At 48.6% G+C, this 142,375-nt stretch overlaps 2 protein-coding genes, 1 long non-coding RNA gene and 1 pseudogene across 3 annotated transcripts; 1 reads left to right on the forward strand and 3 right to left on the reverse strand.

Moving 5' to 3' along the window:
* Positions 1-54,020: 54,020 nt before the first annotated feature.
* Positions 54,021-55,847, reverse strand: LOC104359079 (annotated as a pseudogene).
* A 5,859-nt stretch (positions 55,848-61,706) lies between these two features.
* SST (somatostatin) lies at positions 61,707-63,422 on the reverse strand. The gene is made up of 2 exons (XM_032986836.2): positions 63,204-63,422; positions 61,707-62,220 (listed from the first exon to the last, which is right to left on the reverse strand). Exons 1-2 carry the CDS (start codon positions 63,339-63,341, stop codon positions 62,008-62,010), a joined length of 351 nt encoding a protein of 116 aa, XP_032842727.2. The 5' UTR covers positions 63,342-63,422; the 3' UTR covers positions 61,707-62,007.
* Positions 63,423-72,066: 8,644 nt separating this feature from the next.
* On the reverse strand, positions 72,067-90,962 carry BCL6 (BCL6 transcription repressor). The gene is made up of 10 exons (XM_042795784.1): positions 90,862-90,962; positions 82,059-82,097; positions 80,839-81,006; positions 79,550-79,771; positions 78,445-79,428; positions 77,658-77,839; positions 76,395-76,562; positions 74,834-74,964; positions 74,305-74,442; positions 72,067-73,385 (listed from the first exon to the last, which is right to left on the reverse strand). Exons 3-10 carry the CDS (start codon positions 80,997-80,999, stop codon positions 73,242-73,244), a joined length of 2,130 nt encoding a protein of 709 aa, XP_042651718.1. The 5' UTR covers positions 81,000-81,006; positions 82,059-82,097; positions 90,862-90,962; the 3' UTR covers positions 72,067-73,241.
* A 910-nt stretch (positions 90,963-91,872) lies between these two features.
* Positions 91,873-95,592, forward strand: LOC116960143. The gene is made up of 2 exons (XR_004406229.2): positions 91,873-92,001; positions 92,412-95,592. It is a non-coding gene; the product is annotated as an uncharacterized LOC116960143 (long non-coding RNA).
* Positions 95,593-142,375: the final 46,783 nt, after the last annotated feature.

Genomic DNA, 142,375 nt, shown 5'->3' on the forward strand with positions numbered 1-142,375 from the left:
GTAGACAGGCAATGAGCACACGTGGGTTTTCCTCTACCTCTTCCGTTTTTTCTTTTACAAAATATTTTGTGGAAAGAACAAGAAAAGTCCATGGCAAGTGAAGCTGTGCTGGGGTTCTGTGGTCCTTCAGTGGGGTGACGCTTTCCCAGAGCTCCTCTGAGGTCCTGTCTCCTTGCCTGGCCGGGATGGCCAGCCTGCCTCAGAAGTGCTGGTTCCCTGTCCCTGCAGGGGAACCAGCCCAAAGTCCCCCAGGCACAAGGGATGTCCTCGGCCATCGCCTCCACCCTGTCCACATCCCAGTCCAAACCAGGTGGCCCCAGCTGACTGGTCTGAGGGCAGCGATGCCTTCCTTCCAAGTATCTGCTGCGGCCGTGTCCCTCGGGTGTAGACAAGCTGTCTTCCCCTCATGGGTCTGCCTAAGATTAGTCCTCTTTAATTTGAATAAGCAGTGGGTCCCACTGTGCCACCACACTGGAAGCAGCCCAGAGCAATGCTGGGTTATTCTGGCAGTCTGGCACTGCTCAGCCCTGCTCTCTGCTTATGAAAAGAAAGTTACATTAGAAAGGCCTTTTACCCAGATACTTAATTAAAATAATATTGAAACAAGCAAGACACACTGTGTGCTAAGCGCACGGTCACAGCTTCCCACAGCTCATTTGCAAGAGTGCTCAATAATGGCTGCGGGTAATTATTTTTTAATCAGCCAGTGTAAAGAACGATTGGCATATTAACAAATGGTACTTATTTTCTCTTGCTCCAATGGGGCAAGATCACAGGCGATGTGGTGCCAGCCAACGAGTATCTCCTGGCACAGCAAAATCCTCCAGCTTGCCGTGGCTGGATCTTGTGTTTGGAGATGCAAGGAAGCGGCTGGCATTAGGGATAGCGGGGGGCAGGCTGCAGGTGTAGGACAGCCCAAAAGCACTGAGGTGCTCAGGAACAAGGATGTTTGTGCACAGACAGATGGAGGAGAGCTAGACAGAGATGCCTTTGCAGCTATCAGACTCCTAACTTCCCTCCTATGTTAGCCAGGAGGTAATTCAGGACAGGTTTGGGATACTGGTTTCTGCCTGACCAGAACTTATACTTCAATCTGGGAGACCTGGGCTGGCTTTCTCATTAATTAGCTGAGATGTCACCAAAGCTCAGATGTGATTTCAAGGGCAAGAGCAGTATTGTCAGCCAGTGGCGAGCTCTACCCCTTGTGAATATTTAGCCCTTCCTAATTGCCTGCTGTCCCGCTCCCTGGAAGCCTGGAGTGTCTCAGAAGCAGGGCAGCCCCAAACTAGTGCCATTAGATATTTTTCTCCCTTTTTAAAAGCTAAATGTCTGTGTTATTTTCTTCCTTCCAAATAGCAGAGCCATCGAAGGGGCATGGGACCTTTTCTCCAAGGTTTCTGCTTGTCCTCCAAGGACAAGCCCGGCTGAGCCCTGAAGGATGCGCCCACTCAATTTTGCCTTTTTTTTCACCAATTTGTCAGCCCCCCTTTGACTCTCAGAGGGCCTTGTGTTCCCGTCAGTGCTCGGGTAACTTTGAACATTAATAATTCTGCTTGTTCTAAAACCACACTGTGGGTGCCATGAAAATTAATGAGGGAGACTCTGGAAATCAATTTCCTGCTGTAAAATCTCCTTTCTGGAGAGCTGGGTGCCGTGGGCCTTTGGGGATTATTTTAGGCAAGCAGCATTATGTATCCTTGGCCAAAGGATGTGCTGTCTTGGGCTTCTGCTGTTTACCTGCCATATGTTTTCTGCCTCCTTTACGTGACAAAGGAACAACACAGAGTTTGCCAAGCCTCGCTCCGACTCTTCTGTTCCAGGTTTACTTAGTCTTCTTGGACTTGGGTGAGTGCTGGCTGTCTCCTCATCTTTGCAGGGTTAAGCCATGCCATTTCTCCCAGCCATTCTGCATGGCTCTGACTCTTCCTGCTGTTGCTCTCTGCTCATCCTACAGATAGCAGCCTCCTAGGTTTTCAGGTTTTGCTCCCCTTAGGAGGCACAGCAGCATCCCAACAGGTCAGAAGGAGCAGGACTCCAAACAGTCCTCCAAGATCACTGCTGAGCTGAGCAAGAAGTTGCCTTTTTGTAGTTTAGTGGCCATACATTCCTGAAACCTCAGCCTCAGAGGCTGGAGAAAGTTCAGAGACACTTCCTCACTTGGGTAATCTGTTGTCATCACCCGAAGGATGGCTCCGAAGTCTTCCAGACAAGATCTCGGCTTCCCAGCAGCTGGTTTCATGTGGCCTTTGTGTTCCCACGAGACTGTGTGGGCTCATCTTCATCTCTTCTTTCCATCTGGTTGATTTATTTCATTAAGTTACAAAATTGCAACTGACACATTCCTCCCACAATTGAGTTGTTTTTCGGGGTACAAAAAAATTACTTGTCATACCACCCAAGTGTGGTAACTATAATTTTCCCATCTGTGCAGATGTGTTTGGCGTCTCTGGAATGTCAATATTCACATTGCAACAGGTAGTTTTACATTAGTCTCTGTCTCCAACATCTCCATTGCAGAGTGTTGTCCAGTGGGGAATGGAGATTTCCCATTCTTTTGGTGCATGTTTAATTTATTTTCTATGTTGTTGTTGCTAATTATTTTGCCTGGTTCTTCAGGTGCAGTGAGTTCTCATGTTTGTCCTTCCTTGCAGAGCCTCCCACACAAATAAACCCAGGCATGGAGCATGATCACAGCAGGGAGCTAGCTAAGGGGATGCTGGGGTCCCACTGGGGATGACTTATGGGTCCCATTTGAAGCCATCATGCCTTGAGGTTTGTTTGAATCCAACTCTACCGGCCAGCAGATGATCTGTCCTCTTGCCTCCTTTACTTTCCACCTCCAAAATGAGACTCAATCTGTTTCCACTTCCTTTTCTTTCCTCTGAGTCAGTATATTATACAGTTTGTGCCCTCATCTTTGAGGTGCCCAAGGGTCAGACTTCTCAGAGAGCTTTTCCCTTTCTGCTTTTTAAGAGCAATTTGATTAAAACAGGTCTCTAAACCGTGCCCCAGCCCAGGCCCAGGGGACCCAGCCAGAGCTCTTCTTGCAAATCGATTTTCCCTCTTGCTCAGTGCATTAAAATCCTTTCCCCTGCCGGAGCTGTTCTGGGTGAGAGCACCTCACTTTATTAACATGGGCATGTTTGTTTGGGAATTGGAAAAAGGGGATTTCTAAATGGATTTTATAATTTGAAACAATTCAGTGGTTCTGGCTGTATGGGGTTTATTTTCCCGGAGAGGAGATGAGATGACTTTGCTGGGGAGATGACCCATTAGGTGTCTTCTCAGCTGGCTGAGGGAAGATGCTCAGGGAAGTAGAATACCAGCAGTTGGTATTTAGATGCTGCTGTGTCTCTGGTCCCAGCCATACCCACTCCATCCAAACCACATGGAACGGTGTCCAGGCTGCCTTATTCCAGAAACAGGTTTGCTGAGGTGTCCTTTAGTACATCTATGTTGCAGGGAAAGGGTAAGCTGGGTCTTGAGCCATCCCAGACTGATCATGCAGACAGACATGCCGAGGGATGCTGTGTGCTCCCCTGGCTCACAGGGCGGTTGCTAAAGGGGGAGCTCCCCAGCAGCCCAGCAAAGGTCTTTCAGAGATAGCCACCAAATATGTGGGCCAAGCACAACGACACACACCTGGGCACACACAGGGATGTGTCTGTGCACATGGACACCCCCTGATCCTTGTTTTAAAGATCACACGGGCAGAGTCAGCCCCTGCTCCCCATCTGGCATTCAGGCTCTCTGCAACATCTAATCTCCTCCTGTTAGTGAGGATTGCCATAAATACCCACGACATGAATGTGACTTCAGCCAGGCAGTTAAATTCTGTTTGTTTTCCCATGATTTAAATCCCACCAACCTTGACTGTGTTAAAAAGTGTAATTGTTCTGCCTTTCCCCACAGTCCTCTCCTCTTCTCCGTAAGGAGATTATGAGCTGGGGGAAAGTAAATGCCTTATCAGAAGTAAAAAAAGGAAGATAATGTCGAAATAACTGCTGTCAGAGGAAGATACATTTTTCAAACACGTTCTCTCTGCTCAGCGTGAGGCAGTGGCTGCCTGTGTTTCAGAGCATTATGGTACATTAGCCTCCGTACACACTGTTGTTTGCTTTGTTTATTATTTTAATTTCCAAGTGTCTAGCAGGGGTAGATGATGCCAAGATGACAGCAAGGGAGGAATGAAAGCCTCTCCCTCACCGTGCCGCGGGGATGGGGACGGCAAAGGCATCGCTTCCCAGGTAGCTGGCTCAGTGGGGATGGCAGGGAGTAGGGCACTGCCACCCCAGCAATGAATGTGTCAATTCCTCCTTTTTTCCTGAAAAAGTGATATACTGGAGCCTCCAAACTTTGCTTGTACAGACACCCTGGAGTCCTAGAAATAAGGGTCTTTGATAGGACATTGTTCCAGCTGCTCTATCTTATCTACTTGAGGGGAAGAGCTCAGTCAGCCCCCATCTTCCGCTCGATCCTGTGCAGATGGGTTTATTTGTCTGTGTTTTGTTTTAGTGCCTCTAGAAAATTAGGGCAATTTTTGCAGAAAAAAAAAAATTACTTTGTAATAGGGAGAAAAAAAGAGAGAAGATGTTTTGATATTCTCTTTCAAAACACCCTCCTTTTGTCTGCACCAAGACTCCTTGTTGCATTTGACCTGAATTCTCAAACAGCTCCAGCCCTCCTGAAAGTCTATTTTTCAGCAAAAACACCCTTCTCAATACACCAAAAAAATGTTGCCCAGGTCCACTCAGGAGATCGGCCACAGGGTGCTCTCTGGGTGCTCTGGGATTCCAGGACCTCACAGGGTTGCTGACTTCCCCATCAGCTGGGTGAATTAAAGTGAATATTTGTGATTTTGCCTCTGTGCCCATCCCTGGGCAGTGCTAACAGCTGATGGCTGCATCTGTCCCCCTCCATCTCCTGGAGAACCCCAGAAGATGGGAAGTTTGGGAGATATCTGTCTCCTCTGAGAAGATATTTGCAAATATTAGCATAAAGCCTATTTGTATGCATTCAAGGCCAAGAATGGTTAGATTGAGTTCCTCTGATCTGATGCACGATTAAGAGCAACTCCCAAGCCCTGGTGAGCTCAGGGGGGAGCACACAGCATCAGATGGTGGGTGGATGGGGAAGGAATATTGAATTCATTAATGGCACTTTTCACTTTTTGCTTTGTTTGGTTCTGGTACCAGCACATATTTACAAGTGAGTGCAGTCAGTGGGTAGCAGAGATGCTTGGAAAATGATGTCTGTTTGCCTTTGCAAATACAGAAAGGAAGTATAAATCAAAGTAAACCAATCCTAACAGCTGTAGAAATGGACTTGACTTCTGATAACAAAATCAAACTGGAAGAAAAAATTCTCTTAAAAGCTGGATGATTCAACAGAAAAGGGCTGAGCAGCTCTAGCCTCCGGGTAAGCAGCTGCTGACATGTTGACCGCTGCCTTGCATCGATAGGGCTGATGGCCCTGGTGAGCTGCTTTGGCCACTCCTCGGGAGTGCCAGCTGCCCGGGGGCATGGCTGTGGTCACCCAGCCTGACCCCCGGTGTCACAGCCAGCAGCGCTGGCCAGTATTCAGCATGATTGTACTGGGCTGTGCCTCATCAAAACCCAGTGGATCCTGGTCAGGACCCAGCTCTCTTGTCTTCAGCCCCTGACAGTGAGGAGTTTGATCTGAGATGGCCCTGCAGATGTTGACAGGAGAAAGTGACCTCCTGGCTCGGTCATTGCCCCACTGCCTGACAACCCCTTCCTGGAGCGGAGCAGGGCATCCTCTGGAAATGCCAGCCTTCCTTCTGACTGCAGGGCGAAGGGGACAGCTCACAGAGGTGACACGCTCAATTCCAAGGCAGCCAAATTTCAGGGAGCGGGGTCTCTCCCTCTATTTCGTAGCCTTTGTGCACCCCAAGAGAATGGCTGGGAAAGGGATCCCAGTGTGAAGGGTGCAAGATCCATCCTGCAGTACAGGGCTGAGAGATGCCTGCATGCCGGTACTGCCGAATGCTGGTTCGTAGCAAGCACTGTAGGTGAAGAGATAAAGAAAAGGAGCAAGACGATTGTTGTGACTCGACAGCACATGGCAAAGCGCTTGCTAAAAAAGAGTGCTGTTGATCTAATTTACTGCCTGCTCGCATCAACTGGAAAGGGGAAAGTAGCTGCTCAATCCCACTTTGTAAGAAAAGCCTGCTCTGAATATTAGTTTCAGCTCAGCCCAAAGAACCTGACAGTAAGTATAAGTCAGTCAGAGGGGGATAAAACAACATGTGCATGTGTCCATACTGTGGTATTATATGGCCCAAAGCTGGGACTTCAGAGCCAAATGCTTCAAGTTCAGACACTGAACTTCTAGTCTAACCTTACCATATTGCTTCTGAATTGAGCCAGCATTTCAAACCCAAGAGGGATGACTCTGTCCAGTCTTTATTTTTGGTAGGACTGAAGTTTGGAAAGATGAAATTAAATCACATGGCCTTGCCAGACAGCTGACACTCAAAAATAAAATCTGTGTTTCCATGGGAAAAAGGGAGAATTTTTAGCAAATGTATTAAGGTTTGCAAATCTCAAGCCTCTGTTTCGCTTTCTTTACAAAGCCATGTAATTGCAGAGAGGTTCTGGAGGAGTTGCAGCCACTTTAAATGAATGACTTGTAAGTAGAAACTAGTTTGAATTTCACTTTTTGGAACTAATGGTGAAGGGGTAAGGTTTGCTGGTTTCTAATGCAGTGTTTTCCAGGTATGTTGTATAACTTTTTTTTTTTTTCCAAATCTCTTGAGTGGTCCATAATGAGCAATTATAAAAGGCTAATCTCATTAAAAGGAAAATCTCCTCATTCATTTAATTCTTAAATCTCTTTCTGTTGGGAGGGGAGTATTTAAATGAGCTTCCTCCCATTATAAAGTTACTTCATGGTCTGTTTTTCATCACAGTTAGATCAGAACAGGGGCATGAGGTGCTTTTACTTTAATCTGTTTTTAATCTGATTTTCCTTAAATGAAGTTGGATCATTTCTGGTGCAGAGTCCTAGAAACCAGGGAGACAATGACTAGCAAGAGGTCATTTACTCTGCTCCACGGTCCCAACAGGGATCCTAAAGTTTCGTTAATGATTATTTCAGTCATAAGGAAACCCATTCATTTTACCCATTGGCCAATAAATGCTTTATAGTATTTAATGGGACTCTTATTTTTTGAAAGATGAAAGGGACAAGAGCTCTTTGTAGAAGCAGGATCCCAGAGCTGGCATGGGGAGGGAGGAATGCTGTCTGTCCATCACGGAGGGGCCGGAGGGTGTGACCTGGATCTGGAGCCGCATTTGGCACCCCCCTGAAGCCATGGCTGGGAATGGGGATGCTGGGAAGCGATGGAGGGGACAGCAGCACCCTGACGCCGCGCGGGAGGTGGTCGCAAGCTGCGCACGCGCGCGGCACTTCGTTATCTGGGCTGTGCACTCCGAGGGCTGCCAGCCTGCATGGCCGGATAGCGCTTCATTGTCTGGGCCAGGTTTGTCATCGGGCCTTTCTTCTGCTCCCCTCCCCTCCCTTATCAGCTGGCCCCGCGCCTCCTTCCCTGTGGGTGATTTCGGGAGACAAGGCTGTGCCTTCAAGGCCACCCCCTGCCTCTCCCCGGGGCAGGACTTGGCCTCTCCAGACACTCAATGGGGGAAGGCAGAGCTCAACAGGACAAAAATCAATCCTAATAATCAAGCAACAAACCGCTCCAGGAGAAGGAGAGTACCTGGAATTACTTTTAATTCAGAAGTCAGTCTGAGATAAGGCACCAGCCCAAATGCCAATATGCTAATGCAGCTCCTTTAGCAATGTGTACCACCAGTATCTCTACTCTGCTTGTTCCACATCTGTGACAGCCTGTCTCTCCTCAGCACCGGAGATACATATTTTACTTAGAGATTAGGCCAAATCATGCCAGTGTTTGAATATGAATGATTAAAAAAGGCCAACCCCCTTTACAACATCCTCTTACGTGTCCTCCTTCTCTCTTCCCACCACCCCCCTTCCCACTGATCTTACCATCACATTGTCTTTGGAGGTGTCTCCACGTTTCTGGATTTGATCCCTGTCTTCCACCCTGTCCGCTTTCCAGCTTTCCAGAGGGAAATTTCCATAGTTTTACTTAGAGAGATGGAAAACATTTTTGCTAAGGAGAGGAAAAAAAAGGATGGAGAGTTTGTTTAAAAAGAGAAACTTCAACAGGATGAGGACATGGTTTAAAATGGTCCGCAGCAAAACCTGGGGTCAGGACATCATCAGAAAATGGCCACCATCAAAACTGGTAACTGGACCAAAGGGTCAGAAATGGTTTCTGTGGCAATGAGCTGGGCTTGGTTGGGAGCAGGGTGCTGGGTACAGCCATCCTTCCTTCGTGAAGGATCCAGGTGCCTGGTGATGGGCAGGTCTGTTCCCTCACAGCACACCAAGCTCTGGCCCCATCAATAACGTGGGTTTTATTCAAAGCTTAAGCCCTGGTTCTTTTCAAGAACAGGGTTTTAGCCTGACTGACTTTTCCTTTCTCTGTATTATTTCATGTCTTAGGCTACTCTTCCTTTCTGCACTAAGCAACAATCTGCAGATGCTCTGCCCTTGTCCCTGTAGGAAGAGAGAAGAGATGTGCCGAAGCCAGGTTCAATCGTTATCTTGTCTAAAAGCATTCGTAGATAGTCAATCTGGCCTCTCAATAAACGAAATACTTCCTCTCTAGTTTATCTCCCTGGACTCCAGCAGCCCAGATAGCTAATTGGCAGCAACCTCTTCCCTCAGCAGAATAATCCTTTCTCGTTCATAGATTGTTCTCCTTAAATTTGGTCATGACAGAAGTGGAAATCCATTTTTACACCTCTTGGTTTTTCTAGAAGAAAAACCTCTCCTGTTGTTGAATTGAGTCCTGTTTTTAAACCTGCAGACAGATCTCTTTCTCTCTTTGGGCTTGATTAATTTAAACTGAAAGTTCAGGTGAGTAGTCCTTGATTGCAGGACAAGGCTGGCTGTGGAGTTTTGTTTACTAGAAACCATAATACAGAGCATAACAAATAAGCACAAAATGAAATAAAACTGAGGAAATATTATGAAACAATGTATTCTTATTAGAAGATCATCCAGTGATATTTTCATTTTGGTATCAACAGGGAGCCATTATTTTTGAAACAGTAACCTTAACCCAAAAATGACTGTGGCAAAACAGACCTTGCCTTCCACAGAACAACTCCCTGTATATAACTTAGAGTCCGAAATGCCGACTTTACTTAGAGAAAAAAACCTTGGAAAATGGTTTTGTTTCTTTTCCTCTGAAAATACTGAATTTAATAAAACACTCTTCTCCCCCCTGCCTCCAAAGAAAGATTCCATTGAACAGTGCAGAAAACATTTTGATTGAAAATTACTCAATACTATAAAAGGTCTGATCAAACCTGTATATGTCACTTCCATTTTTGAATGGAAAGATGTGATTTGTTTGTGAGGGATATTGCAACTTTCTGAAAGAATCTACCAGTATTTAATCCAGCTGCCTGACTCCCAGCAAAGCATTCCTGCTAGGAAAATTCTGCCATGCTTGGAAAAGCCAAAGCCCTCCAGGCTTGTCCAGTCCAACTCCCACCAGCACAGACAGCAGTGAAAGGACCCTGGGCAAACCCTTCTCCAGTTCTCCAAATTAAGACCGGGGTATTGTGTAGTCTAACCTACTCCTAAAACCCTCAGGGATGGAAGGAGGGATGAGTGGATGGATGGATGGATGGATGGATGGATGGATGGATGGATGGATGGATGGATGCTCAGTCTCTGTTACCAGTAATTCTTTCCCTGCCTGACCGGTGATGTTCCAGCTGTATGTTGGCACAGCAGTTATGGGGCACCTCTTCATTTTCAGTCACCAGAAACACCCAGCAGCCAGAGAGAAAAACAAGTGTAGCCTTGCCCTGAAATCAGAGCCTGGGTTAAACACCAGCCCAAGCATCTCCAGCAGGGTAAGGGCTACATTTAAGGTGAAACCTTTGCTCCTCTCCCACTCAGGGCCCCAGGGACCAGAGGTAAGTGTAGGAGAATGTATGAGATGTTGGTGAGACAACATCAGAGCATCAGGACCAGGATGGCAGAGCTAATCCTGCCTGCCAGTTCTCCCTAATCCTGAGGCTGCAGGAACAGCTGGGGCTGCTGCTTACACTCCTTTCTTGTGAGAACAAGAGTGCTCACAAAGATGTGTATTTTTTCCAAGTGCACAGCATTCTAGCTGCTATTTTTGCTGTGCTGTCTGATCTGCTTCCATGGCATGATGATATTCCTGTTCTTTCCTTCACAGTTTCTTGCCTGACAGGGTGCACAGCACCTTGCAAACATCCATAGCTACGAGTTTGCCTTGTCCCTTTGGTAGAGTGGGAAACTGAGGCAGGGGGAAGAGCTGTCAGCCTTACTCAGGGGAAGTAGGAGGCCTCAGGACCTTAGCTCTGAGTTCAGTGCTTTAGCAGCAAGATTGTCCTTCCCCTCTGAACTGGGCCACTTTAAGTTGCCTCTGTGGTTTATTATGTACAGGATTTTCGTCAGACGTGCAAAGTAAATTAGCACCGTATTCACAGCCATAATCACCTACCAATGATCTCATACATGTGGCACAAAGGGAAAAGATCTGCATGGGATTCTGTTCTGCAAGTATAATCCGCCCATAGCCTCCTTGTTAATTAGCTCCTCTCAAGCATCCAATCTGTGGCAATTATAGCAATCAAAAATGCATTCAGCCCCCCCACCCCTCCTGCTCCCCATCAGCACCTGACAAGCCGGCAGGCACATTATCCCAAACCACGGCAAGCACACGCTGATAGGACACCAACCTCTCCGCCGCCTGACTCAGGATTCATCACCCACAGTATCAGCCCCGGCACAAGCCCTTGCATACCAGGAATTATTTAAAAAAAAAATAAAAGAAAGAAAAGGAGACAGAAAGAGACAGATTTCAATTTTCTTCCATAGTTTTGGGAACCCATAGAAAACCGAGTGAAAGACTATTTAGCCCCTTGGGCTCAATTGGCGTCTTCTTCCTTTTTTGCTGATGCCAATGGAAAAGTGAATCTCTCTTATTTTTAACGTTGCCTGATTGAAAGCGCTGCTCCCCACATCGCGCTGAGAGACCCAGGTGGGATGAATGCCCAGGGTGATTGATGCATTGTGCCATCCTCCTCGCTCTCAGAGGAGCAATTTGTGAGAGCAGCAGTGAGATTGCGCTGGGGGATTTGGGCAGCCCGGAGTGGAGCCTCGCTACAAAGACCTGCCAGTTAAGTGCAGCTCCTTCCTCCTCTGGCTGCTTCCCAGAGCTTCTTAATCCAAGACCTCTGTGGTATGTGTGCAAGAGCAGCTGCCAGTGGGGACCCCAGTTTGAAGATGGCTCTGTGGCACTGTACTTCTTGGGGAAAACCCTCTGATTTGCACTAGTACCTACTACCTCAGTAACCGGAGAGGTAAACTTGTTCCTTAGCTTCCTGAATGGATTTTTTCTTTGCTGTCCAAATGTGCTGATAAAATGTCATCCTAGGGCTGTGTAAAGGATGCTTTAGACTTAACATCCACCCTGTCTTCCTTGGGGCTTGGGCTGGACCTTTCTGGGAAAGCTGTGAAATCAGTGGCACAGTACTGTTCCACCTTGTCATGTATCTGGCTGCAAACCCACTCCAGGGGTACGTGGCATCTCCCGCCTGTTATTGTTGCCCCTGCATCATACTGGTACAGATGTTTAGGGGAATTTCCACTAAACCAGCCCCGGGAAATTATCTGGATCAAGCTAAAAGCCGTCTGAAAAAAGGGTACATTTTTAAACCCAGATTTTGTCACTGACCAGCACATAATCAGTTCCAGTAGCATGGATACACGTGCAGGCAGCAGTTCCCAGCCACTGCCCTGGGAGGATCGCAGGGCCCCTGGCGCTGTCCCGACCACGGTGGCACCAGTGGAGACTGGCTTGGACACAGCTGTTGTCTGGACTTGGACTCCAGCAGGATTTCCTTCTCCCTGTCATTGCCAAGCTATTTTTATCTCCCCCCAGCAACCTTCTACACCTTGCTGAGCATCCCTTCCTCTCGCCTCTTCACTTTCCAGTCCATTTCTCTCTAACCACTGGACTTGTCACAAAGCTATCCTCATTGCAGGTCCTGCTGGCCCCGAGCTGTGCGTGCCTTCCGGCACACAGGCCAGCGCCAGGCAGAGAATTAAGCCCTAGGTACCAGCTTTGGCCATCTGCCATAGGCAATGCTGTTGCCCTTTGGTTGCCCAATAAATAAAGATCCTGCACTACGTATATGTAGCTCCATCACTCGAGGGGACTTAATTTGCAGCTGAATGTCCTGGGGAGAGTTTCTCAGTCATGAAATGACTTCCCAGGACAGCTTGGTTGCCTTGAACCTCCTGCTTATCTCCATTGGTTTAGGGGTTTGTGGGGGGAGTTTCTTTCCTTTGAGCACAAAACCTCTTTACTCTTTCCCCTCCTCCCACACATTCATAATGGAGGAGAGAGCAGACTCTAGGGATGTGAATCCCTGAGAGCTGAGGGTTGGTGTGATGCAAACCCAGCTGCCTGCATCCTCCCTGAGAGGGATGCTGAGCTGGGGTCAGGGGGTGCTGCTTCTCAGAGGTGTAGGCAACTCTGCAGAGGATCCAAGACTATGCATCGGTATGGAAATGGCTGGAGAATGGGAACTAATTAGTATATATGGAAATAATGGGAATATTAGCTGAATTAGCTAAGCTGTTATTCAGCCTCCCTTTTTTCCTTCCTGCTTTCTTTCCTTCCCAAGCCAAAAAAGCTGGTTTACATTCTAATGGCTTTAATTACTTCACGAAAATGTGAGCGGATGGGGAAGCGCTGCCACCAGCAATGCTTTAATGGTTGACTGAATGCAATTTGAATTAATTTGGTTGAGATGGCTATTAGTGCTAATACTCCAGGGCCTGTCTCGCTGGTTTTGCTGTAACTTCCCGTGCCCCTGATGGGGCAGAGGCTTCCAGACGCTTGCTCCGTCGCCCACCCACTAAGGCACCTCAAGGAGAGTCAGGAATTGCCCCGTCTCCTTATCGTCTCCCTCAGTCCTGACTTTATTTCACTTGGTTATGTGTGTCCTTATTTTGGAAACAGAGCTGTCTTTGAGCCTATATCAAGCCACAGAACTGTCTTTCCTGTGCCTCTGTCTCTCACAACTGCACTCTCTGGCATCCAGAAAGGCGTGAAATCTGCCTAAAGTGTGTCCCAGCTTGGCTCTGTGTCTGTGTGCATGCATCTGTGTGTGTGTATTCTTTGTTGTCTACCAAAGGGTTGAGCTCCAGCTGCTGCACCTCTGTGGAGAAAATAACAGGGTCTCCCTCCTCTGTCTAATCATCCAGCTCACATCTGTGAGGACTTAATCTCTCTAGAGTCTCTGTCCCTCTGAAAAAAAAAAGCTCTGCAAATGGTCTGAAGGTTCAAAACTTCAGGGATGGGGGCTGGCAGCCCTTCAGACAGCACGGTGCTCCGACGGTCAGCAGGTCCATATGACCCTTGTCTCTTCAGGAGACCAAGGGAGAAGCAGCAGCTCCACACCTGAGGGCTGAACCTCGTTGCTCTTTGCCATACCACAAGATCCCCTTTTCTACAGCCCCAGGATGAGGCTTAGGCCATGAGTTCCTGCTGAGGATTAGGCCATGAGTGCCACCTTGCAGGTAAGCCTTGAAGACAAGCGGCCAACTGACTGGCACAGCTGCGTTGGCAGTAGGTGATGTACAGACCTAAGCAGGTGTGGATTGACCAGGATATTGCAACTTTTCTTATTAGCACCTCTCAGGGTTGTTTCTGCAGCAGGTCACCTGGATCAGTCACAAGAAGAAGGAGCTGTCACCAGTCCATTATTCCCTCCCCATCCCTGGCACATCCCCTCTAGCCCCCCTCTGCTCTCAGGGCTGCTGTGAGAGATGTGGGATGTGTAGATTCCTCAGTCTCTCTTGCCCCCAATTTGCACCCACCTGCCATCACATTTAGCCTGGCCTCTATCACTGCTGCAGCCGCCAGGGAGAGGGATCTGGCAGGGTGTTAATAAAGAGCCTGAAGGAGAAGGAAATTAAAATAATCTTCTGCTTTGTGTCCTTTCCTCTACTCCCGCTGTGCTCCCTCCTCCCTGTCTCACACACAGACTCTGCTTCTCGTTGCAAACGCTCTCTCCTGGGATGGATTTTCTTTGATTCATCTGCAACCAAATCCTCCCAAATGCCATCAGCTTCACTGACTTACAAATCTGTCATGCTGGAATGGGCTGAGAAACCTGCCACTGCTTGTCCCTTTCATGAACTCCAGGTGGAAAGAGACAGCACTGGGACCATCTGAGCCTTTGTTGCAGACTGGTGTTGCGTATCCTCACTTGTATTATCTGAAGTGGCTGTTGTCTGTTTTTCACTAGGCTGGAGGTGGGACCAGCATTGCTGAGGGAGCAGGTGCTGGTGAGACCTGCCCTGATGGGTGCCGAGGGGGGCTGGGGTTGCTCATTTGGGAGTTTCTGTTGAGTAGTTTTGAGGTTGGGGCATCGCCCTGGATGCTTGGTCATATTTATCTGCAGGCAATGCTCCCCCAGACTCTTTGGCCACCTGGCCCAGGCTGCCATCTCCATCTGGCTCCACTTTCTTCCCCTGCATCAGCAGTAGCCAGGCCATTATTAGTGAGTGACTCCAGCAGCTCCACAAGTACAGGCTTGTCTCACCCAGCAACTGCGAGCTGCTGTCCAACTCACCTTTTGCCCTGCTCATGAAAATTTAATCTCAGCCCAAGTGTTCAGCTGAGGCACCTTTCTGCCTCAACACTGCTGTGATGGGAGAGGGCAGCAGTAGTTCTCCTAACTAGCATGGTATCCCTTGCATGAAGAAGATCCCCAAACCTTCTGTTTGTCTCAGCTCTATCCCTCCATCAAGTTAAAGCTGCTTGTCCTGGAGCATCTGGGGAAGGACAGGTATCCTCAAAGGGGCTCACAGCCCTGTTAATCTCTAACATCCCTAGCCAGGGATAATCTTCCTGGGGCAAACTGAATTGATACAGGGTCTTTGCATCATCGTGGATCAGTGGATTAAAAATCCGATACACCCTAGTGCTGCGGAGGGCAGTAGGTCCATACTGAGATTTTTGGATTCCCCAATGCTCAATGTGAGGCACCTTCTTGGACTCCAGCCTAAACCTGAGGCCAGGCAGGTTGCAGGCTGCAGGGGAAGTCAGTCTGGTTCCAGCCCTGCAACTGGACGTGCCAGAATACAAAGAGAACAATAAAACATTAATATTCATCCTTGAGTGCTGGTGATGGACTGATTACAGTCTGCAAGGAAGATATCAGACTGCTCACGGCAGGGACAGCTTTCTGAGGTATAAAAGAGATTATTGTATATCTAAAATACAGACTTTGAGAAATGTTTTCTTGGCTCCAAGAATAAAAGCTTCTTTATTTGTGGAGTTAATTTGCATTTACTGTAGCTTGCATTAAAGTTACGCGTTTCCTTTCATTCAAGGGACTTCTCTTTTGTTCACATGAAAGCAGGCAGATTAACCATCTGCAATGCACGTGTTCCTCCTGCTAATTGCTTACGGGATGTTCCACTTTCCACTCCCCAGAACAACTTCCCAAAGACTAACTCAAAGTCACCACAACTTGCCAAGATTACCTAGGAGGGGATGTTCTGCCACCACAAAATGAAAATACAGAGTAATACAGGCATGGACAGGCACTGAGGGATGGATCTAGAGCCCAATTCTGCTAATATTCTCTACCTTACAATAGCAATCAAAGGCTGTGCCTGTCAGACATTGCTTCCCTGCTGGCCCTGTTAGCATCCTGCAAGGAGATCACAGGGGAACGTCAGGCAGCTTTGAAAGGAGCTCGTGACTTCTTGGGTGCATATGCAGCATGTCACCAAGTGTGGCAGTTCCTCCGGCATCCCTGCCTGGCTTGCTAATGAGAACTCCTTTGATTCAGCGTTCACCTTTGCCCTTGGTTGTATGTAACAGGGCTTTTAATAACATTATCGAGTGGGCTTTGTGGTGCTAGGTGCTGTACATAATGAAAGAGACTTCTTGCTCTAAAACATTTACAGTCTGAAAAGACTATACACAAGACAGAGGCTGGAACCCAGGGAAATGAAGACCCAACTTCAGAAAGGTATTTAAATACCTCAGGCACTCACCAATGCTAAAAAACTCCCCCAAGGCCACAGCAGACCTGGCAAAGCTCCCAGTTGGGTATCCCATCAACAAAAGGGGTATTTTTTCCTCTTCTGAGCAATGCTTGGGAAAAACTGAGCGAGGAAGTGACTCACCACAGTACCTGCTCTGCAGGAACAGGGCTTTGTGCCTTGCTTCCTGGGCCTGAGTGTTCATCTGGAGATGCCCTACTCCCCTAAACTGCACCTGCAATTGCTGGTAGTTGACATTTTCACACGTACAAATCCTTATCTATCTCTCCATCCAGAACAACCAGTCCCTGGTTCTTACAGGATTTGAGGATGTGTGAGGTATAGCTGCACATCATCGCTGTGCCTTGCTCCTTGGACAGAGAATGTGAGTGGAGCCAGGTATTTTCTAAAGTCCTTGGGAGGGAGGGATCTGCTGGACACCCCCATCTCACCGAGGGTAAAATTGTCTACCTGATGTCCCTGCTGCCTGTTTTCAGCAGGCCTGTGCATCTGTGCACCAGCTAGCAAATATCCTTTAAACCCCTCCTTCAGATGTTCATCTTAGGAGAGACCTGGACACGCTTTCCCCAGGGGCATTTAGCTTGCAGGGATTCAACACTAAGATTTATACGTGTTTTAGCTAACTGGTGCCAATTGCCAATCATGAAAGCAAGTTCAAATAAGAGCAAGTGATGCAGCTAAACAAAAGCTTTCAGAGGAGCCAAGGTTTGTAAGCGGTTAGAGGGAACCCTTTTCCTGTCCTCTATTTCAAGTGAAAGTTTGTGTATTTTTATGCTTCTAGAACCAAAAATGAGGATTTCTTCCTCCTTCTGCAGGGCTGATAAACCACAGCTTCATAGGCCCAAAGGAAGAAAAGCAGCAATCATGGGGACTAGAACATCACAGGTACCCCAAACCATCTGGTACCAGTTTTCAACATCTAATGTCATTAAATCCTTTGTGATTAAATCCATTTTCTCATCTGAGAAGCCCAGGATGAAGATTTCGTCTAAAGCACCACCTTGCCTTTGAACAAGGGGATTTGTAAAGAATAAAAACTTCAAATAGTCCTCCTCATCTTAATAAAAGGATAAATAAAACCAAGTTACAAGTAGTCTGGGGAAAATCTAGTTAGGCTTCAAATTTGGATAGGCAGCTTAAGCCAGGGAGATGAAACAGTTTGACAGATATAAGTATTTGTGCCTTCCTAAATTGTTTTGTGGACAGAGGACAGCAGTGTAGGTTCTTAGATGCTCCTGGCACTCTGCTGGGAAGAGCCATCCAAATTCCTTGATTTCCTTCCTATGAGCAAATACTGGTTCAGATCCTTGGCTGGCACAAACTGGTTTTTCCCCTCCAGTGGTGGAGGAACCCAGCCAATTCAAGCCTACCGAGAGCCTGGCTCGCTTTCTGAGCTCCAGTGTTGAGGATAAGTGTGCCGGGAGAGTCTTCAGTGAATGAGCCTTTGTGCTCAAGAGAGACCATCTGGTTTTACTGGAGCCACTGCAGATTAAAGGTCCCCTAATGGTATTTAATTTAGAATCCATGAGACCTCCAGTGGATAGCTAACAAAGGATCAAAAATGTATTTTTTAAAACATCTCCACTGAGAGGTATCAAAGCTGCTGAAGCTTAGTGGATGTAAGTGTGTAAACACTGCTCAGCAAGCTCCTAAGCACAGGCATGGTTCATGAATGCACAGCAAAAGCCAGCAAACAGCTCTTAAGCTTTTTGTATCATCTCAAGGCTTTCCAGAGGGTTATGATGATGAGGTGGGTGCTGGAGCCTTGTGCAAGGGCTAAAGGCTGCTGGCAGAGTTTGTCCTTTGCCTGGAGCACAGTCACAGTGTAGGCATATTCTTGACTTAATCTTGGTGAATTTAGACCAGACAGAAGAAATCTGAATGTGTTTCTAGGGAGGAAAATGGGTACCTCTTTGTGGGTGCTCAGACTCTTGCAGATCCAGCCTTAGACTGGTGATAAATGGGTTTGGGAGGCATCCCTTGGGATCATCTCTGCTTTTAGAGATTGTGTCTGTGGGTCTTTGATGCTGCTGTATCTCTTCATGAGAAGATTACAACTGCTTGTTTCATGCAGCATTTACCTGACTTCTGTCTTTCCGCATTAAGTCCTCACTTCTTCCTTTTGCTGCAATCAAGGAGACATTGCTGGGGTGCCACCAATGGTGCTGGTCCATCGGGGTGTGTAACTGGATTTCACCACAGTGAAACCTTCTGGCAGGATGCTGCCTGGCAGGACATACCAAGGTTTTGCTGCTGTTTCTTCATCGCCTGCCAGCAGTAAGGTTTCCTGCTGTAGCGGTGCAGTGCTGTACAACCTGTGCTGAGTCCTCTACTGCAACGGTACCATAAATCCTTATCTTGATGCTCCAATTATCCCTCTCAGTGCACGTCTGACTTTAGAATCCCATCAGACAACTACACTTAAATTCTACTAGCGACAGAGTCGTTAAGTGCAGTCTGGTCACCCTAATTCGCTTAATAATTTAACATGGGCGTTTTTTCACCTTTTTTATGCCCATACAGGGAGGTGATTATAATCAGGGAAGTGACTTGGTTCAAATGACATAATTGGTTTACATATTTATTTCCCCTCTCTGATCTCAGTTCAAATGTGCTCAGCTCACAAGTCAAAAAAATGATTTCTTCTAATTATAAGTTCTGCAGAGCTCATCTTGGGCTCTGCAAATCCAGCTGTATCCTTTGTGCCTCTATCATGCTGTCACCAATAATAAAGTGTTTGCAATCAGGACACAGTCAGTCATGTTTTGTTGCTAATGTGCAAGGCAGAACGGAAGCTCATTTGCCCCTTCGCCCTGCTACTGGCTCTGTTGAGTCAAGAGTAGAAAAACGCATGTTTCCAGATGGAGCATGACTGCAGGAGAGAAATGCAGGGGCTGTGTAGGGGGAACAACGCAAGAGGGATGTTCCAGGCTGCAGGAACAGCAGATGAGGCGATTGACAAAAGACATGGTGGATTAAATCATTCATGAGTCAGTCTCCCTGCACAAAGGGTGAGTGGAAGGGCCACGTTCCCTTGGTTGAAAGCACCCTCCTCCCTGGGCTGGAGGGTTTACAGCAGGCTCCTGCAACCTTTGCTGACTCTTCCTGCAGTCAGGAGTTTGGGTCACACGGTCATATTTATAGATCTGTGACACAGTCCCAGAGCTGAGGCCATACTTTAATCAGTCAACATTCAAGCAATCCCTCTCATTGATGCCATGGACCTTCATCACCAAAGCTGTGGTCTCTGCTAATTGAGTTCCTTCTGAACTTTCAGACCTTGCTTTTGTAGGTTAAGAACAAATCATGGCTCTTGATAAGAACCTGGAGTTGAGCTACTGGAGCTGGGAGTGGGAAAGGACACAGGAAGGAAAGAGCTAGGAGGGAGAGCCAGGAGACCATGGCTTTTTCTCCCTGCAGGTGCTGGGTGAAGCCACTTCTTCCCTATGGATGGAGCTACCACGGCCATACTCTGACCCACCTCCTGCGTCACGGTCAGTCTGACTCTGTGAAGTGTCGCCCTTGCCAAAAGAAGCAGTGGATCCACAGCTCTTATGCCATTCTCATCAGTGCATCGGCTTAGCAATGACTTAATTTGCTTGTGCAAAGAGCTGGCCCTGCTAATGGGTTTGATAGACAGCTCATCAAAATCCACAGCTCACATGGGCCTTTGCTCAAGACCTCTTTTTAGTGTGTCCATCTGTTGCTTGGATGACACAGATGGCAAAAGCCATATTTTGGCAAGACCTCTGCACATCTCACCACCTGACAGCCTGGGGGGGTGAGCCGATGGCAGGGCAAAGGGGAGAAGCACTAAGTGCTGGAAGGTTTTGTGGGCCGGTGGAGAAAAGTGACTGAGGATCAAGCAGCTGGGGGCTGAAGGCAGATCATTCGATGAGTCATACATTTTTAACAGAGTGGCTTCTACCTGTAACAGGCAGCCAAGGAGCATGGTGCCTTCTCCACCTCCCAGCGCTTTCTGACCCAGGCTGCAGGTCCTGCTACAGCACAAGCCCTGTCAAATGTAAGTGGGCTCAGCATGGAGCAGCCGAGAAAAATCTTACGGGATGTGATTGCCAGAGGTACAGAGCTCCAGCATCCCACCTCCTGATCCAGCCATCTCTGAATTTCCCCAAGCAAACCCACTGTGATTTCAGACACTCAGTGACGCATTTGCTGTCTTTTCTCCCCTCTCCCTGTGCCATCTGATAGTTGTGGTTTTGTTTTCTGATGCAACTCCAGCATCTCAGGGGATGTTGGGATGTCATATGTGTGGGGTGTGGATGAGATGCTCTGGGGACTCACATGGATGCCCTGGGGCTGTGATTGCTGGGGATGTGGCCTGAAGACCCTTTTCTTCCCTTCCAGTCTTGTGTGCCTAATTCCTCTGAAATAGTCCCAAAAGGGCAGTCAAACATTTCCATAATAAGGAGAATTTTGAATAAGCAGTTTCTGTCTCTCCCTCTTCTGTAGGCTTTTCTTAAAACAGCAAATGGTTACTTTTGAAAGTATGAACAAAAACCCAAAGAAACCAAACTGAATTTATTTCCTTTATACTATTGTAGAAAATTTTAATTATGAAGATGAGCTTGCCATGCTCTGTGTTTCATTCAGTGCTTCTACTTGGAGGGAATGAATAAATTCTACCTACACTTAAAGTATTGACAATTTTATACACTTATACATTTATATATATGTATACACATACATACAGATATATATATGCACATTTAAGCTTTCCTCATCTTGCCTACAACCCTTTTGGAGAAAGCTTGTCTTAGTCTTGCAGATGTGGAAGGGGATTACACCACTAATCTTGGTGCATGATGCAGTAGTTCTGCACCTGAAGTAAAGATAAGGGGAATAATTCTCCTAGATCTATTAATAATTTTCCCAGCAGGAAGAATAATATTCATCCTCCCCTCCAGATTGGTCACTTTCTGCAGTGTTATAAATATCAGTCACACATCGAAAGTCCAAATATCCGCCCAAAATGAAGGACTGCTTTTCTCCAAGTTGAAACAAAAAGATTAACACAGAATACAAATGCAAAGCTGATAGATAATGATATTTCTTTCTAAAGCTCCCATTACTTCCAGATTTCCAATCACCTGATGGACAAGTTCACCCCAAGTTAGAGGTGCAGGTGGTCCTGTTTGTTTACCCCTTTGGCATGATGGAGATTTGTAAAAGCTTCTCCCATTTCTCTGAGTTTGAGACCTACAAAGCAGTCACAGTGAGTTCAGAGCAGACATTACCAAGAGTTTTCAATTATCTTATTTCTGAGGATTTGGCTTATTTTGCTATTCAGTGAATCTATCTGTCCATGCATGCATCCATCTGCACTGAACCCTGCAGTTATCTATGCACTGATGTACAAACACTGTGTTTGCACAAAAACACCAACCCACCCACCCACACTTATATTTATCTCCACCCTTGTAGGGTTGCATTGAGTGGGTTTGGTGTACATAAGCACCAGCCCTCAGGCATGTCCACCTACAAAAAAACCACATCTGTGCCCCATCCTAGGCTTGGATCATCATCAGGTGCTGAATGAGTGACTGCTGTGCAGTGATTGGAGAGGGTCCTCTGTCCCAGGCAGTAGATTTTTGTGCTATCCACCTGAGCTGGTACACAGTTCAGACTGCAATGAAGCTCTCATTAAATGTATATTAATAAGAAGCCTTTTAAAGTCTACTTTCTCCCTAGTTTTTGTTATCACTTCCCCTCACAGTACTAGAGGCTCTGCAACTCAGGCTCAGTTGGTTGGCAAAGGGACCCAAGAAAATGTGTGTAGGGCTCAGTACTTCCACAGGGTCCTTTATAGGAGAACTTGGGCAGGAAGCTGGGCTTGTCCAACCCTGTGGTGACGTATGGACATGGCCCCTCTGGGGACTCTGCATCAAACCTGTGCCATCCTTGCAGGGAAACAAGACTTGCTCAGGTTTCAAAACCCATAGCGTAGGTGTGCTGGGACTGATAATGCAGGGGGAGCTCCCAGAGCGGGACCTTGTGGTGCCTGTTAAGAAAAAACATCTTTTCTTCAGCTAATTTTACACTGCTGCTCCCAAGGTTGCCTTTCTCATAAAGCAAACACAACAGGGTTACCTTGGATTATATCTAACAGCCTCTGACCAGGCTATCGTGTCCCAGCATGGCAGGAGTTATCACGCTGTGAATGAAAGCAGCACCCTGGGATTTTCACATTGAGGCATGTGGTTACGAGCCAGCTCCCAGCAGAGTGTTTAAGAGCACAGGGGCAGCAGGCAGGATGGGCACAGCAGAGCCAGGACTTGCTGTCATGCATTTATCCTCTACCCTTGCACATCTCACAGGTCCTGTTCCCACCTCATCTTGCCACTACTCTTGTCTCCCAGGCCAGCTTGGTAGGAAGCAGTACCTTGCTGGTCCCTTTCCTGGATGGGGAATTATGCTGTCCCCATCCCCACTGGCTCCTGTGTGGGAGGAAGAAGTATTCTGGGAGCCAGGGGATGTGGAAAGGGACAGCATGTGAGAGAGGAGAAAGATGCTGGGATAGCTGATTCATGGCTTGAATCCAAGGAGGAGGGATGGGAATCTACACCAGCTCAGCCCAGGAGGAAAGGTGATGAGTATGCATCCCTCCCCTGCAGAAAGAGCCAGGAGAGGCTTTTGCAGTTGTCCATGAGAGAGACCTCTCCCCTGTGTCACTACCATAGAATCACTTCTGCGAAGCCCCCCTTCTACTTGAGGGCTTAGAGATCTCCCAGGGAAGCCCCAACCTTGAATGATGGCTTGGCTCTATCATCTCTGTCTGGGCCCTGAGTCCTACCCCTGCCAATGTACAGCAGCACGCAGCTCTCACCAGCAACACAAGTAGGGAGGGCTCTGCAGGGTAAAACACAGGATTTTCCCTTCTACGAGTAGCAACATCTTAAGCTGCCTGGGCTCTCCTGGCAGCTTCTCTGGGAGCAAGCATGCTGAGAGGACCCTCTGAAGAGCAAACTTCAGTTTTCCATGGGTGCTTGGCTTTGGTGCTTTGGCACACAGGAGAATGGAGAGCTCTAGTCCTTAGGGCAATAGAGAGCCCAACTCACAACCAGGCTCATCTGAGAGTCTTGGCAGTGTGATGGGACATGCTGGCTACAAACTGCTCCATGTCTTTGTGGAGGTCACCCCATGTCCATCCCAGCCATGACAGCGGTCGATGTGCAAAGCCTCCTGCCTGTCCTCAGTACTGAGACAGGAGTGGGACCCCAGAGAGCCTCCACTGGCTGGTGTGCACCTCCGGTAGCCCTCAGCTTCCCAGGCCAATTAAAATCCTCTTCAAGTGATGTGTCTAATCTCCAGACCCCTCTGGGAAACTTGCACACCTCATTAGTGTAATTGGGAGATGTTTCCACTGTGGCAGAGCCCACCCAGCTACTGAACTACCACGACTGTTGTGGGAAACAGTCCCATAACTTGAGGCATGGCAGGGTGAAGGGGCCCATCAGCTCTGACATCTCACAGGGACCTTCCATAATCAGTCCTTGCAGCGTTCAGCAGACAGTACAACAGCACTTTTTAAATAACATCTGTTGTTTCTGTGATGCCTGTGTTGAAATACCTCTGCCCCTGGAGCTCCACTCACTTCATAAATGCTTGCCATAGTGTCTAGCTACGCACTGGTTGTCTACAGCTTTGAAAACCTCCCAATTTATCCTCAAGGACCAGCAGGTAATTATCCAACCCCTCATGTCACAGATGGGGAAACTGAGGCAGAGGGCTGTGAATTAGAGCATGAATAGTGTGGTCTCCCCTCTGCCCCTGGAGGGATATGGGGCTAGCAAAAGCAGATGTGAGGAGTTCTCCCTCAAAAAAAGTCCATCCAAAACTGTTTCCAGAGAGCCAGAGGCAGGGAGCAGTGGTTTCATGATCTGGATTTCCTAAGGTGCCCTTTCCTTCTGGGGCAGTCTGGATATGGCTCTGGCCACCTTCTACAGGACTCTCTGCACCATCAGCAATTGTGTGGGGCAAAGGTTTCTTGCTCACAGTGGGAGAAAAACTGGTTTAAATGAGGCTGGACTTGGAGGGAAGAGGCTGGGGAGACAGGGGGCAAGGTGGGAGGTTAGTGAAGCAGCCTGTGCTCTACCCTTCTCTCTTGTGGGCAGGGAATTAAACACAATACAGACTTTATCCTGAATGATGACTTGCATATGAGCCTGAAATAAATGAGGCAGCATCATGGAGGGGTGGGAGAGCAAGGCTGTGACATGGGGAGGGGGCAGGTGTGCCAGCTCCTGCCCTCTACCCTGACATGCAGCAGCGCTGCGGAAACCGAGCCCCGATTTCCAGAGGGATGCTGTGCTCCTGGGAACTGGTGTCCTGTAGGCTGCTTCACCAACACAGATGCAGGTAACACCATTTCCAGCCCCCTCTCAGCTGATTTCCAGTGAGCCAAATCAAACACCTTACTTGAGAAGCAGCAGCACTAAAAGGCCATGTGCTTGGCATGGCAGTAAGTCCTCCCTGGTTTCTATCTTGGTGGAGCAGCTGTAACCATATAGCATTACAGTTTTCCTGCATTGCATTTTTTTCTGCCTGAAAGGACAAGGACTGCAGCCCAATGGTATAGACACAGACTGGGACAAAGTAAATTCTTCGACAATGTAAGGGCCGAAGGTTTTGATAGAACCTGGCTCAATGAAAAACAAATTTGCATGGCATTTCAGAGGTCTTATGCCTCCTCTAAGTATTGGCTCCGAAGTGATATAGCGCAGGACTTGTATGACAGGATTCTCCTCTTCCTGTCTTAAAAGTATTATGAAAGATTAGTGCCTGCTGTCATCATGGTTTGCAGGCATGTTATTGTTATTAATTACGATTATTACTGTAGCGCAGATCTACGCGGCATCTGGCTGACAGGCTGCCTGCAGGACCAGGGCTGCCAGCCGCGGAGAGGCAGCTCCTGCTGTCTGGCCAGGTTGGTAGCCAAAAAACCGGCAGCTGCCTGAGCAGCACGAATTTACCTGTGCCGTGGCCAGCTGGCTCGGCACTGAGCAGCAGTGCCAGTGAGCCCGGCGGCAAGTAGTAGCTCAGCTGCCTGCAAACACTGCCAGCTGCCTGCCGGGAAAGGTGGGAGACTGGAGAGAGGAGGGAAAGGAGCAACCCATTTGGAGGAGAGCAGCCACGCTGGGGTGTCAGGCAAAGCTGGGCATAAAATGGGAAAGGGTTTTAATGAGTGTTTTCAAGCAATGGATTTAGCTCTGGAAATTTTGCAGAGACCTGCACTTTCATCAGCCTGGAATGTTTGGGAACACTGAAGGGCTTTTATGTGGCATTTTTGGAGGTGGGGGAGGACTTTGGTATTTTTAGAGGCTCTCCTTCATCTCTCCTCTGTTGTCTCTTCGCCTTCTCTGTTGGAAGGAAAGTGGAGAGAGGAAAGGAAAAAAGGAAACACTCCAAATAATTGAAACAGGAGAGCTTGAAGCATTGCTGGAAAGCAAAGGAGAAGAAACCTCCCCTGGTGGCCCTTCCCTGGGGGAAAAATGAAAGGAGATGTAGTGAAATCAAAGTATTTGTGGAAATGTAAATTCCTAGTAAATACCATGGGGGAAGGAGACCGTGAATATTTAAGTAATTCTACTTACTTGTATCAATGGCAGCTCAACCCTGACGGGGGGCCTGCCACCTCTCGGAGCCCTGTGACGTGGGACCCCCTTATGCCCCACAGCAAGCGATTCATCCCAGGGAACTAATCAGTGCTGCCATAGAGAGATGTTCCCTGCTCCATGGGAGTTTCTATTTTTTCCGTGACTTACAGTCATCACTGCTCTAATGGGAATGGCTGGGTGTTAATGAGCATCCCTGGATGGGGTGTCTTGGCAAGCTGTGCTTGACAGCAGTATGCACGAGCCCCAGCCAGCCTTGTCACCCCCAGAGGCGGCTGATGGGCCTGATCAGGACCTTGTGTGTGACTTGGACAGGAGAATTAACAAAGACGCTCACTTCATCCAGAAGGGGAAAAGACAATGTGCTGAGAAAACTGCTGCAATAGGAGCAAAGAACAGCCCACGATGCTACCTACCTTTTGTAGAAAGAGTCCGTGCAAATCCTTGCCTGAAAATCTGGGGTCGTGGAAGAGAGGACATAGTAGATACAATGCTTTTGTCAGCACGTATGTCTACCAGGCAATTGCTTGGTTAGTGGCTCCTTTGTATTATACAGCAGCTGGAAAAACTTACTTTCCGGGGGACCTTTTGGTAGTGAGCATCAGAGGTCCCCATGCCTGTGGAATTCCTGTCCCAGACACCCAGAGTGTGGGGTGGGACAGGGCCCTGAAGAACCTGCAGTGTGGTCAGGCTGTGCCCTGAGACTGATGCATCGGCAGCTGTGTGCTGGCATGGACACAGAACCTGCAAGCTCAAGGCTCACTCACGGTTGCCTCCCCAGGGTGATTCCCAGCCATTTCAGGGATATCTGTTGCTGCCTAAGCCCAGAGCAGGTGAAGCTCTCCATTTGGTATCACACGTCTGTGCCCAGAGATCCCCCTTCCATCAAGTCTTTGGTCACAAAGATGGGATAAGGCCAAGTCGTGGGATAAAAAGTCAGGACAGAGATTTTGAACCATTTACTTTAAGCATCTTGATTACTTTCTTGCCTAGATCTTACAATGACCGTGGGAGTTTGGAACATGGGCAGAGCTCTGGCCTGGCAGAAAAGAATGGTTGCAAAAACTGGGAAGCACTGGCCGGACCCAGGAGGTGCCAAAGGTGCCCAAGATGCTCCATGAGACTTCTCCTGGCAGCCAGTACATGAGCTCCTCGCTGGACTGGGAATGGTGGTCCCATGTCCCCTCTGAAGACAGGGATGAGGAATTGTGACCAGGGAGGAAAAAGTAATTTGGAGCTCCTCAAATCTGTCAAATTGGTGTGGACCTGGTAGATAGTGTAGGCAGGAGAGAGCAGACCGTGTTGCTGAGTCCTCAGCGTGGAAATGCGGCTGCAGTTCAAGAGTCTGTTAAAGAGCTGAGACATACACAGACTTTATTAGCCACATGTCAGAAAGCACTTTCTACAGTAAATCCTACTCAATAGCCATATGCTAGGAGAGAATTAAATGCTTTTTAGCTCTCAGACAGTTATGTAAACTCGAGAGAGGAGAAAAAAAAAGATAACAAATATCAGCAGAGGAGCCTTCAGTACATACCAGTTATTAATGTATTTATCTAGGCCATTTATTTACTGAAGATATAGTTTTTTTCCTGGGACAGGCCTATTAAGTCTGACAGCTTAATCAACACCCAAGGGGAAAAATGCCATTTTATAAAGTAGTTAAACTCCCATTGATTTTGATATAAGCTCCATTTTTTATTTTGTATTTTTTTTCCCAGCCATCATAGTCTGTTTGACAGACTCGTTAACAAGATATTAAACTGCCCCACTCTTTTTTTGAGGACAATAAATTACTATGGAGAAAGACGCTGTTGTCTTAACAGATGCCTTTCACAGTGTAAACATCCCTTGACTGATAAGCAGAGGGAAGCAGCGTGCAAACTAGCCTTTTCATGGTAAATAAATAACAGGACTGGAAAACTGGCACCGAAATCAATGCTGTTTTGCTCTGCAGAGAATGCTGTACCGGAGGACAGGATGGTTTAGGAGGTGGATAATGGGATACAGAGTTTTTTGCTTGGTTGTGGTTTGCCATGTTAATCCATCCTGGCTGTGGGAGAGAGAAGCTTTGTGGCTGCCTGGGAGACTCACGCAGGGACGTGGCTGATGAGGGCTGTGGTGTGGGGCTGGATGGCCCCATCTTGCTCCAGCATGGACGGTGGTCAGAGCGGGTTCTTCCCCCATCAGGTCCCTTCATCTGGGTGATGGGCACAGCATGGCTCGCAGCAGGAGCCCGCTGACCTGCAGCTCAGAGTGGCAAAGGGACACTAGTCTGAGGTGACACTGGGCTGGTGGTCCACGGGCCAAAGCAGGCCCATGATGCCACATCACTGCGAACAGGGGAACCCCTGCCAGCCACAGCACCATCCGGATATGGGCATTTGCAAGGGTGCACAGGGTTAGGTGGTGGTGGCACTCTGCTAGCAGGAGGATGAGAAACCCACCCCTCTGCATAGAGGAGGAGGATGGGGGCTGCAGAGTTCATTAGCAAGGGCTGGAGCCAGCACGTCAGCACTAGGCAGGACTTTCTGGACATCCTCTCCAGGAGGGATGGGCAGGACAGACCCACAGGTGTCTCTGCATGGGTACCAGCTGCACCTGGGCAGGGAGACTGTGGAGCAGCCAAGCGCGTGAGGCTGCAGGTGGTGGCTCAGCATCATCTGGCTCATTTCAAGTCCTCTCTGAGGTCTCTCCACGATAGGCACTTTATGCTGGGTTCCAGCTTTGACAGCAGCAGCTCCACCCAATGTGTTGTCATGAGACATCATTCCCCAGGATGGCAGCACCTTCTCTCCCAGGGAACAAGCCTGCAGTCAGTCACACCAGCATCAGTTATCTCCCAGGGGCTGGGGCTTGGCCAAGTCACCTGCAAGTCAATGTTCAAGGCTCTCGGTGCACCCTCATCTTTACACTGAGTGCTGCTGGGCTCTGTTGGTGACTTTTCCTTTGCAACCATAAATAAAGGGGCTGAGTTTTTGTTTTAAAGCTGAGATTCTGCCAGACAAGACAGCAGCTCTGGAGAGGCAGTTCTGGGTCTGGCTGCAGGGCACAGGCAGCTTAGGGCCTAAAAAGATAGTCCTGGCTGCTGTCACACCCACGGTGTTTGATGCTGGGGCAGCAGTGGAATGTCACAGTTCCTGCTGTGTCCCAGTGCCTACCATGCTCTCAGGGACAGATGCTGGCCACGCTCAGAGCCCTATCACACTGGGACAGCAAGGAGGAAATGACAGAGTTAAAATGTTGTGCACTTAACCTTAATGCTTATATTTGACCCTGCTCAGGGTCCTTTTCTTATAACCACCACATCCAGGTCTTTTTCTGTGGGTGCTTTCCCAACATCCCTACTAATTGTTGCATTAAGCCAAAAAGTTCCCGGCTTTCCTGGCATCCCCCTTCTCCCTCCCCCCCACACCAGCCCTCCCCATCCAATGCATTCCCAGCTCAGAGCACTGCATTAATGCTCCATTTTATTGCATGCTCTTAATGACGCATCTGCAGATACTTCCCCTCTCTAACTGAGCAAATTCTTGCTGGGATGGAAATTTTAAAATGAGATTCAGATTGTTTCCACATCACAGGGCACAGTCAGGCTTTAAATACAACAAAATTCCTGAAATCCGTTATCCTGTCACCTAAACATTTAAATAATTAACTACAGAAACATCCCACAGGCCTGGCTAGGAAGGCGAGAGTGTTTGCATTCTAATTGATCACTAAATGCAAAGCAAACAGCTCAAGGATCTGTCAATAATTACTTTAGAAGAGCCAGCCATGGTCACTAAAATGAACTTAATCTACTCAAAGACTCTGCAGCACTTACAGGTGTAAGCACCAGCTCTGGCTGTTCACTCTAATGACTTTATTATTCCTATGTCATTAGTCCTGTTCCTCTCTAAGTTTTGCTAATGGGCACACACATAACAAGCTTTTGATACTGAATCATTCTCCCACTCCTTTATTTATTCCTTTCCCTCTGTGGGGGCTGCAATTGCTTTCTATATCTATGCATATACACATATGGATCTTTCCTTTTTTTTTTTTTTGTTTTTTCTTTTTTTTCTTTTAATTAGAACTGAAATGAAAATTTTCTTGATGAAGATGGTAATCAGAGGGGAGCACGGTTCATTTCCGAGGGGCTCCCACCTCCAGATCCCCAGCACATGCTGTGCATCCCGGGCTCCCTTACATAAAGACACATCAGAGTGAGGAAATGAGCCTGGCTGCTGTTTAACTGTTAGGAAGCTATCTCAGCTCTCCTCTAGGAGTCTGGAATGCTGAAACAAAGCCCGGGCACCCTCTGTGTTGCTTCCTGAATTCATCATGCCCTGGTTCCTGGTCCCTCCTGGTGCCTCTCTCCAGGAGATTGGCTGAACCTGCCCCCAAGCACGCTTGCTCTCTCTGCCCAGCCTCTCTCCACTGTCCCCCTCCTTCCCTGCTGCCTCAAAACCCCTGCACTATCTTGGCTTCATAAAACCTGTATGAAAAACCTTGGGTTTTCTCGGGGGAGGCAGATGCCTCCGCTCAGCTCCCTGGGGCTCTTCCCCCCCCCCACCTCGCCCCAGCCCCCGGAGCCTGCCGTTGCATCAGGGGCTTGGTGGAGCCTCCATTAATGAGGACTGGTGCAGGGGACTCTGAAGTTCCCTTAGTAAAAATCTCCCTGGGACTGACCTATATCCATCTCAGAACTCCAGGGGTGGTTGTTTTTCAGGATTTTCCATGAAATGACATGTCAGCAGCTGCATTCCCACTGGTCCCAGGAGGAAGATGGCTGGGGGGGGCGGGCAGTGACTGCTGAGAGACAGATAATTTTGCGCTTTCTGGATGGCCTTTGAGTAAGAGGAGGGTGGACTTGAATAAAAGGTGTTGGAGGACAGGGAGATTTACAGACTGACTGAGCTTTGCTGGGCAACAGTAATGCCCCTCATTGTACGCCCTGCAGTCGCATTTGGGGCAGCACTGATATTTCACGGGCATTAAGAGTACAAAGACCAGCTCTTCCTCTCTTCAGAGACCAATTCTGTCCTTCCATTTCCTGTGGCAAGCCAGGCTGGTCTGCGATCGAAGGCTCCCCATTAGTTGACACAACAGCAGCCTGTCCCTGTCTGCAGTGGTGGCCCATAGGAAAGCTTTTGGAGAAGTTTGACTTGGGAAGCAGCAATCACTCCCCATCACAACGTGTATTTGCACTGGAAAGCTTCCTCAGCCCTGGCTTTCTGCAAATTGCCACTCTTCAGAAGGATAAGTGCAAATATATGCTGTTGCATGTCCCAAGCTGTGGGTTTCAAGAGGAGAAGCTCTGTCTCCTGTGCACAACACTTTGGAGGAGACACCAACCAAAGGTGCAGATGACAGCAGTGACAGCCTGGGACAGGGCAGAGCCATGGGATGTCACCGCACACCAGTTTGCACACCTGAGCTCTGGAGCATCAGGAGGCCCTGGCGATGCCCAGGGTTGGGCTTCGGTGCCCTTCTGTCTTGGGCTTTCTGTGGGGCCCGAGACAGGACACCATGGCTTGAGGAATGCTGAATTCCCAATGGATTTAGCTAGAAATTACATTAGAGGCTCTGGCACTTTGTCTGACTTAGTTTATTAGAAGGGTAGGGGGGACATCCTCTCTCTCCCTCTGGGTATATCCCAGAGTGAGGAGTACAGGGACCCCACTGCTGCTTCCAGCCCAGGTTTCTCTGCACCCCTTGTCCAGGTTGATATGTCCCCTTTCCTTCTTGTCTGCTGGGACAAGGGCTCTTTCAAACAGCCATCACTGCATTTATGCAGCACATTAGACTCTCTAGGCTGTTCAGGGCAGAGAGGGGAAGTCCACTGCATTATCCCTTTTAAAGCATTAGCATTTCTTCATTCAGCAATGGCCAAAACCGCCTGCTTTCAACTCAAACCCCTTGTTCAGTTCCAACTCTAGCAGGACAGAGGCCCGGACTCACTCTTTTCAAAACCAGTCAGCTAAAAGACGGGAGGAAGGTTTCCCTACAGGCATTCCAGCATTGCCTGGAGGTGGTAGTGATGTTTCTTTGAAGCCACCCAGCTCCAGGCGCAAGACGCACAGCAGTGAGCTCTGACTCTGCCATCCCCAGCCCTCCAGAGGATGAAGCACTGATGAGGACTGCTGCTTTTAACCCGGAGCACAGAGCTTCTTGCCAGGAGTGTGAAAAAGTGCCTCATAGGTAGATTATTTGCCTTGGCATTAAGCTTGAATAAACAGGCAGAGGACACTGGGTGAGGGATGGAGGGCACCGAGCACAGAAACATGCTAATGAATGTAGCATCCTTGAGTAAGTGAAGGAAGGGAAGGCAGACAGAGCTGTCTGTGTGGGAGGCCTCAGCACTGACAATACACTAATCAGTACAGCTTCTGCCTCAGCCCTGCTATTGCTCACGCATTAGTCGAGCTGTTATCATAAAACTTTCCCTTAGCCAACCCCTTAGGTGGTTCTGGCTCACAATGAAAAGCAACCTTTGGTTTTCTTTGGAGCATCCTACTTAAGAGATTGCCTGCGACCAGAGAGGGGCTGGGGAGCCCTGTACCACTCCCACATCCACCAGTTGCTTCCTACACCCCGCTCTCCAACTTGCAGCCTGACGGAGTCAGTCTCCTTTTTCCAAGTCGTGTGGTGCAAATATTTATTCAGCCACCCTGCTCAGGGCTTCTCCCTTTGTGAGAGACAGAAGTAATTTAGAAAATCAGAACTCCTTTCTTTATTTTGAGACGTGAAAGGATGATGCCAGAATGATGTTTGTGTCACTGTCAGAAGCTCCACCATCCTTCGTGGTCAGTAGTATCTCAGCCCCACTGTCCCTTGTGCCCACAAGGTCCCTTGTACTGTGTGCATGGGGTTGCAGCCTTCTTTTCCCCTTTGTTGCATTAATCAGTGAGGTAGGAACAAGCCTGGGCTATTCGGCTGTGTCTTTGCTGAAGTAACGCAGAATAAATAACTCCCTTGGGCAGTCTTTGGGAGAGCTCCCTGGAAAATGGAAAAGGCTGAAAACAGCTCTTTTAACAATCCCCGCCACAGCTCTGCCACCAGCCTCTTTGACTTCATGATTTATTTCTTTTCAGGAGTGAGCTAGACCGTGAAATCACTTTGAAGTTTTGCTCCTGAGACGAAACATCAGGAAAGTATTAATACAACCATTTTTTTTTCTTTTTTGTGATAGAGGAAAAAAAGAAAACCAAGGCAGAAATAAGAAGAGCTCCTGTGGAGTTGTTTACTCTAGATTAAACTGTCCCAGACTCTCCGGATCTTAACAGCTTTAGCTGAGGAACAGCCTGAAAGTGATTAATTTATAAGGTGACAAATATCACTTGCAGGCAAGAGGCAATTTGACTGTTTGGCTGAGAGTGAAGAGACTGTAAACAGGTTGTTTCACTATGTGAACAATATATTCGCTTTCAAGTTGGGAGTAAAATTCTGAGCTCCTGATACCTTGGGTTTCGGTATCAGACGCAGAGCCTTCTGGCTGTAGCTTCGCTCGTCTTGCTGATGGCCTTTTACCAGCTGATGGCCATTCACAGCTCTGTGTGGCCTGAAGGTCACACAACCCCCTGACACCTGCCGCAATGAGTGACTCAACAAAAGCTCTGCTGGGTTGTTCTGGTCAGGCAGGAGGGGATTTTCAGAGGGAAGGCACAGCCGTGATGCCCATCCCGGGGGGGACACAGCAGTGCCTGTGCAGCAACCTGCAAAAGCCAGTGGCAGTGAGGGGGCTGGAGCCGCTTCCTGGCTGCAGGCAGAGCTACCTGCCTTGGGAGTTATCCCCAGAAAGCTCGATCATCTCTCAGGACTAATGACATTAATTGTGCCTGGATGAAAGCAGACACACGCCGCCTAATTTATTCTTCCTGTATTGCGTTTGATTGCTTGTTGTTCTATTACCCCCCCACTGGATAGATCTTGTACTCAATTATTACACTGATGACCCGCCTTTGCTGCTAATGTGACACTCTTGTTTCCTCTTCACTACAACAACCCCTGAAATAACATAATGCATCAGTTCTGTGCAGCGGCACACGGGGCTGGGTGTTGGGCGGCTCTCGGATGCCGAGAGATTCTGGCAGCATGAGACATGATCCTTCTGTGATATCGGTTTAATGAAACATTTTTCAAGTTGGAGTTGTCTCTACTGCTGTCCCCAGGCCCTGTGTTTTGATCAGGCACCAGAGGCTTAAGAATTATTGATCTGCGTAAGTCAGGGAGTTGTGAACAAGGTTGTTCCCTCCAACAGAAGGAGTGATCTCGCAGGAGATATATGAAGGCATTGGCTCACTCCTTGCATCTACTGTAGCTTTCCCATGTCTTCATGGTAAAATATGCTCTGGCTCAACCAAGGTAATAATTTGAGGAAGGCTGAGGGCTGTAGGAAACACAAATTGTTGGCAACCCACAGCCAGGATGTGAGATGCCTTTGTAGCCTAGCAGATCAGATGGTGGAGTACAATACAGACAAAGACTTGAGCTGTCTTCTTCCAAATCATGTTGACTTGCAAAATCACTCCTGTCTCCCCGCAGTTGTGTCATGATACCTTTCGTGCAGCAAGATGGGAGTACCTGTCTATTAGCCAGAGCCCCAGTTTTGACTTTCTGTATGGTCTGGCCAAGCTCAGCAGGGAAGTGAGTCACAGCCACATAGACTGAATGAGACCCTGGAGGAGGCACATCTGCAGAGCGAAAGATGCTCATCATGCCACAGTGATTTGCTTTCAGAGGACACTTGTCTTGAGCTGTCCACTAACCATCTTGGGTCCAGGGTGGTTTCCTCCCTTCTTGTGCTCTCTGCAGAGGTTTGTCTCCAATGTCTGCAGTGTCTGGCAGCTCCCTTGCACCCTCTGTTTTTCTATGTCCATGCTGCAGGAGTAACATGCTGGAAATTGCTTGCTTCCCCCAAGACTGTGCCTGAGACTTTGGGACAGACAGGTGTGGAAGAGTGAGAGGCTGGTCCTCTGCAGAAGGATGCAGGGTCACTCTGACTGTGCTCCAAGCACTCCCACACTCCTTCTCCTCAGCCCGAGTGAAACCCTGTTGCTCCCTTATACAGTGCATGAAGTCCTGAGTGGTTTTCCCTTCCTCATTGCCTCCTTCAGCAGTGATGTATTTCAAAACAAGAGTATTCCCAGTTGATTTCTACCAGTTACAGAGAAAACCCCTTCCCCAAGGCAGTGATTCTCTGACTCAGTTGCTTTTCTTGTATCTCTGGATGCAAACAGGCTTTCTGAATCTGGGCTCCAAATTGTCTCCTTCTAATCATGTCTCAAAAAAGACTGGTTTGAAGGAGGTTCCTGAAGGATACTACACCTTCAGGTCTCAGCAATGTTCTTTTGCTCTCTGCTAAAGGCAGTGCTTGAGCTGGTTTTAGGGAGCTGTGACCACTGCAGGGCTGTTGGACAGACCCTGCGCAGGGATGGGGAATGTCTGCTTCCCTGCACTGGAAAACTTAAAAGCAGATTAGCCTCAAAACTCAGCCCCTGGATGTCAGTTAAAAGCTGGGCTGGGGAAGATCCTTCCAAATCATGGCCAAAACCCATTAAATGAGCCTCATTCTGCTGCTGGCAGTGTTTTATCTGCTCCGTGAATTCACGACCAAGGTCTCGATCTTGGTCTTCGGTGATGACTGTTTGTCTGGCTGCTCAGCCGCTGAGGGCATCCCTGCTGCTCTTCCAAACTTTCTCCCATGGACCAGCCAATAAAACATCCCTGGTGCTAACAACTGATCTCAGAGATGTTTTATTCCCCCTTCACATAATGTCCTAGTTTCTCATAAATGCAGGAAGATGCAGTCTCCAGTTCTGCGCGGTACAGAAGTGCCATTAGGGCAGTCGGCGTGAGCTCTGAGCAGCAGGCAATTTAGGATGATAGTGTGCTAAAACAGCTGAGCAACCCACTGTCAATTCAAAAGCTTTCTGCCAGCTCTCTCTTCATTTTGGAGATTTCTATCTTAACAGACCTATAAAGGAACAGATTAGTAGAGATAAATTGGATAGCAACTTGTCCTAATGTGTCAGCAAGGCTAGATTATGACTCTCTTATGCTATGTAACGTCTGGTAATGCTCTCAGAGGTTTCTTCCAGATCCTGAAAGAGGTTTCTGTGGGGGTCTGCCCAGAGCACGGGGGCCAGAGGAGAGCAGGCAGTGCCCTGTGCTGAGCTTTGTGGTGGTGGTTAGAGGCTTTTTTGCAGGCTCTTCCCTGCCCTTTGCCGGCTACACTGGCTGCCTGAACCCCAACCCTCTCCATGGGCACTGGAAAGAGAAAGGGGGGCCATCAGATCCCAAGGAGGGCTTCAGGCTTGGTGCCATCTCCAACTTGATCCCTGGAGTTGTTGGTTCCTCCTCTCTGGTTGCATGCAAAGCTGAGGGAGGACCCCCTGTGAATTTATCCTGTTTGAAGTCCTGAGAGGCAGCGAGCCCTCCAGTGTGGGCAAGCCCATCTTGGTGCTTCTATAATTCCCTGTGATCCTGACCCTCCTCTCTGATCTTGTCCAGATGCCACCACCACTTGTTAAATACAGCAGATTTTGCATCTTTTTATCCAGCTGCTTAGCATCATCCAGATTTGATATGAAGAGCCTCACAGTGGGGGATATACGTGAGCACATTCCTTTCTGCCCGTAAATGCAGATCTTTTCCCTTTTAAATCCTGGCTATATGAACTCCATTCTATTTACTCCATTACCCACAGGCAAATTGTAAAATTATAGCCCTGTACTTCAGTTGGGAGGCTGTGCTTTGAGCAGCCATTGCAGCTCAGAAACTCCTATTAACACTGTGCTATGAAGGGGAGGGTTGGGGACCAGGGAGCCTCTGATTACACAAGATAAAAATGATGGGAAATACTCCAAGAGGAATGCACTGAAAAGGCTCCCCAGTCTATTAACCACCGAGATTGGGGTGTGTACTGAAGCTACCCAGTTTAAACCTTATTTGCCACTCTAGAGGATTTTGCTCACTTTCCTCATTTAATCCACTTACTTTTATAGGCAGACAGACAGATGGACAGGGACTGATCCCTCCCTCACTCTTCCCTGTGATATCTACTGTCTTCCCTCTGCCTGGCACGATCATTTAGTGGCCTCTGCCTGCACTTCTTTAAGGTGTTCAAAGTTGTTCTTTGATAGATAAATCCTCCTGCAGTTTAAACTGCCAAATCTGAAATAGTCCTGGCTGGAGCAGGGATTAAGCAGCAAAACCTTATTTATTTTCTTCTTAGTACTCAAAACAGACTGTTCCTGCTGTTCCTAGGAGGCACTGCCTGTCCCGCCCCGGCAGGCTCATGCTCTGCAGAGGGGCAGTGCTGGCACTGACCTGCCCTGGGAATTGAGAGAGGATCCCTTGTCTGAGTGGGGGAAGGCCCTGGGGGATGGCTGGGGACCACAGGGGACAGGGGAAGCAAAATGGCCTCATGAAATGGTCCATTAAATTTCCCATCATTGTGCCTTTCGTCTATTTGCATTAAGAGCATTTGCGTATCTGGATGGAAACATCCTTGGGCATAGTTATTGAATTAATATGCTGTTTTTTAACAAAATACACTAAATCTGAACATTAAGTCGTGCTCACTGTACCTCTGGAGATATTTTGGAAATCAGCTAGCAGTAATCTGGCCTCTGACTGTACTCAAAATGGGAATCCCCAGAAAAAATCTATGAAAGATGGTATCTGGGGTCCAAACTGACAGGTAATGGAGTCTTCAGAGCTAATAACTTCATGCCCTTTTGTTGACTGGCAGCTTCAAAATTGAATGTCTCTGGTTGTTGCTCTTGGGAGCAGAGCTTCCTGTGGCTGTTCCTCAGCAAACAGTGATTAAACTGCAGCTTTATGCTGCCAGAAAAAAAAAAAAAAAAAAAAAAAAAAAAGGAGGAAAAAAAGTAGTTTTGTAAACAAGCTCTTAGGAGAAGCCCTCCAGCTTGCCCTGCTCACCTTGTGCTTTTGGAAAGCAAACACCAGCCTCCTTCTTCCAAATTCTGATTTCACTTAAAAATTGTGAGACTGAACTGGTTTATTTTATTTCAAACACAGCTGGGAAACCCATTTGCTGTTTTGATTTTGCCACTGTTCAGATTCTTATTTTTCCAGCTTGACTGTGAGCTGCACTTGCAGAGCAGAGCAGAGACAGTGTACCTGGAGCCCTGGCTGCAGGGGTCAAAGACATGGGGATCACTCATTATCCAGGCAAAGCTCTCTGCTGGCTTGTTCTTGCTCTCTTGGTTGCTCAGAGACTCTGCACCCCAAATAAGAGCTGCCTTGGCCAGACAGGTGCTGAGGCACAGCAGGGCCATGCGGTATCGTTCCTGACACACGGAGTTACTGCCTGAACACAGCCAGTGCTCTGTTCTCAGCATGTTGTTTCCCCAGATTTGCCTACAGGGCCACTCTTCTGCAAGACCATTTGGAAATGAGACACTTGTGCATGTCATAAATGGGCAATCACATTTTGCTGTCCTCTGACTTTTTTCTCCTCTTTCCTCCATTTCCACTTAGAGGTACTCAGGACCAGACATGACTGCAATGGACGTGACGCAGGAGCCACCTACAACTGCCCCATCCCTGCGCTGGGGCTCTGGAGCAGGCACTGGCTGCGAGGTCGAAGCAGATGCTGATAACAATAAACGCTGAGATTAAACCCAGAGGAATCAGTCGTTTTCCTTATGCCCTTCAAATAAAGCCCATTCCTGTTGAACAGGGGCTCGTTATTGCAGCATCATGAGAGGAGGGATGTTGCCATATAGCTAATGTGATGATTTCAGGTACAGTTGCTGATGCCTGATTAAACATCTCTGGCATCAGGCAGACTGCTTGGATTGAATGGGCCATTATTCTATCCTGCTAATAGCAGACTCACAGAAGCACATTATAATTAAAACCAGGATAAATGTCATCACTAAAGTTTGATGAGAAGAGCTTCTGGCTTTGTGCACACCCAGGCATGTCGGGTGAAATGCAGAGGACAGATTCTGCAGCACCCTGTGTTTCAGCACATGGGAGCACATTGTAATTGTGCTGCTTTGGGGCAACTGGGGCTATAAAATATAAGGTAATTCTAAAGACTTGAAGGAGTAGACTAGATCTATTGCTATTGCCTGAACTGATGATAACACCTGCCATGCCCTGGGTTCAAAGAAGCTGTCACGGGAGGTGTGTGATGGGATCCTGAGTCCCAAGCCATGCTGTGGGTTTGGGGATGCACTTGAGCACTGTTGGCAGCCCTGGTCTCTGCACTGATGAAGGATGAAGGGGGTTAGAGGGGCTACGGACAAGGCTGGAGTGATGCAGGGGATGAGACAACGGCCTTATGAGGAGACAGTAAAAAAGCTGGGACTCTTAGCAGGGAGAGGAGAAGGCTTGAGAGGGATGAAATAATGAAGGTTTTAGGTAAAGTGACTGCAGATTTGTTCACCACATCCCACAGCACACTCACTGAAACTAGCAGGATACCAATTTAAACCAGATACAAGGTGGCAGGTTTTTGCACAGAGGTAGCACATTTCTGAAGCACGCTGCCTGGAGACTGTGGCAGCTCACAGTGTCAGCAGGGTCTGTGCGGCTGCTCGTGCAAGGGCCGATGTTATTGTGGCTGTCCTTCAACCTATGGCACAGGGCAGAAACAGCATGGAGCACAGCACTACCCACTGCTCAGTGCTCGGCAAACTCTCCTTGTTTCTCAGCGTAAGCTTTTTAAGTAAAGGCTGTAAAATTCCTGGGGCTGCTTTGCAAGTGGGATATTTGTCATGATCAGCGTGGGGTGTCACTTAAAACCTGATTCATCTGGATCCCCCTGGAATGACATGTTTAATATGAATGATTCTTTATCCTCCAGCAATTTTCTGACTGCTCCTCTCTATAGATCTGCAAGATATAGAAAATGGCATTATATCTCCTTTCATGCAGTCAACGTGGAAATTAAACAACTTGCTTCTTCAAGGGACATATTTTCCCCCAAGCAGGAGCCCAGGTAGCAGAGCTGACAGGTTGCTTCATCGCTTGTGGTTGCAGAGACACAGCCCTGGTCAAAGGCCCTTGGGGACACATGCTGTTTGTGTCCAGCAGCCCGGGTAGCATCCCTCCTGTTAGGTGCAGCTGGCTTCCACCTCTCTTTTCCCTGAGATTAAGGCCAACTGGGGATGCTCCTGTGCAGTTCCTGCATCATGAGATCCCTGAACCTTTTTGTAAAGGTGAAGCCCCAAAAACTGTACAGATGAGGCATAAGAAAAGGGATTCATTTGCTCACCCTCTCCACACCTCCCTGCCCCAGTCAGCATGGAGTATTTCCCAGAGCTTTTCCTCTTGGAAATGTTTTCCATCGTTTCTCTGGGTTTTGTCCTCCAGCCCTTGCCCTGGATCAGTACCATCTTGGTGGTCCCACCGAAGTTTCCCTCTCTGAGCTGGAGAAACTGCCTCAACCCCTGAACAACAGGGTGGGGGCTGCTGTTCCCCAAAGTCCCAGCAGAGAAGGGGAGTCCCTGGCTTATTTGCAGACTGCAGTAGTCAAGCACAGGAAAATCCCTGAGCAGGGTCAGGGTTTACAGGCTGAGCAATGCATGGGTCTGTGTCTGGAGGAACGCCATCGCCTGCTCCGCAGGGCTCGGTGCACGCCAGACATGCGTGACAGCAGTATGTAATGAGTGTGTGTGAGTCTCTGCATGTGTCCACCCCATTTGCTTGCCTCTGTGAGTACATATGTTAGCAAGCACACATGTAAACCTGCGTGTCCAGACTCCTAACCCTATTTCTCTGTGAAGAAGCCACTCAAGAGCTCTTTCCAAGTAACATTTCCAATAAAGAAACCTGCGTAAATGGTGCGTAAAGCTTTTATGAATCAAGCCCTTAATCAGAACTTCAGGTTTCCGAGCACATCCTTCAGGCCTAACAGCCCTTTAATGCATTCATCACATTAAGAGTTAATTTACAACACGCGGTTTGAGATGAGCTCTCGGCCCTTTGGTAAGGATCTGCCTGAAGTGTGAGCCATGCATTAACAACCCAAATGTATTCCGCTCTCAGGAAAAAAAATTACCCCTGATATTTTCGCCCTTCAAGGGAGACTCTGGGTCATGGAACAACATAGCAGTGGTGTGACAGGCCCACTGCCGTGTTCATGAATTTTAGATGTCTGCGAGAAATTATCTATTTTGCTGGACTCTTGCTGGGCTCAATCAGTTCCTCCATGGTTGGTGACAATTAAGAGCCAGTATGATGCAAAGAGGATATTTTAGACACTGCTTGACACCAAGGCTCCCATCCCACTAGCTTTGGTCTTTTCTCTACCTCCCAGGACATGTCCCTTCTTTCTCCAAAAAGGATCAGCATGTTTGATGTGCTCCCAGTTTCCAGGAAATGGGCTTTCAAGTCCAAAGGTTGTGTGTTTCTATGCAGAAATGATAACTGTGTTGGAAGGAGAGGAATTCATTGCCTAACACCATCTGCCCACGCAGGATGTTGGGAAGTCGTGGGGCTGGACTGAGGAGCACTTTGGTCCATGCAGAGTATCAGAAAGGCAGATCTTCCCTCAGTTCTCACTTTTCTTCCTCTCTCTGTTTTTTAAGAAGATAACGATTTCCAGACCATTTTTCTCTTTGAGACAGTACTATTCTGGAGCCAAGACACAAATCTGCAAGTAAAATAAAAAGGCCATGCAAAGCACTTTGTTAAGCAGCATCTTTCCTGGGGAGATCTTGCAGAGCTTTGCAAATCTCTGCCAATTCAGAAGGTCAGAACAGTAACACTCAATGCATTGTTGTCCCCATGTCATCTTTTGTCTTCTTCATAGTAACAGGTCAAAAATGGAGACACAGGGGGCATGAAGGGAGATTACAAAGCCACATTTCCAGCACTACAACACTCTCCCCCCTCGACAACCCCACTGTCCCCCTTTGCTGCACCAGTATTGTTGTGTGGCACAGTTCCCTGTCTCAGCCTGTCACATCCCAGCTGCAGATGTGGGCTCCACTGTATTCAGGAAAGTCGTACCAGGAGAAGAGGGATCATAATCAGCTGTACATCTAATAGAGGTGACCAGAAAAGCTTTACAGTTTTAGATGAAAAAAGGTTATTTTCATTTAAACTAAAATATTTTTCAAATCATATCAGTTTCAGAACAATATTGTCTAGGAAAAAGAAGCTCAAATTATCCTGTATTCATATTCTGGCATTGGATGATTTCCATTTTTCATATGTTTGATTCAAAAACAAGCCCACAGTTTATAAGATCTATGTATGTCTCTCATATAGCTTTAAAGGTCAAAGCAAAATGAAGCTCGAATTCACTAAGACTAAACATTTCAATTAAAACAATTTTTACAAGTTAATGACATTGGAAGTTTAAAACTGTGTTTTTCTCCTTCAGAACTGGAAAAAAAAAGAGAAGGATTTGTGGAATTTTAATAAAAAAACCATGGGGTTCCCACCCTGCTCTTCTGCTGGTAGACTGGCATGGAGAACACAGGAAACCTGAGTTCAGATCCCTCACCTGCTTGATTTGGACTGGAGATTTGGATGTACATCTTCTACAAAAAAATGCCTTACTTATCTGTTTTGAGCTTCTCTCATTGCCCCCTGCTCAAATTGCTCCACTTTTCCACAAGGTAAATAGACTTGTTAGGCTTTGCCTGGACCCTGCTTAGAGCAGCATCCTTCCAGCAGTGTATTTCCCCCTGTCTTAGTCTGACTCATTTTAAACTGCCAACAATGAAGATGGAATTTCTCTTGCTAGGCAAAGTTTGATCAATCTTCCTCAAAAAAACATTCCTTGATACGTAGTTTTCTTCCCAGCCTCTGCTCATTCCTCCTCTTGTGTCTGCCTTGGTGCCCCTTGCTCAGTGGAAAGTCTCTGCCCATGAGCATCTTCCCGACATTGCAAAGCCTGACTCACAACTGGGGAGATCTGCTCTCTTCTCTTTTGTACAAGCAGCCTGGTTAACTTAATGACCACTGATGAGGTTTTCCTGTGTTTATAGAAGACTGTGAAAGCTGTATGATATTACTGAGAAAGCTTCAATTTCCCAGCCCAGGCAAATACTCCACTGACTTTTGCAACAGCGCAGAGACAAGTTCTCTGCTGCACAACAGACAGACAAATAATCTTCACACAATTTATCGCAAATCTCTTGATCCAGTCTTTGAATTTTGGAGCCTTATATCATGTAAATACATATGAAAGCCTATTAGCTCCTTTGATCATATTAACCTGCCGCTGTGCACAATTAGTTTGAAATCTTTGTCTGAAAAGCTCCGTATTAGTGTAAGAAGAGACGCAGGGGAGGGATTCAGCCTGTCAGAAGAAAATTACTTTTGAGACGATGAAAATTCTGTACGATTATGTGACTCAAACATAATTCTTGCTAGTTGAACATGGAAACCAAGTCCAACTGTATCATAAAGAGCTCTAGATGCCTCTGAGTGCTCTGCTAGGCTTGTCTCAGGGCAGGCATAGTCCCTGGTTGTGGGTGGACATAGAGTATTAAATAGTGGGGTGACAAATAGTGTGACAGCACGAAAGAGAAGATGATGTCAAGACCTTGATATTAGAGAATACATAATATAAATAGACACAGTGTTTGGGGAAACAAGCATAACTTCTTCCCATTTTAAAGATCTTATCAATCAATGGCTGGTATAGAAACAATTCTGGATTAAATGCTGAGTTTCCAATCTAGTATATTCTCTTATCCATGAGATGATCACTGCCTCTCTGCAGGGATGCAGTTTTGTGTTCTTTGAAAATGTGTTGATCAACTCATGGGATGGAAGATTTTGTATACTGCAGTTTCACCTTGGCTGTTATCATACCAATTTCATTGCCTTGAATACCTTTGTCCAGAAGGGTTGTTCATCTTGTTTTCTCCAAACACTGCCTGACATCATCCTTTGAGTAAGCTGTTCAGGAAGCTCACTATCCTTGTGAGATCAGTCTGGCCTCTACTGGAACCAATCCTAGCTCCTCTATCCCACATGGACCATTCACCTGACAATTTATAATTTTTAGCCTCTCCAGTTAGGTGAAAGGATGACAGCATTGTTTCTCATATACAAGGCATGGGAATTACTGCTTCTACTCATAGATTTCTGCCTCTGCCTTGATCTTACTGCTCAAGGTGCCTGGAGCTCCAGCCTCCCAAAGGAGGTATAAAACCCGTCAAAGCCAATTCTCCACTTGTGCAACAGCAGCAGTATCTCTTATCTGCAAAGATATACAAGCAGTAAAACACTCCATCTGAGCTGGGCACAGCCAGGTTTCCAGTGTAATTAAATATGAGGATCAGTTGTGGTGGGAAGGGAAGAATCTAGCCCTCTTCAGTGAGGGTATTCCAGAGAGAGATGGTTAAAATAATCCATGAGGCTAATTAGCCATGTTATTTTCTTGTTATTTCTAGGTCCCCTGGATGGTATCAGATGTTTGATAGAGGCTATTCTCCAATCACCAGCAAAAAGAAACAAATAGCATCTTCTAAACACCATGCTGGAAGAAAGTTCGTTATAACGTGTCTTCGTCTGTGCAAGACCCAGTGAAATCAGCATCTCTGCACAGCTCCTTGGTCTGCCAGTGCTACCAAAACACAGTGATTCTCCTTGTTTCATGTGTCTGGCAGTGCTGATACGTTCCGGTCTTCCTGGAAAAAGCTCACCCCACAGTGCTTGAAATATCTGCTAAACTCCTTGCTCTGCAACTCACACTGCTGTCATACCCTTAGCTGACAGTCAGTCTACACAATTAGAGTTAAGTGCTTTGTTTTTCAAGAGGGAGACGGAGGCAGAGATGAAAGAGCTACACATGCCACATGTTTTGTATTTGCACAAACGCTGATTTAGCCTCTTGCAAAGGTTTAAGTGGAGCAGCAAAGAGGCTCTTCTGGCCACTCTAAAGGGCCTTGTTGCCAAAGGGACCCGGGTCCTGACATTGCTTCACTGAGCCCTCTGTATTTTATGCAGCAGGAGCACACCAAGGTGGTTGGAGGAGAATGTGAGTCCTCTTGCAAACCTAACTAGAGTTTGGGAAATGTTCACCTGAACATGGCATCCTGGTTTTCATGGGACAGCAAACTGTTGGCTTAAAATACCCCAGCCAAATGTTTTGGTGAACAGACCTAAACCTTCACAAGTGGGAGGAACAAGGCATACAAGGGACTCAACGTTCATCAGTTACTTGGCACCTGGCTCTTTCTGAAAATGTAAGACCTCATCTTAGGCAGAAAACATGCACATTAAGGATTAAGCCCAATTCCAAAGCTGTCATTGCCCTCCCAGACACAGAGTGTAACATCAGGCAGCAAGCAGTAGCAGGGAAACAGGGGGATTATTCCTGTTCATACAGGCGGAGGAGATGGTTCCCCACGGCTGCATGCACTTTCAGCAAAGGCTGTATAACCCTGGGTTGGGCTGTGGAAAATCTGAATTCCTTGAATAATTTAATGGGGGATGATACTGGGAAGAACGATACCATCTGAGCACTGTCGTGCTTCTCTCCTAACTGAGCTGAGTGACCCGTATGCTTTTTGGCACTGTGGGAGACTGTTTACTAAATGATACAGCTAGTAATTTCCAGGCTTGTGATAATTTAGGGAATTGTAAAAAAATAAATTGTTTACCAGTTGAATTGAGCAAAGAGAGGAAAATAACAGGGAATGCAAACACTTGAGATATCTTTTCTTTGCTCCCTTGTTAGTAATGGTTCTCTAAGCAGTGATAATTCAGGAACAGCCCTTTACCTCCACAGCTGACTGAGATGATTTTCCAATTAGCCAAACTTTCAGATTGCCTCCTGTGAGCTCTGTGGAGAAATCACTGGTGTGTTATGCAGCCCTGCTTGACATTTCCACTCTTTCAACTCACCTTGCTGCCTGGTCCTCCTTGCAAAAACCATGAGAGCCAGGCACAGGCTCATAACTGGACATGTCCTTGTACCCAGGAAAATACCAGAGAGCTGCTTTACAACAGTTGTAGCAGTGAGAATCAGAGGAAGGAAAGGGAGCTCTGCTTTTATGTCTGGGGCTTGCCCTGAGCGCTGGACCCCTGGAAATGCTGCTGGATCAATGCTAGTCTCAGGGACCATAACAGCAAAGGGGTCAGGCTCAGGGAGATGATCTGCTGGTCCCCAAGCAAGGAAGCATCCAGTGATCTCAGCAATCCCTTTAGCTCAACCAGCTTCTGCAGGGCCACAGAGAAACCTGGCTGTCCCTGTGAAAACTAAAGAAACCCACTGCCTCATTTGCAGCAGTGATTCCTTGCTGACGGATGCAAATCACCGTAGCCTCATGGCTGGATCTTGCTCTGAGCACACCTGGTCTGTGAATACCAGCTTTTCTAATACATTTTCTTCCCTGAATCTATATCTCAGAGGCTTTCATGTGGCTTTTCCAATGCAGCCTTCAGGACCTTCTGTGTCTGCCAAAGTACCCTGGCTGGCTGGGACCAAGGTCTCCATACAGGCTGTTCTGAGTTGGTCTTGGAGTTGCAACAGCACCAGGACTTTTCAGGTTTGCAAGTGTCCAACAGCCTGAACGCTGATGGGAAATCTCCCTAAAAATATATAGTTCATTCAATCAGGAGTACTGATTGGATTTCTGGGTGGAGTTTTCTGAACTACATAGTCCAGAAGGTCAAGAGAAATGGTCAGATTAGTATTTCTAGTCCTCAGAATTTACTAAAATCCACTGTTTCTCTGTTGCTTGGCTTCCTCTGACCAAAGACCAACATACAACCACACTTTCTACTGCCTTTAATCTTCCTCAGAGTCAGAGAAATAAAATTCCAGGGACTGACTTTCACCTTCTACTTTTGTAAGGAGTCAAGCCATCTCTTCCTTGGGGTCTCTGAGGATGCTCATTCCAGTGATCTGCCTGGGCAGAGGAGTGTGCTGGGGACCGGATAAGAAATAGCCATAAGGAGGTGAGTGTCACCCAATGAAAAATACTGCTCTGTTCTGTTAACCTTTAACTTTCCAGTGAAACAGCCAGCTCTTGTGTCTGGTGGCAGGTGGCCCACAGCCACTCTGCCTGTGTGGTGGGCTCAGGGGACTGCAGGGGGGATATTCCTTAGAGGTGTGAGCACAGAGTCAGGATGCCTCTTGAGTGCCCAGGGTGTGATCTGCTTTCACTGCTGCCGAGCGCTGACACACGTCAGCAATGCTGGGAGGGATCTCTCAGGGGTGTCTGTCCTTGGGCACCAGCACTTGTTCTTGAACAAGGGTGCAGCCATGCAAAGTGGCCTTTCAGCATGAGGCAAGTACTTGTTACTGAAACACTTTGAAGCGAGCTAAGGTTCTCATTATTTTCTGAGCCTGGCAACGGCTTTGTTCCTTCATCTGAGGCTGTTTCTTGTGCTTCTGAGGAGCTGACAGGAGTCCACCCACTCCCAGTCACTGGGGAGAGCTCCTGAATAAGCACCCTGGAGGTATGTGTACTCCTGCAGTGCCCAGCTTGATCCCTGAATTGCTTTACAGATTTGGGCTGTATTCACATCACCAATAAGCAGCTATGTAAGAATGGTCTGGAGAACATCCCGGAGACCTAAACCTGGCTACATCTGTGCCAAAGATGAACTCACAGCCCATGGTAGTGTCTCTAGCCCAGGCAGCCTTTTCTAAATGGATACTGGAAGGAATATAAAGGTGACAGAATACAGCTGGAGGCATGGGAGGACCTCAGTTATGAGACCAGAGCTGTTCTGATGTCTTAGTATTTCCTTTATGTATGGAAATTGTAATTAAACTTTTCTCCTCATCCCTCAGTGAGTTTTGGTTCAAGCCCTGCAGGTCACTTTAGTGGAAAGACAGTGCTGCTCTGCAAACTAGAGAGTGAATGGTTTCTATACTGGACTATTTGCTGTGGTGGCATTTAGTCACATTTCTCACACTGGCAGCACCTTCCACCTGAACCAATAGGGAACCCATTCTGAAAAGCACCACTGCGTAAATACTGTAAATCATATTGGCCCCAGCAATGGGGCTTGCAGGGATGAGTGTGTGCTGTGGGAGGGCAGAGTTTGGGGGAGGCACTGGAAAGCCAGGCTGCAGGTTGCTGGTATGATAAAAGTCCTATTACTAAAAACTTAGCCTGAGATTCTTGGGTATAATGACATACTTCACAGTCATGATGCCTTCTTTCCAGGGGCTCTCAGAGTTGTGAGCCATGCCAGGTACCTCAAATGCTCTCAGATCTGTGTATTGAAGTTTCTCAGAGATGAATTACCATGTGTAATTGCTGTGATGGATAACGCGGCAAGGTATTGAACGGGGCCCTGGAGTCATTCAGGACCTACATTCGCCCCTTTTGTTCAGATGGAAAATTAAATGATTCTTAAAATAATAAATGTGCACCCTGGAGAGAAATACTCAGCTGCTCCCTCAAGAGGTGCTGTGCTGTTCTTGTGTTGAGCAAGGAATAATGAAGGTAATTGAAAAGTTATTACTTTTGGGGCAAATTTATCTTGGCTTGTATAGTCTTGCAATTACACTTGACTGGTAAAGTAATCCATGTACTGCAACAGGGAGAACAGCCGTGCTTCAGAAAACCAGGCCATCAGGTCTGGGGTCAGATTTTGCACCGCCTTGTTCTTTGTGTGGTTGCAAAGGTCTTGAGCTAATTCCGTGCCAACCGGCAGTATGGTGCTACCTCCTCAGACTAGGGTGAGACTGTGCCAGCTAATGTGTGTCATCTGGGCTGGGGCAGGCTAAGATCTCCAAGGCCATGGAGGAGAACCCACTGAGCTGCAGGCAACTGGTCAGAGAAAGAGTGCGCTTGGATATAAACAGCAGCATAGCTGCTATATGTGGGAGGTTGGCTCTAGCCAACCCATTGACATTACTGAGTTACGTCAAGAGAGACTGCAAGGATTTGGCCATGTTTCTTCTTGCTGGTATCAGCCATTCGGTCTCTTCCATGTAAATTTGTCTTCTCTGTGGCTGAATGGTGGAGGTGGAAATGAGGTGGGAGGACCAGGGGGTACAGAGAGGACTGTCTGAACCATCTGGTTCGAAGCACCTTGTGTTGGAGAAAAACCATCAGAAGCCACTGAGGTGACAGAGGCGGATCTATAAGGCGAGGTGGGGGAGTTGGATTTGTTTGAGCCTGATGATGAGAAGGACAAGGAGGATCTTGCTGCTAGCTTCAGCTGCCACCAAGGGAACTGAGAGACTGGAGCTGGACTGCCCTCAGAGGTACACAGCAACAGGCACAGGCTACAGCAGGGGCAATGCCAGCAAAGTACCATAACAAAACACCCTCATAGCGAGTGTTGTGGCCCCAAGACAGGGAAGTGGTGGGGGAATCTCTGTCTTTGGAGATATTAAATACTCGGCAGAACAAGGCCCAGAGCAACATGACCTAACTATGAAGTTAGCCACTTTGTGCAGGGGGAAGGACAAGAGACCTCCAGAGGTCCCAGTATGCCTTGGTTATGCTGCTTCTTTGGTGCTGATTTGTAAAGAAGAGGAATTAAATCTTGCTAGTTCTTCAGAGGCAAGGAAGCCACAGGAGCTGCAGTCTGCCTCACTGGAGAGTTGTGTCTTAGACCAAGGTACAGCTGCTGAATACTTTCTTAGTGGTGCTAGAGTAGAGATCTGAAGAGGGGTTTGGATCTCTTAGACCAGGCAGTGACAGTGACTCTGTCTTCTGCAGCTCAGCAATGGGTGGGAGTCTCCTATGAGGTGGTGCACTGATTCCTTGAGATGTTTTTAGAGACGGTGCAGGAACAGCTGCATGAGCATCCAGCTTGCAAGTGAGCCCCCTCCCCTGCACGCCCTAAAGAGAGAATAGCAAGAGAAAAACAAAAGGGAAAAGTTGCTCCTCAGTGTCCGTCTGGGACCTGGCCTGGCTGCAGGGAATTTCAAAACAACACTTCAATAAAGGGGTTTTGTTTTTCTTGGTTTGTTTTGTTTTTGGTTTGTTTGTTTGTTTGTTTGTTTGTTTTTTTCCATTTGTTTTTAAAAATTAATTCAAATGAAATGGAAGTTTTCACATGTCAGATTTGTTTTTTAAAAAAGCTCTCAAATAATTAGAGTACTCAAAGTAAACAGGCTCTTCATGCTTTATTACCTGATGTGTATTTTGGCTCCATTAATGCACTGTGGCATTTCTACCATTTTCCATATTTCAAAATGTTTTAAAGATGGGACTCAAGTCATCAACACTAATTGCCAGCAAAACAGAAATGAACCTTCTAAAAGGGAAATCATTTTATAGCTCTAATTTGATTAAGCAGTAAAGCTCATTGTTTCCATCTTAGGTGGACAGTAAAAACACGAGTAAAGTTAATATTTATTAATCTTAATGTGCAGGACAGGTAATTAGATTGCCCATTGTGGCAGTGAGGACTGTGTGACTCTCACTTGTTCTCTTGCTGTATGTTTGCACACCCTTTGGGTAAACAGGAAAGAGAGGAGGGTTTGGTGTTAAGTAGAGATGAAATTCACTTTCCAAAGGGTTCCTGATTTTTACCGTGTGCTCTGGACTATGGACACAGGTAGGTAATTGTGTTTGGTGACAATGGACAAAAACCAGGAGTGGGTGAGCAGTTCTGGAAGGAGCCATGACTTACACATGCAGAAGTACATGTGTAGGCATGCACGTGAGCACACACACACACACACAGAGTCACACATATGCTCTCTCTGCGTGGTGTTCAATTCCCACAAAGAAATATTTCCACACTTCCAAAGTTACTTTTTTTCCCTGTTTTTTTTTTTTCTTCTTGGTCCTTCCCTTTCAGCCTTTAACCAAATCCAGCTGAGACATGGAGCTTCCTAAAGCTGTGAGCAGGACCAGCACATCATTGTCACCAGCGTGAGCTGTGGGACAGATGTGTCAGGGGCATTGCTGAGCCTTGAGCTTGGGAACTTTTGGGGCTGCTTCTGACCTGCTGAGACTCTCCCTGTGCACGGGACAGAGCAAAGGCAGGGGCAGAGCCGAACCGAGCGTGCTGGCTGGCTGGGAGGAGAGGCTGTGGGCCAGAAGAGCTTTTGCATCCAGTGCACAGTTGCCTCTCCTTGACTGCTGGTTCAAACCCACCTCAGCTGTGTCTGGAAGGTTTTGCTTTCAGTGGTTTTGCTTGCCACGTGTCTGTAAATCCGCTCGCTTCCATCACCGCATTGAGCATTTTTGTCAGTGTCTTGGCTGGTAGATACGGGGCTCTTCTGTAGGAAAGATGCTCTTACAGGGCAGGTGTGGATACACATGTGGGAGAAAGATCGTGACAGTTGTCCAGGGCAGACACGACCCATCACCTTGCCAAGTCAGAACCATGCCAGGCACAGAGACCCTTCATATCTCTGATTTGTCTGTACCTGCATCGAATCCACTCTAACCCCGGGGGCTTCTCATGGCAAGCTGAGCATTGCCTTCAGCCCCACCATGTCTGTTCGAATGCCAAGCCTGGCTGGGACCTGCCAAGCCAAGGTGAGATTGGCCCCACAGCTCTGCAGACCGGGCTAGCTGGCAGTGAACAGGTACTAAACCTGTGACCTCTGGATCAGCACTGACCTAAATTAATATGACAATTCGTGTTGGGCAGGAGCAGATTTAGAAATTTTCTAGTCTCCTCTCAATTGACCCAGTGAAGAAGAGCCCCAGAGCATCACAAGCCTACCATTTGATTTCCTCACCAAGCCTGCTCAGCATCTTGCAGGATTGGTCCTCCCGCATCCTGCCTTTTAATTGCTGACTGATTGTAATATAGGATTTTATTTTCCCTATAATGACTCTTGGGGCCCCCAGATGTTCTCCTCAAGTGTGGTTGCGTCAGCACTAGAGACTGAATGACTGATACCAGCAATTTTTACAGCTTGAAAGAAGAGAAATATGTGAAGGGGATTTAATTTAGCTCTAACATTGTGTCTTCATCTTCAAGACTCTACAAGAAAACGACACCAAAAGGTTATTTTACAATGAGAAGAGGGAGAATTAGCCTGAGAGAGGGAGACATCACCAAGATGGTTTTCTAATATCAGTTCATTACAGAGAACACGTTTGCACAGCCACTTCACCGCTGCTGTTAATTTAAGCCTGGATGATTAAAAGCTGTAATTGCACCATTTTAAATAAATGTCCACTATCTGAATTATTATATTTTTAATTAGTGTGGCTCTGTCGAATGTTTTTATCCCTCTGATTGATTTGTTTATACTGTATATATTTATAATTCATTGATCTCCCTGACCCTGCTCTCTCCTGAGCATGCATTTTGGTCATGATTACAGCAAATGGAAGAGGACCGAACCAGAAAAGAGCAAAAGGTACCAGGTCAGCTCTCCCTTATGAGCTCTTCGCAGCTCTCCTTCTTCGCCTTCTGACCCAGGTGCTCTTTTGCTCTTTGCTCTTCCCCAGGGCTATGGGGGAGGATGAACAGCCTGGAGGACTGGCTGTCTAGGAGGCAGGATGGGGGAAAATTGAATAGCCATCCTCAGGATGTGAGCAAACCTTGGGATGTGGTGCTGGCAGGAGCATCCCAGGACCCCGAGGCTTCATCCTGTGTGTTAGGACCCATTCCTTAACTATTGCTTCACAGGCAGGAACCTGCTCCTTTCTCTCTGTGAGACTCTCTAAAAATGTAAAATTCCCTTGGCAGGCTGGGTTACCTATACGGGAAAGAGCTCTTTCAAGACACAGGCCTCCACTATCCAGATGTGAGTGCAAAGCATATTTCTAAGCCTTGCTCTCTTTCTTAACACCACTCAAATGTGACTGTTGGGTAAAATCCAGAATAAGCACCTAGACCCATGCTGGACCATGATACCCCATTGCATGCTGTTCTCTGCCAGGAGCAAGGAGGTGCAAGGAAGGATATAACTTGTAGATCATTATCTCGATATTCAGGGCACCCCTGATTGTTGCTTGGGGGCTGTGCTGCAGGGCACACATGAGAACGTGCTGAGAATATTTGAAGTGGCTTGTTCCTGTAGGACTCCAGGGCATCACTGCTGATGCACTTATCACATGTAATATCTGCAGGACAGGACTGTCACTTTGTCTGACTTTGTGCTGCACCCACTATGGGAGGTTTCTGACTGCTGGCACGGGCCCTGAGGGACTCTCATAAGACATCATGACGAATAGTCTGCCTGCCTGGCAAATACTTGCAAAGCTTCCAAATGCTTGACTTTCCCCCATTTCCTACAGTCTCTGAAACCCTTAAGGAATGGATCAGGCCTTCAGCATTATAGAAGAGGAGCCTGCCTGTGTCCCCTGGCTACAACACAGTGTGTGGCCTCAGCATATCAGTGCTACTCCTGGTTAATGGCTTTTCCTCCAGCAGCGTGCCAGGTGCAGCACTGCAGCTGCGGTATGGGTCAGGAGGACAGTCTGGTGATAGCACATTGCCAGAGAGGTTTTTGCAAGGGAAACACTATTTCTGGGCAAGTTTCAGTGTGGACTGACAGGGCAGTAGGTGGACAGACCTGCCAGGTAACTGTGTGGGAATGATGGTTGTGCATCTGTACAGAGCATTTCCAGGACTTGGCGGAGGGGAAGCTCTAAGAGCAGCTGCTTGTGGGGCACTGGCTACCAACAAAAAGGGAGCACAGCATTGAAGGAACCTCCTGGAACAGCATGTCCAGTCATCTGATCTCACAGCTCAATATGGATATGAATTTACTTTTGAAAGGCCGTATAAAGGGCATCCATTTGTGTTGCATGTAAGCTACACAACTCCACTCCAGCCTCAAAGCTTGTGTCCTCTATCACAAAAAGAGAGGGCATCCCAAGATCAGAGCAGGAAGGAATCAAAGAATAGAAACTGTAGAGACATTAACCATGTTCTCATTGTGAACCCTTCAGCTATCAGACAGAAAATAAGGCAGAAACTAGATATGGACGTACCAGAGCCTGATTTCATGGGTACTGGAGCAGCCTCATGGGAGGTACAGCACTGGATGAATGGGGTAGGTGAGGGGATGGCCATGACTTTGTAGCAGCATTAGAGAGAATTACAGTCTGCAGCAAACAAGTAATTTTGGCCATATAGAAAGGGTAATTACACTTTGAGATCTCTGGGGTGTATTTTTCTTGTTGGACAGTAATCAGACTGTGTATTCCTCTTTACTTATTTTAATTAAATGTATTGATTTGCCATGTTCACCAGGCAGCTAGCTCACTCTGCCTGAGTACAAACACTTAACAGCATTTTGTAATTGGCAGAATTGTCTATTAATAAATAAGCTTTGTAATTTAGGGGGCATCCTTGAAGTGCTTACTGTTACACCTAACACAAAGCTGAGTTCCACTGCAGCACTTCACTGCCCTTCTCATCCCTCATTCTCTGCTCTTTTCCCTTGGGGACAATGATGAAGATAGGTTCCAGTTTGCTGACCGCAACCTTCAGAGTGGAATTCATTTGTGCTTTTCCTTTTGTTGCGCCTGTGTCTTTCAGGACTGCTTCTCCTGACTTTGGGCCCCTTGGGATCCTATTTTTCCTCTCCACTGTTTTTGGGTGCTGGCTCTTTAGATGATGCTTGTGAAGACAAGGATGTTGCTGCAGGTGGTGTGGTTAGAACAGAAGGGAAAGCAGTAGTGGTGGTGACTCTAAGGTGTTTGGAAAGTGACTCAGCAGAGGCAGCGGACTGGGCTGTCAGGCTGTCATTGGCATTCTCTAGTATCTCAAGTATGTGGTCCTTTGCAGCTGCCTTCAGCTCACTGGTGGCTTTGGTCATCTTCTCAAAGCCAAGGTGCATTATGAAAAAAGGCAGGCGAGTGTGAGGCTGTCTGCACATCCCTGTTGATGTCCTGCAAGGAAGAGTAGAGATGAGGCACACACCAAAGAAGGTCCAAGAGAGCTGACTTGAGGGTTGGCAGCTGTTCAGCCAGCCACTACACCAGCTCTTGCTTCCATAAAAGCATTTCGTCACCTAGATCTTCTGAAATGTTCTGTCCATCCAGTCACTCCAGTATGTTGATCTGTGCAGCCCATGCATTCAGAGCAGCCAGGGTGGCAGCTCTCATGCTGCTCTTGCTTTCTCTAAAAAGAGCAATGAGGGGAAAGCCCAAGTCCTCCATGTGCTGTTTGATGTTTGAACCCATGACTGTGGACAGTTGCTGGAGGACCCTCAGGGCCATCTGTACCAGGATGGGGTTCAGATCACAGAGACAAACCCTCAGGGCTCTTGGGAGATCTCCTGTGTTTGGCTGGATGAATCTGGCATCCTGAAGGATGCCTGCAACTTCTTCTAGGCCCTCCCTCTGGATGGTCCAGTTCTACTGCATCTTTGACACCAGCTCTGGTATAATCCTGTCACCAGTGTCTATGGCTTCAGTCCTTTTGTCATCCCCTGGGTCCTCCTAGGTTCTGTCATCTAGGCATGGCTTGGAATTTGTACAACTGAGAATTGATGTGACTTGTCTATGCAGCTTGCCCAGCTCAGCATCTATCCGATGAAGAAGGAGCAGCTCTTCACTCTCAGTCAGTGCTCTCAGTGAGTCTCCCATGTACAGGTAAATAGGTAAATAACCCCCAGCAAGGTGATGGCTGATCTCTGCACACCTCTATACAGCAGCAAGAGTGATCTTCAGGGTGTTGACCAATGGCCTCCATCCTTGCAAAGCCAAATTCCAGAATTGCATTTGACTGCCAGTCCAAGATCGTGGAATGGATCCTGGGCTTCTTCTGTAAGAAGGCCAACAACACAGCTGTTTTTGCAGTTCAAGGCAATGAACATGCCTCTGCTATAGCTGGCAAGGCTCCTTGAGCATTGTTGCTGCATAACACATCTCCCACCATTTCCACCACACTTTCCAGGACAATTTGACCAGATGTTCTGGAGAAGACCCCTTTCTGGGCTAGCAAGGCAATGGTATGAAGTTTCCTCTGCATTATCTAGATCTTTGTTTCCTTGCATCCTCATGACAGCAGTCTCACCAGGGCTTGGCATGTTATCTCACTTTTCTTCATCTCCCAGACTGTCTTCTGAAGGGTATCCGTCTTGGAAATCCTCTCTTCCCGGTTGTTGTTTTCCAGATGCTGTATGCAAGTTTCAGGGAGAACAACCACCACCTTTTCCCCACACTCTTTTGCTGAGAGCTCTGGTTCAAACATCATGCGTGAGCCCAATATTCCTCTTTGCTGTTGGCATCCTTCCAGGGATGCTGGGGTTTCCTTCCAAGGACCCTAAAATAGGAGCAAGAGAGTATTACTGGGTAGCCCTGCTGCTAGGCCATGCTGAGAGGATGGAGATGTTAGGGCAGCAGCTTTGGGACACTCCTGGCAAGGTACATGGAGTGCATGGAAACAGCCCTGGAGAGCACCAGGCAGTGAGAGACTGGTGTGATGCTGGCTGTGCTGAGGGAGAGCCTGCAGGGAGCCACACCAGTGTGGTGCTGTCCCATTGCCACAGGCAGCTACCTAAGGTCCAGGACCACTTCTTGCAGCTGGGAGGAGAAGACATCAGCACAGGTTACATCATCCCCAGCCCCATTGCCTCCAGGGGCTGTTATTCAAGCTATGGAAGATGCAGTCTCCTGCAGCCTGGAGTTCTTATATCTGGGAAACAATGACTACCACACATTGTGCCAAAGTGCCACCACCATGGGCCATCTGGTCCCCTGAGCCTTTAACCGGACACAGCCCTTCCTCCCTCTGCCCCTGCCATTGCCTCCTAGACTGTGAAGTTTCAGAAAAGCTGAGTGAATGAGGAGTTGTTTTGGATGCTGAACAACAAAAAATGGCAGGGGAAGAAAATATGCATGGAAGCAATTTTTTACAGGTTGCCATTAGAACAAACCCCATTGCATTTTACCCTAGGTAGAGCAGGTCATTTATTTTCATGTTATTTAATGTTCTTCTAAACCATTAAAAACTGGCAACTCTGACATGAGAAATGTCCTTTAGAAGTGAAAAGCAGGCACTTAGCTTGGGAGAAAAATCTTTGTCAGTGCAGCAGCACTGCTGGCATCCTCACATGGCTCTGACCCCTGAAAGTGCTGCTTCGTGGAAAGCCCCCCTTTTCAGGATCCTTGTCTCCAGCCCATCTTCCTGTGGTGAGGCTGTAGCCAGAGCTCGGGCAACCCTTGGCACAGAGGACACCCGTCCTAAGCATCTGCTCTTACAGATACTGACCATAAATAGGACAATCTGTGCTCTTTGGCTCTCTCTGCTGGCTGCAGTGCACCCCATTCCCGGGCTTGTGCTCAGCAATGGCCCCCCACATTGTAACCATGGGGGAACAGGCTGGAGTGGGGAGCAGAGATGCAGGGAAAGAAATATTATATTTGAGCCTCTGAGAAGAATCACAAACCCTGACAAGCACAAGAAGGAAAATAGGGAAGACGTGGCAGTGAAGATTTACAAAAGAGCCTTGCAAATGTGACAGCCAATTTCCAGGACGATCCTTTTTCTTCCTTCAACCTCAGCCCTGAGCAAAAGGAGAGATTTTCCCTGAAGGCAGAACGCAGAGCTGTGTAAGGGAGCAAACGCTCTGCCCCAGGGCTCAGCAGCACTAGACTTACTGCCAGGCCAGGAGGGATTCACTGACTTCTCCTCTGTGCCGGGGGGGGGGACTCTCTTAATGAGGGCTGAGCAAAAGAGGGCCTGGGAGCATCTCTGGGCTCAGCTCCCGGGAATGCTTTGCCAGGGCTGGAGGCCAGGAGCGATTCCTCCCTCCGCACTGAGGAGCGCGGCAGGCTGCCGGCAGCGAGAGCTGGCTGCACGGGGCGGGAGGCAGGCAGCCGAGAGCAGCGGGAGGGATGCTCCGGCGTTGTGTGTGGGACCAAATCCCTCTCTGGTCCAGCAGCTAACCCAGGTGATAAGCAAAATGTGAATTTCAATGCATTGTTCTATGCTTTCTCAGGGAATCTCTCTGTAGGAAGGACTAGGGACCTTAATCAAATTAATTTTGTTAATTGAATGACCAGGCGGGTTGTCAGATGATAGTTCATGACACAAACTGGCATTTGTACTATACGTGTGAGAAAAACTGAACTTGGCGATATTTTTGTGACCATTTTTTGTGTTTTACAAGTTGTTTATGTCTCCTGAGACTGGGATGCAAATGTCTTCTGAGGTGCTCAGAGCACCTGGCCAAACAGCTATCCTTGGAAGTGCAATTAGGTGTTAACAAAAAGTAAAAAATAATTCCCTAATAAAGCAAAGACAAATGAGAAGAAAATGCTCTGTGTAAGCGAGTTTTATTACGTTATTCTGTCAAAGAGTCAGAAGGTATTCAGAGAGCAGAGTACAGTCTGTTCCTTTATCATAATAACTTTTATTGCCTAGGTATATCCTTTCTCACCCTGGTCAATAGACATCCTGCTGCTTTGCTTTCAGAGAATTAGGACTCGGTTACAGCAGTGAGTGCTTCTTTCTAACCACCTGGTGCTGACCCCTAGGGGGGCTGGGGTTGCTCTGGTGCTCCCCAGAGGTGCTGGGAGTTGGGCAGGATGAAAGGGAAGATTCCTGGGATGAGAGCAGAGGTCTGGGAGTCTGAGATGCTCTCAGTGGCTGCAGATCAGAGTGATGGTACAATGCTTGCTGGGAGCCATTGAGGCAGAGTAAAGGCAAAGGCAGTGCAGAGCATCCCACAGACTGTTCTGGGTGGAGGGTAGTTGTGCCCTTGGTCCAGGCTCTTGGTCTTTTCCGCGAAGCCAAAAGGAGATAGCTGGTGCTAGAGTGAACCCAGGCTATGAAATCTGGATCCCACAAATATTTCCTCTGCACCACAGCTAGGATTGTTTCAAGCTATCTGTCACCAACAAACCTTCTGTGCCAAGGAAGACTTGCCTTTTTTACCAATTTGGGCTGCACATAAAAAAATCCTGGCCTGCTTGCTAGAGTAAATGACCCCCCCCCGGCATCATTTGTTGGTGAGTTTGCTGTTGGGGATGGCTGAGAAGCTCATTGCTGACTTCCCATCAGGGGATGTGTGTTTCCAGGCCTTATACAACCTTTTCTGGTTTTCATTAAAAGCAGCTCTTCAGACAGCAGTTTCAAGCTCTTTTATGTGGTTCCTCATGGACATTTCCCTGCACTGCCTCAGATGAATCACCAGGTTGAAGGTACCTGCTGGAATGGGGGTTGTTCTGGGTCTGCTTGTGACACCAAGTGCAAGAGGGGAGATGAATCAGCCGTGTGTGGATCATCACAGCCCTTAACATCCCCCGGGCCCGTGCCGGGGCTGCTTCTCTGTGGAACCTTGTCTCTGAGCTGCAGAGAACATGGCTTGAAAACCTCTCACAAAAACTGCTCTGCCCTTCAGCAGCTCTGGCCCACGGGAGCTGGCCATACCCATATGTTCATCCCAGAATTCAGCCTTGCCCAGCCCAAGATGCTTTTTCATGTCTGTGTGTCCAGGGATTAAATACAGTCATTTAATCTCTTTACCCCATAATTCCCACCTGTCAAAGAGAAACAATAGATCTTTCTTTGTCTTTCTAGTCTTTTTAGCTCAGCAGGACAAGACCATCTCTTGCATTGTGTTTGTATGGCTCCCAGCACCTGGGATTGCTGGCGCTGCTGCAGTGCAACTACATGTGGTGATTCTGTATTTAATGCCCTGCGAGCTGTCTCCCAAAACTCCAGGAGCTCCTGAGTTGATGGAAGAAACAGGTTTATCTTTCTGCCTCCGAACTGAGGACGTTCGCACATGCCTCCACCAGTATATCTTCATTAAACTGCGCAGAAGATGCCATGACATGACGCCAGCTGTATTGCTGAAACAGGCTGGTGTAGCCTGTGAATCACTCTGTCTTTAATTCCTGCTTGTGTTTGAGGATCATCCATATCCCTATTTGTGATGAGATTCACTCCAGCAATTGTCAGGATTAAACTCCCTTCAGAAGCACTGGCTGAGCATAGTGACCAAGAGGAAGAACCTCAGGCGAGTAGTGGTCTATTTATAGCCCGTGAAAGATAGACTTGGTGCCTAAGAATATTCAAGCCCCTGGCACCTCCACCCCCTTTCTGTTCCTGTAGCTGCTGTCTTGAGACTGTCTCAGCACTGAAGAATTAGCTGCTTTTTGAAAGCTAAGTGGAACCTCAGTCAAGACAGGAGCAAGCAGCCAGGGATGGGGAGGTATCTGCTTTACTGAATCCCCTAAAATCTTCCCCCTTGATGATGCACAGCAGCTAGGGGATCAGACATGAACTAGGACTGTTGCTCTCTCCCCAGAGAGCCTGTCTCCACACTTTCAAATGGGATCCTATTCTCACCCTATCTGCTTTTTAGGGCTGAGAAATTATCTATATTACCCACACTTCTCAAATGTCATTTTGGTGGCTTCCCCCCTGAGAAGTGCCAGCCTTGCCCCTCTCCCAAGGGTGAGTTAATCCTTCACCCTCCACAGCTGCACCAGCCACAGAATTCCAGGGGGTGAAAAAGGGTGCCATGTGTTGCAGGGCTCCCTCCCTTCCTCCCAAAGCGCCAGGACAATCACCATTCCCTGCCCAGTCTGCAGCGCACCCAGCTCCGGTAAAGAGGGCTGAGCCCTTACCCCCACCCCACTGCATGCGGGGCAGTGACGGCTGAGGATCATACATTTCCCCAGATCACACCACAAAACCTATCCCTCTTACAGGGGAGGAGGAGAAGAGGCTCCCGGGAGCTGGGGAGATGCAGGATCATGTCATGGCAAGACTTCTCCAGTGGATGCAGGATCCAGCTTCCCTGGCAGCAGCCAGGCAGGCAGTAGGCAGCCCTTAACCCTGCCCGCAGTGCAGGCAGCATCCAGTCCTGCCTCTGGGCTCGGAGGGGTCGACGCCAGCAGCTCCCCTCCCCGTGCACGTCCCCCGCTGCCCTCGCCCGTTGCCAGTCGGCTGTGGAGCAGCCCAGCCGAGCCCTGCAGTGATCAAGCATGGCAGGGCTGGGATTTCACATTGGCACTGCTATAGTTCCCAATGGCAAGGGATTCACCTGCCCCCAGCTTGAATTTAACGAGCCGCTGCCCACAGGGAGAGGAAGCGCAGAATAAAGAATAAAGACCATGGCTCACGAGCCATCAAGAACGACATCCCACAGGGAGCTATGCTCAGCACAGACCAGAGGTGACTTAACATGCACTCAGTTGGGGAATCCACTTCCACTGGGGTCGTGCTCAGCCTTCCACCCATGAACATCTCTAACACCCCCCACTTTTCTCCTTTCCTTCACAGATGATGGCTGCAAAATGTGTTACCTTTAATCCTGAATGCTGAGTTTCTCACCAGTGACAGCTGTCTCCCATGCAGGATGCATGCTCTACAGCTCCAACTCACCCGCAAACGCATGTCACAAACCAGCATGGCCAGAAAGGGAAGACACTCTGCAAAAGCACAAAGAATTTCTGTTCCATTGAGAGAAGCATGTCTTTTTCCCGATGCTATCTTCTACCCTACTGAACCTTTTAATGTTGCCTTTAATGATAATGTAACAAATAGAAAAACTGCTGTAACCAGTTGATGGCATGGGGTTAACATCTCAGCTTTACAGGGATGTGAAACCTCCCCCTGCGCAGCAGAACAAAGGAAAACTTTCCGAAGGAGGAGACGTTGCAAGGAGTAAAATGCCAGGTAAGAGAACATATTACTGTTTGTGACTGAGGAGGGAATGAGATATGTGCGGGGTAAACCCGTACTGTGAAATAGTTTTATGATCCCCATTGCTTGGAATACACAGCTGTGATCTATAGTGATGCCTCTGGTGATGGGTGTAAATCCTCTAGATTGACTGAAGTGCCATCGCTGTGGATTTGACTCAGCCACAATTACAGGGATTTGGTATATAAAATACCACTGTCTCTCTAGCTCCCTTAGAAAGACCACAGCAAAAAAAATAAAAAATCACATTAGGAGATACTCTGTGTGTGCATATGCGTGGATGTGGATGCTGTTTGCTGCTGCTGCCCTGAGACGGGCAGCATTTCAAAGACAAGCAGCCTGAGAAGCGACTTAGGTTTTCTCATTGACCACCAAGTCTCAGCATCACCATTTGAAACATAAACTTTATTGCAACAAAGAATTAAAAATAGTACATCTGAAATAGTTGCAGAGTGCATGTCATTAAAGAACTAGTCAGAAATCACAACTCAAGCAAATCGTGTACAATTGGAACAGAAAGTTTTATTAAAACAACTGGAATTCAAACTCAAATTTTCCGTGTTTGTTTAATTTCACCATAACCGTGGATTGTGTATTTACAGTCTTCGCCTCTTGTGGTGAAGGTTCTGCTCAGGGCGGGGGGCTAGGAAGAAGGCAGGGATGGATGGGGAGGAGAGGTGGGTTTCAAAAGCTAACAGGATGTGAAAGTTTTCCAGAAGAAGTTCTTGCATCCCGCTTTGCGTTCCCGGGGTGCCAGAGCAGGGTTTGAGTTAGCCGAGCGCTCCAGCTCCAGTCTCACTTCGTCCTGCTCAGCCCCTCGGGACAAGTCCTCAGACTCCAGGGCTTCATTTTCTGTCTGGCTTGGCTCTGAGAGCAGTTCTGCCAAAAAGTACTTGGCCAGTTCCTTGGGGGAAAAGAGAGAGAAAGAGCGAAAGAGAGCACAATTACTCCTTGGCTTTTGGGAGCTCACCACTCTGTCCCTCTAAGAGACACCTCTGTGCCCAGATTAGAGACCTGCAGGACTTTGGAGGAGAAGGAGAGCTGCGGCTTTCCAAAGAGCCCAGCCCGACAGCTGCTATGCAGCAACTGTGCCTACAAAATAAAGCAGAGCAGAAGAGCCCTGACATCTACCTGGTGTGGGGAAGAGACTGCTGTTCTGGCCGCGGCAGGGAATGAACCCATCTGAGCACCACATCACTCTCCCTTCCCTTCCCTCTGCTCCCACTGTGCCAGACTCGTTGAGGATGCCGTGAGGCTGCTGCTCCCATGACACAGGCAAGGTCTCTGGGGGAGCTCGCAGGGGAGGCTGAGTCGGGTCACCCTCTCACTGGGGGGTATTTTTCCTCATGTCCCTCCAAGCCCTGGCTGCCCCCTCGCATGGATAAGGACATCCTCCTGCTGCACCTTGGTCCAGTGCCCTGCAGAAGCCCTGGGGTCCTTCACCAGAGACTCTCCTCTGCCCTGGCTGCAGCTGCTCCTCATACCCCACCAGCAACCCAACTGGGCTGGGGGGGGGGTCTCCCCTCCCCTCCCCCAGCTTTCCAGCCTTTCGCTGGCTCAGCCCCTGCAGTGAACAAGGGAATCTGTCAGGGAACCGCGGTCTGCAACGAGCAAGTGAGTGTCTGAAGCATGGATATTAGGGAGGTCTGGTGAGGAGCTGGAGGTCTGCACTGAGGGTACTGGGGTGTCCAGTGGGGAACTGGAGGGGTCTGCAGCAGGGAAGCTGGGGTGTATGCAACAGGGGTGCCAGGGGCTTTTGATGGGGAAACGGAGGGTCTGCAGCGGGGCATCAGGGCGGTGTCTGGAGGAGAGGCAGGGGTCTGCAGCAGGGCCGTCGGGGTGCCCAGCGGGGTGCCCGGGGTGGCCGCCCCGTCGCGGGGCTCTCACCTGCTTCCCGGCGGCGGCAGCCAGGGACTTCTGCAGGAACTGCCGGAGCCGCGGGTCCGAGGGGGCGGCCGAGACGGTGCCGAGGGCCAGGGCGATGGAGAGCAGGGCCAGGGCGCACTGGAGGCGGCACGACAGCATCTCGCCGGCGGGTCGGGCGCGGAGAGGCGGCGGCGGGGAGGCGCTGACGGCTCCGCTGCGACTCGGCTCCGGCGTTGGGGATCTCCTCGCCGCCCGCCGCCTTTATAAACCCTTCTCCTGACGTCAAGGCGGGGGCGCCCCCCTCGCCCCACGCCGCCGGGGGTGGGTCCCTGACCGGCACCAGGGCGGGGGGGCCAGGACAGGGGATGCTCCGCTCTGCCCGTGGCCGACCGAGCATCCACGGTGGCCCCCCCCCCCCCCCCCCCCCCCCAGTACCACCCCGCTCCGGTCGCCCCCCGGCCGCCCCCAGCGCGTTTTCTCCCCAGATCACTTGGTCGCCCCCAACCCTGCCTGTCCTCTCCCTCCTCCCCAACCACAAGTCCCCCGGCGCGGCGGTGGGGGGTCCCGACTGCGCACAGCCCATGCCGCGGGTCTGACCCCCATGCCGGAGGACTAAGCCCCCACAGCGCTCCCTGTGCCACAGCCCCTCACCCTAGAGCGGCTTCCCGCCCCGTCGGGTAAGAAATGGCTGCAGAGTCCGGGGAGCTGGAAAGGGTCCCCTTAAGGGCGGATTTATCCCCAGCTCCAGTAGGGACTGGGGGATGCTGAGCTGCCCCTGGGGGTCCTTTCTGCCTCCCCGGTCCCTGCGGGGAGCTCTGACACCGGTCCTTGCCCAAACCCTCCCCCCTTCCCTGGCCAGCTCCACCGGCCGTCGGGGCAGCTCGGCTGGCAGCCGGCAGCCTCCCGGGAGAGTGCCCCGGCTCTGCGATAGCTCTGCAGCTCGGGGAAGCCGTGACAAATCAGTGCCTCAGTCGGGGTGTGCGGGTCCCTGGCTGAGCCTGTAGGGACCCCCATCTCCATCCCAGGGACAGTGGACCTGCCGGCCCCATGTGGCATGTGCCTGTCTCACTGGGATGATCAGTCTTCTGACTCCTCCAGCCTGTCCCCATGAGCTGGCTGATTCCTGAGCTGGGCAAAGCTGCTGCAAGCCCCTGTCACCCCAAAAGACGGGCCTCTTCAGCTATCTCCCAGCTGTCAGGAGCAGAGCAGGGTGTGCAAGGAAGGGGCTCTGCTACCACCCAGAAAAGGGGTTTCAGGGTCTCTCTCCTGTCTCAATTTCCTGCCAGGGAAAGTCAAGGCTTGTGGGGGCAAGGACCCAAGTACGGCACAAGGGTCTCCAGAAATCTCCAAAAGGACATTTCGTTTCATGTCAAATTCATGTGCCTTCCTCTTCAACCCTGGTGCTGCTGGCTGGGTTTGCTGAGGCCAGCCTGGGAGAATGGAGCATGAACCAAGCTGTTCCTGCTCTGCTTTACAGTCCAGCAAGAGGAATTGGTGCTGGTCACTGGTTCCAGACCAGGCAGACCTGTGGGCTGAACTGGGACTGCCCTCCCTGGGTGGTGTCTCCCTTCCTTTGTGCAGACGTCTGCAGCCACACATAGCCTTCATCCTCTGCATCTTCCCCCAATCATGATACAAAATAAATGACACCCATGAAAGGCAAAGCCAGGAGACCCTGTGAACTGGGTTGACTTGTACTGCTTTTGCAGCCAGTTTTTCCCAAGCTGTCTGACCTGAACAAGGCCAAGCCCTGCAATCCTGGGACCCTGCCTGTCTCCGAGCACTGATGTTGCTCTGGGGGTACTGGTAGAGAGAAGTCAGCTCCTGATCTGGTTCAGACACAGTACCTTGTTTCAGACACAACACAGCCTCCTGCCAAGGCCAGCAGGAGGGATTTGGTCCCCAAAAGAACAGATTGGCTCTAAGGGCCATGACTGCCAGAGCTCCTCTCTTTACCATGTCTCTGTGCTAGCAGCTAGACCAGCATCCCTCTCCTGCTGCAGTCAAAAAAAAACAGAGTCAGTCCTGGGCATGGCAAATGGCCAAAGCAGCGGATGCCAGGACATCAAAGCTATCCTGGCCCTCTTGCCTGCCTTCAAGAGAGATTTCCTAGGGATGGTTTCTCCCAGCAACAGCAATTTCCCCACTTCTCCCATCTGTGCCAGTAGCAGCAAACTGGGCTCTCCCAGTTTACTTACACTGGGAAAAGACTGTTTTTGTAGTCCCCAGGCCCTCCCCCTTGGTACAGTACAACCCAGCTGTGCCATGCTGCAGTTCCAGCCTCAACCAGCATTGCAAAGGGCTCCAATGGCCCAGCAGCTCATCTCAGCTCCCACAGCTGGAGGCAGAGCAGCCTCCTTGGGTGCTGTATTATGGAGGAGCAGAGATGGAAATGGGAGGAAGCACTGGGTTATTTCAGACTTCCCTGTGGCTACTGGAAGCTGTTACCTAATGTCCTGTGCCACTTCACACAGCAGACAGCTGCCCAGCCTGGCACCTTTTTGCCTTTCAGCTTGCCACCCCAAATGGAAGGGGACACTGGGAACATCCATCACTCCTGAGAGGGGAAGAATGGCTACCAGCTCCTTGAGCTGCCACAGCTATGGAACTGTGCTGATGTGCCACAGGGATCAGTTCAGCATCTGTATTCCCCAGGGTGTAGCGATGGGCTGGAGTGCAGCCTTGGGCTGCTGCATGGGATGGAAAACTGTGCGACATTTCAGCACCGTTAGGTCCCATCTGTACACCAATGTGGAGATGGGAGCTGTAGGAGTTGGTACAGTGCAGGAACAACCTCCTTGATGAATTCCTCATCTTTCTTGTTTCCTGACAATTTTGTGGGGGGCCAGCAGAACTCGGACACATTTAACAGGATTTTGAAGAGGTACAGAGCTCAGTCTGAGATGGATGGGTTCTAGGTGGGCCAGAAGGGCTGTTTTTAGGAAGCTGGTATGGTCATGCTGGCATAAAATGGGGGAAGATATTAGACATGAGTCCTTAAGGGGTTTTGAGAGGCCATTCTTGATGTCCTGACCAAACCCAGACTGCTCAGCACCCCACTCTTCTCCAGCTACCTGCAGCACCGCTGTGTGCATGAGTGCAGCTCTACTAAAGACTTTCAGCCCAGAGCTGTCCCTTGCTAGCCCCTGTCTTCCCTCACCTTTTGTTTTTCATTTTAACATCTTTCTACTCCAACCCTACCCTGACAATCCTCCCTGGCCATCTGGCAGTGTAGGACATCCTGCTGCAGAGCAGTAATGCCCAACAGGACTTCGGGCTGCTGTAGTTGGAGATGGGCTCCCTACAGTCTAGTTCCAGGCAAGGACAGGCCCTCAGTCACATCGGGGATCCCTGGTTTTGATGGTCACTCTGGCTACTGTGGCTCTTCCAGCCAAGGTTTGGAAGACCAGGTTGGCTGTCCTCCTGCCTGGGGGAGGCTGGAGGAATTACACCGGTGTCCTCTAGCAACAGGAAAAATATTACTGCAGGGAAATATCCTGGATTTGTCCCACTGAGTTTCAGACGCTTACCCAAGGAAAGCAAGGGTGTGCTAGTTTTCTGCTCTCTGGTCCTGCACCCCATCAGGAGATGAGTTGGCTCCTGAGCCAAAGCAGCCTCAGAAAGGCTCTGATATTCACCGTGGCTGTTTTTTCCCTCTTGGGATTTGGCCAAGGTTGTGAGGCTCGTGGGGGCAGGACCAGAGCCAGAGCTTTGGTGGGCATGTTCACCTAGAAATATCTCAGCCTGTTTAAAAGAAAGCAAATCAGTTCCCATCAGGTCTGAGCCTTGTTGATGGATAAAATGTTGAATGTACCAAAGCTCTTTGTGATCTCAAGTAATATTTGAGGAATCACTCTGATGTTCTCCATCCGAAAACTTTTGACATTTAATTTCAAGGAAAATCTGAAGGAAAAATACCATTTAAATGAAGATGAAAACGTGTTTTGGTTCAGAAAACCATCTTGTGCTGACCTGGAGGAACCAGCGATGAGGGAGTGGAGAAAGGGAGTCCATCTGCTCCATATATCTCCGGACTGTCTCCTACGGAGGACTCCTGTGGAAGGGGTAAGGGCAGACCTCCAGACATCCTTATGGCTCTGACACAGGCTTGGAGTGGTGAATAAGTTGCAGATTGATTTACCAGTTCCCCCTCCCCCAGCTTCTCTATGGGATCAGTGTGCTCTGAATTTTTTTACACTCATTCCCCAGCCAGATAAATCCATCATCCGCTCGGCTGTGGCGAAGGCGATTCTGTTCCTTTCTTTCTGCCGCAGCGCTGCGGGGCATGTGTCTTTGCAGACAACTGAATTGCATTGAATTCCTGTGACTGCTTCCTTACCCCCACATTTCCAGCTTGTTCCACAGATCCAGAGCAGTCCAGCAATGCCTGGGACTGTGTACACAGGCTGCACGCTCAGCGCTGTGCCAGCAAAGCGTGCCCTCTGCTGTCACCATGGCCGCAAGCCTGGCTCTCATCGCACCTTGCCTCCTTGGCTATCACCTGCAGAATGCTCTCCAGACTCTCTCAGCTCTGCTTTCATGAGCAGGGCAGTTTTACCGTGTATCACTACCTTGCCAGCAGGGAACCCCCCCTTTTTCTTATATTCTAGCACTTAACCCAGTAGGGCCGAGCTGTGATCTGGGAGTCAGGGCCATGAAATTCCTCATCCTGGTTCAGTGAGGAAGCTGCCACAGCCTCACAGCTCTTGCAGCTTGCTGAAAACCTAGTAGAGCAGGTTTCTGCTTGTGGAGTGATGCTGCCCTGGGAGATAGAGATGAGTGGAGGAAAAGCAGTCGGTCATGCCTGAGTGATAATGAAAAATAAGCACCCAATAAGGGAGAGAAACTCCTTCCAAATGGTACCATGTGTCCCTCGGATGAGCCATGTGGAGAGTGGCTGTGTCAGGATTGTACATGGACTTGCACCAGCCCTGAGAGGTTTGTGGATAAAATGCTGTTTCTATAGTAAAACTTGGGCACAGATCTAAAAGAATTGGCTTGTCCATTAATTACAGGCCTCTGGGATTTCTGCTCCATGTAGCAAAGTGGGAGAGGAGCCAGGCTGTGGAGGTTCACAGAGGAGGGATCCTGCTACCTAATTTCTGCAATGTCTCTGTCTAAGAGTCCAAACTGTGTTCAGGATTTCTGTTGCAGCTCCTCGAGATTCATTCCCAGACTCAGCCTCTTAGGATGCTGCCATGGCATCTGTAGGGCTGAAGGCAGCTCCCCTGAATTTGGAGAAGGGAAAGATCAGCACAAACATGTGCAGAAGCAAAGGTGAACAGGATGAGCTAAGAGCAGTATCAGGGTATTTACCTGTACTGCTAGGAGCCACGGACAGGGCTGTGTTAGGGACTGTACAAACAGATGCTGGCTTGTGCTGTAAGGGATCTCTAGCATAAGGAAAAAGGTGATGGATACAGGTGGGTGAGCACATGAACTCATGAAATAATACAGGGCTTTGCTTTCTCGCTCTCTATAACTCTCCCCTATAAACACCAGCTCCACAGCAAGAGCTTGGGCCTCTGTCCCCTCGGCCAGTGACACTGGTCCCCTCTCAGAGAGGCCAGGCCAGGAGGCTCCAGGTGGCCACGGGCACTTGTGTCCAACCCCACAAACAGGCAGCGTGCACCCCAGTGACACAGGATCCTGCCCGTGGGATCCCAGCGGCTCTTGGGCTGCTCCCGGCCAGCTCAGGCTGCAGCTGGTCATTCCCCACAGCAGATCCATGCCAGAGGGGTGGAGGGGAACTGGCTGGCCCTGGGGACAAGCTGCAGGCAAGCACCTGCCTTCTGCCTGCAAACCTTCCCCCGGCTGTAAGATTTTCCTCGACAGCAGCAGATGTCCCAGCTCGGGCTGCATTTTTTTTTTTTTTTTTTTTTTTTGAATCGGTGTCTTTATTCCGGAGACTTCTTGCTTTAAACTCCGTCTTCGCCTGCCCTCTCGTGGAGACCCGGCAGAATACAGCGGAGCGCCCCGAGCCCTCCCGCCGGGCCCGACGGGACGGTGAGGGGCTCGGCCCCGCGGGGCCCAGCCTGGGGCTGCTGCGGGCGGGGGGGGCGGTGGGACGTGCGAGGCAGGGCCAGCAACGCTGCCAAAAAAAAAAAAGCAAGCGCCGACGGTGTCCTTGAGCCCAGCTGTATGCTGATCAAACATCCATAGTTCGGAGAGTCACCGCTTTGGTGCCTACATTTGAGCCTTCCACATTTTAGTGTTGTTTTTTCTCAGCATAGATTTTTCAGGGCCAAAACCGGGCCCAAGGACTAGAGAATAAATTGGTGAGCGCAGCAAGTTCAGCACAGCGGGTCACAGCATCACTGTGGACACCCCTAGAGCCCCGCACAGCCGCAGGAAACTTGAATCCCCATTTCTCTGCAGGGCCTCCTCAAAGCCTGTGCTGAGAAGTGTAATGGGGAAGGAGCTGGCAGTGTGGTGCAGTTTTTTTCTTTTAGTGCAGAAGAAATCTGAAGAAAAGGAAAACTTGACCACATCCCCATCTCTTTGGCAGGTCTTTATGTGGCAGGAGGGGGAGATGGGTACCAAAAGAGCTGCTCAAAGACATTCTGGGAAGCTTCCTGGAAACCGGCCAGTTTATCAGTTTGGTGGTGACCTTCCTTCTGAGGCTTGGCGAGAGTCAAGACTCTGTATCTGGAAACGTGTTTTCGAAGGGCAAAAACTCAGCAGTACTGACATGGGCGGGCCTGACCAGTTCAATGTTTGTGGGCTCCACAGCCATGAAACACGTGTAGGGCAGCCCCGTGTGTGACTGCTCCCTCGCCTCTGCAAACACCCTCCGTGCTGAGCAAAGCTCGCTGGCACAGGCTGGCGGTGCCAGATGCCTGCAGACCTCTGCCCTGTGGATAGTAAGGGAGTGATTGCTATCGCTTCAGCTGAACTGCCTGGAAAAGCCGTGACATCATTGTTTTTTAAAAAAAAAAAAAAAAAAAATCTGTCAGGAGGAAGAAACACAGCTATGATTCAGGAAAATACAGTATTTATTTTGCAAATGCAGTTGAGCGAGTCCATGGGAAATAGAGGTCGTGGCTATGCAGCCTGCTTGTCTGGGGTGAGTGGGGCTGTGAGCATGGCCTGGCCACTTCCAAAAGTGACAACTGCAGTAATCAGAGAGGCAACAAGCTTAAAGACAGGCAGCTCCCGACAGAGAGGGGAGAAACCTAAGTATGTATGTCAAATGAGGACAGTACATGTGTCAAAACCCCATCACGAGGACAACTAGCTTTACTAAACGTTATAAACCTACCAGGGAGAGGTGGAGAGAAGAAGCAAGTGAGGGAGCAAGGTGGGAAAGCAGGTTTTTGCTATTCCCAGTGCTCAGGCAATGCCCCATTTGCTGTCATTTTTTCCTCCCACCCTGTCCCTGCCACGGGTAAGCTCGTGAGGGCTTGTGCTGGCTCAGCCCTGCGGAGCAGGCAGTGGGGTGTGCCCAGCCTGTGGGGTGAGAAATAGGCACCTGCCCTGGAAGGATGCACGCGAAGAGAGGTTTTTGTGGCCAAGAGGACCTCACCCCACAAAAAGCCTGCCCCGTAGCAGGCGGGTGCTTGCTGCAGGCTGCCAGGCAGCCATCCTGCCCAGCCAAATTAAACAGCAGGAGAAAGGAGAGACTGGCTCCAGCTCAGCGCTCAGCCCTCACTTTTTTGGGGGGACTTCTTTATGTTCTGGCAGATCTGGTCTGCTGAGAGACAAGCCAGAGGAGATGGGGGTCCTGCAAAGCAGTGCTACAAATTGGATTCCCCCCCTGCCTTGGCATTTCCCTCCCATGCAGGGCTGCTTTGGTCGTCTCATGTCCACCTCTGTCCTACAGAGTGTTGGAAAGCTCATCCTCCTCTTCACCTCCAGCTCCTCCTTACTGCAGTCCCATCTGACCCTGAGAACAGCCAGGCCCTCCCCTTCCAGATGGTGTTTCCAAGTGCCCCCACTGTGAATCACCCCCTCGAGCCCTGCACCCAAACTATCCATGAATTAACTAAACTAAAAATGAAACGAGCCCTCTGTGGCGCAGACCCCACCCCAGGCCATGCCGAGCAGTGTCTGGGCTCCACACCAGCAGTGGTTGCAGCCACTCCTGCCTGTGTAATTCAGAGCTTTTTGCAGGAGGCTCCTTGGTTTTCTGCAACTGGTGAGCAAAGGGCTGCTGGGTTGCTTGCACAGAGCTCAAGGCACCTTTGTGCACTCCAGGTACCCCCACTTCCCAGGGGCCTGGTCATCCTATGGCTTCAACCCCCCCCAGCTCTACACAGCTCCCCAAATGTACCAAGCATCTCCTCTGCTTACTGGGGAAGATCAGGGGGACTCCCTCAAGCTGGGCTTTCTCAGCTCTGGCCCGCAGCCAGCCTGCAATGGCTGGAAGCCCAGAGATGCTATCGGCCAGAGAGTCCTGGAGGGGGTTACGGACCCTGCTCCACCGAAGCATTGCACAAGGCAGCAGAACCAGCAGCCCCCTGCCACCCCAGGCGCTGGAAAGCGAGAGGAGCAGCAGGCAGCCTTCTTCCCTGAACAATTCTGGCACTTGCATCAGTTTCCAGGAAATGTAAATAACTACCCGACCATCTGGAACTGGCCCTGGGCTGGTCAGCAAAAGGTCTCTCCCAGGCTTTGCTCTATTTCTGCCGGCTACTCGGTGCAAATGCAGGAAGTTACCACGGAGGTGCCCGAGTGGGGCAGTCCCCACCGGGATGCAGAGCAGCAAGCTCAGGTCTTGCTCTGACCTCCTGCCAGAGATCATTTTCACTCGACCCTGGAAAAGGCCCTTGCCTTCCGTGCAGGGCCAGGCCTTGGGATGCTCAGCCCCGTCCTGGGGCACCCACTGGCTTCAAGGTGCTTCAGGAGAAGGACGGGCAAGAACAGACCCTTCACTCCATCATACTTCACTTTTCTTCATTTTATTCTTTTATTTGTACAGCTATATTTTACAGAATGCATTAATGCAGTTTAGACACAGCCCAAACCCTGTCTCCCGAGATTGTTTATAACACAAGCATGTAAAATAAGACCAAAAAAAAACCAAAAACAAAAAAATAAAACATTCCCCGATAGAGAGTTCCACCAAAACTCCTTTTGCAACATCAGGCTGTACCTTGGAGAAACTGAGCTCAATATAGTCCATACATTGAAAACTTCCATTGAAAAGAAAGGCACCGTGCGAAACCACATTTTACATATATACAGACTGAGAACTAGAACAAAAAAAATTACACTTTATTATTATTTTAAATTCCTTCTGCAGCTTTGTTGGTTTAATACACACTTTTTTGTAAATTGTAAACCTTCACTTGCAAAAAAATACAAATACACTGATGCATTTAGACAAAATATTTTCTTACTTGTACAGATGCAATACTTTAAAATATCTCCTTAAGTGCTCTATCATAATAAAGATTCTCAGAGTGGCTTCTGCCTGCAGAGTCCAACTGAGCCTTTAATGCATTTTATATATTTTTAATATAGCTTTTTTTAAAGGTCTATATATATTTATTTTATATATATATTTATATATTTATATCTATATATATTTACAACTCTGCCATAGATTCCTTCACCTTTGGTTAAAAAAGTTAAAGCCCTCTCTTTAATAGCATACTTTCTCTTTAAAAGAACACACATTTTGCATACAAAAGAAAAAAATCTGTTCCCATAAATCAACATTACATTCCTCATCTTCAAACGGCAAAGGCTGTGAAGGTTAGACTCCAGAGTTTATCAACACTCCACTGCACAGACATTTAAAATGACTATTTTTACTTTTTATGTTTTATATACAGTAAGATCTGAATAATTTTACTTTTCTTTTTGTTTCACATAACTGGGAAAAATAAAACCCGTGTATTTGTCATTTCTTTTTTTAAATTTCTAATGTTTTTCCATCTATCTGCACTATGGGTTTAGAGGCACTCCATCATATGATGAATTTTTTTTTCTTTTTTTTTTTTCTTTTTTTTTTTTTTTCCTTCCTTTTTCTTTTAAAGTGTTGCAAGTATCCTTTGGACAGCTTCACCCCCCCCCCCCCCCCAAGACGACCTCCTCCTGGGAAATCCTCTGCCTTCAGCAGGCCTTGGGGAGCTCTGGAGGCACCTCGTTTGCAGAGATGCGGTACTGCACCTTGGTGTTGGTGATGGCCCCGTGCTTCTGCCGGAGGTGAAGCCGCAGCTGGCTTTTGTGGCGGAAATGCAGGTTGCACTTCTCACACTGCGGGGCGAGAGGCAAAGGCAGAGAGTGTGAAACGGGATAGCAGGGGACACGTCCTTCCCTTCAGGGTGGGGGTCCTGCAGCAAATGTCTGTTCTCTGCCAGCTACCCCGGCGGATGCTGTGCCCGTTATACTGGTGGACGAGGGAAAAGTGGGGATGTGGTGGGAGAAGCACCACCCGGGGGCAGCCCATCCTAGGCTTGCAGCAGCACATTTTGGTTTATGGGATGAACAAAGGCCGAAGTCCCTTAGGAGAGGACCCTGGCTCTGATGGATGTAGTGCCAAGCTCCTTATCTAGATGCTCAAACCAGCTACAGGGCTATTTTGGGAGCTGCTTTTGACCACTGCCAAGCTAGATGTCTCCAGAGGGATGTTTGGACAATAACCCCTGCTCTGGTTCCCTCTCTAGCAGATGGGGAAAGCCAGAAAAGCCCTAGCAAAGAGCTGTGAGCCCTCGGGGCTGCAAGCAAGGCAGGGCAGGCTGCTTGATCGGCAGGGGTACAACCGGCACAGGGGACCCCAAGCCAGGCTGCTCCTTGCCCCTATCCCCGCGCACAGGTGGTGGCTGTAATTTAAGCCACAGCTATCTGGAGAAGTGTGACCTTCTTCCAGATGGGGTGGAAGAAAAGAAGAGCAACTAACGTGTACCCAGCCTGGGCTGCATGTCAGCGTTTCCAGTGCAGTCACTCGTGACAAAATCGTCAGCGTTGGCTAATGCACGAGAGGGGGACAGGGCACGAGGAGCAGGGACATGACCTTGGCGTGGGACCTCATGAGGCTGGCGAAGGGTATTGGGGTGCTGTGACCAGCCCTCGCAAATACCCCACTGTTTTCCCAGCCCCCCGGCTTTGGCAGCATCCTCCCCCCAGCCCTGGCTGAGCGCTCCCCCCCCACCCCCTCAAAAGCAGGATCACTCACATGATATGGTTTCTCTCCTGTGTGGATTCGAAGGTGACTTTTGAGGGTCTGCAGGTGCCGGAAGCGTGTGCCGCAGATCTCACAGGGGTATGGCTTCTCCCCAGTGTGGATGAGCACGTGAGCACGGAGATGGGCCACCTAGAGAGAGCAGCATTGGGTGAGGACAGCCCCAAGGACGAGGGCATCTCACTGGGAGCAAGGGCATCCCACCAGGAGCAGGGTTCTTCCCAGCTATCTTTTTTTGGTCTATTGGGTTCTAGCTGGGAGTCAGGGCCGCATGGTCGGAGGTGTGGTATCTCTAATCCTTAACAGCAAATGGAAGAGAGGAGCTAAAACTAGCAGTCAGGTTTCTTACTAAACCAAACTGGCCCACACAGACCTTAGGGCCGCTATTTATCCCACAACACCATGGGAAGAGCTGCCCAAGGCAGTGAGCATGGCCCATCAGCCTCCTCCCTGCCATGAGGTGTCACTGCTCCGGCCATGTCCCACCTCCCCAGGCACTGCAGGTCCCAGAGGCCACATGCACCTGGACAAATCTGGCTCCGCAGGTCTCGCACTTGTAGGGTTTCTCTCCCGAGTGGATGCGTGTGTGGGTTTTCAGGTTGGCTGGCCGGTTGAACTGTGCCCCGCAGATGTTGCAGCGGTACGGCTTTTCTCCTGCAGAGCGCAAAAGAAAGGGTGAGGGATTAAGCACAGGTGTGCTCAGCCGTCATGATCCATGGTGCTCCCCGAAGCTAAGTCCCTTCAGGTGCCAGACCCCGTGGCATGAAGCACCAGCCCTGACTCCTATCCCTTTTGCGGATGGCTGTGGACAAACAGCATCGATCAGGACAGCTTGGGGCGTCGCCAGAGCAGGGCGAGCTCAGGAGGTACCCAGGCACTGTGGGTACTTTTTTGTTTCAGCTGGGAACTGCAGCCTGCAGAGCAAGACAGAAAGTGAGGCAGCTCTGCCAGCGAGGATTAACAGCATTGCTCCTCCTGGCCCTGCGACAGCGGCTGGCGCCTGCGTCTCCCTACAGCCGTCACTAAGCCACTCAGGGCCACCTGGCTCCCTTCAGCCTCCTCGTGGTCCCCAGCACATCCTGCCTCGGCCGTTTGTCACCTCTTTACAGAAGCAAAAAGAGCTGATAGAGCAGAAAGCCAAGGCAGGCCCCGCCACCCAGCTCCCAAATCATTATCCAGTTACAATCGCTGCTGCTGGCCCCCAGAGATGGGGGAAGCTGCAAAAAGGTTTTTACTAGTTTATTTAGGAAGGTTTAAGATGGGCTCAATGGGGAGTGGGAAACAGCCACTGTCTATCCCTTCCTGCCTTTTTCTTTTGTTTACAGGCTTCGACCCCACACAGGCTCAAACCCTGCCCTGGCACTCGTGTTGTCTCATTCACCTGCGCAACCCTCCTGGAGCTCAGCTGAGTCTGAGGGAATTTATGTCTAATTCAGTGCAAGAGCACTGACCAAGTCATCAGCACAGACTTCCCTTCCCCAGCTAGTGAACTGGCTGTTGACATGCTAAGCATTAATAAAAGCATGAAAAAAAAAAAAGTCCCCAGGTTTGTCAGCAAATGACTAAACCCTTAATATCCCCTTCCTTTCTCAGCTTCCATTGTGCTGATTCACAGAGTCCATCCATTCACAGATTTTCCCATCAGCAGAGTTCCTGCCAGGCTAGATATGATCTGGATTTCTAGGATATAGGGAGAAAAAATCCCAGACTTCTCCTTAAATGTTCTTTTGATATTTTTTTTTTTTAAAGTCTACCACAAAGTAATCTGAAGGCCACACATCTGCTCCCAGCTATGCATTTTGCAAGACGCTTTTAGAAACAGTAGCGCCCAGTGATTTACAGCAAAGGAGACTGAGCTCCATCCCTGCTGTGAGGCCAGGCAGCATCTCCCTGGTACTCAGGTTTAGTGCTTTGCCTAAAGGCTCCTTGGAAGTGCCAAGAAAATCACCTTGCTCTTCCCATCAGGGACAGCTTGTGACACAGAGCAGGGGACCCTGCACCTGGGACAAACACAGCCACAAACACCCACATGCCCAGTAACCTGCAGCCTCCCCAGTAAGTTGTCCCCGTGGCCAACACTGTACCTGTGTGGACGGTTTTGTGGCTGGCAAGGTTCCCCTTGTAGCGGAAGGAGGCCTGGCAACGGTCACACTTGTAGGGCTTGTCACTGTGGACTTGCAGAGAGTGTCTCTTAAGAGAGGCCTCCTCGGAGAATCGGCAGTCACACTCGTTGCAGAAGAAGGCTCCATTCTCTGGGAGGGCAGAGGAGAGCAATGAGATGGGCAAATGCACGGGCCAGCTCCTTGGTGGGCCACGGGACAGGTTTGGGACGGCAGACAGGGACAGCCAGAGCAAGTGTGGGAACAAGAAGCCGAGCGCAGATGTTTGCAGTCAGTGGTGCTTGCACCGTGCCATTACTTCCTGACCAACTTGTGTGCATGGCAACAACACGCACGGTTTGAGAGAGCAAAGTCATCGCAAGCCACCTCTCCTTCAAGGTGACACAAGCTGCTTCCAAGAAGCCAGCATCTCACCTGGACATCTTTCAGAGAGGAACCCAAGTTACCAGGCGTCCTCTGAAGGATGGATGCTCAACTCTGGGACAACTCCAGCACCTTTAGAGGTCTAAAACCTTTACATGTACAGATGTCTTCCTTAAGCATGGGAAGACCATCATCATCTGAAGTGCAAGGCAGGTGGCCCCAGTAGGAGGGTGCCTATCTCTTAAATGCTGCATGTAGCTTTGAGCAACACCACAGTAGCGTACCCTCTGTGGATTTCTGCCCACACCACAGGTGACAATTCTGCATTCCCCCTCCCTGTGTTACGGGCAGACAGGTGCACAGATACTTGTCTCTGGGCTTGCAGAGTTTTGCAACAAGATTGCAAGCCTCATTATCTGCATTTCTCCAGATGTGTGCATTGGGCTCCCTGATAACAAAGATATCATGACGGACACGTGAGCCACACCATCTTGCCCAATCCCCATTAGGGTTATTACATCTGCCAAGCTTGTTCTCCCGTGGTTCTGTTGGGGTGGGGTGCACTTTGTTTCCTGTCCTTAGCTGCCAAGTTTGCAGCAGGTGACTAACTCCCTGCAGAAGGTATCTGGATGGTGCTGGGGAAGGGGTGGAAGGAAGCAATTCCCATATGCGTGTGTCCCTCACATGCATGTGCACAGCTGGTCAGCCAGTTAAGAGGGGACTGTAAAGCACCTTGGGATTTACCAGCATCAAGGAAAGGTCTGACTGCCCATTTGGACACCGGGCACTGGGCGGATGGGTCCCCAGACTGCACATCTCCCTTGCCTGCTCGCTGAAAAAGGCGACCAGGGGTGCAAGACTCACCGCAGCTGGAGTCAGAGTATTCAGACTGGGTTTCTCCCATCTCCTCTCCAAAGTTTGAGCCAGGGGTATGAAGGCACATCTCAGCATGTTGTGGGGACTGGCAGCCACAGGAGCTGCACTTCGACGAATGCATGTACAGCGGGGACTGCCCTTCGCTGCTCCGAGGGGACCCATCCCGGGACCTGTGGAAGGACAGCAACGCACACAGCTGTGAGAAGGCTCTTGCTGTGCTTGAGCTACTGGGGCCTTGTTTGTACCCTTCCAGACACGAGGGACAGCCATGTTTTATGGGGACGCTTTTGTGGTGAGATGCACAGCATAGCCCTGATCAACAACAGGTCCCTGAGCCTCAATCCTTCAGGTGCCCATCACCAAATGACCTCAAAGCTCTCTAGGAACATCCAGGTCTAGAGGATAGTGTGTTCATCTCCTGCCTTTCCAATGCTTACAGCCAAACAAAAGCTTAAGGCACAGGGAGTCTGGTGAAAATCAGGCTGGGAAAACCCAGGCTCCAGAAACAATTCAGAGCTACCAAAGCGAGCCAGGGATTCCTGACCCAATGTTCCCAATTCTGTTGCCAGTCCAGGCTGGCACTGGTATGGTGGGGACGGCTGGCACCCAGCCGATGTCACTGGCAGTGCTCCACCGAATGCAGAGGCTTCTACCTGCTTGTGGCTGGACTCCCCAGCCCAGTGCTACAGATATTTCACACACTTCCAAACCCTCCCCAACAACGCAGGGAGTCCTGTCTCTTGTAGGGGTGTGAGGGGAGTGGAAATCTTCTCACCTGTTAACGATATTGTTGAGTCTGCTCGCTTGCGGGATATTAGAGTCTTCTCCATTCACACTCATCTTGGTGGGGGATTGCACGTTGAGATGCTCTGGCTCCATGGACTGCTGGCAAGTGGACATGGGCATGTAGGTGCGAGGAGAGAGGGTTCCCATCTCATTCTGGTCAGCATTGTCTTGCTTGGTGTTCTGATTGAGACTGTTGAGGACGATGAACTTGTACTTCTTCCAGTTGCAGGCTTTGGGGTCTGTGGGGCTCTTGGTGAAGAGGGAGCTGGAGTTCTGACCGATACGGGCATTCTTGCTGCTGCTGGACTCAGTTGGCGAGTTGGGCTGACAGTCTGACTTCTGGGGGCTCTGGGGGCTGATGAGTCCCTTGCGGTCCAGAGGGGTGTTGGTGGGCTCAAAGTGCTGGCTGATCTCATCCTCTGAAGAGGTCCGCTCCTCCTCTTTGGCCACTTTGTCACAAGAGAAATAGGGATTGTTCCGGATTGAAGGGACAACAGGTTTGGGGCCAGAGGCTACGCTGTAGTGCATGTCGCTCCTGGCTTCTTCAGCAGCACCTTCTTTTGGAGCATAGATGGTAGCATGGCACATGTTGGCCGAGATGTCGGTAATGGTTCTCATGTACTCGGTGGGGATTGTCCGGGAGCTGTCGCATGGCAGGATCCTCTCCTTGGGGAAGGCACCTGCCCTTGAGAGTTCAGAGAGAGGCATCCTCATCTCCCGCAACTCATCATCCACAAGGAAGCTATTTAGAGGGAGAGGGCTGTATCCATGGTAGGAAATGGGGGATCCAGACAAACTATTGATCAAGCCAGGTGCAAAGGCCCTCCCATTGCAAAGGGACCCATTTTGGAGAGGCATGCCGTTCTCTGAGACATCTCTGCTCCGATAAGCCATCACCTCTGGATGGCTCAGCATCCGTCCAGCCAAAAACTCTTCCCTTGGGGTCTTCACAGCAGACACCATCTCCGCTTCACTGAAAAAAGGAGGGAGATGCAGTAATTTTCAGCCCGTAAGGATAAGTTTGCAGTCAGTTCTCCCCCCTTCTACCCGAACACACCACCCCAGGCTCTCCCGAGTTCACTCACTGTGCTCACCTAGACTTGACAAACCTTCGGCAGGTATCAACCACATGCTCCATCTGCAGGTACAGCGCTGTGGCCATCACGGCCATGATATTGTTCTCCCTCAAGTTCAGGCGTGACGTATACATGAAGTCCAAGAGGATGCAAAACCCCTCAGGGTTAATTTCGGGATCCAGGTTGATGACATTCAAGTTGCACTTGAGCTGGTCAGTGAAGATGCTGTAGAAGAGGCCACTGCAGAGAGGAGACAGGAGAAAAGATGAGCGTTATGACAATTCAGTGGAAGAAACAATTTATCTGAAACCCCTTAACACAGAGGGGTTCATGAATGGGAAGGGAGGAGGAGGCAATTACAGAATTCCCTGAGCTTCCCCCTTATTATCAAGCTTGGTTTCTCAGCTTAGTAAGCGTCTTCTGCACTGTACTTTTGCCAACTGGAACAGCCTGCTTTTAGATCTCACCTGCGCAACAACTCCCCAATGCCTCCATTTAGAGATTTCCTTTTTTTTTTTTTTTTTTTTTTTGTTGTTGTTGTTCTTACCACCACCCCCATCCCACTGTGACTCATTTTTTTCAGAAGCCTCTTGGGGCATCCACACTCACTCTTTAACCAGGAAAAAAAAAAAAAAAAAAAGGAAATGTTGGCAAAATATTTTTTGGATGTCTTAATAGTCAAACCTTGGCTTTTTCAAATCTTTATACCTTGTCAGCAGGAAACCCTGGAAGGCATCTGCCGTAATTCAACTGGGCAATGGTGGGATGTTAATTAGCGTTCACTAAGAAGCAATTCCAGCAATCTTTGGAGCTGGAAAGGGATTTCACATCCCACCAGGCTTGGGAAAAAAATCAACAAAGGTGGGTATAGCCAGCAGCCTGGAAGCCAGGGAAGAATAGCTCTAAAAATAGCAGTGACAGGGGACACTGCAGTCACAGAGGACTTGCTCACCCCAGTGAGCATCCAGCCCTCCTCCCTCCCCTCTCCTGTCCTGTCCCTGCAGAGCATTTGTGCTCTGCCTTCAGGGATGTGCCTCACACCGCTGTGCTCCTGTTTGTCTCCTTGGGCTGCATGTGGGCAGATGTGGGCATGCAAGGAGAAAGGTGTGGGCACTGGAGGCAAAAGGTCTCAACTCTAATCCTGTTACAGCTTCAAATTTATTGGCAGTCCCTTTCAATTCAGCTTCTCTGCCTCTGTTTCCCTGTCTGTAAACCCCCACGAGGACCCCCTGGGGTTGGAGCAGTGTTGATGGGGCCAAAGGCAGAGGGAGCAGGGAAGGGAGGCAGGGAGGGGACCCTGCTCTCACCTGCAGGCCATCAGGACTGTTTTGTGGGCTCTGAACTGCTCCCGGTTCACAATGATGACGACGTCAGTCAGGATATCCCGGCTTCTAAGGCGGTTGAGATTGAGGAGGACATCACTCGCGTGGCGGGTGAACTGAATGCAGCTGTCTGCTGGTGAGGCCATCTTGAGTCTGCTCAAAACAGAAGCAGGAGGAGGATGAGAATGGAGAAGGAGCCAGGCAAGTGCCTTAAACCCAACAAAGAGACAGCTGCTGCTCTGGGATGTGCTCAGATGGCCAAGCGCCTCTGGTAGGGGCTGCACCAGCTCCTCGGTCCCAAGGCAAGCAGCCCTGCGCCACACCAAGCGCCTGCCAGGCTGCTCAGTGAGGGCTCTGGGCTGACGGCGAGACCTGGCATGTTTCAGTCCCACCCAGCAAGCTGGCGGGCGAAGGCGACCAGACCCTCCTGAGGATTAGCTAACCAGCTCCTCTTTCTCCCTGCCTCGCCCATGGTGGCTCCACCCCAGCCCACTCCTCCCACCACCACTCGGGTTCATCTCCACGAAGCTCCCAACACAGCTTCCTAGTCTTCAGATCTTCCTCAGGAGCCATCCCCCTCACCCATCTGCTGGCTGGCTGTAAATCCAGCCACGGGAATCAAAACAAGCCTTAAGGTCCCAACTAAAGCTGAAGGATTTAAACATCTGGAAAATCCAGGCCACAGTGGAACACCAACCCTCACCCACCAGCAAATTACTTTCCTGCTCCCAAGTGGTGGCTACTCTGGAGAAGACCTGTCCACAGTTTCCCAATGAATTGGTGGTAGCAATAAGGAGTAGAACTCATCTAACCTGCTGGGCTGCTACCCACACCACAGCCCAGTCTCTCCCAGTGAGCAAGGCTTGGGTTAGTCGAGGAACATGAAGCCTTCCCCCAACACAACACCTGTTGACCCATCTCAGAGGTGTCCTCCCAGCTAGCACCCAGGAGAACCCACATTGCCCTGCGCCTGAATTTTGGGCTGGACTGTACATCTTCAGTGTCAAATTCCTCCATGATCAACTCCCTCCCACAACCCTGACTCCTCCTTCCCCAGCAGCATATGAACGTACAGTATTTTCTACAGAGCAGCTGCTCTCCTGAAAACAAATTCCAGCTGGGTCTAATGAAACATTTCATTCAACATGGTAAAGGAAAGGGAGGGGGGGGTTAGAAGGGGAAGCACAAAATTTAAATTTACATACCCAATGCCTCAATTCACAGTCCAAAAGTTTCTTTCAAACCTACAAATAAAACACAAGAAGACAAATGCCACATTAGCTGGTAATTATGAATTGGCTGTGGCAGGACACAAGCCTGCTGTTTCGCTCGAGTATCAGTTGGATAAAAGCTAGAGATAACAAACCTTCTACTCTCCAGTAAGGTTAACATTTGTTTCTTCCGGTACAGTACGTTCTTATCACAACCACAGGCTCAGAGAATCCAATCATAGCTTCTTCCACACCCTCTAGCCCAAACCATGGGCGTATGCCAAGGAGATTTTAATTTCCATGACTCAGGAACTTAAAGGCAGGTGGGGAAGAGAAGTCAAGCAAGAATTTTCTCACCACTTCTTTTGGAGATAACTCTTCCCCTGCCAAGATCGAATTCCCAGCCACTGCCACATCCAAGACCAATGCCATATTCCCAGCACCTCGTTAACAGGTATGACTTACACACAAAGATCTGCTGCCACTCTGCTCAGAAACCTGGAAAGAGCCTGAATCCAGTCCTCCAAAACAGCTACTGCCCTTCTCAGAATACCCACATGCTCCAGCCACCAGTGAAAACGCCCTGGGACAGGGCTGCCAGACAGAATTGGGAGGATATGGGCGTCAAGTACCAAAGTGACTTGGCCGGGATCGCATAGGAAGCCAGTGGTGGAGACGGATGAGGACTCAGAACAAATGCCTTCCGCTGGCTGCTGGAAAAGCCTTCCCCTAAACTGCAAGCTTTGTCTCCAGCCGCTGGCTTCATGGGCAACACAACCGGGGCAGCACAGCAAGGAAACCCAGGAGTTAACTGCCTTCCAGAACTCGCACTATTACTCGCAAATTTACTTAAAACCAACAAAGACAAGTGATCTGGCACCAATGCAGGAAGAAGGTCCTCAAGTAGCCACTCCAAGCAGGGAGAAGTGCAATAAGTGATCCAACAAACCCCAAAACTTTCATCACGTTATTCTGAGGACCAACCCCCAAAACTGGATGGAGCCACCAGTAAGACTGACAGCATTTGCAGAGAGCCCATCCAGCCCTGTGAGGACAAGCATCCCCTTCACATCTGGAGCCCAAGGCCCTCTCATGTCCCCAGAGATGCTGGAGTGGGATGAAGAGGTAAGATTCAAGGCACACAAAACCCAGAGCTGTGTCTTAAAGCCCCATTCCAGCCATCAAATGCAAATCTTCAGAACCGCTCTGAGCCTGGCTAGCTTAAAACTTTACGCACACACAAAAACTGACTAATTTCCCAAACACTGCAGACTCTGACCTTTCCGTACACACTCGCTGCCAGGCGCTCGCTACTGTCAGTCGCGAGCCAAGGGACTCACGGCGCTCTGCAAAGAGCTCAGCATGCATCCGTGGGTCCATACGAGCGGATGTATGCATTTGGGGCAGCCAGGTGGCATCCTGACCTCAGCCGCACCAGCAGACGCACTCCATCGGGCTCCCGGGGACTCACCCGGGTGTCACAGACACGGGGAAGTGACCCATGCATAAACCAACAAAGTTACAAACTGCGAGATGAACTCTGCGCCCCTGAACATCACGTGAGCAGCTGTTGCTCTGTCGCCAAATTCCCTTACCCAAGCGAAGCCGCAGCGCTGCCCGGGGAGACACCCAGCTTCTCTCCCAGAGCTGGACCCCAGCACAGCCCCCTCGCCGCCCTCCCAAATTACCCCTCCCCAGTGCAGTGCTGCTGCAACGCCCACGGCCCGGGAGCCAGGCAGGTGCATCCCAAGCAGCTCCCGGATGCAGGATGTGGGCATGCAAAAGGGAAAGGGACCTTCCTTCCCCTCGGTATGCTGAGCTGCGTTAACCCTGTCCCTCCCGGCCTCCGCACAGCGCCAGCCTTGCACCCCAGCACGGGAGGATGCTCTGACCAGAGATCAGCAGAGAAGAGGACAGTGACAAAGAGCACAGACCAGTGATGGGGCGCAGAGAAGACGACCGCCGGCCATCCACACCCCCCCTCAAAGCCCATGAGGCTCCCCCAGGCTCAGCTGGGGTCAGAGCATCACCCCATGCCCCCTCCCCTCTCTCCAGTTTTCCTGCCCAGTACCTTGCACGTGTGGGCTCTCCGGCAGTGCTCGGGGCTGCACGCCGGGGCTTGCTGTGCCCAGAGAGGAAGGTCTGGGCCAGGCGCGGAGCCCATTTCAGGGGTGGCCACACGGGACTGTCACTGCTGCTGCCTTCCAGGAAGGCAATGGGTCTGCCCCAGCGGTTCAGGGAACAGCCCTTCCCTGCCGGCACCTCCCCGAGAAAACCCATTCCTGGAAGGGAGCCCAGGGCTGGCTCTGCCCTCCCTGCAGCCGGCTCAGTGAGCGTGGGGAGGGTGCACCTGCGTGTGGGGGAACCCTTCTCAGCTCCACCCCGTGCAAAGGGAAGACCCTCACAGCTCCTGAACCTCAGGGCAGAAAGGAAAAGCAGGGACTTCCTTTCCCCTCCACCCCAGCCCATCTTTCTGGCATGCACAGGGAAACCCCTCCATCCATCCACTCTCTCAAGTATAGGGAATCCCTTTTCATCCATCATCCTCCCACCCTGCGCCCAGCGGGGGACTCCTTCCTCCCCCACCCCTTTTCACACGGGGGGTACCTGTGGTCTTTGCCCCCCTCCTGCCCCCAAATTCCTAGTCTAGGGGAGAGCACTGATCACACCCTGGCCCTGGGTCTCCTACCCCTCCAGATCCTGCAGCGCCGACTGCCTCACATCACCCTGGAGGGGTGGCTGGGTGAAGTCTCCCTTCCCCACAGCCTCATCCCACACAGTGCTCTGAAACTGCCCGCCCAGGGGAAGCTCCATCCTGTGTGTCGTTCCCCCCCCCCCCCGCCCCCTCCCCTCCTCCCCAGTCCCAGCTCCGCGGCAGCATCCCCTCTGCCTGCCAGGGCATGCTGTCAGCTGCCCTTCCACCTTGCCAAAGGATGCCTGGTTTCTCCTGAACAAGGACCAGAGGGACAACCAAGAAAATGGGGTGGTGTGGGAGCCCCCCCTGAGCACAGTCATGAGTGCTACAAGCCATGGTGGCGTGCAAGCACCCAGCTCAGCTTTCCTGATGTCATGCAATCAGGGGGCACTAAGCGTCCTTTAGCTGTCACAGCAGTGTTTTATTAATTTAGTAGCTTCTGGTTGGCGTCTAGGCCAAAACGTGGCTGGGTTAATAATAACCCAAGAAGAGACAGAGAGAAGTCCTAGCGCACAGTGTCAGCACAGATGAAAAGCAGCATCACTAGTGCAAGCCCTGTCGTATTTTCCATCGTACCCTTCCGTGAGCGGATTGCACTCACTCTATCGAGCGGTCTCTGCTAACTTTCAATCTGATCCAATTTCCTGCCAGCAAACAAATGTTTCTAGGAAATGCAATACATTATCTGGACGGGTTTATTATCAGCATTTGGAACTAGGAAAACTGCATATTTTCTCGAGCGCTGCAGGCAACTTTATAGTTTGTACTTCAAAAGAGGGTTTAAAAGGATTGCCCTTGAAAGCTGGCCTGGCTCAAGTCTCCACATTGTTTTGGTCTTTGCAGAAGAAAATGCAGAGGAGGTGGGGGAAGCACACTAAAACTGCCTCCAATGTTTTCCACTCAAGAGGACTCCCCTGCCCTCTGCAGAGCCAAGCTCTGACTGTGAGGCAGAGGCAGCGCGTGCCCTTGGGAAGCAAGGAGTCAAGCCTTGTTCAGCATTTCAAACGACCCCAAGCAATCACATTAATTTTTCAAGGGAAGGCGGGAACCGTGTCCCGGCTGAAGTTGAGGGAGCTACTCCAGAGAGCAAAGGACCAGCACCGTGTCCTGCCAACGCCGAGCCCTGCAGCGGGGTGCCCACCCGACGGCAGGGTGCAGCTGGAGCCAGGCATCCCCAGCAGCTGAGCCGGGTCCCTGGCCCGGCTGGCCTCAGGGGAGGTGTCCCATTATCCCCACCCTGCATCGGGGCAGTGAATCACCAGCTGGCACCAGCCCCCTTCCCCACCATCTCTGTCCTCCTGGGGCTGAGGGTGGCACAGCTCATTTTGGCAGTGAGGGACTGCTTTGGCAGCCTGCCTGGATGGGACAAGACATATATGCAGCTTGGGGTCACTTGGCCAGGGAATAGACAGCCCCTCACCCCTATATTTAGCCAAACAGACTTAAGGAGACCCATTTCAGAAGGTGCTCAGTCCTACAGGACACATTATTCTGGAGCCCCTGTGCTGCAGTATGCTTGTTCTAAGATCTCCCCTCTGTAAAAAGGGGTCCCACATTTCTTCTGGGTACCCGCTGTGCAGAGGTTTTAAAGCAGTCCTAAAGACTATACACTTGCTCCAACTTAGGGGTGTGTGTCTTTTGGCTGCCAGTGTCCTGCAGCAAAGGGAACACACAAGATCTAGAAGGCTTAAAAAAAAAAGAAGAAAAAAAAAAAAAAACATGGGGAGGACTACATTTGCAGTCTAAATTTGCAGTCTGAAGGAGCTTACTGGTCAGATGCTGACTTTTGGATACTCAGCTAACCAAACTGCAAACTGTGAACTCCTGAGGTTTCCAATGCCTGCTGTAAACATGGAAACCAAGTGTCACTTTTTGCCAAACAGAAGAATGGTTTAAAAATAGATCTAGAAAAGGATAAAGGCACTCAGCATACAGGGCTCCTGTTTATAGACTCCCATGCTACTATAAAATGGAACAAGAGGTTATGAGCACACAGGCAACTTTTCACCAAATTTAGATTTTACTAACTTCTCAGAAACCTGAAAACAATATTTCAGGCTCTAACCAAACCATTAAAAGCTCTTCGTGTGGAGTTTGCAGCCCAAACATTACAGCACAGGGACTAAAACTGGCGTGAAATAGTTTTTCAACTCAACACCACAAATACATGAAGGGGCATAAGCTGCACACTGAGAAATGCACCTATTGGTTAGAGCTTCATTTCACTCACCTATAGACTCTGTAACAAGATTTTCTTTTTAATGGAGTATTCACATAAAATTCACCCACCCCTGCTCCTAGAACACAGGACTGCCTCACAGTTTTACCACCTGTATTTGTAATGGGGTTTTTGAGGACAACATTACTATTTACTGAAAAACAACAAACACCATTCCTACAAAGCAATATGAGGCTGCTGTCATCGGGAGCTGAAAGCTTCCCCTCCCACCCTCCCCTCCCCCCCCCCCCAAAAAAAAAAGAAAAAAAGAAAAGAAGAAAAGCATAGCTTTACAATACATCCTAAATTAGGCAGAAATTCAAGGGCAGATTAACACCACAACTCGGAAAGATTTTCACATGTGATTTCATGACCAGACCGGAGAGAACTCCATATGGAAATGTCAGTGACTTTAATAAGCACTCAGTTGTTTCCAATTAGGCTCCTTAAGTAAGTTCAGTGGCATCCAGAGTTTCCTCTGCCACCTTCCTCCTAGCTGGCAAACATTTTTTTTTTTTTTATTTTTTTATAAAGCAGTTAATAAACATGTTCCCGCTCAGCCGAGGCTCCCGGCTCCGCCAGCCCCTGCCCTGGCCGGGGAGGAGGGACAAGAGGTGACACTAGATGGCACCAGTTAGCTTTGCTGCAGGAGCAATTTTTCCCCTTGGAAAATAAAACACCCCAACCAAACCTGGAAAACATATAATTTTGTCGATGTAATTCTGTTTCTCTTAAAACACGTCTGAGCAACATTATTTTTATGAGCTTTTCCAGCCTTGTTTTGAAAAACTTAATGTTTCTGCTAGGTTTATTTTTGTCTCATCAGACAGCAGGCTGAAGTCCTCCCAGCACTGCAAACAGGGACGTCTAAAAAGTATCATAAGGACTTTTGACTGATTTTTTTTTTTTTTTTTTGGGGGTGGGATTTTAAGAATCACTTCTCATTCCGACTTCTTCCTTTGCAATAATAACTAACCGGTTAACCTCCACTTCCTCTCCCAATATTGCCTCAGACAGTCAGAAGTGAGGGGGGATTGGAAACTGGAATTGAAATGCATCCCAAGAGATCTTTGATCTGTTTTGCCAGTCAAAATTGAACGCTCGGAGATGAAGTCTTTTCTTACTGGAACAATGTAATAATCCATTCTTCTGGAAAATTGCTAGACACCCTTTGAATATTTTAATGGCTTGATGATTTGTTTCATGGGGCAAAAACTGCCATCTATAGTGTAAGTTTTCAAACACGATCCTATCATTAGGAGAAAATAACTGAACCTCAGGTTCTGCCTCCCCATGTATATATAAAGAGAGGTTTCCCCTAAAATAATTTTAAAGCAATTTTTGAACTGCAACCCCCCCCAAGGACTGCTGGAAGAAGCCTGTATTTGCTCTTAAAGCACTTAGCCTTTAAACCTTTGAAGCAAGACAGCAAATAATAATTTTTAGAGCATTTAAAACCTCAGGAGAAGAATCAATAAGCATCCCCAGATCGAACAAGGGCCTGATCCCATCCCCAGCCCTGCTGACACTTCCACTGGCGCAGGTACGAATTTGGCCCCAGACAGAGATGTTGGACCAACGCAGCGCTTCTTGCTGAGCCTCATCCCTCTGGCCCCAGCCTCCCGTCGCACTGATCCTGCGCCTACTGGAGTCAGTGGAAAAAACTAACCCGGGCCGGGTTTGTTTTTGTTGTTTTTGACTCATGATTTTAAGGCCAGATCTGCCTCTTCCCTGGAAATGCAACAGGGGGGTCAAAGGCAGCTTTTTAGGCACATCTGAGAGGCCGCCGCAGATTTTGCTAAACAAACGCCTCGCTTTCTGTTTCCCTCCTTCCCAAGAGCCGATTTCATAACATTTCATACTGTGACTTTGCAAACTAAAGGCGGGGTGGGACTGGGGGGGGCAGGATGGCGAGGCGGAGGGGCGGCGGGGGGGACGGGGGGAGGGGGGGCGGCCGGGAGAGGTCGCTGCCGCCCGACCACGAAAGTTTTCATAACAAAGTTGGGCTTTTTCGGTTTTGTTTTGTCCTCCCTTTTTTTTTTTTTTTTTTTAAAGGCAGGGGGGAGGTTTTAAAAACATAAATATATATACAGACACAAAAGCACACACCTAACAGCAAGAAAAAAAAAAAGGACTTCTCCCTTCCCCCGCCCGCTTTTTTTTTTTTTTTTTTTTTGGGGGGGGGGGGTTGGAGCCGGCGGAAGGCTGGGGGTGCGCAGCGGCGCGGGCCGGGCGCGGTGCGCGGGAGTTGCGCGGCTGTCCGCGCCGCTCGCTCCAGGAATAGCGTGTGGCCGGGGGCCAGCCCCGCGGCTGCCGGCGGCAGATTTACGAGCGGTTGTCGCCGCGCCAAGTCCGCCGCGGTAGTAAACACAGGGGAAGGGCTGCGATGGGGGCACCGGGGGGGGGGTCCCCCTCGCCCCGCACCCAGGACCCCATCCCTTGCACGGCTGCACCCCCCTTCCCCTGCCCGGCTGCCTTCCTCCTCCCGGTGGAGGACCCCCTCTCCTCCCCGCGGGGGTTTATTATTATTATTATTATTATTATTATTATTATTATTATTATTATTATTATTATTATTATTTTGAGCCCTGCGCGTAGCAGTCAGAGTTGCTCCATACACTTTTTTCCTCCACCTTCCTGAGCTTTGCATCGCGTTTTATTTCCCAGCCGGCAAAAATTTCCGTCGCGCCCGGCCCCGGCACACACCGTCGGGGCGAACGCGGTTCCCTCCCGCCCCGGGCCGCCGTTCCGCGATGCTCCGGGGCCGGCGACGGCCGAGCCTCCCCGCGGGCTCCCCCCTTCCCCGGGCAGAGAAATGCCGCAAATGTTCTCCATCACCGCCCGTTGTTAGCCCGGGGCTTGACAGATCACGGCGCAGCCCCGCCACAAGTTGCAAAACGCACCAGCCGTTTCGCGGTTGGATCGGGGACGGAATAACAATCATAATGGTATAGGAATGAAAATAGAGATTGGGGGGGGTGGGGGGGGGGAAGGAGGGAAAATGATGCGGAAAGGCCGGAGCGGCGGTGCCCGGTGCCGCCGAGCCCCCGCGCTGCCGCCGGCCCCGCTCCGCCGCCGCTTTTGTGCGGCGGCGGCGAGACAACAGCGACACAACACGCACATCAAAAAAATAATAATTTAAAAAAATAGAAAAAATAAGAAGAAGAAGGAACAAAAAAAAAAAAAAAGGGGGGGGGGGGGGAAGAAAAATAACACGTTCCTGCCGAGGGATCCAGCCATTGGGAACCGACCCCGAGTCACGCAAAACGCCACCGGCCCCGCTCGCCGCCGTCCTGCGCCCGTGGGGCGGCTGCAGGTGCAGAGAGGAGCCGCTGCCGTCCTCCCCGTCCCCACCCGGCCGTCACGCGTGCGGGAAAGCCAATAATCCCAGATAACCGACAATCCCCGGGAGAGGACAGCGAGGGGAGACACCCCACCTTCCCCCCCCCCCCACCCCTCGCCGCGCGTTCCCCTTGTACACGCTCCCAGCGCTGACATGCAGGCACCCCTATTTTTCTCGCTTGACAGCGGGCAAGGAAAGAAGGGGCTGTGTGTAGGGGGAAATTAAATAAATAAATGGAGGGGGGAAAAAAAAAATGTAAGATTTAGGGGATAATAAAAAAAAAATATTAAAGGGCTGTCGGGGCACCTGCCGCGGGAGAAGGGGGGGAAGAAAGGGGGGGGGGGGGGGGGGGAAATGGGTAGAAATATATAGAGGCGGCTCCGCGCCAGGCGTCGGAGCGGGGCAGGGAGGGAAAGAGGAGGGAAAAAAAAAAAAAAAAAAAAAAAAAAAAAAAAAAGGGAGAGAAAAAAAAAAAAAAGAGCGAGCGCGCGAGAGAGAATTAAAGGGTAAAATCGGCCGCGGCAATAGAAGCAGCAATCACCTGGTCTCCGGGCTTTCCTAGAAACTCCTTGCATCACCACTTCTAAGAACCCCAGTTCTAAGAATCAACAGAGCCCAATTCTCGGAATTTGAGCTGCAGACTCTACCACTGCGTTGAGCACGGGGAGGGACGCGGACCTCCCCCCGCCGCTCCGCCGCCGCCGCCACCGCCCTCCCGGGACACGGGACCCGCCCCCCCCGCGCCGCCCCTATGGAGACGGTGCGGGGGGGGGGTCCCGCGTCCCGGGAGGGCGGCGGGGGTCCCGTCGAGCCGCCCTCTCGTCTTCATCCGCCCCCCTCTCCCCGTTCCTAATGGTCGCGCCCGCCCGGCGGGTCACGTGGCGGCGGGTGCTGTGTGTGACGTGGGGCGCGGCGGGGTGGCGGCGCGCGGCCGCGGAGCAGCGCGCGCGGTGCGGAGCAGCAACGGCGGCGGCAACGGCGGCGGAGGAGGATGAGGATGAGGAAGATGAGGAGGAGGAGGAGGAGGAGGATGAGGATGAGGACGGACGGGGGGTCCCGGCTGCGACTCCGGGCGGTGCAAACACACATCCCCCCCCCGCTTCCCTCCCCAAAATTCCTCTCCGAAACAGAGAAAAGGAAGAGATCTGAAAAAAAAAAAACAAAAAACCAAACAACCCCCAAATAACGCCTTTTATTTTTTTAAAAATTATTTATTTTTATATTTAATTTGGGGCGGGGGGGGGGCTCACTTTCGCGTTTAAAAAGCAACCCTCCCCCCTAAAAAAAATACAACCCAGCGAGCAAAGCCAGGATCCTGCTGCATTGCACTGGATTTTTACTTTTTTTTTTTTTTTTTTAATTATTTTTCCCTCAATCAGCTTTTTCGATAATTTTTGCAAACAGCCACGCTCAGCTCACGGCCTCCGATGGGATTTACTGTCGGGGAAAGAAGCTTTTTCCGTAAAGACCTCCCCCTACATGCTCTCTCCTTCCCTTGTTCCTTTTTGTTTTTCATTTTTAGTTCTATTTTTTTATTATTTGTCAGGATTCTTCAGACCAAAAACAAATTTTTTTTTTCTTCTTTTTTTTTTTTTTTTGATCCATTTTCTCTTTTCCTTTCCAGGACTCTGGAGTGGTGGGTTAATTCTTTGTAGCTGTTGTTGTTGTTGCAAAATAACCTGTAAGTCTGTAAATACTCTGCTTGTACGGAAATGTCGGACTGTGCCGGGGATGCAAAACCGCGTTGGCTTTTCTGGAAGGGGTTTTATTTCGGCACTTTTCGCTTATTGCTGGGCAAAGGCCTTTGCTGGGAGGTGTGGGGCAGCCGGGGGAGGGGATTAATGCAAAGCCTTTGCAATCCGTATCTCGGATGGGTTTTGCAGGGGGGTGCAGAAGGAGGGTGCCCGTCACCCCAGCCTTCCCCCGATCCTGTATGGAAATGTATCGCCCTGTATGTAAATCCGCTGAGATTTCTGCCTCTATCGCCCAGCCTTGTGTATTTATTTCAAGCGGGCCTGCTGCAAGGGTTTGTCTTGGGGGGGGTGGGGGGTAGATCAGCAGCTCGCAAGTCTCATTTTTCTTTCCCCATAGGTTTTTGGGGGCTGCGAGGTGCCATGGCTGCTCCGTGTGGCAGGGCGCAGGGGGAGGGTGCGCTCCGGGCTGCGATGGCATTCCCGGGCCCTTGCAATTAATAGAAATTTGTTTACGAGAATAACCACCGCAGGTCACGGTGCCCTCGGCCCACGAGTGCAATTGCTCAGAGCTACCGGTTCAGCCACCGCTGAGCCCCACGGAGTGGCCACCTCGGACACAAAGTCCCTGGGTGCTGCTTTTATTTTGATTTCTCAGCTAAGCCCTTGAAGCAAAATGCTTTAATGCAAGGATGGAGGGCGGAAAAAAAAAAGAAAAAATAAAAAGAAAAATAAGGAAGAAAGCCTTTCTACTAATACGACTCATTTTATCATTAAAAAAAGCCCGGTGGCAAGACAGGGATGGTACTCCCGAGACACTTGAGATGGTACAGATATGCTGGAGAGACGGCTTTCCTGTAGTTAAAAAGCGATATGTAATTCCCAGTGAGTAAGTGCAGCTCGAGCTGTGCGAGTCCGATCCCGGCCCTGGGCAGGGAGGGGGCTCACCGGGTGTCTGCAGGCGGCCGAGGGGGGAACAGACCCAATAATATAAACTCTGCTCTCCTCCAGGATTTTGTTGTTGTGTTTTTTTTTTTTTTTTTCCTTTTTTTACAGCAACAAAATTAAATGGAAGGTTGTTGTTGGCGGGTGGGGGGGTGGGGGGGGGGGGTGGTCAGATCTTTTCTGTTTGTCATTTCTCTGCAGTGTGTGATGCTTTCGCTTTAGCCAGAGCGTGTGTGCCCGGCGGAGCCCAGCACCTGTGGGACGCTGGGGAGCAGCGAGAGGGCTGCCGCTTGGGGTTGCTTTTTTTTTTTGGTGGAGACCCGAGGTCGAGCATGGCTTCTGTTCAAGTAGCACTTTGTCGGGGGAGATTTCTCGCTCTGCCTGGCCACTGCCAAGCTGGGCTTGCATCACAGTTTCCATTCTAACCCTCGTTACAGGGACGTAGAGTGCAGTCACCAGCATCCCCTTCGGGCTGGGAACTGGGCGGCCTGGGGTTCCTTCATGGGGTTTTTGGCCTTTCTCCTTCAGTTTTGTACCTTTTTGTCCCCCCTTTCCATCATTTGGGGCCTGGCTGCAGCTCCCGGGGGGCTCCTGCCACACGCTTCCACCTCCTACCGCTTCCTTCTGCCCCCCCAAAAGCCGCAGCAGTCCCCGCGATGCCTTGCTGGGGACTTCGGGGTGCCAGGGATGGGGTCGTTTCCCCAGGACCCCCCTCCCCTCATGGACCAGAGGGGTCAGTGCCAAGCGAGGCCTTCTCACCCTCTTGCTTTACCCGTCCCGTCTGGGTCCCAGCTCCGGGGACCAGCTTGGCAGCTGGTGGCAGTGGTGGTGGCTGCCAGGCAGGCAGGGCGGCGATGCCCCGGCGGGACGGCCTCCCTCGCCTCCGCCCGCCGACAGCAAGAGGCTTCGTTCTTGGGGGGGGGGGGGAAGGTGGCCCCACGGCATGGAGGGTTGCCAGGTGGGCTGGGAAGCCACCAGCAGCCCCCCACGTTGGCCTCAGCCTCGAGGTGCCTGCGCAGCACATGGAGGGGCAGCAGCCCGGCACCACAAGTAGGGGGGCTGCAGTAAAACTTGGGGGGGGGGGGGGGGGGGGCAGAACCATGCACCCCCCTCTCAAAAACACCCCGCCACACCCCCTGCGGAGATCCCCTCACCCAGGCAGGGGTTTGAACCCCGATGCGGGGATGGGGGTGGTGCTGCTGGAAAACGGTCCCCCAGGAGTTGGCAGGGGTATTTCTGGGCACAGCGGAGGAGTGGGAGCGGAGGCAGGAGCAGCGCTACAGGTGCTTTGTGCCCCCCCCAGTGGGGTGTCCCGATTCAGCCTCCCCATTTCCCCCCTTCAGCGAGCTCCTTGGACGGAAAGCAGCCCCTCTGCCTGTGTGTTGGCATGCAGGGCACAGAGCAGTGTGAAATTATTTAGCCCTCCTCGAGAGCTGCAGTTTGACGTTGAAGGCCCTCGGAGCTGGAGCTGCTGCTCAGCGGTGATGGGAGCCCCCGGGGTTTGGGCTGTCCTCCCCAGGGGACAAGGAGTGGGTTTTTAAGTGGCATCGAGGCCAGTGCGTATTTTTCCCAGGTGAACTGTACCTCTGGAAAGAAGTGCCTCGTCTTTTACAAAATATGCTTTAAATAAACAGTGCCCCACTATAATTTTTTCTTTTGAAATTAACTCCTTCAGGCCATGAGGCTTACCCATCCCCACTCAAAATAGCTGCCAGGACTTTTAAAGAAAAAAAAAAAAGTGTGTCTGAGGGAGAAAAGTTTAGCCTGACAGAAGACAGCCCGTAAATCTCTCTTCCCCGTGACAGCCGAGGATGTGTTAGGATGGGTTGTGGGAGCAGCCTGCCCGTTTCAGAGCTGGGTGCCGCTGCACCAATGTTACTTAAAAGGAGTTTTGTGCATATTAATGCGCGTGCACCGAGGCCAGGCTGCACGCTGCACAGGGACAGCCTATTCCCTGGCTGAATTCAACTATCTTGTTTTCTAATCTAACCTACTTTTTTCTTTTTTTTTTTTTTTTTTTCTGTCAGAGGTTGGTGCTTTGCAGGAACCTGTTCTCAGTGCAATCTCAGAGCTTTTTGTGGGTGTCTGATTTCTGTAACACGTTTTGGTTTCCAGTATGAATGTAACGTACAAAGAATATCATGACACTGCTCTAGGTGTACGTGATCTTATCTACCTGACATTTAGGGTTTTTTTAACCGTCCAATTCACCCGATTTGCATAAAAATCACATGATTTTTCTTTTTTTCCTCCTTTTTTTCATGCATCATCATAACAAACTACTCAGGTTTACCAGGCTGTTTTCTGCCTGTCAGCAGGAACGCAGGGCCCGTCTCTCTCCCCCTCCTTTCTCCCCCGTGGAGGTTGGCAATGTTAAAGGTAGCACTTGGAGGGGACCTGTGATCACAGACAGCCACTGGAATCCTTAATAAGCAAATGTGTATGGTTTAACTTCCAAGAAAACAAAGCAGCTGAGCATGCATCCCATCCGGTTCTTCTTAATAGACAAGACTTCATTTTATTGATAAGGAAACTTCGCGGAACAGCCCCCCGGATCCCAGAAGGCTCCCCCTGCTGCAGCCGTCCTCATTACAAAACAAGGCCACAATTAAAATAAACTCCAAGAGCTAAACAAACTGCTGCCTCTTGCTGGTCATGTGTTAGCTTTAGCCTTTAACGCAGAACAAAATGTTTTCCTGGGTATGGAAAGAGGCACGGGCTCTGGCTGGGAGGAGAAGAGGGAGCAGCAGCCGGGCGTATGGAAATGGCAGGGAGTGGAGTACTGCGATGCTCATTGGGGTTCCTTTTTCTTGCTTTTTTTTATTTTTTATTTTTTTGTTTGTTTGTTTGAATTGGAGTGTTTGCGATCTGGCTCAGTCCTTACTGTGAGGGAAAGGACTTGAAGTGGAAAAACTTGAATGTCGTGGTAGGGCCTGGCTGTTTCAGCACGTCTTGGGCACACCTGGTCGTACCTCGCCCCTGCCCAGCCTAGCCCCCAGTCAGCCCACGGACTGGTTGCCCATTCACAAGCCCCTGGCCCAATTTGTGTTGCTCCCGTCACGCCTTGTGCAGGTACTTTAGGTGGCCATAGGTACCACTCAGCCTCTGCCAGCATCTGGAGCTGGACTGGTATGTGGTGGGGGAGCATGGGGTGCCCTGGAGGACAGGACCAGAGAGATGGAGAGACAGAAGGAGGGAGGGACAGCCAAAGGCTACGGAGGGGTGTGAGAGCCTGAGAGCACGTTGTGGCCTCCATGCCATGTGCAGACACCCCACCCGCGGTAACGAATTGCGCTCGGACCAGTACACTGTGAGAAGAACCCCTCCGATAACAGAGGGCTGTGCATCCTCACCACGCTCAGATAAAACCCCAGGATAATATTCCTGCAAAATTGCCCAAATAACTGGCATATCTGCTTGGCTCGCACTGCCAGGAAACAGTGCAGGCTTGCCTGTCAAAAATGACTTTCCTCCCACATGGGCAAAGGAGTGAGATATCTGCCTAATCTCCCAAACACTGACTGTGAGTAAATATCAGTTACCAGGAGGTGCGTAAGGATCATCCCTGTCCCCCCGAGCACCAACAGCCCCATGCCATCTCTGCTTCATCTTTGTTTTAAAAGGGAAACTTCACCCAGAGGTCTTCCAGCCACAGATAATTACCTCCCACCCCTTCCTGGTCCCAATCGTTTTTTAACCATTTATGGACCAAAGCCTGGCAGTGCCTCAGTGGGGCTGTGCCGGGTGAGGAGCCTCCCGGCAGGACACATGGTGGGGGAGCCTTTGCCCGGCCAGCCATCCCCATCTTACTCCCTTCCTTGTCCCCAAATCTTGTCATCCTGGCACCCACAAAAATATGAAGCCTGTGACCCATGGAAGCTGAATATCCCTGGCCCGTGTCTGAGCGGCACCACTGACCTCTTTCCTTTTCAGCAGATCTGTCAACTTTCAGCTGTCAAGATTAGAAAAAAATTCACTAACCGCTACAGATACTTTCCTGATAATGAGTTATGCTGAGGTAGTTCAAACCTAATGCAAAAGTGTTTGCTTTGTTGGGAAAAAAAAAAAAAAAAAAAAAGGCAGTGCTTGCTTTGGATGGTTAATATCATTATTTATTACTGTTATACTCATGCCTCGGAGAATCTTGCCGATCCCTGATATAAAAGCAGAAGAGAGCCTAAGAAGAAGGACAGTGCCTCAAAGTTTTACAGACACAAGCACATTGAAATTAAAAGAGGGATTTGCATCGATCCTGATCATTTTGAAACAGGCCTCTAAAGTTAAGGCTAAACACGCCTGGGCTTTTTTTGTTTTGTTTTGTTTTTGTTTTTTTTTTTTGTTTTTAATAACTCCTTGGAAATCTCAGCTAGTAGAGTGCTATGTGAATTTCAATTTCACTCTTCAAATAAAACATCAATGTAATTTTTATATTCTTTGAAATGATCTGTACAATTTTGTTCACTGAAACCCCTTGATTTAGACTTAAAGGATTTAGTGATTGGACGGGAGGGTATCTGTAAGTAATGGTGAAAATGGTAATTATTTGTTTTACTGCCTCCTGAAATTCTTTTATTTCTCTGTACTATCTCTAAAAGCATGTCTGGCAATAACAAGCTGTCTCTGTAAAGAATTCAATTAAATGTATTGCCAACAGAATATTTTATAATTTTTTATACCAGTAGTTAGAGTGTTAAATAATATATTAGTAGATTTATAGACTACATTTAGGTATGACTATGAATAGCTACAGTAAAAACCCAGAATATTAATATAAAAAGGGAGGGGGGAAGTTTGTTTTTTGGGTTTTGAGATTTTTTCTCTTCGTACTTCTTATTTGAGTTTCAGTTTTAGGACTTGAAAAGAATTAGATTTTCTCATCTTTGTCTGTTATTCTCAAATGACAAGAATAAGTCAGCTATTTTTCGAGACAAAAATTCCCGTGGGATTTCTCCTTGCTTTAAATAATTAAATATTAAAGGAGTAAGAAAGAAGCAGGCAGATTCTATGATATGGACATGAATCGAATGGGATATTTATTTGCATAGGTACATGGCAAAGAGGGAAGGATCGATCCCAAAGCTGTATGAAATTGCCAGTCACTCCATTACAGTGTTACAAATAGATTATTACCCGTAAGAATGTAACTCTTAATGTCCTAAAAATAATTTAACTCTAGGATTATATTTATTTAATCTGGTAAATGACAAATATATTTTTAATTCCCATAAAGCAGAAATAAAATGTCTCCCAGGAGCTGGAAACTAAACCCAACTGCTCCCCCCTCCCCCCTCCTATTTTTTTATGGACATTTCTTTCCTTTTTTTTTTTTTTTTTTTCTTCTTTTCTTTTTTTCCTCCTGAAGTCTCATCGGCTCTTATGAATTTTGCGATTTATTTCTCCTTCCTTCTCCCTCAAGAAAAACACTTTTCATCAGAAAACATGATACTTTTTTTCTGCCGAGCCTCCCGGCAAATTGCCTCGCTCTCTCCAGACAAGTTTCTAGGATCAACAAGTTAACCTTCAGAAAGATTACAAAGGTACAAGTGGGCTGCTTAAGAGGTGAATCATTAAACATAAGGTGAAGTAGACGACTGCAGAAGGTTTCAATTAAAGTGACAGTTCAGGCAGCCTTCGCCTGCCCGGGAAAGGTACGCTTCTATTGTCAGCGCCACGCTGGGAGCTGCAACCATCCCGGGCAGGGAGGGTTGGTTCCCCCCGGCCGCGTTCTGCATCGCCAGGGCTGCTGCTGCGGTCCTCGCTCCTGCAAACAACTCCACCGGTTGCAGCGTGATAAATTCAACTGTGACAGCATTAAACACGGGAAAGGGGCCAGATCTCCTTTCTGTCCCACCCAGGCTGGAATGAAGGAGCCAGCTTCAGACCTGCCTTCCCGGAGGTTTCACCCAACACTCCTCGTTACCCCAGTCTGAGGGAGAGCAGGATCAGGCCCGCAACCTTCCCCTTACTTTCCCAAATCCTGCTTGCTTCTACTTATTACTATTTTTTAAAGAAGTTTTGTTTTAATATGACAGCATATTTAATAAGCAGCCCTGGGGTGGAGGGAGGAATGCGAGATCCTTGCCGAGTCGTGGAAATCCTGCACGCCTGCTGCCTCATCCCCACATCCCCGCGGCTGCTCGGTGTGGGGCCGGCACACAGGCACCTCTGGCCCCCTTGCCAAATTTCCCGTGGGTGCCCGGAGACTGTCTGCCCCAACATAGAGCCTATATCTACGCACAGAGGGCAACGCACGGACAACCAGTCCACAGGCAGCTGCCGCTGCTCTGCCTGCCCCGCACGGAGGTCCCACATGCTTGGAAGGGGTACGTGCAACCTTGGGCTTGTTTTTCCTGGCTTCGGGGAGTACGGGCAGCACGGTGGTGAAGCAGGAGGTAGAGGAGGGTCAGGTCAGCTTTCCCTCTGGCCTGGGGCAATGTTGTGACATTATCTGGCAATTCTCTGGTTTAAACTTTAAGTACTTCTGGATTTTATATTTCGCTCTGGCATGTTCCTATACGGCAGCCCCGAGCGTGGCTAAGATCCTCTCCACAAGGATGCTCCAGCGACTGGGTTAATTCCCTCCTGCTAATTCCTTACATAATCATGTGGGCTCAGATCCTCAAAAGTATTTGCGTGCCTGCCTCGCTTGGAAATCAGGGAGTTTAATTGTCTGCTAAAATTATTGTGTTTTGTTTTGAAAGCAGAGCAGGAAATAACAAACTTGGGTTTTATGAGATTTGTTTGCCTCTCTGTGGTCAAAGAGCATTTTATATACCTTTGCAAATAAATTCACAGCTAAAATACTGTAGTGCCCAGATTACAGATGGATTTTTAGACTGTGAGCAGTGGGAAAGGGATGCCAGCATAGGTTAGGGGACCTGGGTCTTGGCCTGTTGGTGCTTCTGGTCCCATTTGGTAAAATGCATATAGGACAATGGCACGGTCTTGCAAAGGTGCTGGAGGGAAGAATCCATTAAAGACTGCAAGATGCTGAGATAGGAGGATAATAGAGATCACGTCAGTGAGAGATGCCATCTATTACAGATAGCTATTGCACAGCTGACTGCATCTCCCTCTCTGGAAATGGCTCCTTTCTTAGTTTCATTTTTGGCTACACAACCCAAAAGAATTCTTCTCACTCCTTGGCGTTTGTCCCCTTCAGATATTTCATGCAATACGGAAGAAGGAGGAATCAAAATACCATGACATTGAAGTTTATTGCCTATTCTGCTCACGTCGGTTGAAATCAGTCACTAAAACCTCAGCCTGCAGGACCCCGTGCTCTGTATTTTTCTTGTCTAGGTAATCATGATGGCAGCAGGGGGAGGTAAGTAGAAGGGAAAAGGACTGATTTTATTAGGTGTTAGAAGAGCTTATTAGAAAATAGGGGGGAAAAAGCAATAAAATTATTAAGATGGGAATTAAAACAAGTGATGAAATCCAGTCCCTGCTGACTGCAAGGGGACACTTCTCTCCTCATGCACCCTTTCTCAGTTTGGAAGATGCCCAGGCATTGATAAACATTTTACAAGAGCCCAACTCCACAGCAGCAAGCAGTGGTGAATACCAGTAGAAAAAATACTTGGGGGCCAGGATCAGCCCGGCAGCTTCAGAGGCAGCGTTTAACCTGCTGCCTTGCAGCCTGTGGGCCCTGTTTGGGTTTGTTGTCAGTGAGCAATTTGGATCGGCAGTATACCTGGGTTATATTTAGGCCAATTAAATTAATTGCTGGAACAGACAACCCTTTTCTAGACCCAAGGCACTTTTCGCCCCCCTTCTCGATACTGTAGGGCTGATGTAGTGATTCTGGGGCTTTGGTTTGGCAGTCAGAGCATGTGTGTGTTTTACGTAAGAAACAGCAGCAGGGATGGATGCTGCTAGACAAATATTTGGTTAATTTTTGTAATTATTAGTAATAACAATACTCTGCTCTCTCAAGCACCTTTCATCTCAGCGTTTTCGAAACACGAGTAAAGCCAAGCCGTGCAGCTCCCCTCTAGGGGCTGTAATTAGCTTCAGCTCCACACTGTAGATGTGGAAAGTGAGGCGGAGGGAGGCGGGAGGATCAGAGGTGCAGCAGAGCTGGGGAGCAGTGTCCCGAGCAGCAGCCAGCAAGGTCTGCCTGAAGCAAAGCTCCAGCTACCGCCAGGTTCTTAGTGGACCTGTCCTGCGAGGCAAGCACATCTCACCATGCCATGATGACATTCAAGCTAATTCCTGAGCCAGGAGCCTGAACTTTGCCTCCTGGGAGGTTCAAACGCACCCTGGCCAGGAGATTATCCCTTGGCCACCAGCCCGCGTCATCTTCCCTCAGTGACAGAAGTGATGGGACAAGATGGCTTCATGTGGTTCCCCTTCCCAGCCCTCCTGGTGCCTGGGCTCCACATGCCAGAATCCCATCAGATGAGGATGGTCCCTTAGTGACCACGAACAGGAGAGACCTGGTGGGCTTTGAAGCCTGGTCCCCACAGCCCTGGGCTACCACATCCTCTTTGGCAGCTACAGACTTGCCAGGTTGTTTTTTTGCCTCTGGCTGCCTGTTGCAGGACCTCTTCCCCACATGGTTATGGTGCTTCTTCCAATTTCCACCTTACTTTTGTTCACAGACCGTTGGTCCTCCACAATGTTTAGTTCAACTCTGTATCAGCTTTGCCTTCCTGCTTCTGCATGCTCTAGGTCTCTTGGACATCTGTGTCCAGGCTGTGTTTGTCTTGCTTTGAAATGGGTAGAAAACTCAAGAATTTGAGATTATGCCTTAAGAAATTCAGCATCTCATTCTGAAGTGATTTAACAGATTCTGCCCATTTCTGACTGACTGAGCCCTGTCCCTCTTTTTGGCCCTGAAGCAGAGGTAGCAAAAAGAACCATGTGTCCTGCAACCTGGCTGCTAACCAGGCAGCCTGACCCAACCATTGTCACTACCTCCTTCTGCAGTTAATAAGTGGGGCTTTGGTTCATGACCCTTGTTGGATATAGCTGTGGTAGCTGAAGAGGTTGCCATTCCACACGGTGACTCATGTGTGTCTGTGGAGGACACAGATCTCTCAGGAGTGAACCCTCTGTGATTTCAGGACATAGATAAGGTTATTTGCATGGGCTCTTCCAGTCTGCACCTTCCTTTAGTAAGGTCATGGCATGTTAACCAAGATCTGGGCCTAAAACTAAGATGGGTAAGTATGTTCTAGATTTGCTTTTGAAAAAAAAAAAAAAAAAAACCCGAACCAAAACAACCAAAAAACCCACCACTAAACAAAAAACTCTGAAGACTTAATAATCTATTATTTCTATTCTATTCTATTCTATTCTATTCTATTCTATTCTATTCTATTCTATTCTATTCCCTTCTCCTGCATCATGAATGTGTGTTCCCAGCAAGTTTCCCAGTTTAGGCCCTAAGTGCCAGCAGAGAGATCCTGGCTATAATGCTGAAATTAGTTGAGCCCAGCAGATCATCAGACTTTGACCCGACACAAGGATTCAATCACCTAAGTGTATTTCAGATCCCAATTGACCCGGTACTTCTCTCTTTTATTATCCACACACAATCTCTCCTGCTGTGCCAAGATTTCTGTGTTCTTCATTTCTCTTCCGTCTCTGATGCCACAAAGTCAAGTGAATGTCTTCAAGGAAATCTCGGTAATAAAACCTATTTCCTCCTCCCTGCTGCAAAGAGAAAGCAGAGTAATAGTTTCTTTATCCATCAGGGACCAGTTAATGCCTTGCTCCTCATCATCACCAAATGCAACTAATAAAGGAGTAAAGGAGATTTGGCAGTTTAATGCAGCAGCTAATTTTGTGCCTGCTGCCCTGCCAGAAAGTATTTTCACTTTTGGGTGATGCCAGAATAGCAGAGCTGATTAATTAGCCTTCTCTTGTGCAGGAAGAGCTCAGCTAAGATGCCTGCAGCCCCCAGCATCCCACGCATTGGCCAACCTTGTTAGTAGCCGGCATTCCCAGTATCTGAAGGGTTCATCGGTCTGTCTGTCTGGGTAAGGCAAAAAGATGACGGTGCAGAGATTTCTGTTGGGAGGGAGCAGGTCTATTATTACAGATCAGGTCTAGCTCTGTCATTGAGAGAACTGGCTAGAGAAAGCTCCTAGCATGGAGATGCTGGCCAGGCACCACCGATGTGGTGGCTCACAGTGGGTCTCTACAAAGCTCAGCTCCGTGTATCAGAGTGGCAGCACACAGACTTTCAAGTCCCTCTGCAGATCCAGCTTTGGAGGGGGTCAACACTACAGCCACCGCACGCAGGTGTGGGGGTCTACAGAAGACAGCTCTTAGGAATTGTATATCTGTTTGTGCAATAAGCAGAAATGCAGAAAAAGGAAACGCCAGCCTTGATGGGAGAATCTCTCAGCAGAGACATTCAGACTCATTCATCAACTGCAAACAGTCAAATACCTGGAGACACCAGCCACATGTGAGCGCAGCCCCCCAGAGCAGCACGTGTCCACAGGAGCACGAGAAGAGAGCCCCTGTGCTGGCTCAGTAGTGCTCTCCGTGGATCATTAACTCCTCCTGAGCTCGCCCTGCCCTGCCTTTGTCTTCTACAAGGAGTTTCAGAACAGCTTAGGCCCGTGGACAGATTAATTAAACTCAGGGACAAGAACAGACAGTTTCTGTAGGGCCTGGTCATCTTCCTTTCCATGTAATTTCTCAGAGGTTTTATGGTAATGCCTGTAAGACTTTGTAAGACCAGGAACTTAGTGAATATGTTTGTAGGCAGAGAAACTCCCTCCAAGCATGCGTAGGATCCAGCAAAACAAGTCCTTTGGTCTTGGTTGGGTCCTTCTAGATGCTGTGACAGTAATGATAATACTGAGAATTTCAGTCTGGAGACTTGAGCAACTTCTGCTGTTTGAGAGCCGGTGAGGAGATAAGTGGCTGTGAAGAGGGGAGCAGGTGGATAGTATGATGTGCTTCTCCTCTGCACCTGCTGCTGGGCTGCAGTGTGAACCTGGGAAGGTACCCCAGCTCGAGCATCTTCACCGGTGCTGGCTAGCTCTGCTGCTTTTGCAACAACGGGTTCACAGAAAACTAGATGCTTCAAAATGGCCCTTCATCTCAATCCAAAGCACAGTCCATGGTAGACTGGTTGTACCTTACAAGTACCTCTACGGCCCATCCAGATGGCTTCTCAGATGCGAGCACCAGCCTTGCAGATGTTCAAGCCCAACCCCTTTCTGGGGTTCCCTGCTTGTTCCCAGCAGCTGGGCCTGCTGGGCTGGTGCTGAGTGGGTCAGAGCACTGGCTGTGCCCTGGATCGGAGCCAGGCTGTGCCCACATTCCTCCTGTATGGCCAGGGTTAAAACAGAGGATGGAAAGTCAGGGAAGGCTTTGGGAAATATGGGTCTTCATCTCTGCTATTTGCTGACCCTACAACAGAAGGTGGATAACTGTTTTTTATGATCTAGGGAGGACGGACAGGTTAATTAACGTCACAGAACCCTCCAGATGGAGGCCACTACAAGTACATGGTGTTGTTGTTGTAGTGAATGTTGCTTTACTATCCTTACACAGTGTCATTACTCTATTAGAGATGTTGCTGTGGGGAACAGCACCTGCACTGTACCACCCAGCAGCAGAGGGGATCCCACCTTTGTTCGTAGCTCCCCAAATCAGCCTTCCTGGGAGCTGCGCTCAGGCCCAGCTGTGCCTCACCGGGCTCACTCTGACAGACCCAATTTTCAGTTTGCTGTTGACTGCAGCACATCCCGCTCACCCGGAGAGGGGTGCTGGGGCTTGCTGTCTGTTCCGCTCCGCCTTTGCCTCTCAGACACCTCTGTGTTGTTTGGGCTAGGGATTCAACCTTGCCTGTGTACCCCCCCAGTTCTGAAGTGGAGGGATTTCTGCCCCAACAAATGGAAATCACTCCCATCCTGAAGTCAGTGTGGGACCCCCAGGCTATCCCTGCCTCTTTGGGCTTTCTGAGCATCACTTCTGCCAGTCCTATGTGTCACGCTGAATTTCCCCACTTGGCTGCTCATTCAAGGAGACACAGGCTTAACTGCATCCCTATTCTTCAGACACCTTGAATGCATCCTTAGCAGGAAGCGAGGGCTTGTACCCTGCTGCAGGTAGGTGAGTTTTAAGCCAGTGTGTAAAGCAACCAGGTCAGAGGGAAATGCGGTGTCTCTTGCACAGAGGCCCAGGACAGCTGGTGATAGCTGAAACTTGACATTTCAACATGCTAGACTGATAAACTGCAACACAGAGAGGGGAGGCCTTGATCCAGAGAAGAAAGTAAGATGTTTCAACTGGTACAAAGTAGCCAGTACAAAACCGGACAGAAAACAAGGGAAGGTTGCATCTATGAGGCAGTGCAGCCTGGTGATGGGGTAGCAGCCTTCAAGCACGGTGTGCCGTGATGTAATGCAGAGATAAGGGAGAACAAGCACGCAGCCAGAAAATGGAAGCAGGATCAGTTTTGCATTTTTCTGGAGCGGAACACTTTTCCATGTAAACCATATTGTGCAGGCGTTTCCATCGCACTGTATCCAACTTCGCAGTGAGGGGAAAGAAGTTGCTCTTCTTCTGCAGTTCAGCTTTGATATGGCTACTCCTGTCAGTACAAGACCCTCGGGGTTGTTTAGGGGATGCAATGGCAAAGTAGTTAGGTAGGGTGGCCTTGGCCTTTCTCGGGCATGGTGGTATGTGTGCATGTTGAGAGCTAGATGAGGCCATAGCATCCCCCTGACCGTGCAGAGCAGCCCCCCTGTTCCCGGAGAGTGGCGTGCCCAGGTCTGGCTGTGTGGGGGTGGATGGGTGGCCCGGTGTGCTGTGAAGGTGCTGTTAGCACACAGTGCAGACAGAGCTGCAGGAGCAATGCACAGTTACGTGCCTTATAGTGTGTGGCAGAGACTGACAAATCAGCTCACCTGGATTTATCTTGCTCTCCCAGATGATATCTTGAAATGTCTCAATCCCATTGCTCCAGCCCGACCTGCCAGATAAGAGACAGCTTGTGCATTGCTGGGACAGGGTTTGGGCAGCAAGCAAGTCCAGCTGGCAGGAAGCACATTGCCTGGCTGCAAGGGGACAGATCTTTCCGCTGTGTTGGTCACAAGATCAAGAAATGCCTTTTCTTCAGAAGCTGTTTATTTTAAAAATAAAGCAACCACGGCCTATGCGCCCAGGAATGTCTGGGATCAGGAAAATGGAAAGACATTTTTCTGTTCCTAGTTTAATTTGCACTGTGAAACCTAGACAGTGTTTGTGTTTTTGGACCTCCCCAGCTCCACACTTCTGTGGTGTTTATGGACACAGTGTTTGGCTGAGTGACCTTCCTCCAGATCACTAATATGGCTGAAGGGATGCAGTGATAGTGCCAAATTCCTGGTATCCGACAGCTTCCCCCTTCCTACCCGGATCAGCCAAGTGGATCCAGAGAGTGCTCCGCTCATGGAGCAAATAACCTGATCTGAAGGTTTCTTTGGATCAAACCAAGGCCCAAACCTGTAAAAACTTGTGCACCTGCTCAGAAATGAGAACATGAGTAATCACAGAAACTTAATATATTATTTCTATCATTTATTCGTATGCATTATTTCTATGGCTCTCTTCCCCTATTATCTCAGTGTCTCATAAACATTAATGAATGGTTCTCAGGTCCCAGCACACTGCTTCATTGTTTGGGTTGCAGGTTACAGGAAATTATTAAAATTATGGGAAAAATGAGGAGTTGGATTTAAAAAGTTCTGGATTTATTAAAGTTTCTTTGCCTAGCTTCTGGACCATACCTAATGGTGGATTTCTGAGCCATTTCAGAAAATCGGAACCATTTCCCAAGCTGCTCTGTTTCATCCCACTCTGAAAGATTCATGAAAACCTTTAGAGGTGTTTCCAAAACTTGCTGCCCCTAAAGAGTTAATGCACATGGCTATAAAACAGACTTTCAGGTCATTTCAGATGAAAACCCATTTCCTCTCATTTAACTTACCTCTGAGATAAATGTTGCTTCTAACCTTGGCTGTCTGATTTTATAAACCACTGTCGTTTTCACTGGGACCTCAGAAAGACAGGGCTGGTCGAGGTCCACCCAGGCTGGGCTGTGTGACCGCCTGCCCTCATCCCCTGGGAGGGTGCTCGTCCCCCCCCAAACCTGGGTGCTGGTGCAAGGAAGTGGCTGCCGTGTCCTTCATCAGGGAGATGAATCTCATCAGAGAGCAAAGCCCTGGAGGGTTTTTTTTTTCTGCAGCCAAGGTGGGGACCTCATGTTGGGTGCTTGGGACTGACATTTCTGTCTCTGGATCCATGCCCTGGTTGCTATGGGGTTGGGACAGGTTGTGTCAGTGTGGGAGCAATACTGGGGGTGGGTTCCTTGTCCTTCAGACTGGGGACTGTCCTCGTGTTCTCTGCTGTCGTGGGAGGGAGAGTGACCTGCACAAACTCAGCCAGGAGCTGGAGGACCCCCGTGTGCCACTTGATCGCTCTCTGTGTGATACTACATTGTGGGGAAACCTTGCCAAAATGTTAAAAGGACAGAGATGCCCACATACAGTGTGCAAATCCTGCTCTGGAGATGTACCCTCAGCAGTGAGATGCTGGGTGCAAACGTCCAGCTGAGTTAAGCCACACAATGGTAAAGGGCTGGGAGACATCCTCAATTCCCAGGCTCAAAGCTGAGGATGGGTGAAATTCTTTCACCTGAAACTTCCCTTGTGTGAAAAATGCAAATTTGGTGACAAGTAGTTTTGAGCATTAGTGCTGGTTGTACTAAATTGTTTGTCCTGAGAACAAAATTCCAAGAAAGTACATTTGCAATGTTTATTTCAGTTTGAAATTCCCCTCCATTTTACTTGTAAATTGCTCTAAATCAAAGTGCAGCATTTTCTCCTCACCTTTCACGGTTGCTGTAATTTAAATAAATAGTCCTAGTTGCAATCTGAACTAATTCCCTCCTTCCTGACTTTTCAGAACTACTCATGAAACAAAACAACTCCAAATTCATTTTTTCAGACAGCTCTCCTCAGAACCATTAGACGCATTAACATCCACCACATAAATGAAACCACAGGCTATCAATGTTTTGAGACAGCTGTATTTCCCACCAGAAATTTGCATAACATCACCTTTGTAGTGCTCTGAATTACGCTAACAATATTTTTTTTGGGGAAAATGCAAGTTACTGGTACCAGATCTAGAATTAGGAGACTAAAAAGCCCCTCAGCAAAACCCAGGCCATGCTCTTATCCACCAGTCCCAGGTCGCTCCTCCTGTCTATGTACTAGCACTGGGGTGACCTTCATTCCTTACCCCATCTCTCCTCACTGTATCTGTCCTTAAGAAAGTGGCGTCATCCCCTTTTCCTAAACCATTTCTTTCTTCTCTGGCAAAACCATCCTGCTGAAAGATCTGGTTCAAAGAAACATTTAAAACACCTTTTCAGCAACAAAGCATGACCTTTCTGAGGGTTCCAGCAACTACCTCTGCAAAATTTCCATTTTTGCCACCACTTAAGGTTTTCATCAAACTCCCATCTAACAAAGTGTAGTTCTCAGCAACTGGAAGCAGAAGCAATTCAGCCCTCTGGGCAGTGATATTTGTCTGCATCAAGAAAATTCTCCCGATTAGACAGAAAATGGATATTTTTTCCCCTGTAATATATACCTTTAGTGAAATCCCCCAGCTCAATTCCCCTCCCCCTTCTGAAAAATAATAAGAGCAGAAAGAGAAAATAATGAAACGAAAAAATGCTTTTCCTGCAGAAAGCACCGTTTCCTGGTGAGCTCTGCCACCAGCATGCTCCCGCTCTGTCTCTTGGGAGGTGCGAGCTGAGAAGGTGCAGGAAGGCAGCAGTTTGCCCCAGTAGTTGCGTGCAGTTCCTGCCCGCTTTCTGCCTCCTGCACCCCCAGGTGACCAGCCCTGTGGAAACGCAAGATTTTGCTTTTCCCACAGTGGGCAACATGAGAAGACGAGCCTTTTTGGAAGGGTTTTTCACTGTTGAGTGGCGGTGAGAACCACGGTGGGGCTGATGCTTTTCTCCACTCTCCAGTGAGACATGTCTTCTCCCTGATGGAAGTGGCCCAGCTCCCTCCACCCACTGACACGCCGGGATGTGCAGTGGGGCCAGCAGCTGAGGATTGTGCTCCTGGGTGGAGGGGCTTGGCGTGGACCCTGCAGCCCCCGTGCCTCCGGTGGGATGGAGGAGACTGGCTCTGCCTGGCCCCTGGGCTGGCATGCAGTGCTCAGCACAGTGAGGTCACCCCACTGCTTGCACCTGTGTGGAAATTAGGTAATATTTAGGGAGAAGAGATGGGGGTGGAAAAAGGGAAATGAGAAAGAAAAAGATACATGAAGGAGACGATGATGAAATGTTTGCCCTGCCTGGAAGACTGCCCTAGCAGGGCAGGGGCAATGTGAGCAGCACTAGAAAAACATGCTGACACTGCCCCAGAAACAGCCTGTGGAAAGATGTGGGTCAGTTAAGATGGGTGTACTCAAGAGGCCCATGCCCAGAAATGCCAGCTGTAGGAGCCTTGCTGGGCAAATGCCAGGGTGCTGTCTCTACATGGCCATTGCAGAGAGGTGCTGTCAGGGCTGGAGTGGAGTAAGAGGAGTAGGAGGACGGGAGAAGGAAAGTTTTGGGGAGTTTCTCTCATGTCAAAACCATGGGGCCTGGCAGCCCAGCTCAACTTCCCTTGTCCTGGGAAGTCAAAGTCTTGTCTTGCCAGGTTGTGGTGGAGCGACTTCACTGAGGAAGGTCCTGAGCAACAGAGCCTAGCCTGGGCATCCTCCCCTGCTCCATCCCTTCCTCTTGCATCTGAGTTTGGGGGTTAGAGCTGCTCAGCACTTCAACAGTTAACCTCTGACCTGTCTCCCCAGGCTTCCCTGCAGGGAGTTTGGGCCTTTTGCAGCCCACGCACTCTGAAGTGTTTCCCAAGAGAGCTTGGTCCTTGCAGAGCTCATTTACAAACCCTCACGACATGTTCCTTTGCAGAGTAATCCTCTGCAGAGCTCTTTCTTCTGGGAACAAAACTCTTCCTGAGGACAGGTCTCCAGAGAGAGGCCTTGAGCTGGTACTGGGTTGTCATACTTAAGCAGGGACAATATTTTGCATGGAAAACCTTCCTCTAAGAAGACTCAGACTTTCTTTGTGTCCAACATAATCTCCCAATGGTGTGCAGGCTCTGGCTCATCACATCTCCTGTGTCAGATGCTTCCAGGGCAGGAGCCTCCATCCTGCCCCATGTGCAGCACCATAGTAAATCCAGCACAAATAGCTAGAGAGGGCGTTTGGAAATGTGTCTGTGTCTCTCGCAGCAGCAGAGCAGGGAGCTGGCGATAGTTTGGCTGGCCTTGCCAGGCACCGCTTGCTCCCTCCACAGCTGGCAAACACTTTGGCACCTGCAGCTGCTCCCCGAGAGACGTCTAGGAACAGAGGAGCTATTGCCTGTTTGCAAAGCCTGGCATGGCAGACTTGTGGAACAAATCAGGATGGAAGTGCTGCATATGAGTAACTGGGTTTTAGAGATGCAGCTAGAGAAACCATGTACCCACCATTGGGTACTCTCTGATATTGCTTTCCCCAGGCTGTTTGTTTGGGCTCCACAGAGATGTGCTGGATACTTAGAAACTCTCAAGTTCTGCAACTTTCCGCTCATATCAACAGAATAATGAAAACCCAGCTCTACCCATCAGGTTCTCAAATTTAATCACTCTAAAACGTCAGCTTTAATCCCAGCCCCCATGAATACTTTATGAAATCAAGTACATGTTGACACTCCAAAGTCAGGTATTTTTTAAGGGATTGTTCAGATCTTTTATAATTAAAAGGATTAAAAAATATAGAAATGCATTAATTTTTCTGCCTCTAGTTTCTGTCTCCTCTCCTGAACAAGCCAATGAAGTCATAAAAAGCAGGTGTAATGGAAAACAAACCCAGAAATCTCCCTGCTGAGAAATGTTGTCTAGCAATGGGATATTTTTTTTTATTTCAGGAGGAAATGGTGACATCAAAATGATATTGTAACATAGTTGGCACTAACCAAGTATAAAGTGCCCTAATGACAGCCCGTCAGCTCACTTGCCTTTTATGCTCCAGGTGTTGAAAATAAACCACTTGTCACAGAAACCATAAGTGTTTTTCAGAGACAGTGAGATCCAGGAACATCAGATATTGTAGCTATCCTGGATGACTGGTTGCACCAAACTTCCTTCTCACTGTGAGGCATTTCAGAAGCATCCCGGTGGCCTCAGTGGTCCCAATGGTCAAGAACCACATCCCAGTCATGTTCAGTACACGACCCAAGATGGAACACCAAGCCTGTGTGCAAAATGTTCTTGGCCTCGTGTTGTCATCTACACCAGCTAGTCCCCTGGCCATCCTCACCAGGAGACAAAGGATGAACCTGTGGGCTTGGTGGGCAACTGTCACACTTGTCTGATAACCAAAAGTGTCCCATCCATTGCTCAGGAAATCTCCACCTGCCTCTCAGCTACAGATATGCACCAGGGTCCCACTCCTGAGCTGTATCTTAAGCTCTGTCCCTTGCTTTCCAGAGCCAGGCCCTGGGCAGGACAGTCATTGTCCTTTACATCTGGGACTCATGGCCGTGGAAGAGATTTTGTGAGGCTGTACCATCCTCATGGGCCATGAGGAACAGGAGGGAGGAGACAAGAAAGACTTGGACTCTGTCCTTTGGAAAAGGTTTAGCCAAACACCTTTGCACTTCCCAGAGCCTTCATGTGGTGCCAGTGGCCAGGTTCCCAGGGCACAAAACAGTTGCCTCTGACCATCTCCTTGAGCCAGAGGCTGACAGTGGCCACACCAACATCAGCAGCAGCAGCAGCTTCCCACCACTCAGGTGCTGTATTTTGCTCCACCATGTGCACTACATCCACCCATTCTCTGAGCCTCACTGTAGGTATAAAATCTCCCTGCCAGGAAGCCTATTCAGCATGGCCAAGTATTTGTCTGGCTCCTGCAGGGCTCCCAGTGAGACCAGCAAAAGCCATTTCAGACAGAGGTGGCCATGCAGTGATGACAGGGTCTGGCAGCAGCATGGGGAGAAGATTGAGTATTGGGGGAGCCAGCTGAGGAATTCACCTTGCAACATGACTGGAAGCTGCTTGAAATACCCAGGTGGTTTGATGTTACCTTTCTTCATTCCTCTGACCCTGACCCTCACCTCATTCCTTCCCACATAAGACCTCACCCAGTCCTTGTCAATCTCATGTTCATCTTTTCACCACTGGGACCCCACTCTTGCTCACTGTTCTGCAGGTCTTCCTTTCTGGGTCACCACTTGATTCCTCTGCTTTGCACGGTGAGGACATGGGCTAGCCATGCTTTCCTCTCCCTCTTCCCTTCTGCCCTTAACAGGTTGGAAGAAACTAGCTGAGAAGGAACTGAGTGACTCCTTCAGCCTATCAGAACCAGCTGACGTCCTGCAATGTCTCTCTTTTAGGAAGGGACAAAGAGGTCATCCTTGTTATGTTTTGTCAGTTCCTAGGATAATGTACAGCATGGCGAAGAGGAAAGAAACCCAACCACTTATTTGAAGACTGCAGGACCTTCAGTACTAACTCAATTTGATCTTCATGTTCAAGTGGGAAATGATTGAGCAAGAACTTGATTTTATCAGAAGGAGGTTGTCCATTCTCTATTCCAGCAGGGATTTCTTTGGTTATTATCTATTCACGCATTTAATTTCTTTAGAAACAGCATCTGCCCAAAAGCTCTGGGCAGTCTGCCATTCCTCTGATGTACAAAGTGTACTTGTTATTGAACCTGGGAATGCATTAGCTGCTGATCAGGCCTTGGTCTTGCAAAGCCTTTTCCATATGCTTAATGCTATACTTACAGGAGATATTCAGAGGGACAAAGATAAGTTTGCCGTTTCTCTTTGTGTTGCTGGAGTTATAGTGAGTCACATTCTGACCACTTTTAAATGCTATATCAATTTTCCCCTTTCCTGAAAGACTCAAGATCCCACCCCACCTGGACATGCGGAATACAACGCTCCTTTTCTGAAATTATGTCAAGTAACTAGTGTTTTCAGCAGGTGTTATTCACTTCACTATATCATTCTCTAGAAAGATGTCAAATAGTGCAGTTCTCAGCTGCAGTCATATGGTCTTGTTGTCACTCTCAGGAGGACTGGATGAGTCTACCAACTGTCCTAGGCTTGCATCTGGAGACTGATTTAAAACAAGCATCTGCCTCTCCCTGTGCACAGGTTGCAGGTCAGTAGAGCAATTCGAGCACTTTAGGCAGCTCCAGTGAAGTGACATACAATCTCCTCTTACTGTCTCCCTTGCACACGAGTTTCTGACAACAAAAGTACCTGGAAGAAAGAGGATCCCAGAAGACCCTAGATCTAGAAAAGGACAAGTTCCTTGGAAAATACGCATAGATGCCTCTGGAAAAATTTCCAGCTGTAGTAACTACCAATAAATCATATTTTATACCACTGTGACCAACTGAACTTATGCAATCACTCTGCTTCTTACATAATGCTGGCAAAATGCCATCCCCTCCCTGTTCTGGAAGAACCAAACGGACGTGTTAGAAGGATGTGATTGGAAAGGCTGGCCTGGGCCATTACTTTGCTGGAGCACTTAAAGGACATGTGGAATATACTCAAAGTGCAATGAAATAATAGCCCATGTCAAACAAGTTCCAGGTCTCCTGAAGTGCCTTGATCTGGCCACTGAACACACCTGTTCCCAAACTGGGGTGACATGTCGCTCTTTCTTTGGAGCTCATGGGTGGATCCAGACATGGTCTCCTCTGCTCCACCCAGCCCAAGGAGGTGGGTGAATCCAAGAAGCCACCATGACAGGAATTAACCACATGGGAAAACCTGCACCATTCCCATCCTTCACCACTCTCACCAGTAGCTTGTTTGCAATCAGTCCCTGCCAAGGAGGTGAGCACAGGCCAGTTCCCTGGGTAGTGCCAGTTTTCCTTCCTTAGTAAAAATGAGTTTCCCACTCCTGGTTAATGATGGGCCAGATTTGGGGCCTTCTTCCCACTGCTGAAAGGACCCTGCTTGAAGTCACTGCTGCTTGCTCAGCTCATATAGTTGAGTGGAAGTTTGGTGGGAAGGGATAGCAGAGCTGCTGGTAACACTTGGGTTTGACAGGTGAGGGGAATTGCTTTCCTGTGGGCAATGTTCCTTCTATCCCTGCTGTGGAAGCATAAAGTAGTAGTGAAATTTGAGAAATAAATGAGAAAATGCAAAAGCTGCTAAGAACCTTCAATGCATTTTGTAGACATCAAAAAAAAAACAAAAAACAAAAAACCAAACAACCATAAACCAGCTTCTGTAGCCTCCAGAAGTGAAAAGGAGGCATGAGTACATGCAGCTGGGGACCTCCATCCTCTCCATCTGTACCACGGTTCTTTGCCTTGTGATGGCTTGGGTCCAGTGCTGGTGTGGGAAGGACTGTGCAAGGTCCCTGGACGGGTGGGCAGCAACGAGGGGTGCCAGGCCCTGCCTCTGCCCACACTGCTGGGGAGCGGAGGGTGCCGGGGCCCCTCTGTGTGCAGGAGCCAGGGGCACACATTCAGCCTGCACCGGAGCAAGCGCTTCGGCGTAAACACTGGGGTGGGGAAGGTGTCTGGGCCAGGGCAGGCTCAGACCTGTGCGGCACTGGCAGCCTGGCTCTCTCCGTGGGGTTTCTGATTTCAGGAGCAAAGGCATTCTGAGAAAGAGCCTGTGCTGGGCACAAAGAGCCATCACCAGACGCCGCTTATACTGTGGCCTTCTTCAGCCCCTTTCTTTGTCTCTCTGCAGCAGCATTTCCATTGTATAGATGGAGTTGTGGGCACAAGCTTTTAATAGAATAAATAGTTTATGTAAAAAAAAAATTATTGCATGGTTATTACCCTCTTAAACCTGCTCATAAAGAGCTACAACAGGCAAGGGAGGAAATTACTGCCGACTTGCAGCTGGTCAGCTTCTGTGAGGGCTCCGTCCAGGCTTGGTGTTTCACACTTAGCTTTTCAAGATGTCATTTCTTGAAATTTTACAAGCCCAGTGGGAGCAGGTGAGGTCAGTGTCTTAATGGGAGAGGAGTGAGGCGACACTGGGAGCGGGTGTGCTGGTTCGGCAGGCGGTGCTCTTGCCTGCGCCCACCGTGCCGTGCCATGCCAGTGGAGCCACACTCTGAAGCAGGGCTCTGATCACTTCAGTAGCTGCAGATCTCGTGGCATTGGTTTTCAGGAGTGCTCAGGTGTCAGCCCCAGTGGCCAGGCCAAACTACTAGTGGATTGGAGACAGAACGCCACCGAACAGGTTTGAAGAGATGAGGAAACATTTAGGTCATTTTTATCCAGAGCTCGTCTGCTATCTCTAAATCTTGCCAAGTGGGCACAACACCAGGAACAGGAGGTGAAGTGCAAGAAAAAACAATGAAAGGCTTTTTTCTTTCTTTCTTTCTTTTTTTTTTTTTTTTTTTTTTTTTTTCACCTCCTTCTCCTCTCTCATCAGTTTCAGTGAGATTAAACCAAACACAACACATCTGAATGCATGTAGCATGATGGAGATGCAGGCAGTTTTAGGGGAAGGGAGCCAAACTGTCAACCCAACTAGTTTGGTGGAAACTAAACTGCACTGTTTGTAGATCAGCTTGTCTTCACTGAGAGAATGGGTCTTCCTCACCAGTTCTCCACACGTGGTCTGCCCAGCTGCACCAATGGGGAAGACCACAGGGTTGCAGGAAAGGTCAGAGCTGGTCTTCATGGGGTAGAGCAAGGACCGCACACAGGGTTTGAAGGGAAAGAGACCCAATTAATCTCCTAGATTCTCCAGAACATTGTGTTTTTGAGGACAGAGTGGGGATATTTATCTCTTTTTCCTTTCTTCTCTTGGCTCTGGAGCAATGTGGGCTGTACACACAGTGTAGGATGTGAGCACATACTGTACATCTGAGGTGAGATGAAACACAAATATGCCTTTTCATAATAGCATTTACACCTGGAAGAGAAGACCGGTTTATTACCTTGGTAAACAAAAGTTAGAATTCAAGTAAAGTACAAACTTTGCCCCAGGCTATTCTGACAGCGCACCTTGTGTTTGTGAAGTGAACTCGTCTGCTAATGTGCAGCATGAAGCAACGGGGACATTTCGAACCCTCCCCCACCCCCTCATCCAAAGCCTAAAGTTTGAAACCTCTTTTTCTTCTTTTTTTTTTTTTTTTTTTTTTTTTTTTCTTTTTTTTGAGGGGCTGCTTTTAGGTGCTGAGATGCACTTTGGCCACACCAGCTGAGATGGCTGCTGTTGGTGGGGAGGGCTGTGCATGGCATATCTCTGCTGTGCGTCGGGTTTTCTCTGTCCAGAGAGGGCGAGGATTAGCAGGCATGTAGATTTAGCAATACACGCTGTGCCGAACTGAGACTTGTGCTGCAAGAATATGCTAATGGATGAGAAATACCTAGAGTGCTTCTCTGCACATGGCCTGGTACCTGGGAGGACCTGAGGACCATGGACCTGGTTATACCCCATAGAGTGGCTCTCAGACCTCCAACACTCAAGTGTTACAAGACCTGGACAAGCTTCTGGACCACTTGGACACTGTCTTCTTATGTATGGGACACACATGCCTAAAGCCAAAAGCCTCCTGGGAACCAAATTTCACTCTGCAGCAATGAGATTAGTTCCCGTATTGCACAAAAGAGCAAGCTCTGCCCTGTGCCCCAGCTTGCTTTGTTGCAGTCCACACAATCTGCCAGCTGGGAAGGGAGGAAGGGGATCCAGATAGATCCGAGAGGAGCTGGAGCAGCAGGATGTGTCTGGCACCATGCTCCCAACTCATCAATCCTCAGCCATTTTTCTCCATGCCAGAAGACGGTTCCTGCACCAGGCATAAGGCTGGCTCTGGGCTGGCCTGCTCGGTATCCTCATTAGGCAGTGCCATGTGACAGAAAACAGCCAGTTTTGCCTGAAAAAAAGGAAGAACTTGTTGGGGTAAAATTATCAGCCATCCCCAAATTTCTAGTTCAAATATTTGACCAAGCAAAGTCCTAATCATTTTTTGCACGTTTGAGAAGTCTATATAATTTCACTTGGTTTTCATTGATGCATTTATTTAATTCTGGTAACAAAAAGGTAAGCAATTGAAGCTAAACAGTGTCAGAGAGGCTTTTAGCTTCAGGATCTGCAGCTTATGGGAAGGACTGAATTTCTGGTGAGACTGTTCTCTTGAAAAGTTTCTGAAGAATCCTCCACTCTTGGATGTTATTTCCAAACATTTAAATTGCCCTTGCCGGGCCTCCACAGAGCCAGTGTGCCCAGGATTGTAGTGAGGATGGAGGCATGCCATGACAGTGGAGCTCTGCCTGTTTCCTGGCAGGCAATGGTGTCCCTCGGCAGTGGCATCCCCTGACCCAGCTCTGGAGGTCGTTAGCAAGGCACTGTGTACCTCACCAGGCCATGTATTTTACTGCAGGTCATTGCCTGCTTTTTCTGATGACTTAAACACTCTCATCACTCCATACAGGAGCCACACCACCAAGGGGAGCTGAGCCTTTGAAAAATCTTGCCCTTTCCAAGACCACAGTGTTTTTGCTGGTTGTTTTATTTAGCTCTGTTGACCCCAGAAACCTCGAGGGTTACTTTAAGGAAATAAAACATGTCTGTTGGCTAGATGCAACTGAGCTAGGAAATGCACCGGATATTTATTCTCAGAACCCCATGTTTCTGGCAGTTAGAATTTATACCTTGTGCGAGCCCAGCTACTAGAGCATGGCATGCACATTGCTATTTATCTGTGCTGCAATCTCTTTGGGCAGCTGGGAGGGGACCTTCTTGCATTATGCTTTCAAGGGAAGTAAACCAGGACCCTGGATGGCAAAAAAATTACTTCTACAACCACGTTTTTTTCTGAGTCATTGACTGCTCTTTGTTTACATGAGATGAAACATCACCCTCCTGAAAGCCGTCACTGCCGTGAAGGGGCAGACCCATAAGCAGATCTTAGAAAACAACACTGAATTCATTTAACATACAAAATCCAGCAGAGACTCTCAGTGGAGGAAAAGCATCCACAGGGATATATTAACAAGTGCCCTCCTCCTAGGTGAGGCATCCCTGGATGAAGTGCCTTAAATCAAGGAAGTGGTGAGGGGAGATGACAGAGAAGAAATGCTCACTCAGCTCTCTGATCATACCTTCTGTTGACCTGCTCACTTTGCTGGATTACAAGATAGTCACGAGGGTTAAATTTAATCTGAATATAGCAACCCCATTAATACAAGTGTGATTTCAATTTGTTGAATGATGGCTTTGGCTATGTTTATTGCAAGGTTTTAAAAATTCTTGGAAGAGGAGTACTTACAGAAATTAAATGGATTTCTGCATAGGATTTGTTTAACCACATCAAACATACTTAAGTATACATTGTACAACTGTGGGACTCAGTTCTGATCAGAGATACAAGATTCCCTGGTGCTGCTTCTGCAGCAGCATGACATAACTTTTCCTGGCTGTTCTAGTCCCTTTGCTTGAGTGATTAAAAACAAGACGAGGCAAAGCAATGAATATAGCTCAGGGAAAATTCTGCTTGGCTCACAAGAGATTGCAAATGGACCTGATAGATCACTTCCATCTCCATCTTCTTCAGATTCTGTCATGATTCTCTCAGGCATTTTGCAAAATATGTGTGACAGTAGACATGGGTTTGCAATGGGTCCAGAGATGAACAGAGCTGTATCTAAACCTGTTTGAGAACGGCTGTGTGAACTGTGAGCTCTGGTCAGTGTTATATCAGAGAGGTCTTGCTACATCTACAATTTACATGACTTTAAACTAGACCAGAACAAGTCTCGTCAGTTATGAACATCTGCTCCATGTCTTTGCATGTGATACCCACCATATCCACAGGATTTACAACTGTTTCCCAGTGGTGCAGGATCTGGATCTGTTCTGGAAAAGCTCCCATTTTCTCAGTGCTTGTCTTTGATCTAAAGTTTGTTTCTATAGCATCCCTCCAACTGGAGACAACGCAGCAACTGGAAGACAACCTTGTCTTCTTGCACTGTGAGACATCACTGCAATGGCACAGTTGCACCTGGGGTCCAGGTAAGATGGGGCATATGCTACTGGTTGTATTGACATCTGCAGCACTTGCACCAGCACTTCATTTTTGGCTCCAGCGACCTGCATGTGGCAATGAGACCAGCTCCATTCACTTGAATAAACACACCACACCTGTGCAACACAGCTAAACAGCTGCCTTGTGCATGGCGAAAGAGTGACTTGGATCATGGTGCAAAGCAGCTTTGTCCAGCATTTCTTATGATGGATCTCTTCTGACATTGCTCCTCCCTGATACCGGTCAAAAAATAAAATCTATCCAGGCAGCTCAGAGGTTGAATAGTGAGCCCCATAGTGGATGTATCCTTGTTATGAGCAAAGATGTGCCTGGGAACAGTTGTCTATGCACCAGGCTTCCTCTCCATGTGGCTGGCATGAGCTTAGCTGAAGCCCAAAATTGCAGCTGAGCCATTGTGAGAGGCATCAGGATTAGGAAAGGCTGGCCATGGCTTGTCCACCTGAGGACAGAGCTGTAACATGCTCCAGTATGCCTGTCCCTCCATGAACAAGATCTTGGCTAACGTTATAACCCCAAACAGCTTCAAGCTCTGAAAGAACTGCAGAGAGCTCCCAGACTCAAGCGGAGCCAGCGCCTTGCTTGGGTGTGAGGATTTATGATACAAATGGTCCAGGGAGCAGAGTCTGAGGTTGCTCAACGGACAAGGCATGCACATCTCGGGAGGCCTTCTGAGGCTGTGCTCAGTAAGGGACAGGGATCTTGGGTTTGCACCTGCAATTGCACCTGCGAACCCTCCGACACAAAGGTGTGAGCTTGCAGAGCTGGACTATGGACATGGACAGAAATGGGGTTTATTTCCCCATACGCGGATGCCACTTTCAGGTGTGTCTGCTGTTGTGCGCTCCTGTGACTGACTGAGACTCCCCGGGCAACCCCACGTGCACACATCCCTTCTGTGCACCCACGGAGAACAGGGCAGCTCCCGGCACTGGGAGGTGAGAGGAAAGAGCTCAGTTCAAAAGCTTGAAATGCCCAGTTCAAAGACATTTTAACACTTCATAGTTACTTTCTCCGTGCTGTACTCTCTGCTCCTTAGCTTTAATACAATTACCACATTACATCCATAGTAAACCTACTGTATAGAATAAAGTTTTCTATTTGTTACTTACTAAATATATCAATAATCAGCTTTGTCCTAAAGCATAAGACATTCCCAGCAAATGCTTGCCTGCCTAAACTAATGTAAAATGTTGACTAACTATTCAGTTTGCAATTCACTAAGTATTTCTTAAATACTGAGACAGCAATAATAACAATTTTTATGCTTTCATTTTTTCTCTTATTGAAGATCTTGAAATGTGTTACAGACATAATCGACAAGGTTTCACAACAGGAAGGAGTTGGGCATTGCTTTGATAAAAGTATTATTTGTTAGGAAAACACTGAAAAGTCTCAGATTTGGAAAAGCTTTGAAAACTTCCCCAGATTTCTTTGCAGGATCTGCTTCCTTACAGAGGTTGTGTCTCCCTGGAACACTACCGTCCCCTTCCCACAGACCCCCATTAAGATTTTGCGGGATGTCCAGGGCCCTGGCTGCCACAGTGCTGACACAGCAGGCCTGACTGTCACTGTGCCTGTGGGACACGGAGCAGCTCTGTCCCACTCCATGCTGGGGTTTGGCTGGGCTCATCAGCCCTGCAGAATGGCCCCTCTTTGCTTGAGCTCAGCATTAGGGCTCATACCAGGAGCAAGAGCAGATGGTCTTCAGAGAGACAGAAGGATGCTACAAAGGGAAACAGAGGAAACTTGTTCTTCATGTTTGCTAAGTCTCAGCTGCAAGCCACGGGCTTATGCTATAGAGAGGGGGGAGCTAACTCAGAGATGAAGGAGCAGCCAAGCGAGAGGTGATCTGCATGTGTTTGCCTGGGAGTGGTAACAAATCTCTGTCAGGACATACCCAAGGAAAAGTTAGTGCCTTCTCCAAAGGGCTCAGGTAAGGTCCTTCCCAAGACAGCACTGGGATGCTCTGGTTTGGTGACCCAGGCCTCTCGCTGCCCAGTTTTGCATGCAGGAGCACTGTTCATCCAGTTTTATTTATGGCGAACGGCTGAGCGCCCAACCATCTGGAGTCCAGCCCCACTAATCATGTCCTTTGCCAAAATAAATTGAACCTAATTGGTTGGAAAAGGAGGAGGGGGAGAAGCAACAGCAGCAAAATCAACCACAACAACAACAAATACCCCAACTCACCCCAACCCAATACTCAAATCATTAAGTATAATTTAAAGTCAAATTGCACCAACTGTCTGACTGAGGCTTGTCCAAGTTTGTCCTTATCAGCATTCAGCAACACTGCCCCAGGATGAACAAGGAAACAAAAAACGCCATAAAGAGTAAGCCAGGGAGAGAGTGCCCATGTTCTTGTTCACTCCAAGACCCTTTATGCTCTTATGGAAGATAGAAAAAAATATATCTGAGAAGCAGGTCCATTGATTATCTTTTCTTAAAGCATTGTAAGGGGTTGTAATGTTTTAAGGGGTTACAGCATTGGTGGATAACAACTGATGTCATCTACCTGGAGTTGTGCAAAGGATTTGACACTGTCCCACATGACATCCTTGTCTCTAAATTGCAGAGACATAGGTTTGACAGATGGACCACTCAGTAGATAAGGAATTGGCTGGATGGTCACACTCAAATAGTTGTGGTCAACGGCTCGATGTCCGAGTGGAGATCAGTGATGAGTGGCGTTCTGCAGGGTTTGGTATTGGGACCAGCGCTGTTTAACATCTTTGTTGGCAAAATGTACAGTGGGATTGAATGCAGCCTCAGCAAGTTTGCTGATGATACCAAGCTGTATGGTGTGGTAGAAGCACTGGAGAGAAAGGATGCCATCCAGAGGGACCTGGACAGGCTTGAGAGGTGGGCCTGTGTAAACCTCATGAAGTTCAACAAGTCCAAGTGCAAGGTCCTGCACATGGATCAGGGCAATCCCAAGCACAAATACAGGCTGGGCAATGAGTGGATTGAGAGCAGCCCTGAAGAGAAGAACTTGGGGGTATTGGTGGATGGAAAACTGACTATGAGCCAGAAATGTGTGCTCACAGCCCAGAAAGACAACTGTACCCTGGGCTGCATCAAGAGATGTGTGGCCAGCAGGTTGAGAGAGGGGATTCTCCCCCCCTACTCTGCTCTCGTGAGACCCCACTTGCAGTGCTGTGTCCAGCTCTGGGGCCCCCAACATAAGAAGGACACGGACCTGCTTGGGCAAGTCCAGAAGAGGCCACAAAGATGATCAGGGGGCTGGAGCACCTCCCTTCTGAGGACAGGCTGAGAGAGTTGGGGTTGTTCAGCCTGGAGAAGGCTCTGGGTAGACCTTATAGTGGCCTTCCAGTATTTAAAGGGGTTCTACAGGAAAGATGGGGAGGGACTCTTTATCAGAGAGTGTAGGGATAGGACAAGGGGTAATGGTTTTAAACTGAAAGAGGGCAGATTTAGGTGAGATATAAGGAAGAAACTCTTTACTGTGAGGGTGGTGAGTCACTGGAACACTTTGCCTAGTGAGGCTGTAGATGCCCCATCCCTGGAAATGTTCAAGGCCATGTTGGATGGAGCTTTGAGCAACTTGAGCTACTGGAAGGTGTCCCTGCCCATGGCAGGGGGGGTTGGAACTAGATGATCTTCAAGGTCCCTTCCAACCCAAACCATTCTATGATTCTACGATTAATCTGGCTAGAAAATGTATCTCTTTCTCTCTTTTCTGTTCTTTGTAGGCAGTGCAGGAGCTCACACTTCCTGGCATTGGGATTAGCGTGGTGCTTGAGGCTGCACAGCTGTAGGCTGGCTCCAGGCTTTGCTGCAACTTTCTGCAAAAAAGCCACCCTGCAGTCCCGCTCCTGGCTCGCTGTTCTTCCACAGAGGATCTCAGGGCTGTGCCTTAGAGTCCACCTTGGTATCTGGATATCCACAAGCACTTCCTCACCTCTGGGTGATACCAAAGGAGGAGACTGGCCAGTGTACCTGCACCTTGGGACCTCTCTACCCTGGTGGTCATCTGCTGCCTTGGGGATCTCCTGCTGCCTTCTGCTCTGGTAGATTCTCACACCACCTCATCAGTACGGGATCTGACCTTCCCTCAGCATTCGACAAGATGACATGGGACACAACTGCTGCTTGTCTTTTGTCTTGCCCTCTCCCCAGGGAAGGACTGTGTGTGATGGACTGTTCTGTTTTGTCTTGTTTTCTCTGTGTGTGTATGTACATATTTTTATATATGCTTATGTGGAAATACAGATACAGGCATGGATTTCCCAGCTTTTGCCTTCCCTCCTAATTGCAGATTAATACCTCAAGGTATGCTGCTCTCTCCCTAGAAATAAGAGTGAGGCTGTTTGGCTGCATAGTCTCCCACTCCTAGCATATCCTGGTCCTGGATCTGTGTTTTAAAGAATGTAAGCATGGAAAAATACGTCAATGCGTCTTACACCTACCAGGAGGGGGACTTGGTCTGGGATAGCACAGAACTATTTTCCTTCCTAGGCAGGCTGTGATTTCCAAAATGCTGTGGTTTCTTCTCAAAAAACTTTTCACCAGAGGACTTTCTCTTAGCCACAAAAGAGATGGTGCTGGTGGGCCAAAGAAGAGATGTTGACATCTGGGACCCCTCTCCTGGATGCAGTGTATTTCCTGAAGGAGTTTTTACTTCCCATTTCAAGGCTGTGGCTCAGATGTGATAAGGTTGGGTACAGAGGGATGTGTGCCCACACTTGTGTGTCACCCACTGGAAAGGCTCCCTGCTCCCACACACACAGGTCTCTCCCTGACTCACGGGCTTCTTCTCTTATGAGGTTTGTGCTTGTAACTAGATGGGTACAGAGAGGGAAGTCCTAGCTGAAAGCCATCAGAAATTATTTTGTAGACTGATTTTCCCTAATCTTCCCGCTCTGTCTCAGAAGTGATGGAAATCCTCTGGACTCATCTAGGAGGAACATCTCTTGGGACATCTCTTAGATGTTTCAAACAGCAGTAATTGGAAGACAAAAATGTTTTGGATGCTGTGATTTTTATTTTTTTTTTCTGCCTACAAGCCAAACACTGCCTTCCAGACAGGCAATGCATGGATACAGACAGGCCACGTCACCAGAGGGACAATTCCCCAGACATCGATGACAAAGGTGAGAGATGTTTCACCCATGCTTCCAAAAGCTCTTGGCCTCTTTTCCCCTTTTTAGTGGGGCTTATCCATTCCCCATCTGGAAAGGCTTTCTCCTCTGCTTTCTGTGAGCCTCCTCCACAGATCTCGGTTCCAGTTCTTGCTTTTCCATTTTCCTTGCCATTTCCTTTGCCCTTATTCCAGCTATAAAGGACTTCCCATTCCCCTGCTCATCCAACATTTTATAATCCCCTCCACAAATGACTCAAGTCTCATCTTCAACCTAGTGATGTCCCTTGGAGCCCCTGCTCCTTGTAGGCAGCTCTTGCCAAACTCCATGACAGTTAGAAGCCTCCTCCTAATTTTTTTCCCAAACATCTTCATACAGCAACTGATCCCCTATTTGTTCTCATGCCAACAGGATCTTTTAGCTTGGATAGCTCTTCTCCCACCCTGGCGTTCCTGCCTCTGGTGTATTTACAGACAACAAAGCTATGCACTCTCCTCCTTAGTTTCACTAGACTAAACAAGCCAAACTCTCTTGAATGTGGGTGAGAAACACATTCCGGAGACATGCCAAACCTGGGACACTGACAGGAACGGCTGCTGGGGGAGCCCTTTGGGGCCCTACGATGCTTTTACTTTAGGTTACTGGAAGCAGGGTGCCTCTCTGACTGCCAGAACAGTTTCTCTTCCTCCATGCCCATCCTTAGACAATTTCTCCACAATGTCCTGCTGGACAGTTCCCCCAATCCATCGCACTCATCCTCCTCCAGCCCTGGGCTTGGTCTCAGACCTCTGCCTGCTGAGAACTGCTGCGTCTGCCTGTCTGCCAAACCTCCTGCACTGGATTTTCAGATGGCAAAGATGTTCATGTGGGCAAAAGCTGTATTTGCCATCCAGTTTGATATCACGTGGATGGCTGCAGAACTGCCTTTTCTTCTTTCTTTCCTCTTCCCCCCTTCCAGTTGCCGTGGCCATGGTGAAGCCTTGTGCAGCCCCTGTGTTTCATCTTTTCTGCTCTCTGAAAGAAAAGAGCTCTGTAATCAGTGGGGCTGGTCATTCTCTTGCACTTATGCATTTATTCAACCAGCACCCAGCAAACACTTATTGTCTGTGGGATGTTCACGATGCTCTCATATTTGATAAAGACATAATTAAATAAGATTCTGTCTAGATACCCCATGTACTGTAGCTGTGACCTGTGCCTAAGCTTATCTCTATGCCATCTCTTCCAGACTGAAGGAGTTTTTATTTAAACATTTTGAAAAGATAAAGTTAAGGGATGGGGAAGAAAACAGACATATACTATAGGCACCTTTCCTTGGTCTCAGAATAGCAGTGCAGATGAAAGGTCTCATTTTCCTTTTGTTCAGCCTGGTCAAGGTGCTTGGACAAGTGGGTTTCATTTTTCAAAAGGCACTTTGCAGCTCTCACAAAGAAGGGTGGATCTGGCTGTCTGGGTTTGCAGCAGCGCGGGCATGTGGTGGGAAGGGCCTGGTTTCAGTGCATTGGGCTTTTTAACCAGTGAAAGAATTACCATCAGATTTTGCAATGAAAAACACCTCACTTGGGGGACCACTGGCCTCCTAAAGGCAAGGTTTTGGTCAGCTGTAGCAGAAGTGCTGCAGGCTGGGGTGTGGAGACTTGCCCAGCTGATGTCTGTCAGAAGCGCAGAGGAGCAGCTGTGGTCAGCTTTCTCTTTTTGCGATTTCCCCTTTTTCAGTATGACTTCTTGGCCAGGCCGCATCCCAGACTTGCAAGGCTCCTGCAGCAGCCTGCGGGCAGTGGCACATAGAGCAACACATTCATATCATAAAACCATACAGAGTGCTGCAATATAACAACCTTCCTGAGGGCTCTGTGTGTGTGTGTGTGTCTCTGTGCATATACATATGCTGGTGTTTCAAAATGTGATTTAAGAGCAGAACGAGTGAGAAGAGTTCGGTGGGGAATAAAGAACAGGAAGGTAACAGTACAAATATAATGAGTTTCAAATCTAGGACCACCTTACTTCAATTTAAGAAAGCCTTGGGAACAGTGTATTTCAGCTGCAGCTTAATATATATTTGCCAAAGAGTTATACTTAATTTCATACACCACATTGTTCCTGCGGAGCACCAGAAGCACTTTGCAGAAAGACAGCAAGCTATTGAATCAGGTTTGAAGCCTGGAGCTGTATCCTTGAGACACTCTTTTCTTGAGACAACCTTGGCCTAGACTATCTTAAAGCAGCATGAAACTTGGATTGGTAATTTCCTTAGCACAAAAGAGCTCTCTACAATAAAAGTTCGAGCTGTACAGGAGAGAGACAGAGCCCTACCAGGCAGCTGATCCACAGCTGTGGGATCCCTCAGCCTGTGATCCTTACCCTGAAATCAAGAACTGGGCACTGAGCCTAAGACTGTCCCAAGCAAATCCCTGTTCTTTCTTGCCCACAGCTCAGAAGTAATGAAATCAAAGCCATATGCGACAGATATTTGTTGCCCAAGTGAAAAGCATGGAAATAACACGAGCAGGTTGTTGTGAGAGCCAAGGAGAGCATGAGACACCCCACACAGTTGCACTTATGGGGCACTGACATCCCCAGTGGTCATCTAGCAGCTGCGGTCCAGGTTTCCTGATCATCATTTGGGGTGCACAGGCAGCTTTTAGAAGTTTACAGAGAAGCTTGTTCTGCTCACAAGAGCTGCAGAGCTGAAAGCCAGAGTCCTTTGCTGCTTCAGGATGGTGCAATGTAAACTCAATGGGTTTCTGACACCTGCACCGTGCAAAACATGGCAGTTTCAGTTCACAGTGGCTTGGGCAATCACTTTCCATTGCCATACCTTTATGCTCGCTTGAGTTTTGCTTTCAGTTTAGGGCTCAGGCTCACCCAAATCTTTGAGGTGAAATCAACTCAATAGAAAGTATCATGAAAGAGGACGCTACCCGGATTTCCTTCAGCCTGGGCCTGTGTTCTCTAGAAATGCACATGAAACTTCAAAATTGGAGGCTGGTTCATGTTTTTAATAATACTGTAAACAAAAATATTAATCAAAACATTTGTTACCTTCCGACCCATGATACAGGAATTGATTTGAATACATTCCTGCAAATCTTTAAAGCATCTTGACTCCTTCATTCTAAGGCTCCCACTGAATCCCCTGCACGGGCAGTATGACTGCTGTGACTTTTCCTCCTGAATTGGAGCTGTTTCCAACATTTCTTCTTTTAGTTTTCAGTGTACCAGCAAATCATATCTTCCTGTTGGAACCAGGTATCACCCTGATGGCCTGAGGGATAAAGTCTGAATTGAAGTAATAATTTAGCTGCAGTGTGATTTCCTATTCTTCAGTATTTGTCTTGAGTGGTCCAGCAAACATCGGATTTTCTTGCAGGCTTCCTACCTCTGACCTGCTGCAGAAAATTTTGGAAATTTAGCTTGATAACTTTATATCTTTGCTCTTCACATTTTCTCCCCAGCCTCCCAGCTGCCTCTGACCTGCTATCCCCTATATTCTTCTTCACAGAGTCCAGCCTGGAGTTCCAGGCAGGAACTCGTGATCCAAAAATGTTGTGAACCTGGCCTTTAGCAATACTGATTCCTGACACATTCTGCTTTCTAGAAGCAGGTTCCTACCCTGTGACTGTTACATGTATCCCTATATCACAACAATGGGCCCACAGAGTGATACAGTGGATGGGTGACCTGCTGTGCTGACTCTACAGTTTTAATTGGACTGCAATAATTTTCAGTTAAAATCCTTTCTGTGCAACCTTTCCATGTTTTGGATCAGAGAGTTTAAAACACAAGCCCACGCACATCCAGGGCAGGCTTCTTGTTCTAATACCTTCTGAGTGCAGTGAGACAGTTCTTCTGTACTGACTCAGAAGGAAAAGCACACTCTATTGAATCAGCAACACCACTTCCTTCCTTTGCAGTTCTACCATTCATACACTTACCCTGGTCTTCTTGAGAGAACCAGTGAGAGCAGTCCTGAGGAAGAAAGGCTGGAGGTGCAGGGAAAATATAGCAAAAGAAATACAGGGTAAAATACACTGGAGGGGGAAGGCAACCTTAATCCTCAGCAGCTGATGTCTGTGATTACCATGCTCTTTATTAAACAATGTAGCTTGGCTGGAACGAGTGTCACTGAGCTTAGCATCCTCCCTATAGCTGACGAAATCCATCATGTCATACTGCCAGGGCACAAACAGAAGCTCCAGGGGCTGCTGTGGAGAAAGGGTCTTTGACCCAAGCAAAAAGGAGCAGCTGCTCTTACTGGGCTATGCCATCAGATAACTTTTATACGAGACACAGCCGCCTCAGGGTGTTTGTTATGGCCAGTCACAGCAACACTGGTGAATAACTGATTTCCCTTCCTTGCTGCAAAAACCGTGGGCAGAAAGACCCATCCATCAGCTCAGCTCTACTGGTAGGATTATTAAAAGGTTTCCCTTTGTTCAAGACACACTATATTGTCCTGTTTGGCTTTGCTGGCTGAGAGAGGCCTGGAGCGGTGTAATCCCACATGCCAGGGCAGAGTGAAGGGGTGACAGCAGAGCTGAACTCCCCACCACAGAACGGTGGTGTTGGCTGCTGCGTTTTGGTTGCCAAGGGTCCAGCTCTGTTGCCTTCCACTGCTTGCAGCTAGGAACTGCACATAGCCTCAGCTGTGATGGTAAATGGGGATCTATAGATCCAGATGTGCTTTTCCATGGTTGGTACAGGTCCTGCCTCCATGTCCCTGGTGCAGTCATTCAATGCTGGATTTCATGCAACCCGGTGGAGAATGGGGTGAGAAAATTCCAGACGCAACTACAAAGCTTCACAAGCCTTTGTTGGGATGTTGCACCTTTCCAGGGACTGTTATGGAAGAGGATGAGTTTATAAAGCTTCGGGAATGGCCTGGGCAAATGTCACCTGACTGACTGTCTTAGCCTCAAACTGATGGCACAGACATGCATGCAGTGTCCATTATCAGCACCACTGGCCGGGAACCATGTCAAAGAAGCTGTTTACCAAGACAGGGAAAGAAACCATCTACCCATTTCCCAGGCTAATAGCAGTGGCTGGGATTTACATGGCACAGCTGGATTTGAAGCAGTCACCTGTGGGCCCGTCCTCGAGCAAGGCAGTGCCCTGCTCAATGAACAGTCTCATACTGGTTTGAGACCATGCGGGACATGAATGTGAGAGCAGACATGAGGAGGAAGGTTTCCCTTCAAGCTAGAGACATGGTAACGGGATTTGATTTTTACTTTTGCTAATTCACTATTTTGGCACAGTTCTGATTTTTTTTTTCTCTTTTTTTTTTTTTTTTTTTTTTTTTCCACTAAACCTTCACAGAATCGTGTGAACCAGGGAGCTCAAAAGCTGGGTGAAATTTTTGCCCCAGGGTCTCAACATGTAAGATGTGTTCGTGTGTGTGAGTATGCATGCCTTCATATGCACAGATGAGTCATTCTTACTCTTGCTCGTGTTATTTCCGGGAGGGGGAAGTGAGGTGGTTTAATCCAAGGTAGGGGAATGCAACACACAGACCTCCTGGCATGGGGGGATGGTGTGCATGGAGGGTTTTCTGGCTCAGTGGAGGTAGCTGGAAGGTGAACCTGCTGCTGCTTTCCTAATGAAAGGGTGGACAAAACAGCCCTGTGTCCCTGGTGCCTCAGCTGGTCATAAAGCAGCAAGTGTGTCTCATCTCTGTTCCCTCACTTTCTGTATGTCACTGTGGGCAGAGGCAAGACTCAGAGAGGAAACCACAAGTGGTCCGGGCTGCAGAGTCTCAGCAAACAGCAGAATGGGCTCCAGGTGCAGCCTGTTTGCTTTCCGAAGGACCTGGTGCATTGCTGTCTGTCCCACTCCTGGAGAAACATCACCTCCTGCGTGTTTGTGGGGTCATGCTGCCCTTTCCTGCCCCATCTAACCTTCTCCTTCCACCACCTTTTTGAGTAGAGACTGACCTTTTTTGTCTCCTTGTTGTCCCTTCTTATTAAACCTATCTGATGGCTGGCAGATTTAGGGCTGGCAAAAAGGTGCATGCTCAATAAAAACTGACCCAGATTGTCACCCATGATTTGTACTGAACTCAAATGGGACTGTTCCTGAGGCTCTCAGTTGTTTAATTCAGTGTAAGATGAATTATTTTTAATCATCTCACTCCTTCTGGATCCTGGCTGGGGACAGTACTGTCTATATTATCATATATTAAAATGGAACTGAGGTTGAAAATACACATCAGCAAAGCAAGCTGTTCCTGGGGTGATTTATGGCTCATCCCATAGCAGAGACCAGTGAATATCCTCCAAGAAGGTGTATCCTGCAGAGAAGGTGAGTTTGAGTCTGGAGGACCAAAAAGTGCAGATAGGGTTTAGATAAACTTTTTAGGACAAGACCCGTTGATGCAAGCACTGTGGGAATCAGAGGAGGTAAATCGGGCCAGGATCTGGCCAAAACTTTTGATTGTTACCCAACTCCCATGGCTGGGAGGGAGAAGAGCAGTGCTGCTGGCAGAGCTGGAGGTGGCATGTCCCACTTCCAGGAACGCACATTACACCCCTGGTTTTGTCACATGGCCTCTCCGTGTGTGGTGGGTGCCTCTGCTTTCTGTCATGGAAAGGTTTTGTGTCCCCATGTTACATGTCACCAGTGTAGGCTGCCCTGCCTCCCTGGCTGCGCTCCTCTTGCCCCAGAGCATCGCCATCATTACGACACAAGTCACATTTGGAAATGTTCACTCAGCGTTCAGGGTGGATGTACGTCTTCTGTGGCATCTTCTGGGACTTCTGTCTTCTGTGACGCCTTCTGCAAGGAGATGACACACAGATCCCTATGTCCCCTCGCACCATCCTCCTTGCTCCTATGGTTCAGGACTTTGCAAAAGCCATCAGTAGCTTCATTTTCCTGCATGTTGCTGGACATCTCTTCAGAAGTATCAGAAGCAGAGACATTTCCAAAGAGCTCTAAGGCATCAGGAAGAAAATAGTAAGTAAACAGCTCCACTGGTCTCAGAATGATATTTAATGTCATCCTCACTCTTCCCTCTCCAGGAAGGTGAGATTTGCTTTGGAGGCAGCTAGTGGTTGTTTCTGCCTGCTGGGAAGAGGGAGCAGGCTGAAGCTTCCTCTGGGCATCAGTACAAGAGCCACCAGTAAGGTGAGTAGTACAAAAATCATTAGTTCAGGTAGTGGCAGGCACCTCTATCTGAGGACAAACACCCCAGTTGCATCCCTTGCTGCAGTACCGGGGAGCACTGAGATTCTCCTGGTGACACTTAGGACTGTGCAGGTCTGCTCCAGAGTCAGGCAGGGACCCTGCAGGCAGGATACCTGCAGGCCCATGACCAAGAGACCAAAGCCAGTCAGGGACATCCCTCCTACATCCTTTCCCAAGCAGGTCTAGCTCTGGAGCACTGTCTGGATGCCTTACCAGCAGCACTGGGAGCTGCAATCTGGGATAACAGGTTGTGGCAGAACTTGCAGGGAGGTACCTAAAATGTAGGAAAACCATTGGTGTGCCAGCTTTGCTGCTTGCTACAGGGGCTTGTCGGAGAAGGTGGTGTTTCACCTGAGTTGTAGAGGCTTGGAAAATTGTAGTGGGAGGTGCAGAAACTTTGATGCAGGATGACCTAGAAAGGCACATAAGGTCAGAACTTCTTAGAAGTCCTGGATATTTTTTTTCCAGTGACATACAGAAGATTTTCATAAGTGTGTAGATGGACATTAATGGCTTTACAGTTTTTCATGTCATTCTGGAAAGTCCAGTTTTCTTTCCCTTAACTAGTGGAGCCTTTTCCAGGCACATAGATAGGAGAAAGGAATTTTTTTTCACTGAGTTATTTCCAAACAACATTGGAATGTGCCTTCAGAAGACTGATAGAGGAGATGGAGGACCTTGACATGGTGGCCTGATGGAGATCAGAAATGTCCTGCTAATGTGGTAAGCCATGGCTGTGATTTTTCTAGTCTTTGTGAGGGTTAAGGAGAGGTTAATGCACATGGATGTGATAAGGACACTTGTGGTAGATATTCTGAACAGCCAGAGAGCCTGGACTGATGCAACTGCACAAGAGCAGGTAGTTGTGGATGTATAGTGTTCCTGCTCTGAGCCTAGGGCCATGGTAAGAAATGCATATGTCTGTGCATAAGGCCTTTATTAAAATGACCTCACCCATATGTACACATTTTAATCATGTCAGTGAATGCCTGCCGTGTTTATTTTTAATACAGCACTTGTTTTGATGTTACAATTGTGATGATGTGGATCTAATGGCGGTGACTCTTCATCTTACGCCTCAAATCCAGTGCTGAAAGTGAAAAGACACTTTGCATTACTTTAAAATACAAAAGGGAATGTCCCTGGGCAAATTAGTCCTTCATTTTCATTCTAGACTGTAGACAGCTGTCTGCTGCCTGGAGTCCACAGTGCACAAGTTGCTCTGGAGGTCACCTGAGGTCCCTTCTCCTGCCACCTCCTGCAGCCGACCAATAGGTGACAGAAAGGCAAACAGAGCTTTGGGGGAAGGTTCACTTATAACCTGAACTTCAGTATCACCTCCAGGGTAAAACACAGTCTTTGCCAGCCCTGAATTTTATTTGAGGTGCTATTAATTCCCTCTTTCTTGCCCTGAATAGCTCCAAAAAAATTCCCCAAGAGGAAGGCGTATAACCGAATACCCAGGTCTAGCACAGCTTTCCATCAGACACTGTGTTGCTGGTGTTATCTAGTACAGTAGCAGTTCCCACCAGCTTTTCATAGAGGAGAGGTGTAAAGAAAAAAAGTGTAAACTGAAAATCAGCAGAGACGTTGGCAGCCAGTCCATGTGATAGAGCCTCAGAAAGACCAGGGATTCCTGACTTCAGCCTTGCATTCTGTCCTTAAATTGTAGCATTGTCACTGGGTCTGCAGAGATCTCACAGTTTTGTAATGCATGACGTGTGCTGGTGATAGACAGGCAAGCCAGCGAGCTGAAGGCAAGCTGCCAGCCTCCCCTTCACTTTGAATGCCCTTGGCCGTCCTGAGACTCGTTCCAAAACATTTAAATTGCTTAAGTGTGCAGTGATGTGTTTTAATTAATGCAGAAGAAGGGGGCAGTAAAATACAGGTCCCTTCAGTACTAATTTGGCCTTGTGGTTGAGGCACAGGTGCTAGAAAGCCAAGAGTGCCTGGATCTGGCTCTGCCTCATTGCAGCATGAGCAGTGCCGCAGTTTCCCCAGTCTCGGTGGGGCTGATGGTGCTGAGCTACCTTTGCCAGGTTCCTGGGACACAGGGTACTGTGGGAAAGGTGAGTATAGCACATAGGTATTCATGACATCCTCTTGGTGTTCTGTCTAGGAAACAAGCTCCGCAAAATAAACAGCAGGTTTATTATTAAACAGCAGGACCTGGAGACTGAAGCCTTCCTGTGACACACTTTGTGAAAAGTTTTAGTAAGTGGCAGAGTTCCCTCCAAAGTCCTCTCTCCAATGTGGGGCAAGAGATAGCATCATCCGAAGAAATTGCTGTTCCCATTGTGCAGGTGGGGAACACAACTGTCACACAGCTGCGCGACTTGCCCAGGAAATGTGGCGTTGTATTAGATCTTCACATATGCAGTCTGGAGGCTCACACTTGTGGTATACCCCAAGACCATCTTTCATCAAAAAACTCCCCCCAAACAGCCTGTGAGTGGTCCTGGAGAAGGGATATTTCTAGGTCTATTATTTTCCCTATGAGCACAGTGGGGAAAAGCAAAGTGGAAAACTTTCTGGCTCATAAATACTATAAAAGGGATCAGATGATTTCTGAATTTTCAGTGACACCCGAATTATTAGGGATTACGTGTTGGCTCACTGAAGCATCCCAACTTCAGCATCTACATCCTAACCATGATCCTTTAACAGAGGGGGGATATCTTGACTTGACCATAAGAATATATTGTCCACTGCAATGCCAGTGATGCTTCCTTCTGAGAGACACTGATATTTTAAACAATGTCTCAGCCTGTGAACTTGTCAGAAGAGCTGATATTAACTGACCTGGCCAGCCAATGACCCTACTGTGTTTGGAAATAAAAGGTCAAATTCTCAGCCAGGCTGCAACGGACTAGGACATTTTTGTGAGATATTTCCCTTTAGAAAGCCACTCTAAGTGGATCTTCTAAGCTCCTTAGGTAGCCAGAATTTGAATGGCAGCTAGGAATGGCTTTGATTTTGTAGAAGTTTTATTGGGGAAATTTAACCAGCACCTGCAATTAGTCAGCGTGAGTCTTACCAGAATGGTCAGTTCCTTAATTTAATGAGCATTAGAACAGTGATTCATTTCAAAGTGGAACTTCGTTATATTGTTGCAGAAAGAAGAAATGACAGAGGAACAAAGAGAATGAGGAAATAGTTGGTTTAGGCTGAAAACAGAGCAATATGTTCCTGGAAGTACACTTTCAGCCCCTATGCAGGCCTGGCTCAAGCTAAGGGAGGAAGCCCTGTATACAGTGGGCTTGTCTTTTTTTAACAAGTTTTGGCCTCATCTCTTCAGGCCAAAGCTCTGCAAGGATGCAAGTACTGCCTAACATCATGTGCCAGGCTGCTCTGTGCTCTAGAGCCATGCAAGGAACATTTTCTGTGTATTTCCTTGTTCTGTGAAGGAACTATCAGGTTAAATGCTTGCATAGAAAAGTAATAATAATTATTAATGCATTCCTGCCCAGGCTTTGGCCATTCTTCTGACATAATCTATCCTTCTTCAAGATGATAGATCCTTCGCTCATGCTGATGAGTGCTCAGCCCTGCATTCTGACTGAAGTCAGCAGGAGATGAAAATGTTGCACCTCTTGCAAGGTGACATCCACCCATTCTTGACCAAGTATATGCCTTCCAGAGAAATAAAAGCTATGTAGCAACTAAGCCTGTAAATAGGAGATCAAGCAGAGAAATGAGAAAGCATTCATTGCCTGGAAAAAAGGCCTGGCATAGCTCATGATGGTGAAACCAAATGGAAATGTTGCAAACTTTCACCTAGAATAAACAATCCGAATCAGCTGGAAGTGCTTTCCATTGCACTGGTTCCCAGGAATGGGGTTGCATCATTTTCTTGACACAAAGCTGCCAAAATCTGTAGCGACATACTAGAATTCTGCTGATTAGCCAAGCTCTTGGCATACTCGTATGGCCAGATATTTTTATTTATTGTTATTTTTCTGGTAAGAATTGCTGGTAGATTAGAAATGAGAGGCAGGCAACACAAATACATATTTATTTGGGTGGAGGAGACTTTGGCTTTAGGGTAGAATAATGTATTGTGTTACGTGGCAGCTTTCTGTCGGAGGACCTCAGACATAAAGTACCATTATTAACCTCCCAGCATCGTCTGTGGCAGATGAGACATGCTCCATTTCTCAGATGGTCAAAAGCTGGCCAGAGATATTAGTCCCTGAATACTCTCAGATCCCCTTGAGTCAAGCCTGGCTTGCTTCTCCATGGTTCTGAGGACCCCACTCCATGTTTTTATATTAGCTTTTGAAAGCTGCCTGTGGCACATGCAATTAGTAGGCGCTCTGGTAGAGGAGTTAGTGCCACGCTAGAACCAGAGCTCAGGAGCTCGGGCTTTCTTGCTTTGCTACTTGTCGGGTTATGTTTGGAAGCAGGGACACTGTCCGTTGGTGTTTGCACTTCAGAATTATCCTACTGTCAGAAAATCCTTTTAATCTTTTCTTCACAAATGTCATCTTTCATTTCACGTCTGTTCTTCAAGCACTGCCTAACCCATCTGTTTTATATGGCTGCCTAGTCCTCACCACTTACTGCTCTTGGTACACACAAACAAGACGCTGGAGCACCTCCTTCACCCACCTCATCTTTACCAGTTCTCCCACAGTGCCTATTTCTTCTTTTCACCCTTCACTGCCTGAGACAGCATCCTCCTGTTGTACAGGTCAGCCTTTGTACACACTTCCTTTTTCTCTGAAACTCTAGCAATGCAAGAAGTATGAGTTCAGAAAAAAATAAATAGCAATGGCGAGGTTTCCCTCTCTCTCAGCAATTTTTTCAGCATGGCTTCCTTTGGGAATCCTGTTCATAATTTCTTGCCTGTTGTGACAGCATCCCAGGAATTGAGCTGCAATGTAATACATCTGGGGTTAAGTTTGAACAGGAAGCCAGATGCAGACAGGCATACTGGACCGGAGGGGAAGGAAACAGGGAAAGTTCAGACATAACTGGACATCCAGCAAGGCCTTGCAAAGCCAACTGGCAGCCCTGTTTTCCAGGGGGCTGTCTGAAAGCAGATATTTGTCTGAATCAGAAACTTTCATCCAAACACGCACGAACTTTGAGAAGGGTCAGGTCCAGATTGGTTCCAGCTGGAATCCAGACCCTGATAAGACAATTCCTCCTCTTGGCCTCTAGAACATCTGAATCCTCAGGCAGCCTCTAGACTCACCTCTCCTTTCCAGCATCTCCAGGATTTTTTACCCAGTTACTAGGTCATGAGTTTACAGGATGAGACCAACCCACTTTGGAATTGTTTGTTTCGCTGTCCAGGGACATTCTTCTTTCTTTAGGGAGCTCTGCAAAGCAGTTTTTTCACGAGGGGAGGAGATTCAGCGTGACTCAATGGTATTTAAGAAACAGGGGAGACAAATGAGCAGATCCTAGATGTACTTCCTTTCTAAATAGCTCAGAGATTAGTAATGCTTTGCCATACTTGTAAGTAGTTCACACACAGACATGAATGCCAACAAGTGATCTGGAAAGCTGCACCTCGCTACCCCTTCTTTTCAAAGTGCGCTTGTGATTTTTCAGCAACCACCTACCAAAGCCGAGAGAAAATAAAAAGATCCATGACCTTTCACTACTCTGATTTCCTAATAATTTGGACACCTTTAATGCTTGCCTCAATCCACAGGGCATGGTTGTGTAACACAGCCACAGTCCAGGAAGGGCCTGGCACAGGAGAAATGCTGGACCTGGAACATTCTTGATGTGCAAAAAAGCAGGAGGGGTGCAAAGAGAAAGGCATGTCTGGGGGCTCACAACAGCACTAACCGTATTTCTGCAGTGTTTGAGGAATTAGTCAGTGCGTGGAAGGTTTTTGCTTGTTACCAAAATGGCCATGCAGAGTGGTCAGACAAGTTGGGCAGTGAACTCATGCACATTAATATTTGCTGTCACCGAGGTTGCAAAACAAAAGCAGACAGATCATTTCAGGACTTGGCCTCCTTATCTCCACCTACCACAGCCTATAAAGTTGCATAACAGCACTGAATGGGAAGAAGTTTGAGGTGGAAACCTGAAAAGAAATGAGGCAGATGCAGCAACACCAAATGGCAAAGCTCCCCCAGAATGGGATTTTATGGTAATGGCAAAGTAGTTCTGAGCTTGTCTCAAACCCTGACTTCACATCCTACCCAACTTAGGCCAAAAGAAGTTAAAATTAAGGAGGCTTCTTTTGTGGTTTGTCATATACTCTGTGATTATGGATACTCAAAAAGCTCATTCTACTGAAAGACTCAAGGATGAGCACCCCACTGAAAACTTCCTTGTTTAACGCATGTAATTCCAGTATGCAAAAACTTAATGACTGAGAAAAAGAGGAGGATGTTCCCATTGTGGTTTAGTGGTGACAAAAGGGTTAATCATCTCCCAATGCTCCCAAGTGCCAAACTAAAGGCCATGAGAGTCCCAGCCTTCTCCTACGCTCCAAGAGCAATGCTGCTGGGACAACCCCTTCAGAAACAGGATGCCCACAGAAACCCAGTGTGCAGCAGAAGAGATAAAGTATCTCCAAAGTGCTTTTGCTCTGTTGGAAACCCTGACTTTATTTAAAAAGAGGGAAGGTTTTTTGTTTGGGAGACATGAGCATCTGCTTAGTGACTTCTCAGTGCAGGGGACAAAACAACTCACTGGTGTCTTGCCAGGTAAGCAGCAAACAACATTAGGTCATTGCAAACAGTTCATCTCGGCCCCATCTGTCAGATAAGGACTGTATCACTGGCAAGATGTTTGTGATGACAAACTCTACTTCAGTTAAGAGAAGCCAAATGTGAAGCTCATTAAGGAGAGAACCTAAGATGCCCTCCCTAGACCAGCAGCAGCTGATTTGCTGCTGTCTGTTGGTTAATCTCTCATTAACTCAGGTCAAAATGAGCTGTGTGAAGAAATGTCTCTGTCATGACATGTCAGACCCTAGGAGCCAACTGAATCCCAAGTGCAGAATCTGTTAGGGGCCACGGGGGTGGTTCTGGCTCCGAATTACCCACGGCTGATTATGTATGAAAGACAGCATGCAGTCAAGGCATGCTCTGCAGCCTTCTCCAGGCTCGGCCTGCAGGAGACAAGCGTGTGTTACAGCCTCACCTTCACTGGCGTTGGAGCAGGCCCTGCTTTGTGGCCATTTAAATACGGTGCTGTCAAGGAAGAAGTGCAGCACTTAATAGTGGTGTAGATTAAGATGAGATTAAAAGAAAAGCTGTGGTTCAGAGGAATGACGCCATGGAAAACATCAAGGAAAATGAGATGGAATGTGCAGTCATTAGCAAATTGCTTTATTTATGGCTACTGGACACTGCTGCTGTGCCAAATCTTGAATTTATTGGGTGCTGTGGATTTCTTCATTAAAATCGTATTATTGAATTGCTATTTGTTGCAATTTGCAATGACCGTCCCCTTAGCTATTTTTACTTTTGCTCTGTGTGTGTGTACGGTTCTGTAAAAACAGGCCAGTCTGTGGGGAGAGAACATGTTTTTAGTCATGCTTTTTAAATGGCATAGATGATTTTCTCTGAGTTCACTCGCTTCGCTCCTCCATTTTGGCTTTGTGCTTCAGCTCGCAGGCTGCACCGCAGTGGCTCCAAACCCTTTCCCTCTCAGCTATTGATATTAAGCCGACAATCCTTAAGCGAGGATTTTCAGGTGTCTTTACAAATCTCATGTTGGCTGCTAGGTGTTCCCAGGAGGCTGCAGATCCTGGAATCTTCCATCCTGGCAATGTGCCCAGCCCATTGCAACTGTGACCTTACCAAGATCTCAGTACTGGGATTTTGCAGCTGTTCAGAGGTTTCCAGACACCACAGCAAATGGTTTCTGCTCTCTGAGTCAGCCAGTTGCTGCTTTAGATGACACAGTACCCAACCCTTTAAGGTTTTCCCACTGTTCCTTACCAGAACCACCTTCAGAACTGGTCTCCTTGAGATGGAGATGGAGCAATGAGTGGAGGTTGGCGATTGTGTCACTTGTTTTTTGTTTTCTAATGCCAAGGTTTTGGTATCTGGTCTTCAAGGAAGACATAGAGATAGAAGGATGGGGGGGAGCTGAGTTCTCCAGTGCTGATGATGGGATCAGCACCCAGGTCTGTGCACTGTCTGCATTATACAGAAATCACATCAGCCCTCTTCTCTCACAGTAATGAAATCAGTTATGTGATGCTGCGTGGGTCCAAAATTCATTCAAGTAGTTTTATGCTTCACAGGCTGCTGGATTGCTGCAGTAGTTGTGCAAAGCTGACATTGGCTACAGAATAGAAGACGGTCACCCCCAAGCCCTGCTCCCTCAAACCATGTTCATGTCTGATGCACTCTTATGTGCTGGAGCACCCTACAGCAACCCTAGAGCTCAGACTTGGCTTGTCCGATCATATCAAGTCATCAAGATTTACAGGTCTTTTCTCTCTTCTGACCAGATGTGGTCATAGTAAGAGCACAGGTCCTCATTGAAGTAGGGTAAACTTTGTTTTCCAGTGACATGTCCATCATCAACCACTACAGGAAGATTTCTGTTTAGAACATCACAAGTACACCACATTACCCTACACTCTGCTACTGTTTTGCATAACACTTCACAGCCTGTTTGAACCTAGCCCTGGGCTCTCTCAGGTCTCTTTCAGGTCTCTTTTGTCCTGGGGACAAAAATCTCTGTTTAGAACTACAGTATCAGCCTCATATGTGTTGCTCCGTTACAAGCAATCAAGAGGAGGCTGGTTACAGGCAGGTTCATCAGTAGGTTTCACATCTTGCATGAAGCAAGACCAAAAGGTTTGTATTTGCTTTCATGATCTTTTTTGGTTGTGATCTGGAGCACTCAAGGAGCAACCTGGCTGCCAAAGCAAGCTGAAACAGGCAACACTTGGGACATTCAGGGCAGGGTGGAGTGCTGATAAACCATCTCAGCAGGTATGATACTCTCCTGACACCATTCTGCACCCATCAGTTTGTAGCCTTTTCTTTTGCTCCAGAACTTCATGAAATGAAAAGTACAAGTGCAGAGACAGCTCTGTGGTGACACCTCCCTCATGCTGACCCCTCCTGCAGGGTTTAGTGGCCCCGTGGGAGCAGCAGTCTGTGTGGAGACACTGGCATGTGCACTCACTTGCCTTCAGCGAGTGGAATCTCACAGCCACTGAGGTCCAGGGTAGAGCATGCTGAAAGGCCCATCCTTTGTATTTTGGGTCTTCCCTTCATCTTTCTCCAAGCAAAGAATTCTTACCAGAAGCTGCTCCCTATGGTACTGGAATCTAAATAATCCCTCAAATTAGCTTTCCAACAAAATCAGGCTAATGGCTTCTCTCCCAACACAGACACACAAACCTGGAAGGTTGGGTGCAGAGGTTTCAGAGGAAGATAAGATGCTGCTCTGTCAATCAAAACCACTGTGAATAGTATTCACTCTGCTTTTGTGGGGCTGTGATGCATTTCAAGTCCCTTCCTGCGACTCTTCACCAGACCTTTCTGTGGACGGGAGGCACCTGGCAGATGGCTCTCGAGACTGCCATCCTCAGACCAGCTGAAGCACATGCACACACCTGCCTTCAGCCAGATGAAAATTAGACATGCCATCTATTGCCAAAGAAAGTTTCTTCACTACCAGAATAACTAAAACTTCCTTAAGATATGCAGGAGTGCTTCCAGACTGCAAAATGAAAATCGCTGCCCGGAATCACTGCATCCAAATTAGGGAAATATCCCTTTAAAGAAACCCATTGGCAATATAACTAAAGGCCTTAAGACTGAGCTGATCTTCAGCATAACTCCACTGAGTCCAGAGAGGTACACTAGGGATTATGTTTGGCCTGATAGTGAAAACCACAGGCAAGTGAGAATGATTCCCAGAATTGGGCTGACCTGAAAAATATAGTTAGATTTTGCCCTTAAAGGAATAATTTCCTTAATAATAATAGATAAAATTAAATGCTTGTCAAAATTATTACAAGCATAAAAGGACGAGATGATCAACATTACATGAATTATTTCCTTCAGCAGCTATATTTCTGGTTCATTCTTCAGCTGTTCTTTAATTCCAAATCTTGTAACCTTCCTACTGCCTCCTCTAGATTTACTACTTGCCATATTTGTTCTCAGCTTGCTAGACCACAGACTGTGTGTATTTGGTGTTAATCACAGATTTGCCACTGAGTTTCTGTGGGATTTTGGCGAGGGTTTTTTTGCTCAATATCCTCTAACTCCATCTCTACTGGTACATCACTATGTGAACTGATCCTTGGGCAATGTTAAGGGTAAAATACCTGTTGTTATCTTCCTGGATTGGGTCCTCGGTCCTCCTTAATATCTTGAAAGCATTACCAAGCAAGGATGTCAGTTAGCACGAAGACAAAACTTTCTCAAAAGCAGTGGCTGAGTATGGGACTTGCTTCCCGAGAGAGAAGAATGAATGGCCACAGAATCAATCTCTTTCAAAGCTCTGTCCAAAACTCATTTATTGTGTTTAACTTCTTCTCAGCAAGTCCTAAAAACACACTCAGAAACAAAAAGTAGAAAACCCAACTGTAGTTGTTCACAAAAAACAAACAAAACCAAAACAGGAGCAACTTGCCAGTGTGCTAAAAAGATCACTACCAACAAATCTCTATAAAATAATCAAGTTACATCACTTGTGGTATTGAAAAGGCAAAAAAGAGAAAGGCTACAGGCTTTTTTTTTGATGTTTATCAGTTTGGGAGCAGTTACCAAGAACTCCCAGAGTTTTTCATTTGCTTTCTTACCCTCTTTTACCTTCCAAGAGGCAAGAGGCCTTTTAAATTTTATTTTTCTTCCTCAGCTTTGTAGTTCTTGGTCCCAGAATCCATGGTTGCAAGGGAGGGCTGGAGACTCCCTCCTGAGCCCCAGCACTTCAGGCGTTCCTGACTATCACTTCCTTACCTCTGTGTTTAACTCGTGTTTGGCAAAGCACAACTTGATCTCAATCAGACCTCCTAGGAGGGCAGCCAGGTTGGATTTGGCAACATCAGGAAATGTGGATCCAATCCTGCCCCTGGAATTAATCTCAAAGACTGAGCATCTTCACAGGTAAAATG

This window comes from Tyto alba, unplaced genomic scaffold, assembly GCF_018691265.1.
Source record: "Tyto alba isolate M040663 unplaced genomic scaffold, T.alba_DEE_v4.0 Super-Scaffold_10, whole genome shotgun sequence".
Classification (NCBI taxonomy): Eukaryota; Metazoa; Chordata; class Aves; order Strigiformes; family Tytonidae; genus Tyto; species Tyto alba.

What these genes read in the sequence shown, in the direction of transcription:
- SST (XM_032986836.2), bottom strand. Translation starts at nt 63,341, where the DNA reads ATGCTGTCGTGCCGCCTCCAGTGCGCCCTGGCCCTGCTCTCCATCGCC. An exon ending in CTGCCGCCGCCGGGAAGCAG is followed by an intron (nt 62,221 to 63,203) that starts GTGAGAGCCCCG and finishes TTTTCCCCCAAG; the next exon opens with GAACTGGCCAAGTACTTTTT.
- BCL6 (XM_042795784.1), bottom strand. Translation starts at nt 80,999, where the DNA reads ATGGCCTCACCAGCAGACAGCTGCATTCAGTTCACCCGCCACGCGAGT. An exon ending in ATACTCTGACTCCAGCTGCG is followed by an intron (nt 76,563 to 77,657) that starts GTGAGTCTTGCA and finishes CTGCCCTCCCAG; the next exon opens with AGAATGGAGCCTTCTTCTGC. An exon ending in CCACAAAACCGTCCACACAG is followed by an intron (nt 74,965 to 76,394) that starts GTACAGTGTTGG and finishes TGCGCTCTGCAG; the next exon opens with GAGAAAAGCCGTACCGCTGC.